The sequence below is a fragment of the Petromyzon marinus genome, chromosome 1 (genome assembly GCF_048934315.1).
Source record: "Petromyzon marinus isolate PM22_M1 ecotype Great Lakes invasive population chromosome 1, UKy_Petmar_22M1.pri1.0, whole genome shotgun sequence".
Classification (NCBI taxonomy): domain Eukaryota; kingdom Metazoa; phylum Chordata; class Hyperoartia; order Petromyzontiformes; family Petromyzontidae; genus Petromyzon; species Petromyzon marinus.
In genome coordinates this window covers 14,145,352-14,259,746 of record NC_133667.1, presented here as the reverse complement: position 1 = coordinate 14,259,746, position 114,395 = coordinate 14,145,352, and the positions used below count along the sequence as shown (strand labels likewise).

Genomic DNA, 114,395 nt, shown 5'->3' with positions numbered 1-114,395 from the left:
ATCAATCTAAATAGTTTTCGTTGAAACCTTCTACTGCCAGGCCACCAAGATTATACGGCTTACCAAAAATACATAAAGTAGATACACCCCTTCGTCCCATCGTCTCTACTATCAAGTCCCCTACCTACAAACTGGCTCGTTTTTTGTCTGAAATCCTGCGTCCTTTCACTGGAAAAACCACCTCTGCGGTACAAAATTCTACTCACCTGGTATCGACAATCAAGGGTATTTCCCTGTCCCCAGACGACCTTCTTGTCAGTTTTGATGTAGTTTCCTTATTCACCAAAGTTCCTGTACCTGACACCATCGCAATCATTGAAGACTTGGCTCATCAAGGACTAAACACTGAGGTACCCCCCCTGGTGAGACACTGCTTAACCAATACATACTTCACTTGGAATGGAACTTTCTACAAACAAACTGAGGGCACCCCAATGGGCTCCCCCCTATCTCCGGTTATAGCTAACATTCTCATAGAGAAATTTGAGACTGACGCCATCCAGACTGCCACTCTGTGCCCAACCTTATGGAAGAGGTGCGTGGATGACACTTTTGTCATCTGGCCACATGGCCAGCCTGCTCTAGACCAATTCTTCGACCACATCAATTTCATACACCCAGCCATCAGATTTACCATGGTAGTCGAAAAAGATGGCAAGCTACCTTTTTTGGATGTCCTAATAAAAAAGAGACCTGATGGTTCAATGAGCCACTCTGTCTACAGGAAAGCTACCCATACGGATGCTTATCTGAAACCGGATTCCCACCACCATCCATCACAGAAGAATTCTCTCATCAAGACTCTGCACCATAGAGCCCAATGCATATCCGACCAGGAACACATAGGCAGTGAACTCAAGCACGTACACCAAGCTCTTAAGGCTAATGGTTACTCCGACTATACAATCCGCAAAGCTATCACTCAAACCATGAAGAAGGACCCTCTTGAGGAGCCTTTCAAAACCATCACTTTACCCTACATTGCGGGGATCACAAAAAAGATCTCCAAAATCTTGAATAAACACAAGATCCAGGTCCGATTCAACACATTACATAAAATCCGTGATCTGGTTCCATCTGTAAAAGATGTGATTCCGGACATACAGTACCCTGGCGTCTACAAACTAAGTTGCCTCTGTGGTAGTAGTTACATTGGAGAAACCAAACGACATGTCTCGGACCGCATTCGTGAACACAAAGCAAACCTTAAACACGGTAGGACCAACACCTCGGCCGTGGCAGATCACTGTTATAATTCAGTAGGCTCACATGACATTGACTTCTCCAAGACAGAGGTTCTTTGGAAGCCATCGGGCTACCATGAGAGATTCGTTCATGAGGCTATCCACATATACAAACACAGAGACAATTTCAACCGAGAAGATGGATTCTGGCTTAGCAATCATTGTAAGGATTTGATCAACCATTTCGGGTCTTAATTGATTGTTCACGCTTACGGTGGCTTTCAGACAGCATACATTAATTTTTCGTCTCCCCTCTCCTCTTTTCCGAACGTAGATGGACTCGTCCTTATAAACAAACTGCCAAATCGCTGTCCGTGGTGCTAACGTTTAAAAATAAATAAATACAAACCGCCACTTCTTTCAAATGTTTCTTGCCGTTGGTTTTCACACCTGATGATGACTGTTTGTGTTACAGTCGAAACGTCGTGAGAATTTTATTGTTTTATATATATTTTATTATTGTATTGCTTCCCTTCAACGTGACTTTACCGAAAGAACCAAGAATATAAGTAGAACGTGTTGTCTATATTTATTTAAAGTTGCGCATTTTGATGTGACGTCACATTTCTCAACCCCCCCCCCCCTCGTCACATGCCTGACCCCGCCCCCCTAGGTGCGTGACGTCATTTATGGACGGCCCCTAAGCCACTTCGTTGAGCTTTCATTTGTGGCCATGTGGCTTCTCAAAAAGAGCTATATAGCTCAGTGGGCTTTATCTGGTCACGCACCTGGGGGGGGGGGGGGGGGCAGACATTTGTGACGATGTGTAACGATGGGGGGGGGGGGGGTTGAGAAATGTGACGTCACATCAAAATGCGCAACTTTAAATAAATATAGACAACACATTCTACTTAATTAAATAGACTTTTTAATACATGTTTTCTCCTACAACATCAGAGTGCAGCGCCACATTCAATACGCACTACAATGACAATAGTTTGAAGCGATTTGAAGCATGTTTCATTTGGGGGGCGGGGGGGCAGAGCTTTGTGACGTCATATTTGAGGGGGGGTCTGACTTTTTGTGACGCCGCGTGACGTCATTTATGGACGGCCCCCAAGTCACTTTTTGACAACATTTTTCGTTCTCCGCTCACACATAGGTGTCGATGGAGCGCCACCGTTTTCTCGGGTTACAGTATTTGTGAGCCGATCTTAGCTTTCCAGAATACTTTTTGTAGACACACCTGTACCTGGAATACAGAGACTGAATCAAGACAGACCGGACGTAGTTCAATTTCCAGCAGTATTTGTGACATTTAAGCTTTTCAATAACAATGCTTGGTGGCGCTGCTGTCGGTGTTGATTGTAAGAGGTTGCAGGGACGTGGACATCAAGCCTGTGATGGTCTTGTACAGCTGAACCACGGTGCCATCGCCGGTCTGAGTGATAGCACGCTCAGCGCCGCATCGACATGATACCTGCAGGGCCGGTCAGAAGCAGTTTGCATCAAAGGTCTCCCACGAATGGCGTTCACAAGTCTCGTACATCAGCGCAGCAAACGGCTCAAGGTTTATGGACCACTGCACAAGTCGGTGGTCGAACAGACATTGATTGCTCGATGGCCTTGACTGAGGGCGCCTGTCATTCCGCCCTCATGGATCCCACCAATATCTTCAGTGTGGTTATTGACACGCTAAGACTGAACGTTGCAGAGCACTTCACAGAATAACACGCACAAGGGCACGTTGCCCGGTTGACCCAGATGGATGTTCAGGCCGCCGGTGATGACCAATGGCATTGGCCTTAAGCTTTGCATTGAACTGCCCATATAGGACTCACCACTGTGATCTTTACATTGGGTCAAACTTAACATCTCTTAATGTTCGACGGCTTGTGCACCAGATCTTATTTATTCACGATGTACTTGCAAAAAAATCCGCAGACTACCTACTGGATCTCCTCTCTGTTTCAAAGAACAAATTTGACCTCAGGTCTTCGCTCATTTACCAGCTTCACATTCCCTATTGCCGTACAAAAACCGGAGGAAGGGCCTTTGCTATTGATGCCCCCAGGGTCTGGAATGCTATTGCCAATAAATTGCAACTTGAATCACTACCTATGAGATCTTCACTCAAAACTGCTCTAGAGGAGTTGTACACCCCTAGCTGCCACTGCTATTCAGTGACCTAAAATGTGGCTCTAGGGTTTGGTGTTACATGTTATTTATGTAGTTTATTGTTAAAAATTCGTTCACAGTCCCTATGATCACTGTTACATTGCATTTATGGCTTTTATTTTGGTGATTTCGAAAACGTTTTTTTGGTTTTGGCCATGTGTTTTTTTATTGTAGTACGGAGTTGGACTGATGGCCTTAATCTTAGTTGTCTTGTGGTTGTTGTTGTTGTTTGACTTGCATCCCACTGGGATTTTTGCACACAGCGTTGGTGTACGGTGCTATTTCAGGAATATTTTGATGTTCTTTTTCCTGGATTTTCTGTTTGCACAGTCACATAATCACTTTAAGATGTCTTCTTGTTCATGTTTTTGTTTGTTGCGGTTGCACCCGATTCAAGAGCCGAATGGCTCACAGGGCTATACCAAATAAATGGAACTATGGAACTATGGCATATGTCCATCGGGGGGGCTATTCATATAACCAATGCAATAACTTGCCCATACAACATTTTAATCCATATGGTAACCTAGAAACTCAGTGATTGTAAACAATGTGGTTTCCAATAGTAACCAGCGAGCACAAGCAAATTACGTCACACGTGTACAGCGCCCGTTACTTAGCTAGTTAGGAAACCTCACAAAATGGACAATTACCGTAGTTAAAATATGGACGTTGATTAATACGTACATTTATTTCTCAGAAAACCATGTTGGGTCAGTGCAAGGGGGTTACTCGGTTACCTGCCCATACAAAATTGGTAAATTCATTCGGCACATTTGTCCCATGTGACAACTTGATTTGCTTGGTGGTGTTAGGTGGTGGAAGGCTAAGTCTCTTAAATTGGCATTATTAGCAACGTTATGCCATTGGCACACCACAGCAATGGAAGTAGAGTCAACGATGCAATGAATGTATGGGAACGGGAAAAAAAGGAAAGGGGAAATGGAAGAGAGAAGAAAGAAAGAATGAGAACTTAAGAGGGAACAGGGGATGGAAAGGGAATGGAGAAATGGGAATCAAAGTGACAGGGCAGACGAGGAAGGGCCTCGACGCGTCTGTTTTTACAGGGGGTGGCAGGTAAAGGGAGGGGGCCAGAACTGGGGGCGTGGGGGAGGGTGAGCCACACAGAACTCACGTGATTTACGGGAGGCTTGAGGCGATTTAGATACTGCAGAGATGTAGATACATAGATGATTGAGGAGTGATTCAGAGTGTCGGTTGGGTCACACAGAAGTCGCGTGATTTATGGGAAGCTGAAGCTGAGTTAAAAGCGTAACGATAGCGTAGGGAGCACGGGGTGCCTTTCCCTCCCCCCTGGTGGCCAAAGCTACGATTTGGGCCCCCCTTGACAACCATCATGAAATACATTTTCAACAACAGTGTAAAATAATAAAAACACATTTAAAACGCGGTTTAAATATAAATATGCATAAAACAATCTTTAAATTACGTCCCACGTTTGAATTTTCATTTAATTAAAATAAAATATTAGGGACCCCACCCCACCCACCTGACCGATCGCCGCGCCCCACCCCAGGCGCTCGACGATTGCTCTGTCGCCGGTGACCGAGCGCTCGACGATTGCTCTGTCGCCGATGACCGAGCGCTCGACGATTGCTCTGTCGCCGATGACGAGCGCTCAACGATTGCTCTGTCGCCGATGACGGAGCGCTCGACGATTGCTCTGTCGCCGATGACGTTCTCCCGAATCAGCCCGCGCGTCGATAAGGAACTCGAACCGCCCCCCCACCACCATCGACAGCTTCCCGCGTGTTAATGTTAATTGCCTTCGCTATTGTTACTTTTGATATTGTCGTTATTAAGCGGCGCTCGTTTTTCTCGCTTACCCAAAGAATACATTCAGTCAACGTTAATACGGAAAAAAACAACGGCTTTATCTGGCTGCGGGCTGGAGTGGGTGAGTTTTTGCGACGATTATTGGCGTTCTAAGCGGGGGTTGCCTAGGCCTGAGGCCTGCTAGTACGGTTGAGTAATAACACAATTAAACATTGACAACAATAATACTAATTATCAGCCGTGCTCTCTCTCTTTATGAACTGCTGGGTTAAAGTCTTCCTTTGTCCGTTGCTATATCTTGCAGATGTTAATACCTACACAATTAGCCGATGTTATAGCTCTCATCTCCGCCACTGGACCGGCCGCTCTTATAAAATGTATATCCTGTTAAGGGTTATTGTCCGAAACGTCGCCTATATATGCGTGTGTTTTTAAGGCCGCGTTGTTGAGGAATGTATTGCCTTTTGTATGTGCTTTGTGCACCATTGCCAACGCAACTTAAAAATATATACCGGAGGAATCCGATGAGCTATAAAGCTCTTTTTTCACGTCTCAGTAGGGGCACGGGGTCATAAAGTTACAACAAACAATACTGAAATACGATAGGAGTGCAAAGTATAGATAAGGTAAATATTTTAAAGAATATGCAAATAAAGCTAAACAATATACATTTTTTTTAAACGCCCTGTATTTTTTTAACTTACCAGGTAAAACCTAGCGCTGAGCTATTAGCTTTTGTGTGGTGGATTTTTAGTGGCTAAGTTAACTTGTTTTTTCTTCAAAAATCCAAATGTATTTCTACTGGACGAATCCGATGAGCTATGAAGCTCTTTCACAAACGTCAGAGGGTGATGTTTAATGATGTCATGGAATTTCAGCGTCTTCTAGGGGATATGACGATGAAATTATTATCCATAATAGAGGTTTTTTGGGGTTAGATCGCGTAAATATAAACGTGTCGTTAAACCCGCCACCCGACAGCCAATTAGTAAAGGTTTGTCACGTAAACAGAACGTGGCAATTCATTACTAGTTCAGCACACCGGTGTGTTGGAGAGTCCAATTCGAGTACGACGTTTCGCCAGTGATTACAACTAGCATCAGGAAATGTGTCGTTAAACCTGCCACCACCACCCAACACAGCCAATTAGTAAGGGGTTGTCACGTAAACAAAAGGTGCTAATTTGTTACTAGTACAGCATGCCGGTTGTGTGTTGGAGAGTACAATGCAATGATTCATCACGTGTTTTTTGCCTTTTATTAACAGTCAATGTGATGTTTATAACTTTGGGATTTCCTGATTCACGCGTTAAAATTCTTGTTGTCGGCATCACATGCACACCTCCCATTTTTGTATGCAGCTACAGGTACTCTACTTACGAACGAGTTAGGTTCTAGAGGTCTTGTTCGTAAGTCGATTTGTTCGTAAGTCCCAACTTTACTTCTGACGATTCCAAACATGTTGTACGGCATGTACACAAAAACACGGGTCATGGCATTAAAAATTGTATAATCTGTAGATGTAATTGGCTCTTCACTTTCTGCAGGTGTAGATGCCACTTTCTTCACATTCTGCAGATGTAGATGGCACTGGTTCTTCACATTCTGCAGATGTAGATGCCACTGGTTCTTCACGTTTTGCAGATGTAGATGCCACTGTTTATTCATGTTCTGCAGATGTAGATTCCACTGGTTCTTCATTATCTGTAGATGCTGCTGGTTCTTCACGATCTGCAGATGTAGATGCCACCGCCGCCATCTATAGCGCGGCGGTTGATCTTATAACTCTTGGTCCGAACAGGCAACTGGAGGTATGGACCAAGTTTATTCGTATCTCTGAAAGTTTGTAAGTAAAATTTTTGTAAGTAGAAGAGTCCCTCATGGGACCTCCTTTGCCAGTACCAAAATATGAGAATAAGTTTTCCCCTTTCATCTGGCAACAAAACAAAATAGGAGTCCCTGTCCTGCGCTCGGCTCGGATTATTGCATCGCATGATCGGTGCAAGATGGCAACAGGCTTGAGTAGGCCTTCATCCAACGGTGGATAGATCCGGGCCAATGCGAGCTTTTGAACAATGACAGTAAAATAAAGTATATATTACTAGCAGGAAGTACCCGGCGTTGCCCAGGGGAAGATTTAATTCAAAACTTATCTTCTCTTAAAAACATAACATATTAATACACAAATACTAAGCTATTGTGAATGCCCAGCATTCCGTTTGTCCATTTGTCCGTCAACAAAATGATAAGAGGCTTGCAGAAGTCCTGAATTAAAAAGTAATAGAAAGTGGGGAGTAAATAGTTGATCTAAAATGTTTCCAAAAATTGTCGACCCCCCCACCCCTCAAAAATGTTTACCTCCCCATAGGCATTTATACCTACACACTCTACATACAATAGTGAGTAATATCTAGTGAGTCTAGCAGTATTTGGCTCTACAGTAGTATATATTGACTATAGTAATATCTACTGACGCTATAGTAGTACCTGATTGTAGTTGGAGCTACTGATTGTAGTTGGAGCTACTGACCGTAGTAGTACTTACTGACTCTACAGTAGTATACTAACTCTATAGTATCTGCTGACTCGATAGTAGTATCTTCTGACTCTAGCAGTATCTGCTGACTATTGCAGTATCTACTGACTATAGTAATATCAGCCAACTATAGTAGTATCAACCAACTCTATTGTAGTAACTATTCACTCGTATCTGCTGAATCTATAATAGTATCCACTGACTGTAGTAGTAACTGCTAACGCTATAGTAGTATCTGCTGACTATAGCAGTATCAGCTGCCTATTAGCAGTATCTACTGACGCTATAGTCATATCTACTAACTCTGCAGCAGTATATACTGACCATAGTGGTATCTGCTGACTGTAGTAGTATCTACCGACTCTACGGTAGTATCTACCGACTCTATAGTGGTATCTACCGATTCTACAGTAGTATCTACCGACTCTACAGTAGTAGCTATTGACTCTACAGTAGTATCTAGTGACCACAGTAGTATCTACTGACTCTATAGCAGTGTCTACTGACGCTACAGTAGTATCTATATCTCTAAAGTAGTATCTACTGACTCTACAGTAGTATCTACTGACTACAGTAGTATCTACCGACTCTATAATAGTTTCTACCGACTATAGTCATATCTATCGACTCTACAGTAGTATGTACCAACTCTATAGTTGTAACGAGAGTGGTATCTAGTGACTACAATATCTTCTGACTGTTGTGTAGTATCTATTGACTCTATAGCAGTACATACTGACTACAATAGTAGCTCCTGAGTCTACAGTAGTACCTACTGACTCTACAGTAGTATAGACAACTACGGAGCATTGCGCCGGTGAGTCAGGGAGTGCCGTGGTGTGGCCTAGTCCCACGGAGTGTCGCCGGCCTCGGCTAAATTGCCCAGCCGGCCGAGGTGGCATCTTGGCTGGCTGGGGCTGGGCTGCTACCCCCCCCCCCCCATCATCCCCCGGTTGCTCTACAGTAGTACCTACCAACTTTACAGTAGTATCTAACAACTCTATATTAGTAACTGCACACATTGGGGTGTTGCGCTTCTGTATTTTTTCTTCGCCTTTTTAACGCGAAGGAGAACCTCTCACCCATCGCCGCTGAGCGAGCTGGTGTGCGTTGCTAGGGGCAACCGCGAGTCAGCGTTTCCACGCATGCGCAGATGCGTGCTTTGGCGCCACGATCAGCGTAATATAAAGTGTGATTTAATTAGTTAAAATTTGACGGAGGTGAAAAACAAAGCGCTTTTTCGTCCGGGGGCTTAATGTGTTGAATCTGTGTACATTGTTGAAATGTAAACCCAACAGTTTTTCAGTTAAAAGCGTTGCAAGGCGTGTGCGCAGACATATAGACCGAGAGACAGATAGACAGACAAAAAATACTTTTATATATTTGCACAAATACGTGCGGTTGTCAAAGTAACAAATTGAGTGTGGAGCTGCACTCGTCTTTATTGGCGGGCCCTGAACAATTGGTGGAAGTTCCACATTCTCAGGGCAGGGCTGTTCCCGTCCATAGGACGATCACTGTTGACTTGTCACCCACTCTAATGTTGTGGTTTTTTAAAATTCAGAAACGTCTCACAGTCTCAAGACTTTTTCAGGAAGGTCTTGCATTAGGATGTTTGGGCAGCTCCGTTAATGAGCAACGTACAGTAGACACTTGATTATCCACACTAATGACTGGGAGGACGGCCGCAATTTCAAAATCTCGATAATCCAAAAATAGCCATTTTCCTCGGATCTCTATCCCAAAAGCCACTAAATTAGGTATCAATTATGTTTAACTTAACAAAATTGAGTTTGTTACCGAACAAAACAAATGTGGAGGAAAATAATGTATTGATCTAGATTTGATCTAGATTTGAAGTTTTCGTGACTGCAGGGATCCATGTATTGATGCTCGTGATCAGTGATAACACTTTCCTGCTCCCATGCAGAAGACTCGGCCCACTAAGTGGATGGCAGCAGAGCCACGCCAATCAAAATCAATCAAACTCCGCCCACTGTTGTAAAGATATGCAACTACTGTACTGTAGAGGAAATTAGGTGGATTACGGTTTAATCGCAGCACATAATTGTTCGGTTTAAGCACGTGACTTGTAATACACATTTTCAAGAATAACAATTTATAACTGTTTTTAGATTGTTAATTTGGGCTTAAGGGAAAATCTATGAGTTATTAATTTGTCAATCACAGGTGCAGAGTTAATCTGCAAATTGGATAAACCGAACGCAGGTAATCGAAAGTCTACTGTACATCAATCAACGTATGCCACGGGTTTCACAGGTGACAGGCGTGGGCGATGGAATGTGACCGAGTTGTCTTGGCCTTGAGCCCAATTCTCACGCACAGCCCTTTTACCAAACCACTGCTGGATGAGGGCTGTCCCATGCCGTGCATGTGGGGGGGTGGGGCGTGGGCGTTATTTGACCATACTTCACCTAAGGTGTCCAATATGCAACAATCCATGTAATGCCTCATTTCACGCGGGCTGAATTCATCGCTCTGTTTCTCAGGCACGTTCTCTTAGGACGTCCTCTCAGGTATGTTGCCTTCTTTAGCTCAACAACCGGCCATTGTCCCTTCTAATGACATGCTCTGCCCACACCAGGCATCAGGGTGAGGGAGTTCCAGGCTGACGGTGCAGGTAGCGAACGAACGAGGTCCAGTTTTTTCTGTCGCGGTGTGTGAATGCATGTCCATGAATACCAAGCAACCGCCAACAACATAGTGCTTGGATTGGGAATCGTCATCACGATGCATGGGTAGATAACCATAGTTGTCCACTGCACATTTTGTCATTTGTTTTGTAATTTCCTCTGGCTTGTGCCAATATGCTCAAGGTAGTGCCACATCTTTCTGGCACCAATCTCTTTATGTCATCGTGAAGCCATTCTCTTTCCGGTTCCTTCCATTTTTCCGAGCAACACACTTTAACATTTTCTCCTGGTGACCATCCTACATGTGTTCAATAGATAATAACTAATAATTGAATTGCATTGCGCAAGGTCATAGCAGCTTGGAAAAAGAGACTATGGTATTTAATTCCAATGTCCAGCAGCATGATTAAAGAAGCAGAAAGAGAAATATTTTTACTTCCTGAATGGTTGTTGAACACATTATGGTGCTGGACAAGTTTTTAGCATTTGTAGAGGAAACAATGAGTGTAATGTGTACACTTTTCAAGTCTTAAATGTACGCATTCTTGTGTGGTATTCATCACCAGCAGTCCCGCGCCATTGCTGGAAATTCCACATCCGTATGGTGGGACCAGTCTTTCCTGAGGAAATAATATTAATCTGATAATATGTCGCTTAAATGTTAACCGTTGCTCGCATTCTACTTCTACTTCCGTCTCTCCAGGTCTTTTAAAAAATGGCATGTGCTGCCACTGCTTCCTGGAGCGAGGACTTCCCGGCGTGGCTGGAGGCGCAGGGCGTGAACGCGGAGGTGGCCCAGGCCATGGACTCGGAGCTGGGCATCCGGGACTACGGAGTCCTGCGCGCCTGCGTCAGGGACGGCCTCGTGCGGGCCGAGTTGTTGGCCACGGCACGCGACCGCCTGCCCTTCGGCTTCTACGCCGTGCTGCGGCAGGTGGTGAAGGCCCTGCAGGGCGCCGAGCACCATGATGGCGAGACGACGGCGCAATCCGAAACAGCTGCTCTACGCATGGACCTGGTGCTGAGCAGCCTGGTGGATGTGCTGGTCGCGCTCTTTGGTGGCCTTAGCCGGGAGCTGTCGATGTCTATGGAGAAGCTGGGCTCCATGGATGTCGCTTATGTGGGGGGTTTGTCTACGCCGAGCAACAGCGGAGGCACAAAGTACAGACCACCTGAGGGTGATCATCTCACGGCAAAGCTGCCCAATGATTATTCAAACCACAGTGAGTGTTGTTTCTGCTCAAAGAGCTCTGCAGTCCATTTGTTTTTGTGACGCAGAACAATTGTGCTTTGACTTCTTAATTCCAGTATTTTTCCCACTCATGTGGGCTTTGCCATTCTGGTTCTATCGTTCCACTCATTCAAGTCCTGGGCCACATCCACTCCAGAGTTCTTCAAATCCTGGTTCAGCACTTGGAACCACCTCTTTGTCTAGGCCCGCCTCTCGGCGTCCGTCTTGCTGCTCCCATGTTCCTGGTGCTTCCCATGCGCTTAGGGGTGACACATGGTGTGAACCATTGCACTGCTATCACATGCGTGCGTCTGTTTTCCATCGCACAAACTCACAGCTTCCTGGCACAATCGCTACACATGCTGTTACGTATTCAATTTAAATGTCGTATACAAATTTCTATTTTTTACGAAAGGTGAAAATTCTCCGTACACATCGTGATCTAGAGCGCTGTTTGTGATGCATGTAAAGGGAATCCGTTCAACAGGTGAAAGTTAACACACGTGTCTTGTTCCCTGCTACACTCAGATGACACAGGCGAGTTCACAAACGCCGAGGACGAACCGTCGTCGGCAGTCGAGGAGTTTGAGGAGCGCGACTTTAACGGGGAATCTGGTGGGTGCGAGGTCATGGCGTTGCCGGTGATTTTGCTTTCAGCCTAAGGTTGCCACCTTGTCCTGGTTTTCTCAGAATCACCCACTCTTGTGATGTAACTAATGTTACTAATGTTATATCACCATACCTGTCAACCCCTTATCAGTGCCTACCTTATTACATACCAGTTCAGACCGTATTGGTCACCCCGTGCCTTTATGAATCTCAACGTTCATCCGACAAAGTCCAATCACAAGGGAGAAACACGAACAAATGGATAACAAATATTTTTGCCCGTATTGAAACATCTGTAGGCCGTATGGACCTGAACTCAATTTCACTGTACAAGAATACGGGTAAACTGTATGGGTTGACAGGTATGCATGACTCTTTTGATGTAACAATAAAAGTAATGGATTTTGTCAATTGCATAATAATACACCTCTCAAGAAAATGCATTTTAAAAAGGGAAGAACATGTAGCTTGGTCTCTGATGGAGTCTGTAGGCAATGGCCAGACTCATCAGTTTCTAATGTAGTTTCTAGGCACTGTGGCGAGATGTTAAGTACCTCGCCCGGGATACAGGAGGCATGGGTTCGATTCCGACCCTGACACATGTATATTTGGAGTTTGCATGTTCTTCCTGTGGTCGCGTGGATTTTTATCCGGGTCCTCGGGTTTTTACCTCCACATTTATAAACATGGGCTGAAGAGTATTTGGCTGCTATAAATGTACACGTGATAAGCCAATTTGTTGAGCTATCATTTGTGATGGCCAGGTCACTTCTGAAAAAGAGCTGTATAGCTCAGTGGTTCTTACCTTTCCCGCACCTCCGATTAGCACCGTTGGCTACGTACGGTGCGAAAGAAGTTCAACATGCATACACTACCTTGTAAAATGAAAATTGTTTGATAGTTTAGTTGTATGTAAATAGCACGCACGGGATCGCTTTGTGACGCAGTGCTACCGGTTGCTGTCTCAGCAGGGGAGGTGCCGGAGGCATCAACGGGCGGCGTAGCTACAGGAATTAGGTCGGTGGAGACAGGGGTCACCGACCAGCGCTCGTGGTACGGGGTGAAGATGGAGGCGTGCGAAGGTGACGCCGCGTGGCGCTAACGTGTCATTTTTTTTCTGAATAATCCTACATGATCCAAGCCCGTCGCCATCTCTTGCGAAAACCTGCGATGTAATGGTCCACGTAACACACAAGGGCTCATCATTGCTGCTTATTCTCTGTGTACATCCTCTCGGCATGTACTCTTCTTTGGCTGCTGCTCCTTTGTTATGCTCGCCAAATGGCCACCATCGCTTCTCGTGACACACCCTGCAGATGAACACGATGTCTTTCAACTTTTATCTGTATTCTAATCGACGTTTTCCTCTTTTGTATGTATATATGTAGAACTTTTTTCGCACCGTACGTAGCCAACGGTGCTCATCAGAGGTGTGGGGGGATGACAACTAACTAAATACAAAAAATAGTTCTAAAGAAATTATTTTTAGATTTAAAAGTGCGTTGCTCTAGTGGCCTATTATTGAATGGAAGAGCTTTTCAGACGTCTTTGTTTGATGGTAAGCCAAAAGCCGCTGCTATGAGGATGACCCGAGTTCGCGTGATGGTTTATGCTCCTTCACAAGATCAGCAAGGTATTGTCGTTCATTTGTGGCAAGCACTTTCTGTGTAATGAGCGTGACCTTATAATCTATTCATTCGGCAACCAGAAGGCAATGCAGCTCAGCGAGTACTGGACGGACATGGCCGGATCTTGCCAGTTCCCGTCACGACACGTGCCAAATAATTTTGTACAGTTGTGGTCCACCCCGCACAGACGATGGCGATGATGGCAGGCCGACGGCTCGCGCTGCAACTCGCCCGCCGCGTGTCGGTTGCAGATGAGCGAAGCGCGGCGGCGGCGTCGGCAGTGGTGGCGTCGGCGGCGCATCCGCCGTCTCGACGGGGTGCGGAGGGCGGCAGCCGGCGTCTGTCGTGGGGGGAGCCGGGACACCAGATGGACGCCGCCCCCCTCAACGCCCCCGCGGAATCGGCCGGCGGCAAGGGTGGGGGCTTTGGCCTGGCGAGGGGTGAGCATCTGCGGTGGTTGTTTTAGTCGGCTGGTTTTGTGTTTTACATGTGTATGCGTGTTTGGACTTGGACTGGAACATTTCAGAGGACGTTATTATGTAAATGTATGCAAAAAATAATCGTACATGGCCTCGAACAAAACACAGAACAATTTCTATTAAAAAAACTACTTAAATAGTAAATACACTCTGCGTGTGTATATGCACAAGCGTCGTATGTATGCATGTTCAACTTCTTTTGCACCATACGTAGCCAATTGTGCTAATCGGAGGGTGTGTGGGGGGAGCGTGCAATTCTAGCAGCATTTCAAGACAAGCATAATTCTGGACCGGAGTCGGTAAGCTTGATTGCTGATGATGTGTAGTTGTGTGTGAGTGGTGTTATGTATGCGTGGGGTGTTGTATATATGTATGTTGAACTTCTTTGGCACTGTACGTAGCCAACCGTGCTAATTGGAGGGGCGTGGGGAAGGACAACAAACTAAACACAAAAAGCAGTTTTGAAAATATTAGTTTTCGATCTAGATTATTTAAAAGTGCATAGCTCCAGTGGCTTTCTGATATCGGAAGGAGGAGCGTTCCAGACGGCCACGGACTTGTCTGTGAAGTTTGTTTTGGAGTTTTAATGGTAATCTTCGTTCTGTTGGCGACAAACCCATGAAATATTAGTTAAATCTTAGTGTATGAATTTCGTTTTGGTCATCGCCTTTGTCGAGTCGACTAAAGCAGTCAAACGTTTAGTCCATTCACTTGTTAAACGTTGGTGCGAGTGGTGCACACTTTTTTCCTCCACCCCTCTAACATCGTCAGGCCAGCCCATAAATTGAACTCTGGAAATCTTTTCAAGTGTTTGGTCTTCCTAAGTGCACTGCAGTCTCTAATGATGTTAATGAAATTATCTCGGTCTGCTTCTTCATTCAAGCTCGTTTGTATCATCTCATCATTTACGGTACGGTGGGAAGTTGACGTAGTCTTTGTCACGCTCTGATTTTCGTCCACTCAGTTATTGCTGACTATAATAAAAACACATTTCCGTCAACAAACTTCGTTCACAAAATTAGCGCAAGCGATGCATTGCGTCTGAGATAACATCCGTCGAGACGTTGGAGCGAAGCGGTCAGTGTTTCTGTACAGATGCTCGACAGATTTTTGCATTGCAGGGTCATGAGAGGTGGCGTCAGCGGCCTTGGAGGTGCCTTCATCCAGCAGTGGATTGATCATAGCTCATGAAGATGATGGGATGGCAGGGGGAGAGTCTAGTACAGACAGCGCACGGTTGTGGCGAGAATGTAATGGGGGTGTTGAGCAATCAATTCAGTAAATCGGTGTCTCCTCGAATCTACCGAGGGCATCCATTGTATAGATGTACGGCCCTTTTGTCAATCAACTGATGCATCGTGAGTGGTGATTATTTCACCATACGCTGGTTAGTTCAGGTTGGTGAAGACGGGGAGCATAGACATGACGGCAATGGATATTTCTCCACGTTGCTTTGCTGTCCGCTGCGTAGCACAGCCACCAGGCTGGCTTTGGCACCATCCAGGCTCATACCTGCTTGGCTTCCGAGATCTGACGAGATCATCAGCATATTATTTTTTTTGTAAATGAAAAATTTTGCAATAAGATGGAATATGGCAACTGCAATGATGAGGAGTAATTCTCTGTCGAATGTTGTAGGTGAAGCATCATCGCTGGAGTTTGCGCCGGGAGGAGACGAGGGCAACCACGCCAGCTGGCAGGGGCCGGCAGACCCAGTGGCAGTGGCAACGACCAGCACGCAGCACCCAGGCAAGAGCACAGAGACACACGGAGACACACACGGGAATGAGCGGGAACACATGGAGACATGCGGAGACACATGGGAACGGTACTGCGAAAGGCAGGGATGTGCGGGGATATGCGGAGACATGCAGCTAACATGGACACGAGCAGATGAAGAGACCCCCAAGAGATTCCCTGAGAGACGCAGACTCGCACAGCAAATTGGAACATGTAGAGACAAGCTTCGACATACAGAAAACGGGAACAATATCGAGACATAGAATACTGAGTCACATAGAGACCCACGGCGATGTACAGTCAACACGGAGAGACGTATGGGATATGCAGCGCACTGGGGACATATGAGGAGACGCAGAGACATGTGATGCCCTGAGACACACGGGGACTGGTAGAGACAACGCACAGCAGGCTGAGACACAGATGCGCAGGGTGCACTGGCACACACAAAAATGCATAGGGTATACATGGGGAGACACAGGAGATGGGGGGACACAGGGACATGGAGCAAGTGAACCACGTGAACATGCAGAATACATAGTATCAGATATTTGTGCACTGCATGTTAAACTTTGTGCGGTATATAAGGCTGGTAAACATACATACTGTCTCTTCTTATAGGGCATTTACACTCAATCGACGGGAGACCATTTATTTCTCACCATCAGCCTTGCCCGGTTTAAAACCACGAGCACATCAACACGCGCGTATACTCCATTACATATACCAGCAATAAACGGTGGGCAGTTGAATTCTTTTCAGCTTTTCTATGAAGAAAGTCGCGTCACACGGTAAGCCACAAAGAGTCTCTGCTTCCAGTGGTGTGACTCGAAATGTGCTGCTTGTCAGGGGTGTGATCGGGCATTGCAGTTGCATTTTATTTTTTCAGCAGTTCATGGAGCAGTGGCAGTCATAAAACAACATTCTATTGCACCCGTGTGTGATTTTTACAGCTTTGTATTAGGCGTCGACGACATTGTATTTATGCGGGAAAAACCCGATAGGCAATGAAGCTCTTTTTCATTTGTCCAGCCCAACACTGGGGTCGACAATGTTGGAATGTTGCAGAGGTAGATATGTAGATGGATACATAAAATAATCGTGCGTAGCCTCGATCAAAACAATAGAACTATATATAAAAAACATCAATAGTACAATAACAATTATGCAAAGAAGGTATAAATACACTCGGCGTGTGTGTGTGTATATATGCGCAAGCGCCGTATATTAGAATCAGAATATATATTCATACTGGAGGAATCCGATGAGCTATAAAGCTCTTTCTTCACCGATGTCCAGTAAGGGCACGGGGTAAGAACGTGACAACAACAAACAGTACAAAACATGAAAGCTGTGCACAGAAAGGTAAACAAATCACCAAAATACATAAAAATAAAACGAAACCATCCCCATCCTACCAGGCAAAGCCCACTGAGGTTATTAACGTATTTTTCAAAAGCGACCTGGCCACAAAGCGGCCCTTAATTTAGACATTCATAGCACCAAAATAATCCAATTCACAATGTATGTATATTTAACTTATTTCGCACCATAGCCGACCGTGCTAATCGGAGGTGCCGTGGCGATACGGTGGTTATTGTGTAGCGTAGCTTTACCAACTTGCATAGCTTATTGCTTGAAAATTAAAAACCAGGGCTCCCAAGAACCTGTTGGAAAAGTCGCGTTCATCTCATCGACTGCATTATGCTGTGTGCATCCAACTTTGTGAGCGCCTTTGTTAAATAATAATGATAAAAAAACGAGACTTTGCTTTCTGGGGAGGGCTTGTGCATGGTGGCGTTGAAATATCGTTTTTAAATTACTTTTCCATCGTGCCACTCGTATCCTTAGCACATTTGCACCCTCACATCCATCCACCAGAGCCTCTTCATCTTGTTTCTTTTATTCTTTGAAGTTAAGATGTCTGCCCATTATTTTTCCAAATTTCTTTGTTTTGCTGCTTTTTCGTTGCAGCATCTCATGTCCTTCATTGGTCACTTGCTTGCGTGGGCCTCTTTAAATAGTCCGTAGCAGATTTTAAAGCTCTGTGCTGGTAAGACGCCTTTGTTGGCCTCAATGGATCATCGGCAAATCGCTTGGTGGTGCCATTGTGGTCAAGCTTGCGACCATCCACCTGCGTAGACGGTGACTTGTCCGCTGTGACATGTGATGCGGTTCATGACTCCCACGATGCACTGCGATTCCTTTTTAAGTCGTCATGTGTCTTGTCTGAATGACAATCACTTAAAACACATTGGCTTAATACTATATGACACCTTAATATACTTTGTTGGCCTTAAATTGTTCTGTTCTCGAATGTTTTTGTGCAACATGCCTCCCCGGCGTCTTAAGAATGTTTGGTTTGCAGATGCGCGGAAACTGTATATGTTGAAATTTAATTTAACTTTTTAGATTAGTTTGAGCTGTCCTGACATGTGTATAGGTATAAGACTTCTTTCCTTTGGCATTTGTGGCATTTGAAAAGCAACAGACGAGTTTATAAACGTGTGATAAGTTTTTAAAAGCCATTCCACGGCAGTAGGTATATATACGTGTGTGTGTGTGACTGAGCCAGAAGGGGTGTTTTCAGTCACTCAACCTTTCTATTACCAATTGCCGCCAGTCACTCAAAAATCAAGCTTCAGCTTTGGCACCCAGCTCCACTAGTTTTCGACTCAGTGGCCTTGGGAAGCAAAAGCTAACTCTCACCTTGACAGAAAGCTACCATGGGCATGTGGCGCCCCTCAGTTTTTTTTCTTTTCCATCGCTCAGTTTATTTCGTCAAACGTGCTTCCCTGCGGGTGCGCACGTGCACCAGAGCTTCAAACGAGCACTCCGGGGAACGAATCGTGCACCTGTGGAGGGGGGAACGGGCTGAAGACGAAAAAAAAATAACAAACAGAACACATGAAGACACGTGGAATTTGTTATTCGGTGCTCAAAGTGCACCAAGCTCTGGGCGCAAGCATAGAACGTGGCGATCGGAAGTAATCTCCGAAAACCTCTCAAGACCGGGACGCCACGACATCACGCAAATCTATCACCACTTGCATCATCTGAGCACTGTGCTAAGGCTCAGGCCCAGGTCAAAGAGTCCCTGCTGCCTTTGCAAAGATCCCAAGCTTTACATTGCAGAGCTGCGCTCGTGTGGATGACACCAGCGTATCCTGATGTCGCACGCGATTGCGGTGGCAAGCGCCTATCTTTACGCCTTGGCTGTGGATGTTGTTCGTCTGCTTCGCGTAACAATCTCGGCGGCGATGCTCCACTTTGCATTTGAACAGATGAAGTGCCTCTTGGTACTTCACATTTTTTCACGGGGACTTGGTAGAGGCGCAAAATACTTCCCGGTATGGTGAAATGTCCATCCGGCAGGAATGTTGCCCGGCAAACATTTGGCCCTGCGTGGAATAGTGTGTCCGAACGCTGCTGTCTTCAAGAGACGGAAGATTTTTTTGCGGCCGTGCTGATTGAGGGTCTGGTTTTTGCAAGACAGGCGTTTAGTATTTGTTGCCGAGCAACGGTTTGTTGAGGTTCCACGTGAAATCACATTTCACGAATTACCACACTGGCATGTGATTGGATGTCATTTTTCAAATGTTTTAAAATTTGTATTCCATTATTTTGATGTTGCTAAAGGAATGAGGGCTTTACAACCTTTGCGACTTTGCACTGAAATTAAGTAAATGCATGCGTGAAAACCCACCTCTCCGTGGTGACTTAAAACAATCGCTCCCCAGTATGCAAGCCCAAAGCGCACTTGCAGCACCACTTTGACGTCGGAATATCTCACCTGCCGAACATCATCATCTTCATCTTCGCCAGCTGGCCGTAAAACTAAAGAACCCGAGCCCTTGCTGACGAATAATAAACCAGGCGACAATAAAAGAACAAACAAAAAGAGTCAAACAAACTAGCCCGCGAGTTGGCGTTGCACCCCGGACCGGCGGGTCTACGCTGCTTCTAAAGTCTGTCCAATGTTGTCTCCTGTAGGGCAAGGGACGCCATTGCATTCTGGATTCATCATCCAGGAAGTGACGTCACTGCAGGTGTCCACCACCCAGCGCACTCGAGTCACGAGGGCCACTAGGCTGCCCGCCAGGCCGGTCCTGCCGGCGAGAGGCAAACTCCAGTGCAACTCGGACGACCCATTAGTTTCGGCGGCAGCAACCGCCACTGACCCCGCCGCCGCCAGCGGCACCAGAATCTCGGAGAGAGGAGCGAGGCCCTACACGGGCGCGGTGATGGCGCCCGCGCGGTGGCGGTGGCGCGGCAGGAGGGCGGGCGCCAGCATTGGTGCGAGCGGCGACGTCGGTGGAGAGCGGCGGCACACGTGCGCCCAGTGCGGCTGGCGCTTTGCGCGCTCGGACTCACTGACGGTGCACATGCGCACGCACACGGGCGAACGGCCGCACGTGTGTGATGTGTGCGGGAAGGCCTTCTCGCACCGCTCGAACCTCAAGTCGCACCGGCTGACACACACAGGCGAGAAGCCGTACCGCTGCCGCTCGTGCGACCGCGGCTTCACACGCTTCTCCACACTAAAAACGCACCAGCTGCGGCACGCCGAGAGGGACGTGCTGCTGCTGGCGCTTGGACGGCACGACCGTGGAGATGAGGTGGGGAGAGAGGAAAGGCGGGTTGATGAGGTGGAGGAGGAGGAGGAGGAGCCGTGTTCCACGTTTTATGCCGATGTCGACGTGGCGAGCATGGAAGGCGGGCAGAGGTTCGTAAGTCCGTGAGGTCGGCAGAACGAGGAATGTTTTGCTTTGGTGGGGTAAAACCGGGGGGGGGGTGCCTTCTGATTGTCCCATGGAGAGACTTTTCTGCCAGAGCAATGTGGAATTTCGATGACTTGATCAAGAGATAAGAACTGCCCGATGTCCACTTAAGAGGACAGACTCGCTGATATTGGTCGCGAAAGCCTACGTGTTAAACAGATTCACTGATGCGCTTCTTACCTTGCTACGTTGATGAAACATTCACTGGGGTGGTGAATTGTCATTTTAAGCATTGAGCTATTTCTTTCAAACCAGTTTAGGATTTTGTGTGGATGATTCTTTTCCGTAACATCAGGCCAGCCTGTAGCAGTGTTTTCATAGGGCAGCAGGCCCTGTTTATGAGAGTGGTAGAAGTTCAAACTCGTCAGAAGTCTGAATTTTTTTTCAAATAAAGACCATAGGTGAGTGTCAGTTTAGCTTGCCAACTTGTTAGTAGGTTTTAATGTAATTTTTGTTTTGTTCAGCCACTGATAAAATAACCACCTGTGTTAAAGTTCATCGGGACAACAACGACGATGATGTTGATGACGGCAATCGTATAACGATGTTGACGATCGTTGTCAGTGTGACCAAACTATTCCACTGGCATGGCTTAGAACTAACCGCCACCGCTCGGTACTGCACCGTTGCCTATCTCCAAAAACGATGGTGTGCTTCTTACAGCCTGATGAGAATATTGACATCAAAGTTATATTTTTGCTGTCGCCATTGTACCATGAAGGAGAGCCATGGTGTGAACCGTCGCCTATTACGCATATATATCGGTTCCCTTTAAGGCAGTGCTGTTGAGCGACGAGAGTGTTGCTGATTGCTTATCCACCACTGCCAACGCAGCATAAAAAAATGCATGTAATTATTATCCTGTTTGCTTAGCGGTGTTTGCCGACGCAGTCGGACTTTGGAGAAAATTAGTGTTATTGGTTCTTGCTAGACAGACTTGCCCAAAATCCAGGTTCTTCCTCGTTTTTTTGTTCGTCGGACTCACGGGTATATGAGTGACACGCGCATATCGGACGTGCTAAACTAAACTCTAAACGATTTTTTATTGAGCTATGCAGCTATTTTTCAGAAGCGACCTGGCCACAAATGATAGCTGAACAAATTGGTTTGTCATATGGAAATCAATAGCAGCCAAATACTCTAAAACATGTGACGTTGATTCTAAATGTGGAGGGAAAAATCGGAGGACCCGGTGTCAGGGTCGCGATCGAATCCGCGACCTCCTGTATACGAGGCAGGGCCGTTAACGTCTCGCCACCACGGCGCCCATGCGTTATGAGCCGCATTCGTTGCCAGTGCTCTTCTGCGTACGCTTGCTTACATCTGCGTATAATCGTATGTTGCGTATACACGTGCCCAAATGTCAGCAGTCTTCAAATGTATTTTCCGGAGGGCCACACAGGTAAAATGTGCCAGCGGGCCACTTGAAGTCACATGTCATGCGATGTGCTTAAAGTCCTTGTTTCACGGGCACAGATGTTACGAAATCTTGTGGTGTCCTCGACATCATAACATCTGTATGTGACCCTTAATCTGTACCTCTTATGTCCGGGTCTTTCATCTCTTCTCTAGTTAAACTCGCAGATAGTAATCTTTGTTACTTGTCGACAACTCCCTTATCTCTGCATCTTGTTTATCACACTTTCATCTCACTTATCTGGATATTTATAGCTCGGCGAGCCATATTTCTCGGTGAACTTGAAATGCCTCTACAGGCCACATCTGGCCCACGTACTGCCATTGAAGGACCGCTTTTTGCGTTTAGTTTGTTGTCCTTCACCACCCCGCACCTCCGATTAGCACGGTTGGCTACGTACTGTGCGAAAGAAGTTCAACATACATATGAAGTACCCTGCTGAGAGTCTGAACCTGTTGTGTATGGTCTCGCAGCGCAATTTCCCACTAAGTGTCGGCGATGTCGCCAGTGTTTTTGTGCCGGGCTAATTTCGCTCTGGATAGACGATAGATGGATAGATATGTAGTGAACATATCGACAATGCACGCACTTGCCTGAACATCCTTGCACGTATGGTGAAACCTTAGGAAACTTGAGCCCAGCGTGTATTTTTTTCTTATAATAATTGTGGGCTCTGAAAGGTGTACTGTACTGTGACTTTTAACAACATGATACATGTTCTTTTTCATGGAAAAAAAGGAAAAGTTTTTTTTTTCTAATTACAGCAGACTCTCGCTTGTCCGTGCGAATGACGGGGAGGATGGCCCTGGATAATTAAAAATCGTGGATAATCCAAAAATATTCCCATTTTCCGCGGATCTGTGCCAAAAACACTAAGTTTTAATTACCGACCGATGCACGTGCTCAGTGATAACACTTTCCTAATCCTGCGCAGAAGACTCTGCCCACTAAGTGGATGACAGCAGAGCCACGCCAATCAATATCAATCAAATTCCACCCACTGTTGTAAAGATATGGCAACTACTGTACTGGCGATCACGTGAATTTAGGATTAACAGCGCATATTTGATCGGTTTAAGTACGTGACTTGTAATCGCCATTTACAAGAATAACAATGCACAACTTTTTTTAGATAATGTATTTGGGCTTAAGGGAAAATACACGAGTTATTACTTTATGTCAAAATCTCAGGTGCGTGGTTAATCCACAAATCGGATAAACCGCACGCGGATATTCGAGAGTCTACTGTAAATATGATTTTACTTAGTTTTTATTAACTGCATACGAAAAAGTGCTGCCAGGGTCATGTGACTGGGAGAAGCCCTGCCTCATTCTCATCCATTTCACACAATATTTATACTGGAGGAATCCGATGAGCTATTATGAAGCTCTTTTTCACAAACGGCAGAGGATGGCGATTGATGATGTCGCAGACTTTCAGCATCTCCTGGGGGGTGTGACAATGCAATGATTCATTGCGTAGTATCGATGCGACACGCATTGAATTTTGTGTGCAAGAAGCCAACTCTTTTGATGAATTTCCATTGCACGTAGTGGATTCACGCGACCCCTCCAGCCACTAGAGGCCCCAATACCTTTCTCTGAAATTAGATGGAAAAGGAATCGACCCTGAATTGTGACGCTTCATAGAATGAAGGTGGTGGATAACAGGTGGGCGGGTTGATCCCAGATAGCACTCCCATTCCATGTGATGGGTTGGGTTGGTTGCCACAAAACATGAATCGGCAAATGAATACTAACACAGAAGTCGCAGAAATTTTAGGGAAAAGTATTTTAAATATGCAATTAGCGTCGTCTTTGGGAGGTAGCCTTCATCCAGCAGTGAATAAATAATCGCTGGCAATGAGGATACAATAATTCGTTATCACTCTGCGACAAAAACTTGTAATACTTGAGAACCTGATTTAATATTAGGTGACCCGCCGGGAATCCAACCTATGTTTTTATAGGTACTGGTCTCATTGTTCAAACACACGAAACGTTTAGTGCTCTTGAGCAGCCCACCCTCTTATATGGTGTTGCCATGACCGCTTAAAACTGGAACGGCCAATTCTAGAACTGGTACAAATGGGCTTGTGGCAGTCTTGACTTGCTAAGCGAGTTGTAACCGGGCCATGCTACTCACTTACGCTGGGCCACTTGGTTGTCCTTAGCAAAAGGGGGCCTACCCACTTTTTAGCCAGGCCACCCTCAAAATAGATGTAGAGTTTTCAGGGTCAGCTTCAGGGCCTTAGTTTGTTTTTAAAACGTGGCAGAAAATTGTTAAAATATTTTCCTTATGGTTACCGTAAGCTAATCTAGGGGGTCGGCAACCTGCAGCTCCGGAGCCGCAACGGCTCTTTATGAACTGCTTTGTGACGTAATTTATGTACGTACGTTTGTATGTATTCACATGCATTGCGGAGCTCTTAAAATGTTGAGTTTTTGTACCGAAGTCGAAAAAAAGTCTCTATTTTTGTTACAGACCCCCGAGCTAAATTCTAGAGTGCGTTAAACGTTGGTTTAAAAAAAAAATGGTTTCCCATTCGTTGTGAAAGGGAGGGAAAAGTGGATGGGAAGTGAAGGGTCTTAACTCATCGTGACAAACTCATGGGATAGGAAATGAATCGATCAGTACCAAGAATTGTCCGGCGCGGCTTGATTCCGTTTTTTCTAATTCTATTTACTGTGGAAACGCAGCGTGCTGTAACACGCACAGAGCGAGTGAATGCTGTTGCGGGTTATCGGTTTGAAATTATTAAAGTGTTTACGCGTACTACTTTTGGCGATGGAACCTTAACTTTTGTATCGCCATTTTTTGAAGGCTGAACGTGTGTACTGGTATGATATTGCCCAAGGACTTGTTGTCACTTGGTTAATTTATATAACAAAAACATTCTCTCTTTTTTGCCTATAACATGCACTTGTGTTAAGCTTGGAATAAAAAGTGTTCATTTGAAAGTCCATTGTTGAGTGCGATTGAATGCACGGGCTTTGTTATACCGCGGCATTTGCGCCCATTGAACCCGGGCACCTTTTTCTAGTGAAGCCTTTTTCGTGACTTCCCGCAAGCACTGATGAACCACCATTGTCGGACAACGGAGAATGCAAGCCATTAGATCTATTGCAACAACGATGGTGTCCCTTTGTGCACGGTTAGGCTGGACAAGCAGCTTTGCTCTTTACTTTAAGATGGCCCTGGGGAGGGTGCTACGTTTTCGAAGTAAGCTGGGGTCAATGAGGGTCAAAAGCAGGAAACATTAAAGTACGGTAAGCAATGTTTTTGTACTGCCCTTTTCCGCCTGCCGCGTAACCCCCGGAGCTACCTATATCAACCCGCCGGGATCGGATCTCACGAGAGATCCGAGTATATTCTAACCTCATTTAGTCAAAGGCACTTTATCTCTTTATTAACCCTTTCCCGTTCCGAGACATCTGCGAGTTGCAGGCTGTGGGTGTCCTGTTCACGTCTGAATCTCGGAACGCGCAAGCGGCTCGGCGTTATTTTTATTTGGATGAGCATAGTAGTGCCGTTGTTTTTCAAGACATTGTTCCTCACTGCAGAGAACCATAGCGACATGACCGTCAGATGGCGGAGCCAGGATTTCAGGCCGGGGTGACATTCAACAAATTTTAATTTCAAGAATGATTAGAGAGTCGGGCTGTTGAACTAGACGCCATCGGTTGGCGACACGCTCTGACAATGCAGTTGCACGGAGTCCGCCAGACCGAGTGTCGTACACTTATACGCAGAATGTCACCCCTGTCACCCCCCCTGGCTCTGCCCCTGATGACCGTACTCTATGATAGAGTACTGTGCCACATGGCCTTGTGGGAGCCTCGGTACCAATGAAGTTATTTTAGTTTTTTGTGTACATCAGAACGAAATCGCAACAAAATCTGATGGTGTACATGTACGTCATCGGAATGGGAAAGGGGTTAAACATTATTTAGCAGCGATACAGCGTATAAAGAAGCGCTGCAAATATTCTATAATTTTTACCTACCCCTATATTTTATCATGAACTTCACTGGCATGCAGGTAAGTACAACAGCAACGATGAACGCACGCTTTCAAGAAACTCTTGCAAGCAAATGAACGAATAGGCCTTGAGACGCTTGTCTAAATTCTGCTGGAGTTTCCAGAGTACCGTGTTTTGGGTAGAGTTATTGTCCATTGGAGATGCTGCTGGCCTTCCATTCAGGAATGTGAACTCTCCATCACTGTCTCAGGGCTGCTGCCAATGATGAAGATGTGCGCAGCCCCATATTCCCTTGGGCAGAAACACCCTGAACATTACCCGAGGAGGAAAATGTAAACCTGAATTAAATTCGAGATGTCGGTTATTCGAAATTTTTTCGTGCCTGGCCTGCGCTACATGCTGGAGGAAAGCCACCCTTAATGCAGATTTCCGAACCTCTTACCCTGACGATTGGAATTCTCGACGTTGCAACAACAACATGTAATTTTTACTCCAACCATAAATCCGTGCGGCTTAATTAATCTTTCACACTTTCTCCTGTAGGTGAAAGTGTGGAAGGCCGCTCAGGTCGCCTCCCCTCCTCTTCCTCCTCGTGCTCCTCGTTCATCCAAAACACGCCGATGAATCGGGACTTAGGGACGCAGCGCTCGCAAGCGGCAGATGCCGTCGGTGGCGGCACCTGGTGGCCCCCCCAATCGGCGCGAGAGCACGGCATCCCTAATCCGGTGGCACCGCTGCTGCATCCACCACCACGACCGCCAACACCACCGCCGCCGGTGCCATCGGCGTCATCGCCACCGCTACCGCCACTGCCTGGCACCTGGAACCCGCTAGGGGCGCAGCACGAGTGCGGCGTCTGCGGGCGCGCGTTTGCTCAGCACTCGTGCCTGCGTCGCCACCTGCGCACGCACGCCGGCGACCGCCCCCACCGCTGCGTGGCGTGCGGCAAGACCTTCCTGCAGCACTACAACCTCAAGGTGCACTGGCGCACGCACACGGGCGAGAAGCCGCATGCGTGCGCCGTGTGCGGCCGGGCCTTTCGCCACAGCAATGGGCTCAAGCGGCACGAGCGAACACACCGGGAGGTGCAGGGGCGCGTAGCGGCGTCATAGAGAGTCTGCGTGGCTCGCTTGAAGAGCCCCCCACCCGCGTGGAGTTTACCAAAGTCGCTGTGCCGCTTGTCTTGAAAAAGGATGCTGTTTGCCCCCGAACTCGGGAAAAAAAACGGACAAATGAATGGCTCTTCTCCGATGTGTTTTCACGTCACTTGGCATGACGCGCGCGATGTTCCGCTCCACGTTCCAGGAGCTCGCCAGCAAACGTAACGGCATGTTAAGGACGGAAAACAAGACTTTCGATGAAGTCTGGTGGCGTCACATGGATTCTGTTTGTACCTCCTGCAAGGGTGCTTGTGTCGGCAACGGCCGGTGACGATGTTTGCGATGGATCGCACTTCTGTGGTTACAATTAGGTGATTCTGTAACTCCTCCACTTGTGGAGGAGGTAAGTGCACTTCCCGTGTGCAGTTCTAACGTAGCATTGTGTGCATTCCCGTGCTTTCGAGATGGGGAGGAAACTGAAAATTAGAAGGTCTCAAGTTCAAATCCTGGTCAGGGTGAGACTTGCCGCATCTGTCATCTTTTATTTCAGGCCTGATTAAATAAGTCTTCCTTTGTGGGATGATGGCAGTTGGGTGTCATGGTGGCGAGATGTTAACTACCTCGCCTGGTATATAGGAGGCCGTGGGTTCGATTTCAACCCTGACGCCTGCTGTTTATTTGGAGTTTGTCTGTTACCCCCTTTGTTGCGTGGAGTTTTCTCCTGGGTCGTCCAGTTTTTCCCTTCACATTTAGAATCAACATCGCGCGTTCAGAGTATTTGGCTGCTAGAAATTTCCAAATGATTAAACCCACTTTCATTGAGCTATCATTTGTGATAGCCAGGTTGCTTGTCAAAAAATACCTATATAGCTAAGTGGAGCTTTAACTGTTAAAATTAAAAAAGTAGTTTATTTTTTTTTACTTCAATGTCTGGCACCATTCTTGCTCATGGGCCATGAACCAGTCATACTACAGGTCGTTTTGTGGCCAAAGTTAGCTGCGGCTGACTCGTAGATAAGCATGCGTAATATTACCATAAATCCATGATTAGTCCACTTTTTCGTGGGCTTATCGACAAAACACCGCTGAAGGGGGGGGGGGGGTGCCCATTTGAGAACCTGTGAATTCCCCATTCAGCTCGGTCCCAGTTAGGGGAGTAGTGCCTTGAATGAGGAAGAAGGGGGATTGATTGAAGTGCCATCTGGCCCACAGAAAAGCTACAGGGAAGTGAGTACCTGTCAGGTGAGCCTGGTAGCGATGACCACCATCGTATTTCGGATATTTACATACACACACGCATATACTATAACAAGTAGAGAGGGTGCACGTTATTTCTTTATTTTTACACTGGCTCGAGACGTATCAGTGAGAGGTGAGCAGCATGTAAGCCTACGTTGGAATGCAGAGACACTTTGATATTGGCCACCGGGCCGGTTCGTTCCCGAGCAGTAATGCACCTCCCGTGCCCGGTTTCTATCACAGAATCTTTATTTTAGACCGGAGGAATCCCGGATCCACTCCGAAGCTCTTTTGTGCATAGATGTTCCAGCGGTCGCGTGGGAGGAATCCGAGGTCCGGAATCATCCCCCCCCCTCCCCGTGAAGGCTACTACTGTGGGGGGAGATCTGAACTGAGCCGACGAGGCCCATATCACAGGGGGAGTGCAGATGGCCATCCCCCCCCCCCCCTTGTGTTCTCGATTGCCGATTGTGTACTGGAAGTCATGTTGAATTTGTGTTGTGTAATATCTCTCCGCTACTGTAAACGTATGTGCAGGTCAATGAGAGAGACCAAGAGAAATAAATCATGAGATAATAATAGGGTTTTTCCCCTTTTTTCTGGCAACAAAACCGAAAACTTTTTACAAGGATTCATGTCTGCATTAACCACAATACCTGCAGTCAAAATGCAAACAAAAAACACAATATGATAATATATGCATTGTCCTTGAAACTGATTGGTCCACACCAAGGGACCAATCATAGTGTGTTTTTTGTTTGCATTTTGACTGCAGGTATTGTGGTTAATGCAGACATGATTCCTTGTAAAAAAGGTTTCAGTTTTGTTGCCAGAAAAAAGGGGAAAACCCCTATTATATTTCGTACTGGCAAAGGAGGTCTAATGATGTAAATCATGAGAGACCGGAGTATTGAGAGGTAGGTCCGTTGAGAGACAGGGCTATAGAGAGACAGCTATAGAGAGACAGGGCTGTAGAGAGACAGGGCTATAGAGGGACAGGGCTATAGAGGGACAGGGCTATAGAGGGACAGGGCTATAGAGAGACAGGGCTATAGAGGGACAGGGCTATAGAGGGACAGGGTTATAGAGGGGCAAGGCTATAGAGAGACAGGGCTATAGAGGGACAGGGCTATAGAGAGACAGGGCTATAGAGAGACAGGGCTATAGAGGGACAGGCTATAGAGGGACAGGGCTATAGAGGGACAGGGCTATAGAGGGACAGGGCTATAGAGGGACAGGGCTATAGAGAGACAGGGCTATAGAGGGACAGGGCTATAGAGGGACAGGGCTATAGAGAGACAGGGCTATAGAGGGACAGGCTATAGACGGACAGGACTATAGAGGGACAGGGCTATAGAGGGACAGGGTTATAGAGGGGCAAGGCTATAGAGAGACAGGGCTATAGAGAGACAGGGCTATAGAGGGACAGGGCTATAGAGGGACAAGGCTATAGAGGGACAGGGCTATAGAGAGACAGGGCTACACGTTGCTCACCGCAGCTACAAAACATGCTCTTGGTTGCACCGGAGGCTGCACATTTTTTGACGCTTTAAACGTGAAGTACAATAAAAAAAACTTTTAAGAGGTTGCAAATGTTTCAAATCTTACAGAACGAACACCTGTCACTCCCCATGCTGTGCCCATTGTGGAGGTTATTTGACCGTACTTCACCAAAGAGTGGATCCTTGCAGTCACAAAAACTTCAAATCTAGAATTACTTCATGTTCTAACTGAAATCTTGAAGCCTTTTGTTAACTCTTGATTGTTGACATGAATGCACGATTTCGTTTTTTTTCTTTTACAATATTTCATTGAGCACAGAATGAGAGTGCATTGTGAAGCAATACCACTTTTGTATAAGTGGGCTGGATGTAGATACTGTTAAGAAGTACAATAAAAATTGTTGTGCTTCACTTTAACAGAAATGGTGCTTACGCAGCAGAGCTTATATATCAACGATATGAGCTGAAATGTGTTTATATTGCCTGAACATGCAATATTTTCAATCGCTGTTCAGAAGCCTCAACTACAGAGATGACTTTCAATGTGAGAAGTGGGAGGTTGTCACCCGCTGTTTTTTGTAACAGGGGCACCGTGGTGGCGAGATGTTAACCACCTCGCCTGGTATACAGGAGGTCGTGCGTTCGATCCCGACCCTGACACCTGCTGCTGTATACTTGAAGTTTGCACGTTTTTCCCGTGGTCGTGTGGAATTTTTCTCCGGGCCCTCCGGTTTTCCCCTCCACATATTTTCTCCATGTTTAGAATCATGGATTTAGAGTATCTACGTAATAAGCCGCTTCGTTGAGCTATCATTTGTGGCCAGGTCGAATCTGAAAAAGAGCTACGTAGCTCAGTGGGCGTTACCTGGTAAAATATAAAATAGTTTAGTTTAAATGCCAGTCTCAAGGCTCTCTTATGAGGAGTCTGACATTGGAGGAATCATAATCACAATATTTATTTATACTTGAGGAATCTTATGAGCCGATAAAGCTCTTTTTCACAGGAGGTCCAATAGGGGCACGGGATCAGAATGTTACAACAACAAACAATACAAAAACACGATAGGAGTGCAAAGTATAGGAAAGGTAAACAAATCACAAATATATATACAAATAAAACTAAACAATTTATTTTATGTTACCAGGTGGAAAATAAGCTATTAACTTATTTTTCAAAGGCGACCTCGCCACAATGATAGCTCAACGAAGTGGCTTATCACGTGGACATTTATAGCAGCCAAATAATCTAAATGAAATTGTACCTTCTTGCCAGTATCAAAGTATGAAAAAATAAGAATAGGTTTTACCCTTTCTGGCAATAAAACAGCTGTTAAGATTTTGATTTAAAGCTTTCGTGACTGCAGGGATTCATATTCTTGTTTCCCTTCTACGTGACTTTACCGAGGGAACTAAGAATATGTAGGTGTTAAGATGTTCAAACACCAAATATAAACCTTTTGCAAGGAACTTGAGAAAATTCCATCAAGCATACGAGCTGGTGGTAGGCACTGCTATCTCCTGGCCCTGTGCCAACAACACTGAGCAATCCCAACTGGTTGGCAATTCAAGCACACAACCAGGCTTAAGCCCACTCAGCTTTCAAGCACCGATGAGATCTGCCACACTTTTAGAGTTAAATTGGCCTTAGGCCGATCATCGTAAGGCACCGCTGGGTTTGAACCACTGCAGTAGGGGTAAGACTTTTGATTTAAAGCTTTCGTGACTGCAGGGATTCATATTCTTGGTTCTTTCGGTAAAGTCACGTAGAAGGGAAACAATAAAATAATATATATTTATATTGTAAAGAAAATATTATTTATTATTTTATTGCTTCCCTTCTACGTGACTTTACCGAAAGAACCAAGAATAGGGGTAAGACGTTGACAAATTGGTACTAGAAAAGTAACAATATCACATTTCACTGATGCACCCATTTCTCTGCTGTCCAGGCTTCTAATATCCAATATATGACCACTGAACTACTTTTTTTATGCGATTGGTAATTCTCCGATGCGATCACTGGATGGAATTGTCTGAAATTCTCAGCAAAGTTTAATTCCGAGCGCATCTTCGGCTTAGTTCCACCTCTAACGCGCGGTGGATTTGCAAGGATAATGTAATAGTTAATCCTGAGAGCGTGGGAGGGACTACGTGATCTGTTTTTAGCACGAATAAATTATTGTGCATTATGACCGAAGCTCGCTCACTGACCTTTCTGTCTGACTGTAATCACATTGGCGTGCTGAACCCTGTGGGAGTGATGTGCGCACTCTTTCGCCGAAGTTTGTGTTTCGACTTTCTTTGTGTTTTGCGGATCTCTGCTCACGTAGTACAATGGTCGCGTTGCAGCCAAATACTCGGAACCCCATGTTTCTAAATGTGGAGGGAAAACCCGGAGGACCCAGAGAAAATTCACGCGACTACGGGGAGAGAGATCACTTTTTTTGTTCTCGTAAGGAAACTTAAAAGTTACGCTTTATATTTGAGGCAAAATGGCCTCTCAACAACACCATTCTGTATCAGTATTCCCTTCACCAGGAATATGGAAACAACCGATTAAGATAAACGTGATCTGGTTTGCAAGGTCGTCACGGATTACTCGTTGGAGGGGACCAAGTGTGTGAAACGAAGGCTACGTGAGAGAGATGATAAGAGAGTTGCGATTTCACGCTCGGGTTTCTAATAATCTCTCCGATGGACTTCTTGTGTCCCCCCCTCAGACAAAACCTTTGAGAGTAACTCAAGCTTCTTCATTCAAGATGTGACGTCCCTGCAGGGTGGCTCGGAAGGGCACGCCATGGCCCGCAGTCTCGCCGCCACCGCCGCCACCTCGGGAAAGACGGTCGCGTGCCGTCAGTGCGGGCGCCAGTTCGTCAGCGTGGCGCTGCTGGCGGCGCACATAAGCGCGCACGCGAGCGAGAAGCCGTTCGCCTGCGACGTGTGTGGCCGCACTTTCGCGGTCAAGGCAAACCTGAGGGCCCATCAGATGATGCACACGGGCGAGAAGCGCTACCGCTGCGCCGAGTGCGACCGCGTTTACACGCACTACAACAGCCTCAAGTATCACCGGCAGACGCGGCACATGGGCATGGCGCTGCCGCTGCCGCCGCTGCCACCGCAAAAACACCAGAAGCACCAGCAGCAGCAGCAGCAGCAGAAGCACACTATGCCGCGCTGAGACTGTGGCCTGGCACGAAGGAGCCGCACGCAACCAGCCGTTCCGATCCCTAGCGCCGGAACAGACGCACGGCAGCCCCCAGACGGGTCGCCGATTGAGGGGGGGGCCAGCTTTTACGTTGGAGGGCTTTTTGAATGAAGAATTTGCGAGGACTTTGACGCTCAATCTGTTAAGAACTTTTGGCGGAATTTACTATGTTCGGGAGGTGGGGGTGGGGTCCACAGCTGAGCGATACGTTGCACAACGCCTCTCGAAATTGGGCAACTTGATTGCCCGCGGCTGCTTCTTTGTCCACATTGCGCAGTGATGTCAGGCGTGGCTATTTTCTGATTTGCGCTTCCCAACACGTGAAAGACTTTACTTAGATTAATTTAAATTTCCTCTATGTGTACGTGTATAATGTGTATGTCCAACTTTGCAAGTACAACAGGTCTTCGGTCGCCGCGGAGAATTTGTTGACTCACTCGAGCGAGTGTTGTGACACCTTGACCCATGACTGCAGTTGTCTTGATGCTAATCACGGAGGACATACGGGGTGCACACGGAAAAGGCAGTCCACGACGTTCTGCAGCTTACATTCTTCACAGGGTGCGACCCGCACGCCATCATCTGCCATCAGAAGAAGTTCTCTCTTCATAAATGTTGGTCTCGGCTTTCGCGCGAGCAGGATCGAACAGCTTGCCGTCGCACCTTGTGTGTGCACAAACAGACGGCCCCCTCTGCACTCCTGTTATTAAACGCGCAGATTGGGAGGACCGAGAAGTTGCCGAAAGGCGTTGGGTGCAAGAAACGAGACCCCTGCCGAAAATTTTTATCTCGAAACTGTCGGATGTGGATCCATTAAACTGCAAGTGCTGTGCCAAGTTTTCCTGAAAGGGCCGGATAAGGCTGAGAAGTTTTTGGTGGGAGAGGAGGGGGGGGGGCACCCATTCTTTTCCAGAATCTTGTAGAAGCCTGATCTGCTGACCCGTGGCAAAAGATTTGCTGCTCAGCAAGGTAGAGGTGGTTTAGCCTGCTTCTCCGCATTTCTGTTGTCCTCGGGGGAGTGAGAAGATCGTATCCGTTGTTGATCGGCACGTTTTGCTTCGTATGGTTTCAAAAGAAGTCCGACATACATACGTGCAATCCCATTGTGCCTCGGGGTAAGCAACCGCTGAAGTCTCCGGAGCAGCACTCTGGCAAAAGAAAAAAAAATGTCGAAGAGGGAAATTCCATGGTAGTTTTTGCAGTCTCCACGGATCGGCCGTTGTTCTTGTGCGGAGTGATGTTTGCATCGCTCCCATCTCGGCAGACTGCTCCCCTCCACCAACAGTAGTAACAAGAGGACGTCCATGAGGTTATACAGGAGGTCATACAGATGTATCAGACTGGTTTCCCCACTGCTTGGCAACTCAGCTGGGGGAGATGCCGTCCTTTCTAGGTGCTTCCATACTCGCCAAAGCTGCCTGTGGCCTGGCTCAGCGACCCGTTTGTTGCCGGCCTCGTCAAGCTCGTCCGTGGCCTAGTCAAGTTCCCAGCATCGTAGCAGTCGCTCCCGTATGAGAGATGTATTGGCTTCTCAAGGTGTACGTGTCATCGGAACGGAAGCGTATGGCGGGAGGGGCGTGTGGCGCAGTTTGGCGCCGGCTATTGTAGAGAGTCCGTTGGTTGTGTCGCTACGGTTTTCATTGTAGCGGTGCTACTACTCCACCTCTCTAGATACAGTTAACGCCGAGCCGCTCGCGCCGTCTCGAGATTCAGCGGTGAACGAGGACCACCCACACCCCGCAACTTGCGGACGTCCCGGAACGAGAAAAAGGTTCAGCTTTGTGCCATCTGCCGTTTTCTCTCTGTGATCGTCTTGCCATCTGCACGCCCTTTCGAGGGACCAGCATTCTTGAGAGCATGGGGAGGCCGACGGCCTTCACGATCTCCTCGTAAATGGCGAAGAAGATTACCACCGTCGGATGCGGTTTGGATTTCTTGGCACAAGTCGCTCCCGTAACTGATTTGTATGGCATATGGTTTTCCTTTCGCACTGTACGTCCTTGCCGAACCAAGCTCCTTGAGGGTTTCTCGTGTTGGACTTGGCATTGTACTTTAGGTGGGTTGTTTTTTTTGCTTGTTTCACCAGGCGAAGGAGACGATATAGGGGGCTCTGCGGTGGCCAGATGTTCTCTCCCTCGCCTGGTATGCAGGAGGTCCTGGGTTCGATCCCCGACCCTGATGCCTGCTGTATATTTTGAGTTTGTGGTGTATCTCTTCCCGTGGTCGCGTGGATTTTTCTCCCAGGTCCTCCGTTTTTTTTCCTTCACATTTAGAAACGACACGCGTTGAGGAGATTTTTGCGTATACTATAAATATCCACGTTAAAAGCCACTTCGTTGAGCTATCATTTGTGATAGCCAGGTCGTTATTAAAAAAATACCTTTATAGCTCAGTGGACCTTACCTGGTAAAATAAAAAAAAGTTTAGTTTAGCTTCATTGACGAGCACCATTCTTGCTCATGGGCCTTGAACCAGTCCATACTGCAAGTCATTTTGTGGCTGCAGGTTACAGTAGCTGCAGCTGGCTCATAGATGACCGTGTGTAATATATGACCATGATTATGTGAAATACACTTTGTATATATTCTACACACATATGCTATAACAAGTAGAGAGTGTGTACATTATTTATTACAATCTTTTTAACATTGCATGTGCTTTTAAAATTTTTACTTAACTTTCGTGACTGCAGGAAAATTCATATTCTTTGATTCTTTTGGTAAATTCACGTAGAATAAAAAGAAAAATAATACGGTACAAATATGGTTTTTATTTTTATTCTACGTGACTTTGCCGAAATAACCAAAGAATATGTGCTTTTGAACTTTTTATTTTGGCCGTTAATGAACTTACCTGGTCTGGCAAACAAGGGGTTCAGCTAGCACGGGTTTTATTGTTCGAGTATAATAAGCGAGTCATTGGCACGCAATGAAGTTGTGCAATTGATTGCTCAGGTGTGGACCCCGTCTGCCCTTCAGGCAAAGTCCAGAGTGAGTTTGTGTTCTGTTCCTACGCCATAGCCACCATTCTTAATGTGGTTCTCATCCAAAGTGCCCTGTGGTCATGCAATCGTGACAAACCCATTTAATTGTTTTTTTTTAATTTTACCAGGTGAGGCTCACTGAGCTATATAGCTCTTTTTTTTCAGAAGCGACCCGGCTATCACAAGTTATAGGAGTGCAAAGTGTCGGAAAGCTAAAAAAATCACTTAAATATATATAGAAATAAAACTAAACTTTTTTTTATTCTTACCAGGTGAAGCCCACTGAGCGATTAACTTATATTTCAAAAGCGACCTGGCTACAATGATGGCTCAGCAAAGTGGCTTATCACGTGGAAATGTATGCAAACTCCAAATATACAGGCGTCCGGGTCAGGATCGAACCCACGACCTCCTGTATACCAGGCGAGGTATTTAACAGGAGATATCTCCCTCGCCTGATACGCAGGAGGACGTGGGTTTGATCCCGGACCCTGTTGATGCCTGTTGTAGGTTTTGAGTTTTCGTGTTCTCTCTCTTCCCCTGGTGATCATGTGGATTGTTCTCTGGGCTCGTCCAGTTTTGCCCTCCACATTTAGAAACTTGCGTTAAGATTACTTGGCCACGACTATAAATTCCCACATGTAATGATATGTCACTTTGATGAGTTAATGGCTCACTGGCTTTACCCGATAAATAAAAGTTTTTGGAGGAAGTTTGCTTCACTGTAAATGCAGTACTTCCTGGATGCAAGCATGTGGGTTCAGAACCTTTATTCCTTGCTTCATTCTTCGTCATTCCACTTGTAACTTGAGAGCCACAAGTACCACGAGGCTGAGCCCCTTTGTACACGACAGCCATTTGGGGCGTCACGGTTGCGAGATGTTATCTCCCTCCCGCTTGGTATGCAGGAGACATGGGTTCGAGCCCAACCCTGGCGCCTGTATATTTGGAGTTTGCATGTTCTCGTGCTCATGTGGATTCCTCTCCGGGTACTCGGGTTTTTCCCTCCACATTTATGATCAGCATGCATTTTAAGCTATTTAGCTACTTCGATCAATTTCCACATGATAAGCCGCTTTGTTGAGCTATCATTTGTGGCCAGGTCGCTTCTGAAAAAGAGCTATGCAGATGTGTGCCTTACCTGGTAAATACAAAATAATAGTAGTAGTGGTAGATGTTCAACATTTTGCTCCATGTCCCGGGAGCTTCTTTAGGAATTTAATCTGCAAAAACCTACGTAGTGCTAGTCTGGCATTTTGAAGCAGTGGATTATTACCCTGGAGTTTTTGAGTTATTGCCTAATACTCGTACTTCTGCTTTGTACTCGGGTTACAAAGCGGAATGACGAAGATCTTTAATTCGATAGCAGTGCGATGATTTTCAACGATGCAGTAGTTTTAACGATCATACTCCTTGTGCCAGGAATGCAATACAGTTTGTTTCTCCTATAATGCGGTCCGAGTAGTTGCATACCCGAAGAACACTGCAGTCCACAATAACGCATGAGATGCGTAAACGCAAGGCTGAACAGAGACTGAGGCACGTGGTGGGTAGCATCTGGAAGCATCCAGCAACATCCCGCCTCGTGCGACACTACGGTGGGGCAGCCGTTCCAGCCGCCAATTCCTACTCGCGCGACGTTAGTTCCGTTGGCTCAGAATCAGAATCAGAAAGGGTTTTATTCGCCATGAAAGTTCACACCGACACGGAATTTACTTTGGCAGGATGGTGCATACATTCAACATATAGGAATCTAAAATCTTAAATAAGTTTTAAACAAGTCTTACTATAATAAGGGTTAAAAGTCTAACACCAAGGGGCTGAAGTATATAAAATTGAATAAATATCGAATATAAAATAGCTTTAAGATATAATTTAAAAATAAAAAATACAAATAGGTTAACATAGTTAATATCGGCAAGGTGTCATTATGTAGATAAAATGTTAAAAACAGTGACAGCCCTTGGCCTTGTTTAACAGGCCAGCAGCAGATGGGAAGAAACTGTTTTTATGGCGTGAGGTTTTGGTCCTGATGGACCGAAGCCTTCTGCCGGAGGGGAGTAGCTGAAACAGAGAGTGTCCAAGGTGGGAGAAATCGGCCATAATCTTCCTCGCTCGCCTCATGGTCCTTGTCGTGTGCAGGTCCTCGAGGGTTGGTAGATTGCAGGCAATTACCTTCTCAGCAGTGTGGATGATACGCTGCAGTCTGCTCTTGTCCTTGGCAGTGACAGCAGCGTACCAGACGGTTATGGAGGAGGTGAGGATGAATTCAATGATCGCTGTATAGAATTGCACCATTATTGTCTTTGGCAGGTTGAATTTCTTCAGCTGCCGTAGAAAGTACATCCTCTGTTGAGCTTTCTTGGTGAGGGAGCTGATGTTCAGTTCCCACTTGAGGTCCCGGGAGAGAATAGTGCCCAGGAAGCGGAAGGACTCTACAATTTTGACTGTGGAGTTTAACAGGGTGATGGGGGTGAGTGGGGCTGTATTCTTCCTGAAGTCCACAACCATCTCAACTGTCTTTAGAGCATTTAGCTCTAAGTTGTTCTGGCTACACCAGGTCACCAGATTGTCAGCTTCCCACCTATAGTCAGCCTCATCCCCACCAGAGATCAGCCCAATGAGGGTGGTGTCGTCCGCAAACTTCAATAGTTTGACGGACAGATGATTGGAGGTGCAGCTGTTGGTATACAGGGAGAAGAGCAGAGGGGAAAGGACGCAGCCCTGAGGAGTTCCGGTGCTGATGGACCTGGAGTCAGAGACTTGTGTTCCCAGCTTAACGCACTGCTTCCTGTCAGACAGGAAGTCTGTGATCCATTTACAGGTGGTGTAGGGCACGTTCAGCTGGAAGAGCTTGTCCTGAAGCAGGGCAGGGATGATGGTGTTGAAGGCAGAGCTGAAGTCCACAAATAGGATCCTGGCGTAGGATGCTGGGGCGTCCAGATGCTGTAGGGTGAAGTGGAGGGCCATGTTAACTGCGTCGTCCACAGACCTGTTGGCTCTGTAGGCAAACTGAAGGGGGACCAGGAGAGGGTCTGTGATGGCTTTGAGGTGTGCCAGGACCAGGCGCTCAAAAGACTTCATTACCACAGATGTAAGGGCGACCAGTCTGTAATCATTTAGTCCTGTTGGCCTTAGCTTTTTGGGCACAGGGATGATGGTGGAGGACTTGAGACAGGCTGGTACATGGCATGTCTCCAGGGAGGTGTTAAAGATGTTGGTGAACACCGGAGACAGCTGGTCAGCGCAGTGCCTGAGGGTGGCTGGAGAGACAGAGTCCGGCCCGGCTGCTTTGGGTGGATTCTGCCTCTTGAAAAGTCTATTAACTTCTCCCTCCTGAAAGGAGAGAGTCGTCTCTGTAGTATGGGTGGGGGGTGGGGCCTCTTGGGTGGGAAGGGGTGGTTCAGGACAGTTCAATTGTCTTTCAAATCTACAGTAGAACTCGTTCAGGTCGTTGGCTAGGCAGGAGTCGTTAGTGGTGTGGGGGACTCTGGGTTTGTAGTTGGTGATCTGCCTGAGCCCTCTCCAGACAGAAGCAGCGTCGTTTGTAGAGAACTGGTGTTTTAGTCTCTGAGTACAGTCGTTTAGCCTCTCTCACCGCTTTGCTAAACCTGTTCTTCGACTCCTTGAATCTGTCTCTATCTCCACTCCTAAACGCTTCCTCCTTCTCCAACCTCAACCTTCTGAGCTTTGCTGAGAACCAGGGCTTATTGTTGTTGTTGAAGTTCACCCTGGTACGTGTTGGTATACAGCAGTCCTCACAGAAGCTGATGTAGGACGTCACAGCCTCTGTGAGTTCATCCAGACTATTGGTAGCAGTCATGAACATATCCCAGTCAGTACAGTCTAAGCACGCCCGCAAATCTTCCACAGCCTCACTGATCCACTGTTTAGATGTCCTCACAGCAGGTTTACAGAGTTTTAGTTTCTGCCTGTATGCAGGAATCAGGTGGACCATGGCATGGTCAGAGTGTCCTAGTGCTGCTCGGGGGACGGCGTGGTAGGCTCTACTGACTGTAGTGTAGCAGTGATCCAGAGTGTTCCCTTCTCTGGTTGGGCATTTAATGAATTGTATGTATTTGGGGAGTTCGTGGCTGAGATTACCTTTGTTAAAGTCGCCAAGTACGATAACCAACGAATCTGGATTTGCTCGCTCCACACTCAGAATCTGATCGGCGAGCATGCGTTGGGCCTCTTTAACCTGAGGACAAGGCGGCAAATAAACTCCGACCAAAATGGGCGACGCGAACTCGCGAGGCGAGTAAAATGGTTTACAAGTTATAAAAATTGATTCAAGGAGTGGAGAACAATGTTGCAGAATCACTGTGACATCTACACACCAGCCACTGTTAATGTAAAAACAAATACCACCGCCTTTCGTCTTGCCGGAGAGTGCTATGTCATGATCCGATCTTACAAGATGGAATCCTGCTAGTTGTAGCGAAGTGTCCGGAATCAAATCACACAGCCATGTCTCCGTGAAGCACAAAACAGAAGATGAAAGAAAGTCTTTGTTTTTTACCATCAGTAGCTGAAGTTCATCCATTTTGTTGTACAGTGAACGTACGTTGGAGAGGAAAAAGCTCGGAAGCACTGTTCGGATCCCGCGTCTGCGTAGCCGTACTAGAGCCCCCGACCGTTTACCCCTTGGGCGGCGTTTCACTGCTTGAGCAAAGCCTAGCGCGGCATTGACTAGAAAGCCTACTAATTCTGCCGCTGGAAGCAGAAAAGTAGGAATTAAATCCACAGGAGTTGTTTCCCTGATATTTAAAAGTTCGTCTCTTGTTAGAGAACTCCGAAAATCTTGGCAAAACACTGAATTGACAGACAAAACAAGACAAAAAAGGGCGCACCGACCGGCTGAGGCTACCATCATCGGCGCCATCTTCGCATCAGCACGGGTGTGCTGAACAGCAGGACTCTCTCACCAACACGGGTGTGATGAACAGCAGGCCCCTCTCACCAGCACGGGTGTGATGAATAGTAGGGCTCTCTCACCAGCACGGGTGTGTTGAACAGCAGGCCCCTCTCACCAGCACGGGTGTGCTGAACAGCAGGCCCCTCTCACCAACACGGGTGTGATGAACAGCAGGCCCCTCTCACCAGCACGGGTGTGATGAATAGTACGCCTCTCTCACCAGCACGGGTGTGTTGAACAGCAGGCCCCTCTCACCAGCACGGGTGTGCTGAACAGCAGGCCCCTCTCACTAACACAGGTGTGATGAATAGCAGGCCCCTCTCACCAGCACGGGTGTGATGAACAGTAGGCCTCTCCCATTAGCACGGGTGTGCTGAACAGCAGGCCCCTCTCACTAGCACGGGTATGTCGAACAGCAGGCCCCCCTCACCAGCACAGGTGTGCTGTACAGCAGGCCCCTCTCACCAGCACGGGTGTGTTGAACAGCAGGCCTTTCTCACCAACACGGGTGTGATGAACAGCAGGCCCCTCTCACCAGCACGGGTGTGCTGAACAGCAGGCCCCACTCACCAGCACGGGTGTGCTGAACAGCAGGCCTCTCTCACCAACACGGGTGTGATGACCAGCAGGCCCCTCTCACCAGCACGAGTGTGCTGAACAGTAGGCCCCTCAACACGGGTGTGCTGAACAGGAGGCCTCTCTCACCAGCACGGGTGTGCTGAACAGCAGGCCCCTCAACAGCAGGCCCCTCTCACCAGCACGGGTGTGCTGAACAGCAGGCCTCTCTCACCAGCACGGGTGTGCTGAACAGCAGGCCCCTCAACAGCAGGCCTCTCTCACCAGCACAGGTGTGCTGAACAGCAGGCCCCTCTCACCAGCACGGGTGTGCTGAACAGCAGGCCTCTCTCACCAACACGGATGTGATGAACAGCAGGCCCCTCTTACCAGCACGGGTGTGCTGAACAGCAGGCCTCTCTCACCAACACGGGTGTGATGAACAGCAGGCCCCTCTCAAGACAAAACTGGACAAAACAGGGCGCACCAACCGGCCGAGGCTGCCATCATCGATCGCATCATGTCCAGTTCGCATCCACGTTATATATATAAAAAAAAATGTGTTCCCCAATACATTCATTGCGCTATTTATTCAAATGGCGTGATGAAAATAACACACGGGGGTGAAGGACAGACCGTACTTGGGTTTGTGTGTAGAATGCATTGCCGAGCTGTACTTTTATCTCGGTGTTCCAGCATCTGTGTTGCGTAGATCCGCCCGCTGTGTGAACTGCTCATCAGATGCGCAAGATAGTGCCGCAAGCAAATGAAACACATTCCTGCGGAGGGAGCTGGTAGGAACGTTGGGTTGCTCGGCCAATGGCCAGGGACAACGGCGGCGTGGTGTATTCCGCAAATATGCCCGACTGTAAGGGCGGGCACAAGCCGGCGTGAGTAGTTTTATAAGGGCACCACGGGGTGACCAGCCCCTCCCCACCCAGCCCCACCCCTCCCACCCCCCACCCAGCCCCACCCTCCCCACCCAGCCCCTCCCCACCCTCCCCACCCAGCCTCTCCCCACCCTCCCCACCCAGCCCATCCCTCCCCACCCAGCCCCTCCCCACCCTCCCCTCTCCACCCAGCCCCACTCCTCCCATTTTTGGATGCATGACGAACGGACGGACGCAATAATCCCCTGTGGGCTGGTGTAACCAGGAGGTTCCTACCAGTATAATAATTTGTTCGAAGGTAGAAACAAGTGAGAGCCACCGAGACAAGTGTGTCTTTTGCTATGGAGACTCGGGATTTGTTAATGCGATACGTACATTCAATGTTATTTTAATACGTGAAATGTTTTTTTATATAATTTGTTCATCCAGAAAAGCTTTGCTGAGTCTGTAGACCAATTTCCAGGGGATTATTGCAGAGGATGGTGCAAGAAAATCCATAGATTGTACCGTACTACGCAACGTAAACTACGCTGCCTGCCTTCAGTAATCAAAAGTGTGGCAAAATAAACCCCATGACCCCGCAAGGCACGGTGAGGCCATCATCCAGCAGTGCGGAGTGACAAACGGGGGACCGTAACTTGTACACGAATCTGCATATTGTGGATGACACAGGGCCACCTTTGAATACGGTCCAATAGGTCTCTCTCCAACAAAGAGAAGTGGAGCTCATGTGGTCTGAGGTGGTGAAACAAAGATATGGAATCTACCTCCACTCCAATGAAGCTACGAAGCGTTTTCGTTACCTCTCTGCTTCGCCGTAAAAAAGAGACGAAGACAAGTTTGTTGTTGGCCAACTGTTCGCGAATACCTGGGGGCATTAATTGACCGACGTTGCAGCGGCCGTTGTAACGACGTTGGAAACTGTTGAAAATAAAGTTGTAAAAAAAAAGAGACTTGCTTCATGAATGGAAATCGTGACCTCCTCCCCCCCCCCACCCAATACCATTTATTGCCATCACAAGAGGAGCGGCCTGCTGCAACCCGATGAGTGTCACAGTGTCACAGTCTGTTGAATATTCTTGCTTCTTTCGGTAAAGTCACATAGAAGGGAAACAATAAAATAATAAAAACAATAAAATAATAAAAATATTTTTTTATTGTTTCCCTTCTACGTGACTTTACCGAAAGAACCAAGAATATGAATCCCTGCAGTCACGAAAGCTTTAAATCAAAGTCTGTTGAATGTTTCTGTAAGCTTTGCAATTGTACCATGATCAGGTGTAAAGACACTGCATCTCATAGCACATTATTGAATGACCAACAAAAACTGCACTTTAACAATGTGAACACGACACACAACCAAGGAAGAAAAATCACAAGAGCGGTGTTCTTCATTTAAAGGCCCGCGGGCCACTTGCGGCCCCGGTGCCATTTAGTGCGTCCCCTGACGTGCGGCCCCCCGACAATTGGTGTGGCGGCCCTCACACTGATTTATGTCTTATCGGCAAAAGTTCCCCTCCCCCCTCCTTTCTGAAAATTAGTGAAGAACACTGAATTAGAGAGAGGTAGCAATGGTCGTTTCCATGCCAGGTGCACAGAGCGGTACTATCTGTAGGCTACGATGGGACAACGGAGTTCAGACAGCAGCTCGACTAGGGGATGGCAGTGGAAGTTCACAATATGGTGCAACGTTGGCGAGATGTTAACTACCTCGCCTGTTATACAGGAGATCGTGGATTCGATCCCGACCCTGACAATGCCTGCTGTATATTTGGAGTTTGAATGCTCTCCCCATGGTCGCGTGGATTTTTCTCCGTGTCCTTAGGTTTTTCCCTACACCTTTAGAAACATGCGTTAGAGTATTTGCCTGCTATAAATGTCCACGTGATAAGTCACGTCGTTGAGCTATCATTTGTGGCCAGGTCGCTGCAGAAAAATAACTATATAGCTCTGCGTTTGACCTGCTAAAATAAAAAATAGTTTAGTTTTAGTTTATCAACACAGCCTAACACTAAATGCATTAACCCTTTCAACCTGAGCTAGAAACCATTTAACAAAACTACCATTAAGTGTGAATTATTCTGTAAAAACCAGTGCTAAAATATTTAGTCTTAGAATTTGTATAAAAGGTAGGGTGGATTTGTAAAGACATGGCCTGTGGGTCTCCCCATGGTCGCGTGGATTTTTTCTCCGGGTCCTCCGTTTTTTCCCTCCACATTCAGAAATGTGCGTTAAAATTATTTAGATAATTTTGCTGCTATACATTTCCACATAAGCCACTCCGTTCAACTATCATTTGTGGCCAGGTCAGGTCGCTTCTGAGAAATAAGCCAATACCTCAGTGGGCTTTACCTATTAAGATACAAATAGTTTAGTTTCATTTGTATTTTTTAAGTTATTTGTTTATCTTTACTATGCACTCCTTTTGTGTTGTATTGTTTGTTGTAACATTCTGACCCCGTGCCCACCTACAGGACCTCCTGTGAAAAAGAGACTTCACGGCTCATTGGACTCCTCCAGTGTAAATATTCCGATTCTGAATCTCCCCCCCCCCCCCCACAGGTGAGGGGCCATCGAGAAACCTGGGCCTCGCGATACTGGGCGTGAGGTCGCTGTGGACTGACCCGGCTCATTTGCCGCCGCAGTCACAGCGCCCGCAGTTGGAGGGCGAGGAAACCACCGAAAAGGTCATCGAGTGCCCCGAGTGTGGACGGGCCTTCTCCAACTCGGCCCACCTGACGGCGCACATGCGCTCACACACGGGCGAGAAGCCGTACAGCTGCGACGTGTGCGGCCGCGCCTTTTCACTCAAGGGCAACCTCAAGACGCACCAGCTGACGCACACGGGCGAGAAGCCGTACCACTGCGGCACATGCGACCGCGTCTTCACGCACTACTCGAGCCTCAAGTACCACCGGCGGACGCACACGGGCGAGAGGCCGTACAGCTGCGACGTGTGCGGCCGCTCGTTCGCGCAGGCCTCGGGCCTCAAGGCGCACCGCTTCACGCACACGGGCGAGAGGCCGTATGCGTGCCACGTGTGCGGCCGCACCTTCTTGCAGTGCCGCAGCCTCAAGGCGCACCTGTGCAAGCCCGAGGAGTTCTGAGTCGTTGGATTGGGCCAGTGGACAAAGTGGAAAAGAAAATAAAAAAAATACAACTGCCTCCCAAGGAAAATTGGATTTTTAAAATAAATTGTATTGGTGCTGGTGACCGGGGGTTTGGGCGTCTAACAGATGTCTGGCCCGCGGTTCTTCAGACCCTACTGGAAGAGACTACCTCGCAGTGTCATCTCAGGAGCTGCTGCCGTTCACAGTCACGTGTTAAGACCGTTGGAGCCGTGTGCTCTTCTGTACGTACGTTATGTATGCTGAACTTCTTTCGCACCGCACGTAGCCGACCGCGCCAATCGGAGGCGCGGCGGAAGGATACGAGGTGATTCTGGTCCGTGGTCTGGCACAACCGTTCGGGGGTGCGATGCACAAGCCTAGAGGGACGAAGGTCCACTACGTTGGTCGGCTTTCGAGATGGACGATCGTGCTTCCGCAGCATATATTTAACACCGGGTCGCGATATTTTTTTTTCCACGTCCGGACTTTCCTCTAAACCAGTGGTCTGAACCTGGGGGTGTGACGAGATGCCCCTTTTAGGGGTGCAAAACATGGTCAGATTTTTTTAGGAGGTAAATCATCGAAAATACAAATTAAGCACGTAAGTGCAACTACTTTGTTTCATCAAATCCTATGTATTAACATACATTTTATTATGATTGAGAACCAAAGGGGTGCAGGCTGCAGTAAATGTTAAGAACCACTGCTCTGAACGCACGTTTCTCCCATGCAGAGCATGCATACTCCTTTGCTAAGTAGCAGCGAGCCGGTGCGGTTGACCCGAGTGTAGATGCATTAGCTCGGCATTTAGCGTTGGCCGGTTTCAAGACGATGGTACGTTGTGAGCGCAACCGTTGCTGTGGTTTTCTCAACACGTGCCTTGTGTGGCAGCGATTGGTCGGTCGAGTATTGCACGTGATGGTCAGGATTTGAGCGGTGGGCCAGTTTTGCGCCATTCAATTGCATTTCCGAGCAAGGTACGGCTTCGTGTTTCCGTTCCCTTGTAGATGGAAGGTGCACGCTTTGGTCTTAACCAGGTCGGTTCGGAGTTTTTTTCCCTCGTAATGTTACCTTTGTTGAAGTCACCGTCGGGGTTGTTTCGACATACGTTGAACTTCTTTTACACCATACGTAGCCAACCGTGCTAATCGGAGGTGTGACGTGGTGAACGTCCTTGTGCCTTGGTCTGTCACAGGGGTTGTTCGTGAAAATTAAACCTTTGGGGTCCTGGTAGATTGGCCGATAAGACGTTAAAAACGGTGATGGTGCGAGCACGCTGCCTTTTGGAAGACCATTTTCCATTGGTGCCAGCGACTTCGCTTTCCATCCAGTTCTATGAAGAATCGTCGGTCCTTTAGTCGAGTCTGTGGATGAGTTCTTCAAGTCATATCATTTTTGATTTGAAGCTTCAAGTCATCTTCAGCAACTTGGCAAGTAGCCGTCGATAACCGACGGTGTTTTGTAGGCTGGCGATAGGTCTTCCAACATCTCCTGTAACGAAACCTTTCTCAAAATCTTCCTCGCTGTGCGTTACATAGGATGGAGCAGCTGGTTTTTTGTGCGTGATTCACCTGGGGCGACTTCCAGCTTGCTCCGTCGCGTCAACACGTCATGCAATGATTCACCATGAGCCTTTCAAACGGCTTGTTAATGCGGCAGAGTAGGGGAGATGGATCGAAAACTCCTGGCCACCAATGGGTTATGTCCCCCGTTTGAGAAATGACACTCCCTCGGGCTTGCCTCCAGATGTTTCAGGATCCTTGTGGGTAGTCACACAACTTGTAGAAGTCCTGAGCTTTCAGCCTGACATCTTTGATTTGTTCCGTCATGTCTGTGTGTATGTAGAACTTCACACCGTACGTAGCCAACCGTGATAATCGAAGGTGTGGGGGGAAAGACAACAAACTAAACACAAAGTGGATAAAAATAAGTGAGTTTTGAATGTAGATTATTTAAAAGTGCATTTATCCCAGTGGCTTCCTAATATCGGAAGAGCATTCCAGACGGCCGCAGAAGCGCATGTGAAAGCGCGCGATGCGGTGAGAAGTGTTGCTCCCATTGGCTTGCTTCCAGAGTTTCGGGATCCTTGTGAGTAACCACACAATTTGTCGAGGTCCTGGAGCTTTCAGCCTGACATCTTTTACTTGTCCCTTCAACGAATGTCATGGAGGCTTGCCGCTTTTCCGCTATTCAATGAGCTCATGCCAGCCCGAAGGTGTACTGTTGAGAATGGCTGGGTGAACCCATGGATGTGTGGGTGTTGGATTAGGTGGGTGTTTAGTTTGTCGATTTGGTGCAGGTCTGGTCGAAACCAGCTGGTGGGTCACTTGGTTGGGTGTAATGTTACGATAAATTATTCTTTATTGTTATATTAAATCATTTTTTACAGAAATCCAGTGGTATCACACCTAAACTGAAACAATATAACCAATACAAATAAGCAAAGAGAAAACACTGAAACACCCAACAAAAGTCCCATGAAAATACGTAAAAAATAAACACATTGGTTGCATAAACGAGATTTAAAACACCACTTGAAAAAATTACTTTAAAACAAGTGTCCCTCAACTTTATTTGCAGCAGGCCACAATACATTTAAAGTGTTGGCTGGTCACGTGACATCGTGTAATTTCACGTGTAGACGTTATATAACGTCGCACAGTTGTATGGTAAAATAACATCTGTACACGTGACCAATATATATAATTGTCAGCGATCTCATCTGTATATTTGTTGAATACGTAGGCTTTTGCGAACAATATTATCCATGATCAAGGATGTTTTTTTCCGGGTTAGATCGTGTAAATATAAATGTGTCAATCTTGATTTGAAGCTTTTGTGACTGCAGAATCCATACTCTTTGGTTCTTTCGGTAAAGTCACGTAGGTATAAAACAATAAAGAACCAAAGAGTATAAATGTGTCCTTAACTCACCACCACCCGGCACAGCCAAGTAGTGTAAGGTTTGTCACGTAAACATTTACAAATTTACAATCTTTACGTGTTGAGTCGTAACTAATTATCACCTTTTAACCCCAAAAAATGCCTTTATTATGGCTCTGTATATTTTATCTCACTAATCTGTATTTATTATTTCTCGGTTGGGCCATAACTAAGCGGGCCACTCCAAAAGCCTCTCATAGGCCAGATATGGCCCACAGGCAACCAGTTGAAGACTTTGCTTTAAAGGACACCTTAAATGCTTTTAACATTGTCCCCGATTATATTTTTGTCATATTTAAATGACACATTCACAATCCGCACGATTAAATGGAGAGGACCGCATTCCTGTTGTCCCGAGCGTCCCACGCTTCGCTCGCTAAAATCTCACGATCTGCGCTGTCTGCTCACGTGCGCCATCTCAGCCCCAGTGAGTTTTCTTGGTACAAAACTTGGTGTAAACTGCAGCCAATAGCCAACCGTGTGTGTGTGTACACCAAGGAGATAGGTGGAGGTTATTCTTTTTAAAGGAGGCATAGACTCTGGCCTGAACTCGAGGATATTTGGCCTACTCTTACAAGATGTCTTGGAACAGTTGCGAGTACCCAGACTTTGCCTCGCTGTTCAACAAAACTGTGGTCTTACAGGAGGTGGGGAATTCTGCCAATTTTAGCACTGTTTCTACTGCTGTGCCAGCAATTTGAAACCGGGTGCCCTCTGGATTGATCGAAGGGCGATCAAGGTCGAGTTGGAATATCAAGTAAAAAAACTCACCGCGGTCATCATTAACACTACATATATTTTTTGTAATAAGGTACTGTCATATATTGGTGTGGATTTTGGGTTTTAATTTGTGTTAATTTGTTGCTGTGTACCACTTCCAATAAAGTATTTCCTTTCCTGACAAAAAACGGGTGTGTAAATGCAACTGTTTGGTGTCTCGCCTGGGTCCTAAGTTAATAGTGATGACGATCAGTTCAACAGAATGTAATCTTATATATAATATAAAAAAGGGAAATTTGTGAATGTGTCTGTTCAAAATGTTTAGCATACTTCCCGACATGCAACAAACTTGAAATGTGGCATGTGGGTACTTTCCAGACTGTACACCATGCACAAATGATAAAAATAGACTTTTGTATTTTTGGGGTGGGGGGGGCGCAATAATGCATATATTTTGCACGGCAAGTGAGCTGTGACGTCACATCTGTCATCACCCGCATGCGGAAGCGTAACGCAGTGTTCCTGCCGATGTCACGCATCCCCCCCCCAAATCCTCTGCGACTAAAGTGCCATACAAATGTGTTGTAGGTCTAAGGCGTTCTTCACGCAGCATTGCTTTATTTCAGTCGTTTACTGCCGTACGCACCCTGAAAGTTGTGTGTCTGCTGCAAGCGCGTGTATATGGGGGGAGCAGTAGTGTAGTGGTTAGCGCGCTGCACTACGAACCCGGCGACCCGAGTTCGATTCCCGCTCACGGCTACCACCGGTCACGATTACTTGAACCGGTCCTGGGCCTTCCCTAGGTCGACTCAGCCTAAAACGAGTAACTCATGTGGTGTGTGAACATCGCCACTGGGGGTACAAAGGTGGCCGGGCGTGGTGAATCCAAGTCCCGGGCGAAACCAAGTAGTAAAGCTAGTTGTAGTATAAAGTATCTGTAATTACATAAGCTGTTCGATGTGCGTTTCAAGTTCTATCCATTAAAAGAAAGATAATTCAGAGTCAAAAGCCATCAGTGGCACAAGTACAGAAAATGCCCGTAAAATCTGTCAGGTTGTGATTGTAGTAGACTCCGAAAAGCTGCAAGGTAAAACATAAAACATCTTAGAGTAGTACATATGCACGCCGCTAGTCAGATCGCAAATCTAGGAGCATGGCAGTGGTTGCTCGGAATGATGTCATCACTTCCACTGCACCAGCAATCAACTGCTAGGAAGACAACCCCCATGCAACTTGGTAACCAGGTTACCCATGTCAGATGACAACTGTGATATGATTGGTCCATACACTTCAGCCAATATGTGGCTGTGGTACATATATTTTTTATTATATCCGTAATTAATATAATAAATTTGTTAATGCTATTAATGTTAATGCAAATAGCGATGTTTTCATAATTTTTGACTTTGACAATCAACCTTAAAGTGGTCCTGTCCACCGCTTAAGTACTCTCCTAACTTTATAAGCCTTATTTGACCCAAATGCCATATTAAATCGGCACTGTGACAAGACTTAGTTTATGCAACTTTCTAGATTTGCACAAGTCTTTCTGCATTTGGGGCTCCAGAATTTCACGCTCAGCTGTGGCACCCTCTAGAGCACAAACAGCAGCGGGTTTACAGCAGATGACGAATTCTGATTAAAACAAAACAGGTGATGGAACAAACTGCGTCTATTTCGTTGTTTTTCCCCTCTTTAATTATTCTTCAACAATACAGATTGACTGTTGTACATTTTGCCGTCACCCAGACATTCCACAATAACCTATTCCCTGCCATATGTAATCAATTATATTTACGTTCAATTACGTTTTAGATTTGCCGACCCCCTGCTCTAGTGACATCATAGACATAACGAAAGGTCGCGTACCTCCAAATGGCAAACAGGAGCCCTACGACTTCGGCCACGTCGCAACGACACACGGCAGCCTGCGGGGAGCCACTTCGCGCTCGTCTATGCAGCCCAGTGCACGGAGGAAGATTTTAAACCCATAACCGGGGAGGGGAGTCATCTATATATATAAAAGTCAAAAAATGTCTGTGGGTTTGTGTGTGACTTTGTGTGTTCACGCGCTTGCAAAGGATTTGGCTCTCCAACGGTGGGGTTTACGTTAAATAAAAATAGCCAGGTACCACGCCGTAAGCCCCGCCGTGAGCAAGCGCTATTCCTTTTTCACATTCGTCAACTTTAAATTAGTTTAATTAGCGATTTAGTGCGATTTGTGTGTGCTATCTCTTTATTTATTTATGACGCATGCACGACCATACCAACTCGTGCGCCTTTGGTGGGAGGGAGACATTTTCTTTCGCGTTAAAAATGCTATACAAAAAACACTAAACGCTAAGCTTAAATCTTCACTGTGTGATGTCCCCCCCCTACCCCGATGCGTGCAGTTACTAATATATACAGTCGCTAGATGCTACCACTATAGGCCGTAGATATTACTGCAGAGTGGCCGGGGAGATCGTGGCTGGGGGGGGGGGGGGGGGGGCGGTCAGGGGTAGCAGCCCAGCCCCAGCCTGCCAAGGTGCCACCTCGGCCGGCTGGACAATCTAGGCGAGGCCGGAGGCTCTACACGGGACTAAGCCTCACCATGCCACTCTGTCAGGTGAGTACTTTGTGCTATAGAGTCTATAAATACAGTATGCACTGCTGTAATCATAGCAGGTACCACCACAGTATGCACTGCTGTTCCATTTTTAAGAGAAGTTTTTCAAATATTTTTAATAACCGGGTACTTCCCGCTAGTACAAAATAAATTGGAATGCGTACGCCCACAGTATGAGAACTTGAGAAGAGAGACCTACAATTAACTACGGAAGTGGATGCCAAGAGAAGGCGAGGGAAGCGAAAGATGGTGGAACAAGTGGCGGCAGAATTGACGACATCGCAACGTTCAGAGGGCACTTCTGGACAAGAATGGTTAATGAAAGGAAGGGATTAAAAAGGCCTTTGTCTACCAAAATCAGCAAGGAGCATAAACCATCATCACGCAAATTCCGATCATCCTCGCAGCAGCGGATTTTGGCTGGCCATCAAACAAAGACGGCCGTCACTGCCATCGAGCGCTTTCAGATGCGCTTCTGTGGCCGTCTGGAACGGTCTTCCTACCGATATTAGGAAGCCACTGGAGCATTGCCCTTTTAAATAATTTAAATTGACAAACTAATTTATTTAGAACTGCTTTTTGGTTCAGTTTGTTCTTCCCCTACACCTCCGATTGGCACGGTTGGCTATGTATGGTGCGAAAGAAGTTCAACATACATGCATATACGTCCGGCAGTGACAATAGCATCAAGGGCGACACACCATTCTGGAGCTCAGAGCCTCGATTTCAAGGTGAATAAGCAGGTTTCTTTTTATATACAAGCAGACATAAATTGCTGCATTGCTGTGTTTCGATATTATTTTATTAATGTAATAAAATTGTCCAAAATTTTTTATGGGTTATATATTTTTATATCTTACTAATATTTATTTCCCAATTTTGCTTACAATTGTGCTATTTCCATCTGGTTATGAGATGAAATTCCCATCAGAACTTACAGAGTAGTGCATCACCCCCATGCTATGGAACGGCCCGCGAATGCAGATATTGCAGAACTACTTCCGAGTTCCTGTCAAAGTTACCTCTTGTAGCCACACAATAAACAGCACACTTTCCCACATGCCCACCTAAGAAATGTTCATCAGATGGATGTCAACTCGAAATGTATACAATTTAAGTTACAAACCAACGTTAAAGTGATATTTATTTGTAGTCATTGATGACCATGCTGAGAGCATAAACATGCCCAGTTTAATTATCAGTGCCTGCTGGGATGGAAACTTAGGCGTGCGGTGGTCAATGGGATTTTTTGAAATTCTAAGAGCTGAAATTTTTGCCAAATGAAGTGGAAAATTCAACTTTAAGTTAATGTTTTGCAAATAGTCGGGGTAGTAGGCGGGTGAGAAACCCGGACTCAAAACCCAGGAAGTCAATGCTACCATCTCATCGTCTATGACCTCTGAGCGACCCTGCCACCAATACCCAAGCAACCCCAATTCGAACACGATTCGAAATTCAGAGCTGGAATTTAGCCAAATTAAGCTAAAACCAAAACTTACGTTCGTAGCTTTTTTTGTGCGCATTCATTGGCCATTGAGCCAGAGGCCATCAACTCTCTGCGCTTGAGAGAACCTAGCTACATAATCACAACCCGCATCGTCAGTGGTACTGGCCCAGCATTTCTCTCTACGACCCGCAACCTCCCGGCCCACCCGGCCACCCCCGTGACTGCAGCGCCACTCATCACCAGCACTTGAGCGTGACCTGGCGCAGGTGCAGCACGAACGTGATAAGCGTCACTGTCAGCAGGTAGAGCGTCATTGTCATGGTGGCTTTCAAGTCGGACGCCGCCAGCGTGTCGGTGCACACGTTCACCAGGCCCGTGCACAGGTTACAGATGAGGAAGAAGAACAGCTGGTTGCGGTTGATGGCTGCCAGCAGGCAGTGCTTCGGCGGTGGTGGGGTCGACAATTTCCCTCCGCCGTCGGCGCCGCCCGCGACCTTTCCGCTGGTGCCGCCCGCTGTTTCCGCCCCCGCCACATCCGACCAGCCAGTCCGGCGCGCCAGCTCGCGGGAGTCTGCGGTGACAGAAGAATGGTTCACCGTGGTGGGTGGAAAATAGCAGCCGCCATTGTAATTTACTTTGGGAATTTTTTTTAGTTTTTACTTTTTCCAACTCGGCTGGAAAGCTTTTGTGCTTTCAACCCTTTTCGTTCATCCACCTTGTCCCATACCAATTATATACCCATTATGTCTAATTATACAAGGGTGAAAGTATTAGAGTTACTCACACCTATGACCAAATTTCATCATTAGTCCGAAGCTAAGCCGGGTTGAGCCTGGACAGTCCTTGGATGGGCATCCACCATGCAAGACAGATGTTATAGGCTTGTGGGGCTACGTGGTAGGCAGAAGAGCGCAATTCAGCTAAATCCATTGTGCTGTACTTCTACGCTCCCACGTCTATGCCGCTCCTCGCCTTCATCAACCCGTACCGACCAGCACAGTAAAGTTAGCGTTTGAAAAAAACTAAACCCCGAGAGCTCACACGACGTGAGGAGAGCCCTCCATCCAGCAGCGGATTGAAAAAAAAGACTGTACTTGTAGACATTTACATTCACGGAAAACAGCAAGGCTGAGAGCACCCCCCTGCCCCCCACCCTTTGCCCGGGTCACTGCAGGACTTCTCCCAGTGACCCGGTCAGCGAACCGCCCCATTACCTGCCCAGCAGGGGGCGACCCTTTGCCGACCTTTGTGCACTGGCATCCCGTCGTCGACTTGCGGGACGCTCGCCGCGTGACCACCTCCGACCAGTCGCGTCACGCCCACGAGCAGGAGGTCGAAGAGCATGGCGGTGGAGATGAAGAGGATGCTCTGGGCCAGCTGAGGATGGGCAGAAAGGCAAACGAAGTGTCTCATCACAATATCTTACTTTCTGTTATCCCCTGATGTTTGGAATTCTCTCCAATTACCACTTCCCTCTCTGCAAGTACTGACAGATCTCTCACCTCTCACAGAGCAGTGAAATCCCAACCCCATCCCCTCCCTCCCACCGTGCGGGGAACTACAGTGGCGAGATATTAACAAACTCGCCTGGTATACAGGAGGTTGTGGGTTTGATTCCGACGCTGATACCTGTATATTTGGAGTGTGCATGTTCTCCCCTCGTGGTCGTGTGGATTTTTTTTCCAGGTCCTCTGCTTATTCCCTCCACATTTAGAATCAACATGCGTTTAGAGTATTTGGCTGCTATTAATTTCCACGTGATAAGACACTTCGTTGAGCTATTATTCGTGGCCAGGTCGCTTGTGAAAAAATAACTATATAGCGCAGTAGGGCCTTACCTGGTTAAATACAAAATTATTTTCAGTTGAGTGTTGGAGAATGACCCACAGAAACGGACATCACAATACTACTTCCGAGACCTCAGCTCTACACAGTAATGTGGGGGTGCGGGCAGCACTTTTTCACCTAACTTTCTACAAGGGGTCATATTCATCGCAGTCAAATAATCAGTCAAAGGATACTAGATTTGAAGCTTTCGTGACTGCAAGGATCCATACTTTTTGGTTCTATTCGGTAAAGTCACGTAGGTAAAAAATAAAACAACAAAAAATCACGACGTTTCGCCCACAACACAAGCGGCCTTCATCAGGTGAAGGGATCAGGCTGTCTCGAGGACAGCGCTGGAGTGGAACACAGCCACGCTCAGACCGCGACCTTTAAGCTGTGTGCGAGGAAACAAGGTGCCTTGACAAAGGAATTAGCATAAAAAAATAGCATTTGATTGCCCGACTTAGCATAGAAGTGCTGTACATGCAAGTGCACATGCCGGTTGGCGCGGGGGGGGGGGGGGGGGGAGTTTCCCTATTGATGGTGTGAAAAGGGAATTTAAGAGCTGCGAAAGTTTGGGGTACCACTACTTGAAAAATATACTGTACCATTGAAAATTAGTTTAATGTTTGGTTCCATTTAGAACATCTTTCCAATGGTTGCTTAATTTGAAACCATCTTCTCGGTTGAAATTGTGTCTGTGCTTGTAGATCTGAATTGCCTCGTGAACAAATCTCTGATAAAAAAAACCCGTGGGTTTGCAAAGAACCTTGGTATCGGAGAAAATTATATCGTGATCACCCACAGCGTTGTAACAATGATCAGCTACGGCAGAAGAATTCGTTTTACCGTGTTTCAAATCTGATTTGTGCTCGCGAATTCAGTCAGAGACATGTCGCTTTGTCTCCCCGATATAGCAATCACCGCAGGTACAACTCAATTTGTAAACCCCGGGGTACTGTAAGTCAGGAATGACATCCTTCACGGATGGGATCAGATCACTAATTTTGTGTACTGTATTGAACCGGACCTGGATCTTGTGTTTGTTTAGAATTTTGGAAATCCTTTTAGTAACGCCTGCTATATATGGTAGTGTGATGGTTTTGACCGGAGTATCAAGTGGTTGTTTCTGTATGGAGGGAGAAACAGCTTGGCGGATGGTACGGTCAGAGTATCCATTCCTTTTGAGGGCCAGGTGTACATGTTTTAATTCACTGGTCAGGTGGTGTTGGTCCGAAATGCAATGAGCCCTATGGTATAAAGTTTTGATGAGAGAATTCTTCAGGGCTGGGTGGTGGTGGGAATCAGGCTTCAAGTAGGAATCCGTGTGGGTGGGTTTCCTGTAGACAGAATGCCCCAATGAGCCATCAGGTCTCCTCTCAAACAGAACATCCAAGAATGGTAGCTTGCCATCTTTCTCCACCTCCATGGTGAAATTTATGGCGGGATGTCTGGGATTGATGTGGTGTATGGCCATGTGGCCAAATGACGAAAGTGTCATCCATGTGGTATCAGGCACTGGGACAAGACCCCGATACACCTCCACTGGTTAGGCACTGCCTCAACAATACCTACTTTACTTGGAATGGCTCCTTCTACAAACAAAATGAGGGTACCCCCATGAGATCCCCCTTGTCACCAGTGATAGCCAATATTTTCATGGAGAAATTTGAATCAGACGCCATCCAGACTTCCACCCTCAGACTTTCCCTGTGGAAGAGATATGTGGATGACACTTTCGTCATTTGGCCACATGGCCATACACCACATCAATTCCAGACATCCCGCCATCAATTTCACCATGGAGGTGGAGAAAGATGGCAAGCTACCATTCTTGGATGTTCTGTTTGAGAGGAGACCTGATGGCTCATTGGGGCATTCTGTCTACAGGAAACCCACCCACACGGATTCCTACTTGAAGCCTGATTCCCACCACCACCCAGCCCTGAAGAATTCTCTCATCAAAACTTTATACCATAGGGCTCATTGCATTTCGGACCAACACCACCTGACCAGTGAATTAAAACATGTACACCTGGCCCTCAAAAGGAATGGATACTCTGACCGTACCATCCGCCAAGCTGTTTCTCCCTCCATACAGAAACAACCACTTGATACTCCGGTCAAAACCATCACACTACCATATATAGCAGGCGTTACTAAAAGGATTTCCAAAATTCTAAACAAACACAAGATCCAGGTCCGGTTCAATACAGTACACAAAATTAGTGATCTGATCCCATCCGTGAAGGATGTCATTCCTGACTTACAGTACCCCGGGGTTTACAAATTGAGTTGTACCTGCGGTGATTGCTATATCGGGGAGACAAAGCGACATGTCTCTGACTGAATTCGCGAGCACAAATCAGATTTGAAACACGGTAAAACGAATTCTTCTCCGTAGCTGATCATTGTTACAACGCTGTGGGTGATCACGATATAATTTTCTCCGATACCAAGGTTCTTTGCAAACCCACGGGTTTTTTTTTATCAGAGATTTGTTCACGAGGCAATTCAGATCTACAAGCACAGACACAATTTCAACCGAGAAGATGGTTTCAAATTAAGCAACCATTGGAAAGATGTTCTAAATGGAACCAAACATTAAACTAATTTTCAATGGTACAGTATATTTTTCAAGTAGTGGTACCCCAAACTTTCGCAGCTCTTAAATTCCCTTTTCACACCATCAATTGGGAAACTCCCCCCCCCCCCCCGCGCCAACCGGCATGTGCACTTGCATGTACACCACTTCTATGCTAAGTCGGGCAATCAAATGCTATTTTTTTATGCTAATTCCTTTGTCAAGGCACCTTGTTTCCTCGCACACAGCTTAAAGTTCGCGGTCTGAGCGTGGCTGTGTTCCACTCCAGCGCTGTCCTCGAGACAGCCTGATCCCTTCACCTGATGAAGGCCGCTTGTGTTGTGGCCGAAATGTTGTGATTTTTTGTTTTTTTATTTTTTACCTACGTGACTTTACCGAATAGAACCAAAGAGTATAGTCAAAGGATATTTTGAATTCTCAGATATTTAGGATTCTCAGAGCTGGAAATTTAGGCAAATGAAGTGCGGAACCAAAGCTAATGCGATGGGTTGGGTTTGTTTTTTCGTGCAGTCATTGGTAACTGGGTTGAGACGCATCCACTCTCCATAATCACAGATGACTGTCGAGATTCGAACCCACGACCTCAGCGGTGCCAGCTCAGCGCTCTGACCACCGAGTCACCTGGGCACCTTTCAATTCCGGTTTGAATGTTTTCGAATAATCTTGAAATATTTTATGCAATAAGAGCGTCTATCCATCTGTCCGTAACATGGGAGGGGGGGGGGGCACGATAACCTTCATAAACACGATCCAATGTGACTGAAACATTAGTATACATTCCCCAAATAAAAATTGGTGAAATTGGTCAAAGGGTTGCCCAAATCTTGCAGACACAACCCAGAGCCAAAATTACTCTTTACAAGTGTAGTGACATAGAATCGGTCACTTCGCAGCATAGCGCTGGTTGCTGGTAGGGAAAGGGATCTGCAGCTACAGCAGCCCTGACTGACAGCAGGTCACGTGATAGACCAGAGAGGGATGTAGGGGAAAGGTTATGGCAGGGGCACATCGAGAACCTGCTAGTAGGTTCCAGAAGGGGGCCGTGGCCGGGGCGTGGCCAAGGCGTGGCCAGGGCGGAGCCAGGCCACGCTGAAATTATAAGAGGGGCCCCAGGAGGGGACCTCGGGGCTGTCGTTTGGAGTGGGATCCCGTCGTGCTGCTGGAGTCTTCGTCGCCGTCACCGTCTTCACCATCTCGGCGTCGCCAGTCAGACAGTTTGCCAGCTGTCCTGACTGGGAACCGTAGTTGCTAAAGTGTGAACTGTTAAGGCTGTTAATAAACAGAGTGCCTCCTACTCTAGTGTCTCTGAGTCAGTCACTACACAAGTGTAGAGGTGTTATTCCGCACTCCCCATGTTGTCAGCGGGTAGCGTCACTATTGGGTCAACAGGGGGCGGAAGAGTGGCTACGCCTATATTAAGGGGCTATGGCAAAAGGGGCCAACGGTGATCTCAGGGATAACGGATCCTGGGACATAAGCCACAAACCCCGGGTGGGAGGATTTGGGGATGACGCCACCCTTCCAGGACCTGGTGGAAGGATCTGGAGGGAAGGCGGGGCCGGGGAAGAGCAAACCCCGGATCTGTATATAAGTTGGACCACTGAACGATAGAGGGTCAGAACGATAGAGGGTCAGTCTCCTCCACTCCGAAGACCGAAGACCTGGGCTGAAGCTAGGACACTGGACTCCAAGCTCCACCGTCCTTCTAAGGGCCGGAGCTCAGTGAGGCCAGTGGTCAAGGGAAGATAGGTCCCTGGAAGATAGAACCCTGGACCCCAAGCTCTGTCGTCCTTCTAAGGGCTGGAGCTGAGTGAGGCCAGTGGTCAGGACCCGACGACCCGGGCACGGTCGGGTCAGCATAGCCTCCCCTGGGGCCCCAGCCGGAGGTCGGGGAATTAGCAGGGTCCCCAATGTTAGGGCAGTGTAGCCCGGAAGCCATACCTCCCCAGGTATCGAGTAAAGGGGCCGCGACCCCTTTGTGTTAGGGACCCTGTAGAAAAGAGTAATAAATATTGTGTTGCCTCAACTAGTGTCTCCCCTGGTTTCTGATCCACTACACAAGTATACAAAACACTATTGACCCTGACAGCTCCCCGCCGGCTTCCATACTACTAAATAAATACATTCGAAGACGAAAAGACGTTGGAAAGTGTTACATAATCCAAGTGTATGTACGATTGTTTTCTAATTTGTTTTGAGAATATTAATACTACCTTTACAAGCTTAGCACTCACCTCTCGTCACATCTTTCCTCCACCACCACCATCGCTGCCTCATCACCACCACTGCCACCACCGCTCATACCACCAACACCACCACCGGTGCCACCATCATCACCAACCACCGCCACTACCACCACCGCCACCGCCACTGCCACCATCACCACCACCGCCATGAAAGCCACCACTGCCACCACCACCAACACAACGGCCACCACATCCACCACCACCGCCGCCACTACTCACCGACCAGAGCACGAAGGCGAGATTGGCGAGTCGGCGCGAGACGTTGTCCACTCCGCTCCGGCAGAAGAGCAGCGCGACCCACAGCATCGTGACGCCGGACAACATCGTGAGCACCACGAGCACACAGTCTCTCAGGCCCAGGCACGAGTGGCTGTCATGACACACAATGCGATTTTCGTGATTAAATCAACATCATCATTCCAGCGGTCTCTAATAGGGATCTCATAGCTCTTTTCCACTTTCAAACCGAGCTGCAGTAGGGCCATGTTGAGCCAGCCAATTTCAGCATAGGGAGAGTGTCAAGCCATACCGATGATGTCACACACAACACTTGACCTCAGCACCATATAACGTGTCAGTTCAGTGCACTGACTGACGGCAATGTATGACGGAAATTATGAACCCCAACCCACGTGACCCTGATTGGTTCTGATCCGTTGATTCAGATGGCTTGTGGAAGCCAGAGCTTCACGGTTTGTTCCTGGCTCGGCTCGGCAAATAGCCAGTGGAAAATCGCCCATGGCCGAGGTGGGCCCACGCTCAGTGCAGCTCGGATGTGCCAGTGAATGGATGCTTCATCTCACGATGTGGCATTGCTCGCTGTCGGCCACCACCACCACGCAGCCCTGCAGCCTGTAGCCTCTAACACCTGCAACGCATTGTGGTCACCCATTCAAGCGCTATCGAGGCTCCGGCCTGATTAGCTTCTGAGATCTGATGAGATTGGGCATATTCCTGGTGATTTGGTCATTGGTTAACATCATCATCATTATTATCATCATCTAACAAGGGCCAATAAAATGAATACCATATTGTGGGAAGTCGACAGTGGCTGTTCTGTGGACTGATAACAGAAAGGTAGAATTTCCACCCTCTGCCTTTGGGTCAACATTGGAGATGAGAACTGCCCAATGCTAACTTGAGCTTGGAGACACTTTCAATGTCTTGTCCCTTTAAAGGAAAAGTGAGGCAAAATGCTCCGCCATCCTTCGCCCATTGCCCTTACATCCCTACAAACTGAGATCCATTCTCAGTCGCTGATGAGTGTTTGATAAGGTGATAAGACTGAGTTAGTAACAGAGCAACGAATGAGTGACAAATTAAGTGAAATACACGTTTTTGTTTCTAAACTCACACCGCTCGTATTTGCAATTCCCTCCTATCGTTTTTATACCCAAGTTATTAGAACCCTGCTCAATTCCAGAAATGTATTAATAACTCTTATTTATTACACCCTTAGGAGTGCTGTTTACTGTTCATGTTCAGCAACTATGAATAATAATTTAAAAATTAATCTTGACCAACGGCGTTGGTTCCACCAGACCTCACTATCGGCTTCCTTTCGCCAGATTCCGCGCCCGTTGTAAAATGTATACCCAGCCTTCCAAGGACCGCTCTCACAATATCCCAGCGTCCAGCTTTGGGGTCTCCCTTTACCTTGGTCCCCAACTCTCTGGGTGCCACTCCAATGCTATCTCGATAAAGCTGCCCTCCTCCATCTGCCACACACATGTCCCGCCCATCGCAAACTTCCTCCGTCTCCTGAATATGTACATCTACAGCACACTTTCCTGACACATTATATTCCAGACTTCCAAGTTGAGAAGATCTCTCTTTACCATCTTTATTTCACCAGGTAAGGCCCACTAGAGCTATATAGCTTTTTTTCAGAAGCCTGGCCACAAATGATAGCACAACGAGTGGCTTATCATGTGGAAATGTATAGCAGCCAAATACTCAAAATGCATGTCTCTAAATGTTGGGGGGAAAACCGGAGGACCCTGAGAAAAATCCACGCGACCACGAGGGGAACACGCAAATTCCAAATATACAGGCGTCAGGGTCGGGATCGAACCCACGACCTCCTGTATACCAGGCGAGGTAGTTAACATCTCACCACCGTAGCACCCTAAGTTGCTTGCCCTATCCTTTCACAGCATTTGGCTTGGCGTTTTGAGCCTGTGGGTCTGTGCTCAGCAACTGTGGGGAAAAAAATATATAAAACAATGAGTGAAACCCAACCAACCAATGAGCGAGCAGTAGAACCGTCACCTGACACGGTGCAGGTAGCTTCCGATGTGCACGCCGGAGATGTACAGCGCCAGGTATCCACACACGGACGCGATACCCTCGCGGTTGGCGCTCAGCAGGTCGTTGCGCCCGCCCCTCCCGTCCCAGCCCAGCAGCACAAGCGACTTGAGGCCCAGGTTGTGCAGCGCCAGCTCGTACGAGACGGCCAGCAGCACTGCTGCCACCCAGTAGCGCCGTACACCGCACGCGCTCACCAGCACCGACATCACCTGCACGGACAGGTTTGGCAGTGGTGGCGAGGGTCTTAGATTACTTCTCAACCTACAGTAGATCATCGATTATCCGGCGGCTTCGGGGGGGAGGGGGCGCCGGATAATGTTGGAAGCCGGATAATGGCACTGGATAATTATCGATATCATCTGTATATGGTATAGCAGCACCCGAAACTGAGCCCCAGAAACGCAACTAAGGTTACGAAGGACACAATGCACAGAGAAATCGCATGTCCACGCCCGTAGGCGACGTAGTGTTAGAAAGGCATTTGTATTACGTGTATTTGTGTGTTTCGTTGCCGCAATGTGGCGCCGACATTTCCCTGAGTACACTGGTCTACAATTTTTTTAGATTTTGTCTGATTCAGAGATTAAATATGCTGTTTATTATGAATTTTTATGTGCTGAATTCAAATATGACAATTAAAACAACTGATTAGCTACTGTTCCCAATATATATGTTTTTACATTTTAAATCTATGTATATTGTGTAGATAGTAGAGTTTTACTCATAAATTGTAAACCTAGGTCTTTTCATGTGTTTATGGTTGCTTTACATGATAATGTCACCTGTCCTGTTCATGTGTAGGGGTGTTGCGGGAAGGGAACACACGGTCACATAGCGGTGGCCACAAACACGTCCGCTACAGCCCTGCACCTAGGTGGGGAATTGGTATAAAGGGCGGGGAGCCAGAGAGCTCGGGGCAGTGTGTTGGGGGAAGCCAAGAGTGAAGAACCAGTGAAGAAGGAGGCCAGTTAGACAGACCCTTGAACTACCCTGACCGCTGCCCTTTTCAGGGCCGGCGGTGCGGCCCCAGAGCCTCAGAGCCAGAGTCCTTGTCAGGGCCGGCCTGTCTGGTTGGGTGTCCGTGACCTGTGCCATGACCAGGGCCCAGGTCAGATAGCCTCCTCTAGCGCCTGTAGCGGAGGAACTGGGAGTCGAGTGGTTAGGCTGTTAGCCTAGAGGGTGTCCCAGTGTGAGTACGGGTGAAGGGGCCGTTTACCCCTTCTATGTGTAACCCTGACAAATGAATAAATATTGCTGCCTCTACATCACCGTGTCCCGTGAACCCACTACACATGTAACACTTAAAAAATCAGCAAACGGGGTTATATAAATAAAATGTATAATGAAACAGAAAAGGCAAAAAACTATTATGTATATATAAGTACATACTCTTTGGGTCTTTCGGTAAAGTCACGTAAAAAGACAAAATAAATTAAATAATAGCATACGATGTTTCGATTGCAACACAAGCAATCATCATCAGGTACAAATGAAAGAGAAAACAAACCTAGTAAACTTAGAAATGTAATGCAATACAACACAGAGAGTTGGCTAACACAACAGTCAACACCCTACCTGGTTGATTACGTTCTTCCAAAGATTGTTACATTTGAGAGAGAGACAAAACACAGACATGTAGTTTAGTCCATATTCAGTGGCTACTGGGCACTTCTTGGCTTGTCTCTTGTTTTCATTAAATGGAGCATCTCTTGTCACTGCCCAGCAATAGTCTGCAAGCATTGATGGGCTCCATTTGCCCCGATAGCATTTCTCCATTGTTGCAATGTCCTGGTGAAATCGCTCGCCATGCTCGTCGCTCACTGCTCTGCAGTTGGGTGGGAAAAATCGAGATGAGAGTGCAAAAAATGTATCTTTAAGTGACATGTTCCAACCAAGGCTTTTGTATGCCTTGAGGTTTTCAACCAACTCCCTGTAGTTGTCTGCCTTGTTGTTTCCGAGAAAATGTGTTGCCACTAACTGGAAGGCTTTCCATGTCATCTTTTTATTGCCACGCAGAGCACTGTCAAATGCATCATCTCGAAGAAGTTCACGAATCTGAGAACCAACAAAGACACCTTCCTTTATCTTAGTTTCACTTAACCTTGGAAATTTTCCACGGAGGTACTTGAAAGCTGCTTGTGTTTTGTCCGTGGCTTTGACAAAGTTCTTCATCAGACCCAGCTTGATGTGTAAGGGTGGTAACAAAATCTTCCTTGATTCAACAAGTGGTGGATGCTGGACACTTTTCCTCCCAGGCTCCAATGACTGTCGGAGTGGCCAATCTAACTTGATGTAGTGGAAATCTCTCGCACGACTATCCCATTCGCAGAGAAAACATTAGTACTTTGTGTATCCAGTCTGCAGACCAAGCAAGAGAGCAACAACCTTCAAATCGCCACAAAGCTGCCACTGATGTTGGTCATAGTTTATACACCTCAAAATTAGTTTCATGTTGTCATAGGTTTCCTTCATATGGACTGCATGATCAACTGTAATTGATGGCAAAACATTGCCATTATGCAGCAAAATAGCTTTAAGACTCATCTTCGATGAATCAATGAAGAGTCTCCACTCATCTGGACCATGAACGATGTTGAGGGCTGCCATCACACCATCGATTTTTTTGCAGGCTACAAGATCACCTTCCATGAAGAAGAATGGGACAAGATCCTTTTGATAGTCACGGAACATGGAAACCCTAATATCACCTGCAAGGAGATTCCACTGCTGCAGTCTGGAACCCAACAACTCTGCCTTATTCTTGGATAGTTCCAAATCCCTGACAAGGTCTTTCAGTTCACTTTGTGTTATAAGGTGTGGTTCAGAGGAGGAGGATGGGAGAAAATCTGGGTCATGTGACCTTGATGGTTCAGGACCAGAAGTTTAATCCTCCTCTTGCTCGTCTGACTCAAGTGATAATGATTCTTGTGCATCAGGAACTGACAGTTCTTCTCTGTGGGGTACTGGGCGTATAGCTGATGGAATGTTTGGATAATGCACAGTCCACTTTTTCTTCTACGACACACCTTTCTCAACTGGAGGCGCCATGCAGAAGTAACAATTTCTGATATGATGTGTTGGCTCTCTCCAAATCATTGGTACTGCAAATAGCATAGACTTCCTTTTCCTGTTCAACCACTGGCAAAGATTTGTTGCACAAGTGTTGCAGCATATATGTGGGGCCCACATCCTGTCCTGATATACAATTTTGCAACCAAAATAAAGGTGATAGGTTATAATGCGCTTTTGTGATGCAAAACTCACTGCACCACAAACATAGCAGAAGTTATCTGCTTTGTTCACACAAGTACGAGGCATCTCTGCTCACTGTGGCTAAACAGAAATGTGTCCCTTTGCAAAATCAAACACTGACAAATAAGAGAGCACGACACTGTATGATTTCTAGAGCTGATATAGGGCAATTTGTTCAGCAGAGGGATGTAAGCCTAGTAATGATTGCATCATCCATGACTTCTAGGAATAATAGGATGCAATTCATATCATATATAATGCAATACCAGGTTCAGATTGCATCATTCATTATTTTGCTCAAAAAGTAAGTACTGTCCAAACCCAGTCATAGATGTATTCATAAATCCAGTCAAATATGTATTTTAGTCATTTCTGGTTTAAATTGAGATCCCTTCCTATTATAACGCACTTATCCTCCGCCATTCCCAAGTCAAGGGTCGTATATACTGACCCAGTAGCATATCTTGAAAACTAGAGCCAATCAACAATTTTAAGCATCATTTTCATTCTCAGTGACCCAGAATTAGTAAAGTTGGACTACATTTATTTCGGAAGCATTTTGGCTGTAGACCAGTGGTACATTTGAAATTTATCCTGCCGCTCTCACCCCCCCTCTCCCCCCCACCCTCCACCGCTGCATGTTGTCCCATGTTGTATCGCGGCCACGGACTCATCAGGGGAGAGGAGGAAGGCACGGGAAAAGAGCGCGGCAATGCGCAACTCACCCGCACGAACGCGAGGGTGAAGAAGAAGTTCCAGTGGAGGCCGTACTCGGTGACGTGCTCCTGGTAATCCATGCCCTTGATGCTCGCCAGCCTCACCAGCCCCAGCAGCAGCAGCGGCCACACTGCCAGGAGCTGCTTCGTTACGCTGCGCGCGCCGCGCTTGTCACTGTGAAACGGGGCCGCCGATGGGGCGACGTGAGGGAGAATGGAGTAGAGCGGGGGACGCGTTAAGACGATCGAGAAGAGCCGTCGCGTTTCACGCGATCCACCCTGCAAGTGTTGCAGAGCTTCTCAGTACAATGTTCTTACGGGTCAATGCTGTCATTTTTATTATAATTTGTAACAGGCTGGTGGCTCGCTGAACCTGCTTGAAAACAAGCCTTCACCTGGCCTGCCACAAGCTCTGTGGCGACATCACAACAATCTAGTGGAGACTGCCGGCTGTTGGGTGTGCGTGTGTGCGAGCAACATGTTTCTGTGAGAGCATGTGTGCGTGTGTGCGGCAGTTGCTCGATAATACCACTTGCCCATACAGTCTGTACAGCTATATGGGGAATCTCTGTCTTGTGTATTTACGATGGCATGCATATGTGTTTGCGTCTATGTTTGTGCAGTGAACTGCCTAAATGAGTGTGTGTGTGCGCGTCGTGTGGGGTTCGGAAAAAAACAACTCCCGACCTCCTCGTGGTGCCGGACGGCAACGTTGCGGTGGGCAGTGCCGTGGGGGGAGAACCAATTTAGATTGGCCTTTCCCTTCATGGCGTTTGTAACCACCACAGCGGCCAAATGGGGGCTCTGGATGGGTGTGAGGGGCTGGTAACCCCTTGACCTTCAATTAACTACCACTAAACTGCGAGGTAAAACATTTATTAAGCTTGTGCCAGAGGCCCTGGGGGGACAGGCATCTATGACATCTCCTGGCCAAACCCCATTTTGCAGAGCCAGGAGACTGAATCCTTACCCTCGGGGCTCCTCCAGAAACAACAAAAAGCCACTACAGATGGCCACGTGGAATGTTCGAATGCTCACTGCAGAGGAGAGGCTGCCACTCTTCTGTCGGGAGCTGGACCGGTTCCGCCTGGATCTCTATGGTATTCAGGAGGTCCGGTGGACCGGCTGTGGCTCCTGCCACCATGAGGGGTGGACAGTCCTCTACTCGGGGCAGGAGAATGCCAATCAACAGGGAGTGGCTCTTCTTCTGAACAAAAGAATGAAGGGGGCGTGGGAGCATGGCAGTGAGGTGTGGGAAGCTGTAAGCCCCAGGCTACTTTGGGCTCACCTTCCCATCAACCAGAGGCGAGGAGTGGTGGTTGTGGTTACTAATGCCCCCACCGAAGACGAACATCCGTGAAGGGATACAGGCAAGGCCGATGAGTCAGATGCCTTCTATGACCTCCTGTCACAGGTGCTGGCTAAAGTGGACCCTCGGGATAGAGTCATCTTGTTGGGTGGCTTCAATGATAATAGGTTTTTCCACTTTTTTCTGGCAACAAAACAGGGGTTAAGATGTTAAAACACCAAACTGAAACCTTTTACAAGGAATCATGGTTAATGCAGACATGATTTTGGTACTGGCAAAGGAGGTCCCACAGGCTGACTTCAATGGTCAAGATGCTAGCACATGGTCTGGAGTAATTGGAAGACATGGGCCAGATCAGCTCAATAACAACGGTAGGAGGCTGCTAGATTTTTGTGCAGCCCATGGGCTTGTAATTACCAACACGCTGTTCCGGCATCGGCTCATTCACACAACATCATGGATACATGCCGGGTCCAAGCAAGAACATCTGCTGGACTACATAGTGACGGAACAGCGTATGCGGGCCCATGTCCTTGACACCAGGACCTACCGTGGAGCTGATCTGCCCACTGACCATCGACTTGTCATCTGTAAGATGTGCCTGCCATTCTTCCACTCAGGTGGTGGGTATACATCCAGGACCCCATTAAAACCCATAGTGGCATGGTCTCAGCTAGCTGATGAAAGTTGCAAGCGAGAATTTCATCATCGCTTGCGACTGGGGTTGCCAACGTCCCCCACTCCTCCTGATGTCGAGGGGAGATGGGCGAGGTTTAGGACTGTGGCTCATGCAGCTGCAATGGCTGCTTTGGGTCCACGGTCCAGACCTCCTCAGAGACCCTGGCTGACAGAGGTGGCTGAGAAAAAGCGACAGGCCCACTCTCATCGTCTACAGCATCCCACGTCAGAGAATGAGGAGGCTTACCACAGCCTTCGCTCGGAGGTTCGGAGAGCCGTGAGGCGCTGCAAGGATGGTTGGTGGTCACGGGTTGCTGAGGAGATGGAGTCTGCCTAAATGGCCCGCGATCACAAATCGCTCTTTAATTCCATCAAAAAAGTAACTTGCAGTGCCAGACCTATTACCATCATTAGGGGAAAGAACAGTGATCCAATCTCTGACCCCCAGGAACAGCTTTGCAGATTTGCAGAGCATTTCTGTGAGGTCCTGGGGGAGGGGAAATCCGTCAGCCTGGAAAACATCGTGGGATAAAGTGGGGATGACCCTGCCGAGGCTGCGGTGCCTCAAATATTGGAAGAAGTCACCGCCTGTGAGTGGCTGGCTGAGGTGCCATCTATTGAGGAAGGACTGAAGGTGATCCAGAGCCTGAGACCAGGAAAGGCACCGGGCAGAGATGATATCCCAAGCGAAATGCTGAGGGAGGGTGGCGTTTGTGCACAGACTGCCTTACATGACATCATAACAACAGTCTGGACCACTGGACGGGTTCCGCAGGATTGGAAGGATGCGCTGGTGGTCCCCATCTTCAAGAAAGGGGACCGCACAGACTGTAACAACTACAGGGGAATCTCACTCCTCAGTGTGCCGGGAAAGGTCCTGGCAAGGATTATTCAACATCGCCTTGCCAGGCACGCTGAGGAGAGGCTTGCGGAGCCCCAATGTGGTTTCAGGAAAGGGCAATCCTGCACAGATGCCATATTTTCTGTCCATCTGCTACAGCAGAGGTGTAGGGAATTCCAACAAGACCGACATCTCTGCTTTATTGACCTGGTCAAGGCCTATGATACCATCAGTAGGCCTAGCTCTGGGTTGTTCTTCATGCTTTCGGAGTCCCTGACCCGCTGCTCATGATCATTAAGGACCTTCATGATGGTGAGCGGGCCCAGATAAAACTACGTGGCCGGGAGTCGGAGCCATTCCCTGTTCACTTTGGGGTGCGACAGGGATGTCCTCTGGCTCCCACATTATAAAACATCTATTTCAACCACGTAGTTCGTGAAGCCTTCAATAGCTGTACCGGAGGAATTTCCATCTGGAACAGATACAATGGAAGGCTGATCGATGCCCGGGTGCGGTCAAGGGATGGCTCCCTATTGCTCAACCATGTTATGTATGCCGATGATCTGGTAATTGCTGCTCACTCAGAGGAGTTGGAGGCGCTGCTGCTGAACCTGGAGCTTGCCACTTAGAGGTGGGGGCTTACCATCAGCCCCACCAAAACTAAGCACCTGCCTGGATATTTTGTCACTCCACCCCCACAACTCCCAATTGGTGATAGGGCAGTTGTGGAGAGAGTGCAGAGTTTCCCATACCTGGGCAATGTGCTCATGACCGGCTCCAGTTTGACAGCAGGCATCTCACTCCGAATCAGTCGAGCGGCATTATCTTTTCATCGGTTGTGTAACGCTGTGTGGAAGCTACCTGGTCTGTCGCTCCGCACGAAGCTTCAGGTTTTCTCGGCCAGTTATTCCCTCCCTTCTCTACGCTTGCGAAATGTGGACCCCCCTAATGCAACATCTTCGCCCGTTAGATATATTTAGGCTGGTCTGCCTACGATGCATCCTGGGTTTAACCAGGCTGGATTGTGTGAGGAGCTCACATATCCTTGAAAGATCTGGACAAAGTCCCATCGGTGAGCTCCTCCGGCAGGCAAGGCTGCGTTGGCTGGGTCATGTAGCCCGCATGCCCAGCCACCGCATGCCTAAACAGCTTTTGTTCGACCGGATAGAGAGGACTAAACGGGCGCTGACTAGTACCAGCAGTGTCAAGATCGGCCTCTGTGGAGGAGGCTCGTGAAAGATGCTTGGAGGCAGTTTCCCTCCAACAACAACAGAGGGGGGAGGAGCGATGCTCACAACAACGAGAGGAGCACCGGGTGGCTAAAGCACAGCAAGTTGGCACAATAGGGGGCACAGGTGGTGCATCAGCCAGTCATCTCAGTCAGTCGACCCGTGGCACCTGGGTCTGCACCGTGACCTCCTGCCAGCAGGTGTCCAACACTTCACGTGGCCTCACCGTGCACATAGCCTGGCACAAGCATTGTGGTGTCACCGCCACTTAGTGGCGAATGGCGGTTGTTGCTGTTGGTGTGGGGAAAGTGTAGGGTAGCGGTTAGCGCGCTGCACTACGACTTAGCCTAAAACTTAGCCTAAAAAAATAGTACCTGGTGTGGTGTGTAAACATCGCCATTGGGGAGACAAATCGGCCGGCCGTGGTGCTGGCCACCCACCCCCTCGTGCGCCGTGCCGGCCTTCATAGGTGCTACTCGCTAACAGCACTTCCTCCAACAGTCTGTTAAGGCTATACGGGGATCTTGGTGGCTTTCGTGTCTGTCCACGTGTCTGTGTGTGTGCGTGTACGTGCCACGGCTACATCATCGGTGGCGAGTGATATCCGGTGATCTGCTGTCCAACCTCAGCACGTTGCGCGCCTCGGGCGACACGAGGGCATTGGAAAGCACGAAGGTTCCAACGCCGAGGTCCATGAGGCCCGTGCCGTGTATCTCCGTCTTAGCGAAGCGGCGCGGGAAGGCGCGGAAGTCGACGGCGAGGATGCACACAATCGTCAGCAGGTTAGTGTAGGCGCGGAACTGGGTGAGGCAGCGCACGTGGCCCTCCTCTGACAGGAATAGGTGCTGGCCTGTGCGGGCATGATGATGACAGAAACAGGATTTAAAGATTTTTTTTTACTTTTTAAAGACATTTCATAACTGATCTTTCGGATTTTCGGATACATTTAGCATTAACTTGGCAAAAGTGACCATCACCCGATGCCACTTCTTGCGTGAAATGCACGCATGTGACGTCATACGTGTGTGAAGTTCTTTTCTGTGACGTCATACTTTCTTATCAATTAAATACAAAAGGGTATTTTCTTTTTAGATCATCAGATTTCATACCTAGACCCAATTTTCGGATTTTTTGTCTTTTCTTTTTTGGGATTAACCATAAAAATTGGGCGCACATCCCTAGCGGGGAGTAAGCTCAAAGGTAAAAGTTAAAAGTAAAAAAAAAATATTTCATTTTTAATTTTATTTTAAATTTTATTTTTATTTTATTTTTACCTACGTGACTTTACCGAAAGAACCAAAGAGTAATGCCAAGCTACTACCTGTTGTCCTCGGCACTCTGCTGTATAGTAATGGGATGTGGACTACCTACAGCATCACACCCTTGGTATTACTACCTGGCAAGACAAGATTACCACCGCAGACGCCCTCGCCCAGACCCAACTTACCCAGCATTTTGTTTGTCTATCTCCTGCACCTCCGAATAGCACGGTCGACCATGTACGGTGCGAAAGAATTTCAACATATGAACCTTATGGCGGTACCCCGGGGTACCATGGTACCCCGGCTCTCACCTAATGTCCGTGATGCAGTCATTTTAAGAACCAAAGAGTATGGATCATTGCAGTCACAAAAACTTCAAATCTAGAATTAGCTTGGCATTGTTCCACGCAAACTTAGTGATCCTTCCAAAAGTTGTTGCTGCTGCCTTCTCAAAGTGAACATCTACTTCCTTTTCGAGCGACAGGTGCGCTTCTGCGGCCGTCTGGAATGCCCTTCCTTCCGAAATTAGGAAGCCAATGGAGCTATGCACTTTTAAATCTAGACTGAAAATTCATTTCTTTAGAACTGCTTTTTGCGTTTAGTTTGTTGTCCTTCCCCCGCACCTCCGATTAGCACGGTTAGATACGTGCGGTACGAAAGAAGTTCAACATACATATACAACACAAAGCCATTATCGGAGAGCTCAGGTAAAACTGTTTCTCTCACTCCCCACCATTAATGTATTACACACCGTACTGTGAACTAATTTAAGGCTGACTTGAACCATAATCAGAATCTTTATTTAGAGTGTAGGAATCCGATGAGCCATGAAGCTCTTTTTCACAAATGTCCAGCAAGTTACAACACAAAAACATTTTTTTTAAAACCATAAGAGTGCAAAATAGACTTGACTTGACCTCGCAGAGCCATAAGACGAGGTCAGATATTCACCGCCGATGTAGGCCGTGAGCAGGAATCGAACTCGGGTTGCCGGGTTCGTAGTGCAGCGCCGCAAACCGCTACGCTACCGGGACAAAACTCTTGAATATTTAATGCTCCCCCGGTGCCACCAAAACCCAGCCCAGTGTGCCGGCATTGTCACCGGCTTTGTCGCTGACGTTTTCAGCATCGGCGGTTGCGGAGGCTGTTTCCGCCTTGCGTCGGCACTTGAGCGATCGCCACAAGAGCAGCAGCAGGCCCGTCAGCGTGACCGCGGCAGCCAGGAGGACAACAAGCACCGTGCTGATGTGCGGCGCCAGCACCGTCGTGCTCAGCGTGTAAGGCAGCACGAGCAGCAAGAAGTCACGGACAAACGCCACCCTGTGGGCGCAGACAAACAAATGGGGACGACGCAAGTGAGAGGCACAGGCACTGGCGTTACCGCAAGGGAAACTCTAAAAAAGGGAACCGTCTGTAATTAAACTAGGTTATCAAGTAAAATGTTTATAGTCGAGCCAATTGCCAATGGCCGCACAAAAAAAAATCACATTAAATATGTTTCTGTACTTAATTTAGATAAATTAAAAAATATTCGTTTGACTGTCATGTGACAATCATTAGTCTCAGTGGCAGAATGGGTGGGGAAGTGCTACTCTGTGAACCAAAGGTCACTTAACAGGAACTCAGAGGTAGCTCTGTGATATCCACATCCATAGGCCAATCTCTAACACAATGGTTTGCATTGCTGTGCAGGCGATACAAATGGGTTCCTTGTTGCGTGATCTGATGCCGATCGTGCAATCGGGATAAAATAGAGGGATAAAAGATATATCAGAAGCCCTTTGTTAATCATCTGTTGAATGAAGGCCTTCCCAAACCGTGTCAGTCATGGGAGATGTTTCGCCATAACTTCACCACGCTGGTCAGTGCGGGTTGTTGAAGGAGGGCCAAGGGTCGGTTGAGATATCACTCATCACAGATGACATACACCATGGCCGCAAAATAAACTTAGATCGCCGGGTTAATAGCACAGCGCTCTAAGCGAATCCCCCCCCCCCAAAAAAGCAATACAAACTATTGAAAATAATCCATTGTTAGGTGCACAATTCCACGTGTGGATTGTGAGGAGGAGTACCGGTCATAATCGTCGACACGTCGTTCTGCAGCGACAGCACTCACCCTGCGCTTGCCGAGCCTGCCCAGAAGAGCCCCAGGAGGCCGCGACAGAGGTCTCCCGCAGGGAGGATGGTGAGAAGGATGGCGATCTCGCTGACGTTCGTGCCATTGAGGTTACTTACGAATGCCTCCTTGAGTTCCTTGTAGGAGGCGTTGGGAGGCTCCATTTCTTCTCTACTGCGCTGGAGGTCTAAGCGGCCGTGGAGAGGTAATATGTTTAACTTAAACGGCACAATCGTTGCAATTTCACCAAAAATAATAATATTGTCTGTGAGGTGGTGGAATGAGTGAAACTAGAATATGTTTTGATTTAAAGCTTTCGTGACTGCAGTGATTCATATTCTTGGTTCTTTCGGTAAAGTCACGCTGAAGGGAAACAATGAAATAATATATATAAAACAATTAAATTCTCACGACGTTTCGACTGTAACGCAAACAGTCATCATCATGCCGTTGGTTTCTCACACCTGATGATGACTGTTTGCGTTACAGTCGAAACGTCGTGAGAATTTTATTGTTTCATATATTATTATTTTATTGTTTCCCTTCAACGTAACTTTACCGAAAGAACCAAGAATATAGAATGTTTGTTTAATACGTAGGCTTTCGCGACTAATATTATTCATAATAAACTTTTTGGGTTAGATCGCGTTATTTATAAATGTGTCGTAACCCTCCACCACCCGACACGCTTTGACAGCTACAGGCTTAGTGCGGCCTGGAAGCGTATGATTAAATAATACATATTACAATTCCTTATAGGGGAAACACATACTAATTAACTGATTACTAACGTAGTATATAATTACAATAACCATCTTCCCTCCTCCGCCTCCTTCTGATCTCTGCACTTGAGTGGTTATAGTAATTGGGTTCAGTTACGAAATAATACACATTACAACTATTACTAATCATAACAATTGACTGATTACTAATCTATTATATAATTACGCCTCAAATCACTGCACCTGAATGGGTTAAATGACGTCACCCTGCTGCTCTATTTAAGACCGGAGACAAGTGAGGGCTTCACTATTCTGTAAAATTTCCCGATGATGCTGGATGTAATTACCAGCGAAACGTTGTACTCAAAAATGTAAAATGTTGAGGATTCACTCTTCAACACACCGGTGGGCTAAAGTAGTGGACTATTTTGTCTTTTGTCAACGTGACACATTTTTTACTGATTGGCCATGTTGGGTGGTGGAGGGTTACGACATATTTATAAATAACGCGATCTAACCCAAAAAGGTTTATGTAGAATGTTTGTAAAATTATAAGGTCGAAATCTCTTTGTATAATTCCAGTATTTTCTTTCAGTTATTTCTTCACAATGTCGATCCTTCTGGTTCTCTACCTTTCTGTTTTTCTAATACATACGTTCCTCATACAATGCCAAATATGACATTCTGCCAGTTTAATTCTCACTATACATCAAAACCATTACAGCCTTTTCTCCCGCTATCTTCTCGGTCATCTTATGTCTGTGCTCCTCAAACTTTGAAATATCGATATGCTCAGGATTCTTTTCAGCAGGCTCACTTACATATTTAAGCATCTTCTTACATACCAATGCCTATTTTTTCAATTGTAAACTTTTTTGGTGATTATCAATGGTGCCTTTTTACCAGTATCAAAAAATATAAAAAAAAATGTAAATAGGTTTTACTCTTTGCGGCAATAAACCAGGTGGTAAGATGTTCAAACACCAAATAGATGTCAGTTTCAAAGACAATGCATATATTATCAGAGCACGTGTTTGCATGTTTTGCCACAAGTATGTGTGGTTAGTGTAGACTTGATGCCTTGCAAAAGGTATATACAGTATTTTGTTTGAACATCTTAACATGTTTTATTTCCAGAAAGGGTAAAACCTATTCTTATTCTTCCATCATTTTTGGCGATTATTTTCGTCACTTTTCCCCAATGTTTTACTCCATTGCGCAATCGGTGTCATGGCATGAAACAAAGAATCAATCTGGCTCGCTCGCAAAACAAGGGCATCCCTTCGCGTTAGAGAATGGCCCACGAAAGCAGAGATCATAGAGCTGCATCTGAGAACCCTTCAAGTGACCTCTGGTCCACAGAGCAGAGGTAATCAATTTTCCAACCGCCCTGCAACATCCTCGTAATTTGTTTTCACAGCAATCACCTTTTTTTAATTGAGCTGGGATTGAGCAAATGCCATATTTGGCATTGTGCAGTAATTAGTCTATGTACAGTGGTCACTACACTTGAGAACCCAATTTAATCACAGGCGGCGGCCAGGATTCGAACCCAGGTATTTTAAGAGAATTCGGCTCGGTGCAGTGACCTCTGTGCCATGATGCCACACATCATTTCGAGTTGTAAATGTAATCCTTTAAAGATAAAAACATTCACGACCTCCCAGCCTGACACCGAAGGTTACTCCCCGCCAATAAAACGTCTCGGTAGAAACCAAACAAGGATCACTGGCGAATATACGGCACGGACAAATCCATTTGATTGTATCCCTCAAATATTATTTTTTTTAAACGATATGATCTGTGCAACCTGTACGAGTGGTAAGATTTGCATGAAGGATAGTTTCACAAATCACGCAACTTCACAGTTAAATTTCAAAAGAACCACAATACATGTGATGACATTCGTTTTGCACTGTAATGTCGCTTTTTAAAAATATATTATTTATGGAACATGTCATTGGTTTCGTTGAGCTATCATTTGTGATGGACAGGTTGCTTCTGAAAAATAACTACAGTATATAGCTCAGTGAGCCTTACCTGGTGAAATAATTAGTTTGGTTTGAAACTGCATGCACCATCACCATCTCAGCGTGAATGCAAAAGTCAGTTTCATCCGTGTACGTCCGACAACCACAGATATTTATGAGTATCTATATCACGAAAGGTGGACAATACTATGCCCAAGTCACTGTGCGATAGTACTAACTCTGTACGCACATCTTTTTAAAAAAAAAAACACCTTAAGTGTACATCTCAATTCTTCGGACATTTATCCAGTCACAGACCAACAATAACAAAAAGGTGAACTTACCACTCGGGTAAGAGGTTTTTTTTTCTGGGTAAGATCGCGTAAATAGAAATGTGTCGTTAAACCAGCCACAGCCAATTAGTAAGGGTTTGTCACGTAAACAGAACGTGGCCAATTCGTTACTAGGACAGCAACACACCGGTTGCGTGTTTGGAGAGTAAACCCACAGCATTTACAATCTGAATACGACGTTTCGCCTACGCGTTAAACTTACCAACTCGGCGCTTAATGAAATCTTGGACGGAAAAGTGTGCGACTTTAAATCTTTAAAAAAAACTGTAAAGAGAAAAATAAACAAAAATCACCGACGACTTTCTAAATTCCCAGGGAATTTTTTTTTAAATAAATTTAATGACAGCGGTTTCCGCGTGCAGCTTTTTCGCGAACCCGGCTCGCGATGCGACGAACGCCGAGGGCGGAGCCGAGGCCGCTCGACCCAGCGGAAGCAGAAGCGGCAGCGGCCACGTTGGGTGAGGACACTCGCGTCAAGGATAACCGCAGGAAATCCGATGAGCCGCGAAGCTCTTTTGCCATCCACGTTGAGTGAGGACTTGCTTGTAATTTTCTCTAATTTTTGCACCCCCTGTAAGTTTTGTGTGCGTGTGTATTTGCAGCGGTTATTGCCACGCTACGCTACGCTGCGCAACGAACCTGGCGACCCGGTTTCGATTCCCGGGGCCTCCCCTGGTGCGGTGCGTAAACATCGGCACTGGGGAGACAAAGGCGGCCGGGCGTGGTTGTTGCTCCACCCACCCCCTGGTGTGCCGTGCCGGCCTTCGAAGGTGCTGCTCGCTAAATAGCACTTGCCCCCACAGTCTTTATTTTGTATTTGTTTGCTGTCGTAACTTGCTGATTTTGCCCCCCGTCCCTCGTACTGGAGATCTGTTTAAAAAGAGCTTCGAGGCGCATCGGATTCCCTTCGCTCCAAATGTTGATTTTTGGTTATGACGTCATCAAGCCCTCGCGTAACAAAAACATTTTTTTTTGTTCCCTATCCAACATGGCGGGCCGGGTCGAACGAACCGATGACATCATGATCAATCAACGCGCGACGCGGCCGTACCGGGCGAGCGTTGATTGGTCCGCGGGTAAGTGAGGAGGGGAGGGGGGAGTGTGCGGGGCGTGCATTGATTGGAAGGGGGGGCGGAAAGCTCTCGGGGTGTGCGTTGATTGGACCGATTCCAGGGATTGGGGGGGCGGAAAAACCCCTCTTCGGGCGAGCCTTGATTGGCCCTGCTCCAGGAAGGTGGGGGGAAATTCTGGGCGTGCGTTGATTGGTCCGGCATAAGCGATGGTGGGGGAAAAAAAATTCCTTTCGGAGCGTGCGTTGATTGGTCCGCTTCAGGGAGGGGGGAGGGAACCTTCTGGACGAATCACGACGCGGCTTATTGCCGCGTGAGGCCCGCGCGTGCGTACGTTCGTGCGTTCTCCCATAGCCCGCGTAAGTACAGTGGCGTTATATTTCGTTGTGATGGTTACTTCAATTATATGCTATCTTACGTCTCCCCCAAACGCCTGGGTCTCCACTTGAGCTTCGAGAAGGGCAGTGTTTTGTTGTTTTCCCCCACGGTTTGGTTGACACGTTTTGAATGTGGTCGAGTAGGCCTCAAACCTTCGCTCGCCTCGGCGAATGAAAGGCGAGAGCCGGATTCACAACGTTAACCGGCTTTCCCCCCCCCCCTTCTCTTTTAAAGTTATTGCAAACGGGAACTTACCCATTGCTTAAGGTTGCGATCGTAAACCAATCGACTAATTGCACAGTAACATTTGATATTGTATCCATGCCGGGCATCGCCCGCAATGAGTCGAGGTAATATTTTGGATCTGCTATCACTCCGCTCAACACCGGGTACCGTAAGCTTCTGTGTGGCTCATAAGTGGTGAGCGGCAGAGACTGCTCGTACACAATCAGTTCTTGTATTGTACTGTACTTGTATGTTCCTGCGTTTATTGTGGCCTCTCCTCTCCAGACTTCAATCCGTAATGAGCAGCGTGATGGTCGTATAACCCCCCTTCGCACAGCACGGGAAGGTTCTCGTACAGCAGTGGATTTACAAGAAGTCCGTACATTCAGTTAACTTTTGGACGACTATCGAATGTGGAGTTTCTCACTAGCGGAAGGGAACCCGCCCCATTGCGCGTTTTGAGAATGACCTCACTGAGCGTATTATTGAATCAATTGTCAGTAACTCATATCTCACAGTCTGAATACAGATCAGTGGGTAGATCTATAGCAGGGCGCTTTATTAAAATCCCAACCAGGACCAATTATTACTCATTGTCATCATCATTGTTATCTCTTTCAGAATGTTGTAAATTTGAATATCTTTCAAATGAGACTTTCATTTTGATGAGACTACTGGACATCTGTGAAACAACTGGATATTTGTGAAAAAGGGCTTTGAAACTCATCGGATTCCTCCAGTATAAAAAAGGATTCTGATTATAAATTATTTGTCACCGCTGGTTTCATGTCACCAATAGCGTAAAATAACTATTATGAATAGAAGCGCTGTCTGATCCAGAGCCTAGTTCAGCAGTGGTCACAGGGCCCCTCGAGAAGCAGTACATTGGAAGTGGTGTAAATATTAAATGATGATTAACTTGCTTGTGAATGGGCCTTTTCAGCCAGTTTCTGCCTAAACGTCCTGATGTTTTTCAGTAATTTGCCCATGATGTAAATGAGATTTTTTGTGAAGATATGATACTAAATAGAATTAGGTAAAATATGCATTTGGGATTGTTAATTACTCAAAGCAATACTTCATTTTCTCATTCTTGCTGTTATTCTTTGGGCGCCATAGTGGCGAGATGTTAACTACCTCGCTTGGTATACGGGAGGTCGTGGGTTCAATCCCTACCCTGACGTCTTTTTATATGGAGTTTGCATGTTTACTCCGTGATCGTGTGGATTTTTTCTCCGGGTCCTCTGGTTTTTCCCTGCACATTTAGAAACGTGTATTTAGAGTATTTGGCTGCTATAAATTTCCACATGATTAGCCACTTTGTTGAGCTATCATTTGTGGCCAGGTCGCTTCCGAAAAAAGATTTATACAGCTGTTTGACCCCAGTACCGCTTCACCCTCTCCCCATTGTTGTTGCTGCTGCTGTATTTAACGAAGCGCTGTTTGCTCCCTCGTCTTTCCCCAGGTGCGGCTGTTCCCATCCCAGGCACACGCGCAGTGACTCCCATCAAAAATGGATTTCCAGCACCGGGCGGGTGGGAAGACCGGCGGAGGCGGCGTCGCCTCCTCCTCCGAGTCGAACCGCGACCGACGCGAGCGGCTGAAGCAGCTCGCACTGGAGACGATTGACATCAACAAGGCAAGTGAAGACACTGCTGGGAACGTGTGCGCGTACATATCAAGCACCCTTCGCTGTAGGGGGGTGGGAAGAGGGTGTAGAAAACCTATGGGACATGTGGGTGTATTCAGCCCATGACTTGATGTCTTACTAAACTAAAACTTTTTATTTTACCAGGTAAGGCCCACAGAGCTGTATAGCTGTTTTGCATAAGCGACCTGATTACAAATTATTGCTCAACGTAGTGGCTTATGTGGAAATTTATTACAGCTAAATAATCGAAACACATGTTTCTAAATGTGGAGAGGAAAACCGGAGGACCCGGAGAAAAATCCACGTGACCATAGGGAGAATATGCAAACTCGAAATATACAGGCGTCCGAGTTGGGATCGAACCCACGACCTGTATACCAGGCGAGGTAGTTAACGTCTCACCACCATGGCGACCTGCCATCACATGAGCAGAATTATTTGCATTTTTAGGGCTGCTTAAATTCCTAAAAGCGCCCTGCATTATATCTTAATTGTTCAAATTGGCTGCTGCAATATTACCCAAGCGGACCTCCAGTGGCAGCTATCTGTTTGGCACACGGTATTCAGAGCACCAGCCTGTAAATGGGAGTTAGTTTTGCGGTAGGGGGCAATGTTTGCCATTTGGGTTTTTTTCTCAATGAAGTAATTTGCTAGTATTATATAACATTTAGGCCGCTTTTTTATAATGTAATGAGGCCTGCCACTCCAAAACAGCCCACTAATGATATGTATCCTTCACTGCAAGCATTAATGGGTGCTATGTTTTTAATACGGCAATAACATTTGAGTTTCTAATTTTAGCATCCTCAGTCATTTATCTCACTGCAAGGGCTTCTTACAATGATACAAGTGATTGGGGTATGTCTGGAAGAAATCTGAAAATGTTCGTGTGTTAAATAACAAATTACTAACATCAAAAGAGGTTGAGTAGATGATGGAGCTTATGCTTTTTGTGGTGAGCAAGGTTCAGCCTGTGACCATGTCACCAAAAATGTGCTCAATCTTGTTAGATAACCGATGTTGATGGATATTATTTGGATGGGAAACCACCACCCACAAACAAGTTTTCATCGGGCTACGTGATTGGCAGTCAGGGGCAGTGCAACAAAATCCCTTGTTCTGTACGATGTTACCACGTTTGTGCTCCTAGCTTTCACCAACTTGTACTGACCATTGTGGCGAATTACGGTAAAACAACCTGAATGGTGTGGGGAGACCCTGATCCAGCATTTTATTGACAAGAGGGCTGTGCATTTACTGCACATGTAAACTAGACAATAGGGCTATTATGTCAGAGTTGGTAAGAAGTTCAGGCTAAGGCCATGTTTGGAGAGGATATCTGTCCAGTTGCATGAGACTGTTAATACAATTGCATTGTTCAGTCTCGCACCTCTGGAAGTCATTCTGACTAACGTGCCGCTAACGGTCCCCATGCTTGTTGTAACACAGTGTTGCTCTTTGACCGATACCCTTACCCGCTTCTTCTCACACAGGACCCGTACTTCATGAAAAATCACCTGGGCTCATATGAGTGCAAGCTGTGTCTGACGCTCCACAACAATGAGGTACCAGCTCGTTTATATATAGCTTTCTATTTCAAAACGTACCTTTTTTACATTTCTGAGTCGAAATCTGAATTGGCCTCTACAATAGCCTTGAATAAAATATAATGTTTATCGCTGCCTGGTGTGGTAGGACATGCCTGTAATTCAACTTTTTAGAGCGGGATTGGTGCATTACCCTCTGCTTGTTACAACAGGGTTAAGATGTTTCCAGTTGGTGGCAATACAGAAAATATGTTGCTCATCATCCACAAACAAGTTGTCATTGGGCGATCGAAACTTCGTGGGTTTCTTGCTTTTATTATTTTCAAAATATATATTTTTTCTACGTGACTTTACCGAAAGAACCAAGAATATGAATACATCTAGATGTTTTTGTTCATTTAATTGTTATCCCCTCTATGTAAGAAGTTTTTTTTTGGTTGCTCCTGTTTCCTCTCCAGTGAAACTCGGGGAATTGGCCAAACATCCCAGCACAGGACCCTCCTGAAACAAGTCTTAATAAGCAATGCAGCTTTCCCTGACTAATACGTACTTATACTGATCTCCATATATATAAAAGGCAAAGTTGTGATTATGTGTGTCTGTTCAAATTGTTTAGCGTACTTCCCGACATGCAACAAACTGGAAATTTGCCATGTGGGTACTTTCCAGACTGTACACCATGCAAAAATGATAAAAATACACTTTTTTTGGGGGGGTGGAGCTCAATAATGCATATATTTTTTGCACAGCAAGTGATCTGTGGCGTCAAATCTGTCACGTGACCCACATGTGGAAGCGTAACGCATTGTAGTGTAGTGGTTAGCGCGCCGCGCTACGAACCCGGCGACCCGAGTTCGATTCCTGCTCACGGCCACCACCGGTGACGATTATTTGAACCGGTCCTGGGCCTCCCCTTGGTCGATTTCGCCTCAAACGAGTAACTGGTGTGGTGTGTGAACATCGCCACTGGGGAGACAAAGGTGAATCCAAGTCCCGGGTGAAGCCGGGTAGTAAAGCTAGTTATTTAATATACCGCTACTATACATATGCATTTGTGTAATGTCTGTATAATTTTTTTCATTGCAGGGAAGCTACTTGGCTCATACCCAGGGCAAGAAACATCAGGCTAATCTGTAAGTATTGTGTATGAGTCATGGTGATAACCCTTATGACACAATAAGCTTTTCACTTCGTAGCTAACCGGCACCAGTTCTCTGCAGCAAACTTGTAGATGGGATCCCGCTCGATTTTCGACATTTGTTAAGTGGTCGTCATGTGTATTGCTATTAAAAACAAACAAAAAAACTTTTTTTATTTTACCAGGTAAGCCCCACTGAGCTACATAGCCCTTTTTCAGAAGCGATCTGGCCATAAATGATAGCTGAACAAAAAGTGGCTTATAACGTGGAAATGTATTGCAGCCATATAATCTCAACGTATATTTCTAAATGTGGAGGGAAAAAACCGGAGGACCTGGAGAAAAAAAAGTTTTAAGCGTAATGTAAGATAGATGAAGGCCTCCCATACAGTCTGTTCTACAGTCTGTTCTTCTATAACACGATAGTTGTGTTTCTGAACAACACCGCGTTATGTAAAAATTGCGTTATAATAAATTATATATAATATAGGGTGAAGCACAGTCCGCGATAGCACGTGAGATGCGTATGCAGGCTGAACAAAGGCTGAGATGCGTACATAGCATTTAGAAGCATCCAGCAGCATCCCGCCTTGTGTAATGCTATGCCGAGGCAGCCGTACAACCGCTTATTCCTACTCGTGTGATGTAGTTCTGTTCGCTCAATCATGTTATATCCAACTCGCATTCGTGTTATAAAAAATGTGTTCCCTAATACATTCATCCCATTCTATCCAATTTGCGTTATGAAAACAAGTGTTATAGGAGAACAGACTGTACTTCACACCTGTTTATGCGGGTTAGTAGAGAGGCAGTGGGGTCCCAGGACTGCTTCAGATATCACCTGCTACTGATCTTATGGACCACATGAAAATTGGACACGGGCTGCTGAGTTCACAGCGCATAAACCACAGTTCCAACCCCTCGTACGTATGTTGAACTTCCTTCGCACCGTACGTAGCCAACTGTGCTCATGGGAGGTGCAGCATTGAGTCTATGGGCAGTGTTTCTCTGGGTAGTGTTAGTCTATGGGCAGTATGTATGTTGAACTTCTTTCGCACCGTACGTAGCCAACCGTGTTGATCGGAGGTGCAGCGTTGTGTCTTTGGGCAGTGTTTGTCTATTTATAGTGTTAGTCTATGGTCAGTATCTATGTATGTTGAACTTCTTTCGCACCGTACGTAGCCAACCATGCTGATCGGAGGTGCGGCTTCCTAAGCCAAAGATATTGAATTGTATTTTTTTTTATCTCTCTCCCCCTCTTCTCCTCCCCCTCCGCCAGAGCGAGGAGAGCAGCGAAGGAGGCGAAGGACGCTCCGGTGCAGCCGGCGCCCGAGAAGGTGAAAGTCGACGTCAAGAAGTTTGTCAAGATCGGACGCCCTGGATACAAAGGTCATTCCCCGCACACTGACGTCTTTGCTCCGTTTGGAGACTGTCGTTAACAGATTGTGACTGGCTCTTCCATCGTGTCTTGCCTCGTTGGTTAAGGCAAAAGTTTGCCAATCTTTGAATGCTGATCTGTCTTTTTTTTCCCCCACAATTGCATCCTGATTGTGATGTAGGCGTCCTGACAACAAAGAATCCGTTCGGATCTCTTGCAGAGCAGTGCAACCCTTGGTGTATAACGGCCCGTGAAAGCGGATATGAGAGCTGTATCTGAGACTTATTTTAAGTAAACTTCTGGTCCTCACAGTAGGAAAGCAGCACATTCCAACCCTACTGCTACTTCAGAACAATATTTGTTTCATGGTGGTCAATCCTATAATTGTAATTCTCAATGAGGCTTTATTGGATAGATAACAATTTTAAAGTAGGCATATAAACTAATCTGTCCAAGTCGTTAGCATAATCAATCTCTTTTTTTTAAACCCATATTTACCATGTTCTTGGTATTATTTCTTATTTTCCCACCTTGGGTTTTGTTGAGTTTTGTATCCTAAATGTAACATGAGCATACAGTTTTCTTAAATTGTAAGTAATTGTAAGTAATTCGCATCACGTGATTTATGCACTGTTGTGAGCGTAATAATTTATTTTAATTGACGAGTCGATGCGTCGTTCAGTTGACCGACACTGACTTGCCCACGTTTTGTTCTTCCCGTGCAGTCACCAAGCAAAGGGACCCCGAATCCAACCAGCAGTCACTGCTCTTCCAGGTGGGAAGGGCCCCTCCATCCAGTCAGTCTTGATTTAAAAGAGCGCACACATGTACTATGAAAGCAAGGGTGGGGAAACCTGTAATCCGTGGCCCAGATATTTCCCACAACTTCATCCTCCTCACGGCTGCACGAGACCGACAATTTTCAAATGGCCTGTAAAGGACATCCGTCAATGTGTCTCTTGGCCAAGTCATTGGGTAATTGAAGGGAATGTATTCGATGTGGCAACACTGTTTCTGATTTTTGCGCCCTCAATCTCTTACGGCACTTCAAGGGCCTCTTGCAGTGATTGGGCCTCTTGCAGTGACGGAAGCGACTGAGGTGTGTGAACGCGGTGCCTACCAAGTGTATTTGAAACTCATGTTGGGTGCTTGGTAATAAAAAGGTTCCCCACCCTTTTATTACTTTCTTCAACCTGCAACTGACCAGCATGATGTATATTCAACCATTGACCAACATAATTCCAGCAGTAAATCGACAAAGGGCAGTACAATATTATTCTAAAATGTGTTGACATTTACCTTCAAAATGACACCCCATATGTAATGTTCAGACTATCTTGAATTGATTGCCTAAATTATGGAACCCACCCAATATATTTAAGCTGCACCCAGCAAGCTCTTAATTAGAAGCAGCCGTGGGTCAACTCCATTTTTTATTTGGCAGTTCACAATAAGTGCCATTACATTGTAAATGTAATTTGAGGTCACATTACTTTTGTCGTAATTATTATTTAACCTATGTCTGGGTGGGGGGGGGGGTAGAGCAGAGTACAGTGCCGCCAGCATCTCTGGCACCTTCACTGATGGTGCCCTTTTGTCTGTTTTTTATTTTTTTGCCGTCACAGATCGATTACCCGGAGATCGTGGACGGTGTCGTGCCACGCCACCGTTTCATGTCGGCCTACGAGCAGCGTGTAGAGCCGCCCGACCGCCGCTGGCAGTACTTGCTCTTCGCTGCCGAGCCTTACGAGACCATTGCCTTCAAGGTGTGATGCTGCGACGTCGGCAGTGGTCGCCGTACTAACAATAGAGCACTCGCGTAGGTGGGCTGGTATCGCATATAGGGGAAGGTGGTTGGAGGGGTGGAGGGGGGGGGAGGGTCTTGCGTTTCTCTTTCAGGAGCTGCTGCCTATGTAAGAACAGAGCCATAACCTCAGAGGCCCAAATTTGAAGTACTCAAGGCTGAGTGTGGGTGCAAGGAGCAGACATTCATACCTGTATGTTGATCTTCTTTTGCACTGTATGTAGCAAACTGCGCTAAACGGAGGTGCGGGGGAAGGACAACATACTAACACAAAAAGCAGTTTGGATACTGATCCAATGTTAGTGGTGGTTCGGTGTGGTATGATATGGTAAGTTGTGTTGATGGTCTTTATGTGGTGACGATAGTGATATGGTGTTGGGTGTGATGTTGTGGTGACAGCGCAGTGGCGATGGTGGTCATGATCGTCGTGATGGTGCCAGGGGTATGTTGTGGTGGCGGTGGTATTTTGGTGGCATGAGCAATAACGATGTTGCGAATGGTAACGGTGTAATTGTGCTTGTGATGGCTTGATGATGGGGAGGGTCATGGCTTGGGCTCGTGCATGATGCTCGCTTGCCCGCTCACCTTTCTTTCAGGTGCCGAGTCGTGAGATCGACAAGGGCGAGGGAAAGTTCTGGACGCATTGGAACAAAGAGACCAAGCAGGTGAGTCCATCTGTCAGTCTTGTCAGTCTATCAGTCCGTCCTCCAGTCAGTTAGCTGCCTTGGTGTTATGGCAATTACACACATTAGACTCCCTAAAATCACCCCAATAATGCATATGGGGGTGTCAGTTTGAAGGGAAATATCTGTAGTTTTAGAAATGTCTTTTTTATGGAATAAATTGGCACTTTTGACACGGATGAAAGATAACTCACTGTCACCATCCCATCGTGGATGGTAAAGTCTGTTCATCTGAGTGTGCGACACTGAGCATGTCTCTATATAATCAACAAAGGTGGACAAATCATTTCAAGTACATTCACAGTTGGTTGACGCACTATGCCCATGTGAAAAACCACTTGATTAAACGAATGAGTGCACCTCTGTTGTGTCCAAGCAAGTAAAGGACCAGAAACTTTATTCGTCAGATGTTGAGTAAATGCAGAGCATTCAGAAAACAGGTTTAACCTTGTCATTGTGAAGACAAGAGTTTGTTCACATAAAGTTTTAATTCTCAGCATTTTACACACTTGTGTATGTCACATTATCGATGTAACATACACGGGTCCCACACTCTTCTACCAAAAATGGGTGGAAAAGTGCACGGGGGGCTCTTGTTGAACTCTGCATTGGCTGTGTATTAGGCCGGCAAGGGGGTAACGTACGTTGAGCTTAGCTAATCCCCGACACTACATCTGTGTTACTCACCCCTTCTACCCTTCATCCCCCACAGTTCTTCATGCAGTTCCACTACAAGCTGGAAAAGCCGGTGCCCGTACAGCAGCCCCCACACCTGGCCCCCCCGCCCGTGAGACCCGGCCCACGGGGACCCCCGCCGCCTGGCATGGCGCCTCCCATGAACCACCCCGTGCACATGCCCCCCATGGGGATGCCCATGAACATGAGTATGGGCCCAATGATGGGGACGATGGTGGGCCACATGGGCATGCCCCCTCCGGGCATGGGGCCCCCGCCTCCACCCCCGCTCACCGGACCCCTCCCTCCGCCGCCGCCGCCACCCCCCCTGATGCCCAACAGGCTGCCGCCCCCTCCCCCGCCCCCGTCGGGCATCCCTCCGCCGCCCCCTCCCTCGGGGGGGCCGCCGCCGCCCCCACTGCCGCCGCCGTCCACGGGTGGTCCTCCGCCGCCCCCACCACCCGGGGGGATGCCCCCTGGGCCACCCCCACCTGGACCCGTGCCTCCGCCGCCGCCGCCGCCCCCCATGCTGATCCGGCCGCCCCCACCAGGTCCCCCTCACATGCAGGGGGTCCAAAGACCCCAGGGTGTGCCGCCTCCTCCGCCGCCGCCATCGTCAAACTGATGCCGGTGGTAGTGGGCGGGTTATTTTTTTTATGTTATTCCCCCTGGTTTGTTACTCTCCGACGTTGCTTTTGGGTTGTTAACCGCGCGGTCGTTCGGCGCAATCTCTGGAAACGAACGGAGGTTTCAGAGGCAGCTCTCCCCAGCACTTGGGAGAGAAATGTCCGGACATCGTGCTGAATAACATCTTAGCCCTGCAGCAACCTACGACACCCGTTTGATACATGGAAGTCCGCACATTGAGGCGCTATTCGGGCTCAAGCCTGCTTAGCATCCACGATTCTGGGTGATTTGGTTCGATTCAAATGCTGTTTAATCAGTCATTAAAAGGCAGAAAAATAATTCACCCGAACGAGACGTGATACATGTACATTCCCATATAAAAAAATATAGTAAAGACCAAGTTTGGCCTCAGACTAGCCTGCCAGGTCCCACCAAGCAAGCCCCCGAGGAAAGGGTGCCTTAATGATTTCACTTAACACGGAATGATATGACATAGTACATTGTTAAAACTGGTGGTTGTCATTAAAAGACCAAGCATTAGTTTCTTAGTAAGGTAATGACAGGCAGCTATGTTTGCACACATGCTTACCAAAAGAGAACATCTGGAATGTTTTATGGCTTATTTTTATAATGCCCGACTGCCAACTGTTGTGGAATCGGCCATGGTCAATCCACTGCTGGATGAAAGCCTCCCCAAGCCGCCACCATCTCATGATCCTATGATCTAATCCTTTAACACCTGTTTAATGACAGTTTTAAGTTGTTGAATCTGGTCCACATAGACGCTTGTATCATAAACAATTCACACACTGTACTCGGAAATCTCAATAAAAGATCTTTGTCTAAATGTGGTGCGTGCGGCGTGTCTCATGAAGTGAGCCATATTTTGCCACTGCGGTCCTGCCTCTGCTGTCCCGTATATTTTTGTGTTCCTTGCCAGCGTGCTGCATTCTCCAAGAGCACTCCATTACCATGGTTACCAATCTGTCCTCGGCGTCCCCTCTCCCCCCGAGCCTTGCTCCACCTCTTCCTCTCACTTCAGCGCCAACTCCATCCCTTCTGTTCAACTATGTCATCCTTCATTCCCTCTCCCACCGTGCCAGTTCCCTCTAATGCCCTGTTTGGGTTCACATCCGCAAAAGCTCATTGTCTTCACACTCGTGCTGTCCTGCTGTGATGCCTCTTTCTTTAAACGGCTTGTCTTTCCAATTTCCTGGCCCGCTCCGTCTACCTTAAGGGCACCACGGTGGCGAGATGTTAACTACCTCGGTGAGTATGCAGGAGGTCGTGGGTTCGATCGCGAACCTGACGCCTGCTATATATTTGAAGTTTGCATGTTCTCCCCGTGGTCGCCTGGATTTTTCTCCGGGTCCTCCAGGTTTTCCCTCTGTGTTTGAGAGTATTTGGCTGCAATAAATATGTGGCCAGGTCACTTCTGGAAAAGAGCTATATAGCTCAGTGGGTTTTGCCTGGGGTAAAGTAATAATAGCTCTCCCATCACTGGCTTACTCTTTTCCCGTAGTTGTGATCTTTAAATGGGTTATCTTTCCTGTTTCCTGGCCCAATGATTGCCCCTCCTGTCCCCACTGAATCAAAATTGCAGCCTCTTTCATAACCTGCTCTCATTGGTCATCACACCTGCACAAGAACTAATTTCACCACCTGGTTTCCTTGATCGATGGGAGTTTTTTTTGGATTAGTTCCATTCATTGGCTGTCACTCCCATCATCCCTGACCTGTGCTTCTGAGCCATACAGTCACAGCAGGCAAATGCATTCTGATTCAAACAAAGGTTATCCAGGCACATTGCAATGCTGCTCTTCATTAGTAAGAACAGTTTCCCGATATTGCTGTTTCTCAGGGGGTTCGTTCAATGGGCAGAGCCCGACAGAGTGCTTCCCCCCCCCCCCCCCCGCTTGTTTAGCAAGCGTGGTGTACGTGAGCTTTGTTTAGTTTATTTCTCATTTTGAGGTCCACTTTGCAGCCTTTTTCTACGGTTTTAACTTGATTCCTCTGTCGTGGTCAAATCTTGTCATCAAAATTTCGTCCACTTCCCGTTATCCAATTAATTCCACATGTTGCACACGTGCTCAGATCCGGTGACAATGCATGCCTGTATCAAAATCAGCATCAAGTAATAAATTACTGTAATTCGCTATTTTAAAGCAATTCACATTTTGTATGGACGCCTTATTATTTATATATTTGTGTGTAGGTCAAAAATGCCGCGGTCCCTAAACGGTGGAATCGGCTCGCACAAAAAGCAAGCGCCGCGTATCTCAGGCGCCATTGACGTACTTCTCGACCGCGAGTTAAACTAAGTTGTTAATAAAATCGTTGTTTAAAAAAAAACTTTTTTAGTAGTGTAATATATTTTAAAAATTAAGAATGTGCATGTTATTCGACATGTAAATGTCTCAAACTATGTCTACATAATAATTTTCATGAGATCAAATTTGCATGCGATTATCGATGTATCACAACGATGGTAGATAATGTACAGTATTCACATACCAACTGAGCTTGCTCACACGATAGAGTGGTTTTGCCGGCTTGCTTTTTTGTAATATTATTTTTCGACGGTAAATCGCTACGGTCCCTTAACGCGTTGAATCAGCTGGTGGCGGCGGAGCGATCAACCTCCGCGCATCAACCAACCCACCAACCAACCCCAATCTTCGACGACAAAGTAACTCGGATTTAATTATTTGTGCAGAATAATAACAATAATAATTATAATTAAATAACGACGGGTATAAGTGTCGCTATACACCCATTATACAAGTTGATGTCGTGTGTTTGTTCGCGATGCTTACGTTATTTTTCGCCACGGTCATTCCGCCTACACAGTGTTAAAACTGTGTGGTCGCCTTGAGGCACAATTGGTAGAAGTCAACTTGATGAACTTGAATTGCGAATTAGTGTCGCGACAATAATTATTCCGTGCTGTCACAATCTACTGCTGGATGTTGGTCACCATGGTGGGTTGGGGGGGGGTGTTTGCCCATACTTCACCACGCTGGTCAATCCGCGGGTTTGGTTAAAGGGCAGGGCCCACGTGGCTGGGGTTCTGATATCGCTCGCCACTGATTGAGCCGTGCCCTGGAATCGAACTCAGGTGGCCGGCGTTTTTAATGTATATATGGTTACGTTGCAAGGTGTCTAAATGTGCAGCCTGTGACGAAACCACCGGGTGCCCTGATAGCGGTATGTTAACTACCTCGCCTGGTATGCAGGAGGTCTTGGATTCGTTCCCGACCCTGACGCCTGCTGCTGTATATTTGGAGTTTGCGGAGTCTCTCGCTTCCCGTAGTCGCGTGGATTTTTCTCTATTGAACCGGACCAAAAAAAAAACGCCTGCACAGCGTGGCAGGGCCCTTATCCAGCAGTGGATTGACCCTCTATCTCTCCTCCCTTGCTCCTCCCCCCTCTCTTACCTATATAGCCTCTTGGTACAAGCAGCCCTTTTGCCCAATTCAGCAATTGTTTCCTGCTGTGGTTGTGCCCGAAACGTAGTGATTTGATGAATTTTATTTTATACCTATGTGACTTTCCCGAAAGAACCAAATAGTATGAAAATGACTTGTGTGAACGTCAAATTGCCTCTGCTCAAACAACGCAATGAGGGCAGTGCTCATCGCCATTGGCATTCCCTAACCAGTGTTGGAAATTCCACATTACCATGACAGGATCCTTCCACAACCCAGACAACTGTAGCTTTCTCACAAAGTGGCACTGTACTTATTTGTTCCACTTCGGAGGGACGTTAGGCCTACTCAACACGGATTTACACTCACAACGCTCCTCTTGGGAGCTGCATGCTCTTACCTCAATGCCACCAGGAAAAGGAAGGGTTGCCACCTATCCTGGTGTTCCAGGATCGGCCTCCTAGTGAAGGGTTTCAGTCTTTGTAATTTGCAAAGTCCACTACTCAAGATAATACATTTACATGCAGTTCTCTCTTCTAGTATTGTGATATATTCTGTCCCTGTTTATTGTACCTCACAAGTGGCTACCCTGAGGCCAGTTCATTAACGTAAGGAGTGATAATTATCCCCTAGAGCAGAGGTCCCCAACCTTTTGGCACCAGGGACCGGTTTCGTGGAAGACAATTTTTTCACGAACGGGGGGGGGGGGTCATCATTGGGTCTTTCCCCCTTTTCAAGAAGCTCTCCAGCAACGTTTGTTTTTGTACTCATTGTGGCTACTAGAGGTTAGAGCTTGTGGACTTTCCAAAACTGTGACTGAGACAAGTGCGCAGTGCGGGAAAGAGGCGCGGATGGAAGTGGTAAATAAAATATTGGGCGGGCCACGCGTGGACTCACCGCTCACCTCCTGCTGTGCGGCCCGGTTCCTCAAGGTTTTATTCAATTGCGGTATAGACCAGATGTATTTTTGTCCAATCACAGTCCTTAGGTTGCAAGTGGTCCTCTCTAATTCAGTCATTGAAATATGCAGGGAGATGTTGCTTCGGTTGTTACATAAGATTAGCACAATAGCACCAAATTCCTTGCAACAGACAAGTACCCTGTCTTTTTTGTAAGATTAGGGGGTTTGATGTCGTGGCTTAGAGTATAGAGTTAGGGTTTAAGTTACGGGTTAGGATTAGGAATTAAAAGCTTGGATTAGAGGTTAGAGCTAGGACTTAGGATTAGAAGTTCAAGTTATGGTTTAGAAGTTACAGACAGTGGACTGATATTCTTGCCCTGCATTTGCATGGACATTAGACACTTAAATGGTAACTAATGGTTAGGATGTAATTTATCAGCAGAAAAACTTGCCGCTGCCATTTGAATGTGGATTTACACCTCCGCCTACTTGCTGCCAGAGGAAATGAATGCCGTCGATTGCTCACTTGAGTACGGAATCCCTTTGAATTAACGTTGGTGTCCCAGATGGCGTGCGTAGTGGCCTCCCCGCAGCTGGAGTCGAGCGGGGACTTCCTGGCATGGCTGGAGATGCAGGGCGTGAACGCGGAAGTGGCCCGGGCCATGGACTCGGAGCTGGGCATCCGGGACTACGGGGTCCTGTGTGCCTGCGTCGGAGACGGCCTCGTGCGGGCCGAGCTGCTGGCCACGGCGCGCGACCGCCTGCCCTTCGGCTTCTACGCCGTGCTGCGGCAGGTGGTGAAGGCCCTGCAGGATGCTAAGCACCACGACGCTGGGACTCCGCGCTGGGACGATGCCGCCGCTTCCTCCCCTGGCGATGTGACGCTGGGAGGCCTGGTGGACGTGCTGCTCACGCTGTTCAGCGGCTTGAGCCGGGAGCTGCTCTTGTCTGTACAGAGGATGGGAAACATTGATAACAAGAGAACGTGTCCTGCTGGCTCGCCTTCAACCGCTTGGGTTGGCCATCCTGAGAACATTGCAATGAATGAAAATAATGATTACACACCAAACGGTAATTATATCCTCTCAAAACCAGACTATTTGGGGAAATAATCTTTTCAGTTTCAGCGGATACCTGCAAACTACAAACAAAATAATACATGGCTTAATTTTAACTACATTTACAATCAATTAACATTGAATATATTGAAATAACAATAACTTAATAAATCTTTACTTAAATCTTTCGTGACTGCAGGAATTCATTCTTTGGGTCTTTTCGGTAAAGCCACGTAGATAAAAAAAATAATAAAAATTTCACGACGTTTTGACTGCAACACAAGCAATCGTCATCAGGTGAAAAAATAGCGAGAGAGCTGCTGAGGCAGGATGTGAAAAAGGTTTGAGATGGGTGTAGCCCAAGCAAGGGTCATAAGCGACGTGGGCGGAGCTAGTGATGAAATCTGCATGTCAATGTAAGATCGGAGTGCTGAGCTACTTCCACGACCATGAAGCTGCGGAGGTGGCCATTTTATTGTGAGAGCTAGCATGTCAATGTAAGATCGTAGAGCCACCGCCACATCAAGGAAAACGAGCAACCGTGGCTGTGTTAGACATTTAACCTGTGAATGTAAAGACATTTAACCTGTTAATGTAACACCAGAGAGTCGAAAATAACTATTAAACTACTAAACATCACTGCCATTTATGACTTAACCTGGTTAATAACGTCCTTCCAATTATTGCTCAACCGAGACGATGGGTACAAACTGAGCAATCGTTGGAAGGACGTTATTAACCAGGTTAAGTCATAACTGGCTGTGATGTGTAGTAGTTATTTTCGACTCTCTGGAGTTACATTAACAGGTTAAATATCTCACTAACAGCCACCGTTGCTCATTTTCCTTGATGTGGCGGTGGCTCTACGATCTTACATTGACATGCTAGCTCTCACAATACAATGGCCACCTCCGAAGCTTCGTCGTCGTGGAGGTAGCTCAGCTCTCCCATCTTACATTTACATGCAAATTTCTTCACTAGCCCCGCCCACTTCGCTTATGACCCTTGGGCTACACCCATCTCAAACCTTTAGAACATCCTGCCTCGACAGCTCTCTCGCTATTTTTTTCACCTGATGACGATTGCTTGTGTTGCGATCGAAACGTCGTGATATTTTTATTATTTTTTCTATCTACGTGGCTTTACCGAAAAGCCCACAGAATAATCACTTCAGAAATAACTAAATATTTACAATTACCTTTTACAGTTTCAAAATACAAAAAATACGTGCAGTTTAATTCTCATCACTGCAACGCAGAGGTGGAAGGATGTGGTTCACTGAATGTGGAAAGCTGAAGATATTTTACGACAGGCTTTACATTTTGTTCATTTACAAAATGTAATTTTAAAGTTCAAAAAGCAAGAGTACACCTAGTATAGACAAATACTCAGCTTTAGAATGACCTGTGCACATACGCACACCTTTTCCTACTAAACTAACTTAATTAGTGCACAAACAGTGTTACGGTCAGAGTTCTATTTGTAATTTTTTTGTTAATTTATCACTGGTGATTTAAAGTAGCCTTTGACTTACTCCAAATTCTAGGTTACTCGAGTCTGGGTTTGAGAGGTTTTAATCTATGTGGTGTATGGATTTAGCAACACATCTGTACATTAATTGTATGATATCACATCTGGCATTAATATGTAAAGGAATACTTTAGTTTTGGGAAATTAAGCTCCTGGCGCATTGTGATTTTATGCAGACGAGGATGGAGAAAACTTAATTTCAGACGTGGGAGGTTCGGACGCTGTGGACGCTAAGGACGCTGTGGCCGCATCGTCTTCAATAAAATTGGAGGCCCTTGAAGGTAAAGCCAAATTCTGTGTGTATGTATGTTGAAATTCTTCCGCCACCGTACTTAGCCAACCATGCTAATCGAAGTCCAAGTTTGACATTTTTCCCTTCACTTAAATATCACGGAAATATTTGCAGTCGTATCATAGGTATTGTTTGTAGTTCATAATCATTAGCCATGATCGTCCATTTCTGGGTGAAGGCTTTCGTAAGTTGTCACCATACGTCACTATCTTGTAATGGAAAATCCATCTAGCATCTGCACACAAGATTATTTAATTGCTGCATCTCCATGGTGGACGTCATCTCGGATGTGGTCCCTCCTTTGGCTACCGCTCTTTTTGGTCTCGACCAATGGCCCTTATCCGCTTTAGCGGAGTGTACTGCCCAAGCCCACTTTTCTTGACGCCCACACACGTCATCAGTTTTTATTCAGTACGTCATCGGAACGGCAAAGGGTTAATGACACATTTTTATGGTTTTCCCCCATCATAGGTGCTTGTGGCATTGAAGATGATTCGGGGTTCATCATACAAGATGTGGTTTCTTCAAACGCTGACAACGTTGGTTCATGTTCACAGCTGCAGCATCAGAATCCGCATCAGAAAACTGGAGGTAAAATGCAAAGAAACTTTAAAGCAGAAGAGATGCAAGACATGTCCCCGGGTGAATTGCTTATGCCCAATCCCCTAAAGACTCAACACTTCATCGGGCAACAAGAATGCCCGAATGGTATAGAGGATTTTCCAATCGATGGGCAAGTTCCTGCTGCTGATGAGCCCGATGCATCGGACAACCAGCTTTACATGTTAATGGGTGCGACTTCCCGTTCGCCAAAATTAAATGTGACTGCTAAGTCGGCGAATAAGCCATACCAGTGCACGGTGTGCAAGAAGAGCTTTGCGTGGGTCTCGCTTTTGAAGTACCACCATCGCATACACACGGGAGAGAAGCCGTACCACTGCAAGATGTGCAACCGGTCCTTTGCTCAGTCTTGCAATCTGAAGGTCCACATGCGCACGCACACGGGGGAGAAGCCGTACCAGTGCAGGTTCTGCAACCAGAGCTTCGTCTGCAGCGGGAGCTTGAAGTCGCACATCCGCGTGCACACGGGAGAGAGGCCATACCGGTGCGATATTTGCAACAGCTGCTTCTCGCAGAGTCATCACTTAAAAGCTCACCAGCGCACGCACAGGCCTTAAGCAAAAAAATTACCGGCGGAAGAAATGCGACGGTTGCTTTGCGCGTAATAGATTTTACATGTTTTCCTGATTTTTTTTATACCAATTTTGCTATTATTGTCATCTCATGAGGCAAAGCATACAAGTGGAAACCTTCGTGCCAGAGATTGGACAGTTTTTAAGCAGATAAAATCCCTTCCTGTGACCGATGGTCCACACCAGTAGAGGGTAGGGAGCACTTTCCCTTCCATATTTCCAGACAGTCAAAAGCAAATTTAATTTAGCCAATTTTAAGTGCAGAACACAATTTGATGATGGATTTTTTTGCTGCAGTTATTGGTGACCAGACCGAGACTACCAACTCGCGACACGTGGGAACTCGATTTAATCATGAGTGGATAAAAACCTGGATTTTAACCCACGAACTAAGTGCGGCAAGCTCAACTACCCAGCCACCTCGCATAATTATCATTTAAAAGCTCACTTGGGGCACCCACATTGAATATAGGTTTTCATGATGAAATGTGTTCCTGTATAAAGTTTGCATGGTGATGTGTAACGTATACTAACTATGCAGCTGTGTTTAAATAAAAGCATTACACCCAATAATAACCCCTTTTTGGTTGTGGAATTTTGTACAAGACTTGCACGTGTTCATGCAACCGGTAAACATAAAACATTTACTGTCACAACAAGATCAATGTGCACACAAATTGCATGCTACCGGTCCCTTTTAAGAAACGACAGTTCTGCAATCCATTTCCGTGCAGACATTTAATGTGTAGCCAGTGTTTTTTTCCCCCATAGCCCATGACGGTAAAGCGCCACCACGCCTTGCCTATTATTGGTGTCGCCGAGCGTTGCCCTGGAAAGCGACAAAATGAATCTGTGAATATGGACGCCGAAATTATTATCATGTCATGTAGGTGTGTCGCCCCCAAATGAGATTCTCCTGGGCGTGTGCTTGCCCACCTTGGGAGTTACGGAACAGGAATATAAATAATAGTTCCAATAGCATGCTCGACTCCATGCTGAATCCCACACTGAAAACCTACACTCGTATTCTATTGTACTGTAATCGATGCGATTAACGTGCAGCGACTACGGAATATACACTTTGCATTTATTGGTTATCGTGTGGCATTGCTTGCAATTGGTGAGATTAGGTTCGTGCACGCACAATCGATTTAAATGTCACTAATTCTACCGTGCCACATTGCAATGTCTCGTTTATGTATCTGTATGATCTTCACATTTGAAAAAATATTACACCCCCCCATCAGCCTTTTCAGAGTATATAATTTCAGCAACATTGATTGCAAGGCATGCAATAATATTTGGGATTGTTATCGATGAAACTGTCTCATCAGCACATGATGTGTGATTGGGTGCGAGTGGTGTCAATGGAACTGGTAAACATAACGCGACAACCATAATACAAATCAACAAGATCAACGTGCACGCAAATGCAAGAGACCGTGTGGTGCCACCGCAGCGGAGCAGCTCGGCCGGCGCTACCCTCACCTTGCACCCCCCCCCCCCCCACGAACGCACACACGCCTTATTAAACACACATGCACCCCCGTAGGGTCTCGAGGAGGGATCACCTGGTGCGATGGGTTTTCACCCGAGGACCCCATTGACAGGGACGTCCACGGTTTCCCCGGACCAGGAAATTGGCTGAGCCCCCCAGACCGGATTCCATAGTCGCTCCCCCAAAAAGGGGGCATAGAGCTTTACAAACCAGCCGATATGAAGCATACACAACGGGGGGGGGGGGGGGGGGGTGGGACCTCAAGGCCAGCACCCAGCAGCAGTGTAAACAGTGGGGTGGGAGGGAAAAGCCCCTAGGCAGATAAGAGTTGATTTAAGTTGGAGGGAGCGAGGGGATTATCGGTGAGTCAATCGCGGGGAACGCAGGTACAGAGACAATGGGAAGGGCGGGATGACGCGACCCCCCCCCCCCCCCCCCCCAACGGTCAGAGCGCTCAAAACGTCCACAAAGAGGATTCGATTGGATGCGCAGGATGATGTCACATGACCCGGGGGTTAACAGGCTTTGGGAACATAAGGGGGGAAGGAGGGCAAATTGGATCAGAGTTCTTCTGGAGTGGGAGAGAATACCAGCCGCCCTCAGCGTCCGTGAGACGCCTGCAGGGTGCAGCTGAAAACGATTGCCCAGGCAAAGTCTCCGAGGCGGGCATCTTCCCCAACCCCCATCGTGCAGCTGAAGAGGTGAGTAGGTACGGGGGGGGGGGCAAGTCAGCCCAGCTCGCAGTCAGCTCGAGCTTGGAGGGTAAACGCACTCTGCGACGGCTAGGTGATAGGAGGTTAGGCGCTGTCCGAAGGGTACTGGCTGAAGGGGACCATAAACAGGGGTCCCCTATTCGCTCCGGGAAATAAATCTTAGCACAGACTGACGTGGTGCATGTGTGCGTGTGAAGAGCGGTGGGACAGCGATTGGCGTACGACGGTGTGTGGGTGACTATAAATCAGTGTGGATGTGACGCGCGCGCATATTAAAATATAAACGGCTGCCCGCGCCGGCGCGTGTCTATGCGCGCACCGCAGTGTTAACGGTGAGACACGCTCTAGTGTCACTAGTGTCTGTGCGTGCACCGCCGTGTTAACGGTGAGACACGCTCTAGTGTCACTAGTGTCTGTGCGTGCACCGCGGTGTTAGCTGTGAGACACGCGTGAGTGGGTGGGTGGGGGGCGCGCGCGAGCGCCGATTAATTTATTAATATCCGGACCGCACGGGAGCGGTCGCCTTGTTGACACAACGGCTGAGTGGAAATTATTCATTAAACCCCACACAGCGGCTAGTCAAACAATTACATAATCCACGCGGTTAGGACGCGCGAGGAGGAGGTCGGCCCCCACCTAATGGGGAGTGAAGGGGGGGGGGCATCAGCCCCCACCAAGTAGACGTGGCGACTCCTCCCCCCCGCTCGTGGTGAGGGAGGGGGGGATCGGCCCCCACATAGTGGGGAGTGGGGGGGGCATCAGCCCCCACAAGCGCTCTCTTTGACGAATAAACGTTTAGTTCTGCAAAATGCATTTTTGTGCAAAGACATTTAAGGACACGCCTTGGCATATAGCATATCTTAATATATTCGTCTGATTTCCATGTCAAAAAAAATGTTAAGGTAAAAAACTAGTTTTATTTGCATACATTAATTTGACCACAGAATTAATCAAATTTGATGTACTAAAGAAAAGTGGGTGCCTTGCATTAAGAAAATTAAACATCGAAAGGAGACCACCCACGTTTATTGAGCATGTCAAATTTGAAAAATGTTTGGATCAAAATAATGTATCTTCTACTTTTAAGTGCACCTAAAAGTGTCTGCATTGAAAAACACGTTTTTACCTAGATTAATGTTATTCTTGTAAAAATAAATATGCATATGTACATATTCATTTTAAGATCACAATAATTCTAAAATTATTGAAATAGCGCAAATTAAGTAAAAAACATCCTTTTGGTAAAGTCACGTAGATAGGTTCAAAGAAAAAAACTATGACGTTTCGAACGTAACACAAGCGGTCGTCATCAGGAAAAGGGGGTTAGCTTCTAAAGGAAAACTGTTTACAAAGGTTTAAAGTGGGCGTAGCCCAAATGTCAGCAGCATGGGTGGGGCAGCTAATGTTAATGTAAGTGATGGGACGGCGACCGCGATTGGCGGTGGATTTCCACCAATTGAAGGGCTGCCAGGTAACAATTTGCATGGTAATGTAAGATCGGTGAGCGGCCTCCACGGCGAGCGCACTGAGGTGGCTATGTTAATGTGAGAGATTAGCATGTTAATGTGAGATTGCAGAGCCACCGCTACGTCGAGGTCGACGTGCGGAGATGGCTCTATTAGTGTGAGAAATTTAACCTGTTAATGTAAAATCGGAGAGCCAAAAATAACAACTAACATCGGAAGGTGGCAGGATGGGAACATCACAGCCAGTTATGACTTAAACTGGTTGATAACGACCTTCCAATGATTGCTAAGTGTGTACCCATCTTCTCGGTTGAAATTGTGTCTGTGTCTGTATATATGGATGGCTCCATGAACGAATCTTTGTTGATAGCCAGTGGGTTTGCAAAGTACCTTCGTCTTAGAGAAATCAATTTCATGTGAGCCCACCACATTAAAACAATGATCAGCCACGGCCGAGGTATTGGTCCTACCGTGTTTCAGATCTTCCTTGTGTTCACGAACACGGACAAGGACATGTCGCTTAGTTTCCCTGATGTAACTACTGCCGCAGACACAGCATAGTTTGTAGACGCCGGGGTATTACATGTCAGGGATCACATCCTTCACAGATGGGATCAGATCACGAATTTTATGTAGTTTGTAGACGCCGGGGTATTGCATGTCAGGGATCACATCCTTCACAGATGGGATCAGATCACGAATTGTATGTACTGTGATCGCCCTACCAATGACTATCCAGGATGAACACCCGCTTAGTTTTTTAGATCTGGCATATTCTGGATTTGTTTGATCAAACTTCAGCGGGCTCAGGTTTTGGTCAAATCTTCGCGGTCCCTAGGTTTAAAGGGGCAGTGCACTGCTGTACGAGTGCCACCGGTAACAACAGCAGCGACAGCACCAACAACTGCGACATCATCATCATCAGTATCATCAGGTACAGCAACTACAACATCATCTCCAGCACCATCAACTACAAGATCATCAGTATCATCATCATCAACTACAGTAACATCAACTAAAGCATCATCAGTATCATCATCATCAGCTACAGTAACATCAACTACAACATTACCATTCCAGCACCATCAACTACAACAGCATCAACGTCATCATCTACAGCACCATCAACTGCAACATCTCTCTACAGCAACATCAACTACAACAGCATTATCTGCTACAGCACCATCAACTACAACATCATCATCGACAGCGCCATCAACATCATCATCTACAGCAACATAAACTACAACATCATCATCTACAGCACCATCAACTGCAACATCTCTCTACAGCACCATCAACTGCAACAGCATTATCTGCTACAGCACCATCAACTACAACATCATCATCTACGGCAACATCGTCAACTACAACAACATCATAATCGGTGTCATCATCAGCGACATCGATCGATATCAACGACAACAGCAAGAACAGAATCGCCATCATCAGCGACACGATCTTGGTAAACATAACTCGCAATGTGCTCGTCGGCGATTGATCTCAATGAGGTGTTAAGGGGCCGTCCATAAATGACGTCATGCGATTTTTGACGATTTTTGACCCCCCCCCCCTTCATCACACGGCCTCACAAAAAGTCAGGCCCCCCCTTTAAATATGACGTCACAAAGCTCTGCCACCCCCCCCCCCGAAAAAAAACATGCTTCAAATCTCTTTAAACTATTGTAATTGTAGTGCGTATTTAATGTGGCGCTGCACTCTGATGTAGGATAAAACATTTATTTTAAAGTCTATTTAATTAATTAGAACGTGTTGTCTATATTTATTTAAAGTTGCGCATTATGACGTGACGTCACATTTCTCACCCCCCCCCCCCCCATCGTCACACATCGTCACAAATATCTGACCCCCACCCCCTAGGTGCATGACGTCATTTATGGACGGCCCCTAATAGTTTGTCATCTCCCTCTTTTCCTAACATTTTCAACCCTTAATTCAAGCGCAAACAACATTCGTACTTTGAGGCTGCTTCAGGTGAGTGACTTTGTTTGAAAGCCGCCAACTACCCATGTTGTTTATAGTAACACGCGTGTTCAGTACAGCGTTGTATGCCTGCGTCTCATAGGACATTAAAACAAAGACTGGCAGAGATAAGAAGATGATGATAATATTTATTCAAATGTATTATTGCGCCATTCCATCCTCGGATCCCAATTCGCATTGCATGGAAACCAGGAACCAAAAACAGAACCAGGGGCAACCGACCAGACGAGAGAGGGAAGGCCACTTTAAAGAGATGGGGTTTTCAAAGCAGACTTAAATCTATCTACCGACTCTGATTGCCCCTGATTTCAAGTGGAAAAGCGTTCAATAGCTTGGGGTGCCACGCTAACAAAAAGCCCAATCGCCAAAAGAATGCAAACCTAGAGACCTGGGAGTGCTGAGCAGTTGGAGATGAGAATATCGTAAGGACCTTGGTAGAATATATAAATGTATTAGTTCATGCAAGTAACTTGTGGTGGCGAGCCCTTTTAACGCCTGTTAATAGCAGTATCTTAATATCCACTCGAAATTTGACCGGTAGCCAATGAAGAGATGAGAGGACCCGGGTGTAATGTGCTCCCGCAATGGTGTAACGTTGGTGTTAAGGGGCCGTCCATAAATGACGTCACGCACCTGGGGGGGGGGGGGGGTCAGACATTTGTGACGATGTGTGACAAGGGGGGGGTGGGGTTGAGAAATTTGACATCACATGAAAATGCCCAACTTTACATAAATATAGGCAACACTTTCTACTTAATTAAATAGACTTTGTAATAATTTTTTTCTCCTACAACATCAGAGTGTAGCGCCACATTAAATACGCACTACAATGACAATAGTTTAAAGCGATTTGAAGCATGTTTTATTTTCAAAATGGAAATATGGTTTTGGGGGGGGAGGGCAGAGCTTTGTGACGTCATATTTGAGGGGGGGTTCTGACTTTTTGTGACGCCGTGTGACGAAGTTGGGGGGGGGGGGTAAAAAATCGTCCAAAATCGCGTGACGTCATTTATGGACGGCCCCTATATAGCTCTTTTTCAGAATCAGCCTGGTCACAAATGATAGCTCAACGAAGTGGCTTATCACGTGGAAATTTTATAGCAGCAAAAATAGTCTAAACGCAGAGGACCCGGAGAAAAATCCACTCAACTACGGGGAAAACATGCAAACACCCTATAAATACAGGTGTCAGAGTCGGGATCAATCCCACGACCTCCTGTATGCCCAGGCAAGGGAGTTAACATCTCGCCACCCTGGTGCACCTTTGCATAGTTTTACAACGTGTTTTAAAAGTTTCCACTGACTCAGAGATCCTGAGATCGCGTGGAAGAGAGTTCCAGAGCCTTGGGGCCACACGGGAAAAATCTCGGTCGCCCATCACCAAAATAAGCCTGTATGACCTGGGAACGCAGAGAAGATTTGCATCCCCAGATCTTTCGAGACCTTGAGGGGGATGTATGAGTACAGCATATCTCTGAGGTCAGAATATACCGGAGGAATCTCATGAGCTATAAAGCTATTTTGCACAGATGCCCAATTAGGCTGGGGGCAAGGTTGTTTCAGAGCTTTGTATGTTAGCAATAGGATTTTAAACTGAATTCTACGTGAAACTGGAAGCCAGCGCAGAGACACCAACAGGGGTGTAATGTGATCTGAAGGCGCTCTGATAAGCACCCTTGCAGCCGCATTCTGAGCAATGCTTCAGATAGTTAAGCACCAGTAGTCGATGCAAGTTGAAATTAAGGCATTGGCCACCTGCTTTGCATCTAAAGCAGATAGAAGGGATCAGATACGGGAGACATTCCCAAGATTGAAAAATTAAGCATTTGTGATCTCTTTAATATGAGCCTCGAAGGGCAGTGTGGGACCACATATGACCCCTAGATTTCTGATTTCCTGTGCCGAACCGATGACCTGGCTATCCGTGGTATTGTTGAATCGAGCAGCTTTTTGAAGTTTGTTGGGGGAAATGATGATCTAATATCGCCTCCGTTTTAACCGCGTTGAATTGGAGGAAACAAAACGTGATATAATATAGGTTTTTTTGGGGTTAGATCGCGTTAACATATAAATGTGTCGTAAAAACCCACCACCACCCGACACAGCCAACTAGTAAGGGGTGTCACGTAAACAGAACATGACAATTCGTCACTAGTACAGCACACCGGTGTGTTGAAGAGCTAAGCCACAACATTTACAATTCGAAACGTTTAGCCAGTAATTACAACTAGCTTCATCAGGCGACAGCCAGATTTGTGCCAATTAGTTACTACTTCAGCCCACATGGTGTGTTGGAGAGTAAATCCACAACATTAACAATTTGAGTAATTACATCCAGCATAATTATTACATCCAGCACAAATTCTGCCGATATCGCCCGATGATGCTGTAATTACCAGCGAAACGTCACAGTACTCAAATTGTAAATGTTGTGGATTTACTCTCCAGCACACCCAGTGGGCTGATGTAGTAACTGATTGGCACATGTTGTTCACGTGATAAACCTTAATTGTTGGCTTTGTCGGGTGGTGGCAGGTTAACGACACATTTATACTGACGCGATCTAACCCAAACACCTTTTATTATGAAATAATATTGGTCGCGAAATGCTGCTACGTGTTAAACCAATTTGAGGAAGTTTTTTTGCTGCGTCCAACTTTTGATGGAAGCCAGCGCCAAAGTGAGCATAGAGGCAGATGAAGGGAGATTGGACTTCGTGTACAAGTACATTTGGGTGTCGTCGCACAACAATTAAAACTTTATGCTGAGATGTAGGGGCAGATGACCCAGTGGGACCATATACATACAAAACAGAGGAGGGCCAAAAACATATCCCTGAGAAACCCCAAATGATACGGCACTGGAGGAAGATTTCAAATCTCCCATGGATTCGAACGGTTCCCAATTAGTAAGATAACACCTGAACTAAGGGATAGCAGTCCCTCGGACCCCCTGTGATGCATGCCAAGTGATCAATCATTATCCGTGGTATCTGTATACGGAACTGGATAATTGATGTGCATCGTTGTGGGATGCAATTGCATGAATGACGATATATAAAATGAAATTATTATTAATGAAGAAGTCGTGATCGATAGTGTCAAAGGCTGAAGTGAAATCTAGCAACACTAGAATTCTGGTTGAGTCGGCAATGAAAAGGTCATTCGAGGACCTTGGATAGGAAGGGTGGATTGTGACAGCTGCAAGTTTGGAGGTCGAAGGGAGAATATCAGAACTGAGAAATTGATTGCAAATTTTGATTTTTAGGCAGAGGAAATATGTATTTTTTTAATTAATTTAGATATATAAATAACAGTTTTACAATATTTTTTAGATAAAACCTGAATATTAACCATGTCCCATCAGGATGGCGTGTGCAGTGGCCACCCCGGTGCTGGAGTCGAGCGGGGACTTCCCGGCATGGCTGGAGGCGCAGGGCGTGAACGCGGAGGTGGCCCGGGCCATGGACTCGGAGCTGGGCATCCGGGACTACGGGGTCCTGCGCGCCTGCGTCAGGGACGGCCTCGTGCGGGCCGAGCTGCTTGCCACGGCGCGCGACCGCCTGCCCTTCGGCTTCTACGCCGTGCTACGGCAGGTGGTGAAGGCCCTGCAGGATGCCGAGCACCACGACGCCGGGACGCCGTGCTGGGACGACGCCACCGCTTCCTCCCCTGGCGACGTGACCCTGGGAGGCCTGGTGGACGTGCTGCTCGCGCTGTTCAGCGGCTTGAGCCGGGAGCTGCTGTTGTCCGTGCAGAGGCTGGGAGACATTGATAACACCGGAATGTGCGCTGTTGGCTGCCCTTCAGCCAAACCGGTCGTCTCCCCTGAGAACAGTGTGATGAATGAAATTGACGATTACACACTGAATGGTAAACTTGTATCCTATTCGCTGAACTTATTAAACACGTGAAATTTTTATTTAAAGCATGCAGTTGGTCGTAATATCTCAATCCTTATATAGTAGTAGATCCTCTCAAAATCAGAGTAATTAGCAGGACCTTTTTAGTTATGGGGGATGTCTGGAATTATGCAAATAATAAAATAATACTTAAGGACTACATTTGAATGATATTTACACTAAATTAACATCTAATATATTCAAATAACTATTTACGAGTACATTTTTTACAGTGTAATGCAAAATAACATCACTAGGTACAGTTTAACCGTTTAACCGGAGTCAACGTCACCTTAAAACAGAGGTGGAAGGCTTAAGGTTTACTGGTTGTGGAAGGTTGAAGAGAATTTCTGACAGGCTTGAATTTATTTTGTTTATTTGCAATATGAATGTAAAATCAAAGTTGGGAAGAAAAAAAAGAAAACACCTGGCTAAGCACGAGGGGTTCCAAGTGAATGGATTCACCGAATTCCATACACCAGACAAGAACCCAGCTTTAGAATTACGAGTGAACTTATGCACACCATTTCTTACCACGCTAGCATAACAGTGTTGTTTTGCTTATACTGTATATTTTATACGGTTTATTTTGTTGTCCTGCACCTACGATTAGCACGGTGAGCTACGTACGGTGCTACATAAGGTGCGAAAGAAGTTCAACATACATCAGTGATTATTCAAGTAGCCTGGCTTACCCCAAATTTCAGCTTACTACAGGTTTTACTGTATGTTATGTGAGGATTTAGCAACACAACTATATGTTCATTATTTGATGTCAGTCTGGCATTAGTATATGAAGAAATTCTTCGTTTTGGAAAATAAAGCTGCTGATACATTGTGATTTTATGCAGACGAGGATGGCGAGGAATTGATTCCAGACATGGGAGATTCGAACGCTGTGGATGAATCATCTACAATTAAGACAGAGGCCCTTGAAGGTAAAGCCGAATTATAGAGCCCACGTTTGAACAATGTTTCCAATATTTGCAGTCATATCACAGATATGTTTCTAGCTCTTCATCATCACCATCAGCCATGATCAATCCACCGATGGGTTAAGGTTTTCGAAAGTCATCGCCATCTCTCAGAGTCTCGCGATGAAAGTCTATCAAACTCCTGCACACGAGATGATTTCATCGCTGCATCTCCATGGTGGGCATCATATCGGACGTGTTGCCTGCTTTGGCTGCCACTCTTTTTAGCCTCGACCACCGGCCCTTATACGCTTTAGCAGAGTGTACTGCCCAAGCCCATTCTTTTTTACAGTAAATATTACTCGAAACAGGAGGAATTCTCCACGTTTCTGGCTATCGCCTGATGAAGTCAGTTGTAGTTACCAGAATTGTCAATGTGGCTTTACTCTCCAACACACCGGTGTGCTGAACTAGTAATGAATTGGCACGTTTTGTTTATGGGACAAATCTTACAAAATGGCTGTGTCGGGTGGTGGCGGGTTTAACGACACATTGTAAATTTCCAAGATCTAACCCAAAAATACCTCTTACGGATAACATTGGTTGCGAAAGCATACGTGTTAAACTGAATATGACTCCCATTATTGCCATAAGTTATCTGATCCATATCTTCATCTTCCTATCTCTTTGTCTATCTTCTTCTCTCCATACTTAATTTTGTACTTTTCAGCTTTTCTATTTTATCCATCTTCCGTGTTTTGGATCCATGTAACATAACAGGTAATATACGTTAGACTTAAAGAAAACTGATTTATAAAAAATATATAATGTGTTTTTTAATCGGTTATTGAAGTGGCAGTTTTTTTTTTAATAATCGCAACGAAATTAAATCAGAGAATAAAGACATGGTGGATGCACGGCTGGAAACCCACTGCTTGGAATCACTTTCAAAATCGACCAAGTCGAGAATTGGACAAGTCATGGTATCCGGTCGAGTGTAAATGACGCTGGGTACATTCTAAAATAAATCAAACATTTGCTGCAGATGGTGAACTTTAATTGCAGAGTTTACTGCTTTGTTTTCGTGTTTTTGTCCTGTATGTATGGACGTTGAACTTCTTTCGCACAGTACGTAGCCAACCGTGATAATCAGAGGTCCTTGGCTCATACCCCCTCAATCATGTCCAATTATGAAATGTCTTCGCCTCTCTGTACAGTTGCCACCGCCTTTCTGTAAATCCAAGCTGCATCTTTCTTGTTAAGGCTCTTGACATACACCCAACATCCTTTGAGGACCTATTTACTATTTCATCAAGCTTTCTTCTCAGAGAATGTGCCCAATCCGTTTATATTTTCTTTTGTGGGTTGTTCCAACTGTGTAACTCCTTTCATTCCACTCAATTTAATTAATCCATTTGACATCAAAACCCACATCTCAACACTTTACAGCCTTCTTATGCCTTCCTTTCTCAGAATCCCAATTTCTGATGCTGCTCTGTTAGTAACACATTTTTTGGTATTGTTTTCCCCCACACAGGTGCTAGTGGCATTGAAGAAAATTCGGGGTTCATCGTGCAAGACGTGGTTTCACTACAAGGGATGGGACTGAACTTCGCAAACTCCGAAAAAGTTGCTTCGTGTTCACGGCTGCAGCAGTATCACAATCGGCAGAGGACTGGAAGTGAAATACGTACGTATAATAATTCTGCAAAAACTGAACACTATCACGGGCGACAAGAACCACCAAACGCCATTGAGGATTTGCCTAGCAGTCGGCAGGATCCTGCTGTTGAAGAGGCCGACCGATCAGTTAACCAGCTGGACACGTTAAGGTCGCTGGAAGCGAACGGGAATGTTAACTTGGTGAACAAGCCATACGAGTGCATGGTGTGCAAGAAGAGCTTTGCGTGGCTCTCACTTCTTAAGTATCACCATCGCATACACACGGGAGAGAAGCCGTTCCGCTGCAAGATGTGCAACCGGTCCTTTGCGCAGTCTTGCAATCTGAAGGTCCACGAGCGCACGCACACGGGGCAGAAGCCCTACCGTTGCGATATTTGCAACAGCAGCTTTTCGCGAAGTCATCACTTAAAAGGTCACCAGCGCACGCACAAGCCTTGAGCAGAAATAGTGGTACAAGAAATACGATTGTTGATTTGTGCATAATTGATTTGTGCTACTGGACATCTGTAAAAACTACTAGGCTTTGCTCAAGCAGCGAAACGCCGCCCAAGGGGTAAACGGTCGGGGGCTCTCGTACAGCTACGCAGACGCGGTATCCGAACAGTGCTTCCGAGCTTTTTCCTCTCCAACGTACAATAATTCTGCACTGTGCAACAAAATGGACGAACTTCAGCTACTGATGGTGAAAAACAGAGACTTTCTTTCATCTTCTGTTTTGTGCTTCACGGAGACATGGCTGTGTGATTTGATTCCGGACACTGCGCTACAACTGGCAGCATTCCATCTTGTAAGATCGGATCGTGACATAGCACTCTCCGGCAAGACGAAAGGCGGTGGTATTTGTTTTTACATTAACAGTGGCTGGTGTGTAGATGTCACAGTGATTCTGCAACATTGTTCTCTGCTCCTTGAATCATTTTTTATAAACTGTAAACCTTTCTACTTGGCTCGCAAGTTCGCGTCGCTCATTTTGGTCGGAGTTTACTTGCCGCCGGGTCCTCAGGTTAAAGAGGCCCAACGCATGCTCGCCGACCAGATTCTGAGTGTGGAGCGAGCAAATCCAGATTCGCTGATTATCGTACTTGGCGACTTTAACAAAGGTAATCTCAGCCACGAACTTCCCAAATACATACAATTCATTAAATGCTCTACCAGAGAAGGGAACACTCTGGATCACTGCTACACTACAGTCAGTAGAGCCTACCACGCCGTCCCCCGAGCAGCACTGGGACACTCTGACCATGCCATGGTCCACCTGATTCCTGCATACAGGCAGAAACTAAAGCTATGTAAACCTGCTGTGAGGACATCTAAACAGTGGACCAGTGAGGCTGTGGAGGATTTGCGGGCGTGCTTGGACTGTACTGACTGGGATATGTTCACGACTGCTACCAATAGTCTGGATTAACTCACAGAGGCTGTGACGTCGTACGTCAGCTTCTGTGAGGACTGCTGTATACCAACACGTACCAGGGTGAACTTCAACAACAACAAGTCCTGGTTCTCAGCAAAGCTCTGTTTTTCCTCTCTCTCTGTCTCGTTGTTGTCTCTCTCTGCTTGTGTGTCTGTCTTTGTGTCTCCATGTCTGTGCCTTGTCTCTCTCCCAAATTTCACACTTAACTTCTAATTGAGCAATCTTTGGAGTGGCGTAATCGACCAGGCCATGTGTTGATTGTGTGTTGACCGACTCTGTGTCGCATTACATTACATTTACAAATTTTACTAAGTTAGTTTGATTTAGTGTTGCCTCCGTCTCTGTCTCCCCTCAGCGTTGGCGGTGGAGCTCTCATTGTGGGATCTCCCATTGACATGCTAATTCTTCTAACCCCCCCCCCCCTCTCTCTGTAACCCCTCTCTAGCTATTTAAGGCCTCGACACAGAGACGTTGTTTCTCTGTGTGCCCATGCGTGTGTCTCTCTCTCTGTGTCTCTGTGTTAACTCTTTCCGCTTGTGTGTCTGTGTATGTGTCTCCGGTTCTGTCTCTTGGACGTAATCAACCAGGTAGAGTGTTGACTGCTGTGTCAGCCGACTTTCTGCGCTGTGTTGCATTATATTTCTAAGTTCACTAGGTTTGTTTCTCTTTCATTTGTACCTGATGATGATTGCTTGCTTTGCAATCGAAACGTCGTATGATATTATGTAATTTATTTTCTATTTCTACGTGACTTTACCGAAAGAACCAAAGAATAAAGCTCAGAAGATTGAGGTTGGAGAAGGAGGAAGCGTTTAGGAGTGGGGATAGAGACAGATTCAAGGAGTCGAAAAACAAGTTTAGCAAGGCGGTGACAGAGGCTAAACGACTACTCAGAGAGACTAAAACACCAGTTCTCTGCTAACGACTCTGCTTCTGTCTGGAGAGGGCTCAGGCAGATCACCAACTACAAGCCCAGAGCCCCCCACACCACTAACGACTCTTGCCTGGGCAACGAACTGAACGAGTTCTACTGCAGATTTGAAAGACAATTGGACTGTCCTGAACTACCTCTTCCCACCAAAGAGGCCCCATCCCCCACCCCTACTACAGAGACGACTCTCTCCTTTCAGGAGGGAGAAGTTAATAGACTTTTCAAGAGGCAGAACCCACGCAAAGCAGCTGGGCCGGACTCTGTCTCTCCAGCCACCCTCAGGCACTGCGCTGACCAGCTGTCTCCGGTGTTCACCAACATCTTTAACACCTCCCTGGAGACATGCCATGTACCAGCCTATCTCAAGTCCTCCACCATCATCCCTGTGCCCAAAAAGCTAAGGCCAACAGGACTAAATGATTATAGACTGGTCGCCCTTACCTCTGTGGTAATGAAGTCTTTTGAGCGCCTGGTCCTGGCACACCTCAAAGCCATCACAGACCCTCTCCTGGACCCCCTTCAGTTTGCCTACAGAGCCAACAGGTCTGTGGACGACGCAGTTAACATGGCCCTCCACTTCACCCTACAGCATCTGGACTCCCCAGCATCCTACGCCAGGATCCTGTTTGTGGACTTCAGCTCTGCCTTCAACACCATCATCCCTGCCCTGCTTCAGGACAAGCTCTTCCAGCTAAACGTGCCCGACTCCACCTGCAGGTGGATCACAGACTTCCTGTCTGATAGGAAGCAGTGCGTTAAGCTGGGAACACAAGTCTCTGACTCCAGGTCCATCAGCACCGGAACTCCTCAGGGCTGCGTCCTTTCCCCACTGCTCTTCTCCCTGTACACCAACAGCTGCACCTCTAATCATCTGTCCGTCAAACTCTTGAAATTTGCGGACGACACCACCCTCATTGGGCTGATCTCTGGTGGGGATTAGTCTGACTATAGGTGGGAAGCTGACAACCTGGTGACCTGGTGTAGCCAAAACAACTTAGAGCTAAATGCTCTAAAGACAGTGGAGATGGTTGTGGACTTCAGGAAGAATACAGCCCCACTCACCCCCATCACCCTGTGCGACTCCCCAGTCAAAACTGTAGAGTCCTTCCGCTTCCTGGGCACTATTCTCTCCCAGGACCTCAAGTGGGAACTGAACATCAGCTCCCTCACCAAGAGAGCTCAACAGAGGATGTACTTCCTACGGCAGCTGAAGAAATTCAACCTGCCAAAAACAATGATGATGCACTTCTATACAGCAATCATTGAATCCATCCTCACCTCCTCCATAACCGTCTGGTACACTGCTGCCACTGCCAAGGACAAGAGCAGACTAAAGCGTATCATCCACACTGCTGAGAAGGTGATTGCTTGCAATCTACCAACCCTCGAGGACATGCACACCTCGAGGACCATGAGGCGAGCGAGGATGATTGTTGCCGATTCCTCCCACCCTGGACACTCTCTGTTTCAGCTACTCCCCTCCGGCAGAAAGCTGCGGTCCATCAGGACCAAAACCTCACGCCACAAAAACAGTTTCTTCCCATCCGCTGCTGGCCTCTTCAACAAGGCCAAGGGCTTACACTGACTTTAACATTTTATCTACAAAATGACACCTTGCCATATTTACACTATGTTACCCTATTTGTATTTTTTTATTTTTAGATTGTATCTTATAGCTACTTTATATTCAATATTTATTCAAAATTTTACATACTTTAGCCCCTTAGTGTTAGTTAGACTTTGTACCTTTAGTATAGTTAGACTTGTATACCACTTATTTAAGATTTAAGATTCCTATATGTTGAATGTATGCACCTTCCTGCCAAAGTAAATTCCTTGTCTGTGCAAACTTTCATCACGAATAAAACCCTTTCTGATTCTGATTCTGAACATCTGTGAAAAGGAGCTAGCTTATCGAATTCCTCCAGTATAAATACATATTCTGATTTTCAATAATTGTGCTATCAGTATCAGGTCATGAAGCAAATAATCCATTCAGAACTCTCACATAGAAGTGCAACCCTTTGTGCCAAAGAAGGGCCTACTTGAGCAGATCAAATCCATCCTCGTGGCCTATGGTGCACACAGTAGAGGGTAAGGTGGTAGTGCTTTTCCCAACCATGTTTCCACTTAGTGAAACATTTTAATTTTCAGAATTACATTTGGCCAAATTAAGTGCAGAATCTAATTTTAAGTGATGGGGTTTTTTAAATGTACAGCTATTGGTGGCTAGACTGAGACCATCTCACTCCAGTTGAGAACCCGTTTTAATCACGGCCTGATTAATCCCAGATTCGAACCCAGGTTCTATGGTACCGGCTCAATACCCGGACTTGTGAGCCACCCGGCCAGCTTGCATTACCGGGATGAAAGCTCGCTTGCGGCAGACCCACATTGGATATGTATGTATGTTGAACTTCTTTCGCACCGTATGTAGCTAACTGTGCTAATCGGAGGTGCGGGATATCAGCTGTAATGATGAAATGTGTTACTGTGGACATTTTTCACGGTGTTGTGTAAGGCATACGACTATGCGGTTTTGTTGAATAAAAGACATGACATCAAATAATATCATTTTGGCTGTTGAATTTTGTTCAAGGCATACCTTAATGACTGCAACTTGTAAAACGAATAATACAACTTAGAATTATAATTAACAAGATCAACTTCCACACAGGTAACGAGACCGTTCCATTTGCAGATGAAATATAATTCTGCAATGCAGGGGACATTTAAGGTGTATCCAGGGGTTTTCCATAGCCCTTTAGGACCCATTCGCTTAACCTTCAACAATGTGAATTCAACCTTGATGAAGCTTGGAAAGCTGGAGTTCATAAGAACTTGCAAACACCTTGTGAAAGACCCAACGCAGATGATCCCCCGGTTTTGGTCGACCCTAAAACGCAGATGCAGATATTGTTAGTTAGTTTCTCAATCCGCTTGTTCTGGTGAGGGTTGCGGCGGTATCATATCGAGTAGGGCGGTCCAGAACTCTCTTTCCTTGGCGACGGACTCTCGCTCTTCCAGGGTAATTCCCAGGCAATCCCAGGCCAGCCGAGCAACATCGTGCCGCCAGCATGTCCTGGGCTGGCCTCGGGGGTTCTTCGCCTAGATGCAGATTCCTGATGTACAAATGAAAAATTAAAAACCCTCAGGTGTGCGACTGTGGTCATCCAGAACAGACAGTATGTGGTGCCGCCGCAGCGGAGCAGCTCCATCGGGGGCCGTACCCACCGCCGTGACACCACCACCGGGAGGTGACAACCCCCCCTCCCCTCCCTGCACGAACGCACACCCCACGTAGAGCCGGGAGGGGAGGTCACCTGGCCGACGGGTTTTTATCCAGAAGCCCCTAATGGGATCAAGCTTCATGGTTTCCCACGGCCGGGAAATTGGGCGATCTCCCCCCGTAGCTGACG

The 114,395-nt window shown here is 46.8% G+C and overlaps 5 protein-coding genes across 20 annotated transcripts; 4 read left to right on the top strand and 1 right to left on the bottom strand.

The window, feature by feature from the left end:
- The first annotated feature begins 4,987 nt into the window (after positions 1-4,987).
- On the top strand, positions 4,988-49,569 carry LOC116942417 (uncharacterized). Of its 5 annotated transcripts, none has more exons than XM_032954339.2 (7): positions 4,988-5,280; positions 11,052-11,571; positions 12,108-12,194; positions 13,157-13,270; positions 14,068-14,256; positions 15,934-16,044; positions 26,760-32,254. In XM_032954339.2, the coding sequence occupies exons 2-7, from the start codon at positions 11,064-11,066 to the stop codon at positions 27,326-27,328; spliced, it is 1,578 nt and encodes a 525-aa protein (XP_032810230.2). In that variant the 5' UTR covers positions 4,988-5,280; positions 11,052-11,063; the 3' UTR covers positions 27,329-32,254. The 5 variants fall into 5 exon arrangements, with proteins under 5 accessions (XP_032810230.2, XP_032810221.1, XP_032810213.1 ...); XM_032954330.2 differs by lacking the exon at positions 26,760-32,254 and adding an exon at positions 20,029-25,194 and having other exon boundaries at positions 4,989-5,280; positions 13,160-13,270; XM_032954322.2 differs by lacking the exon at positions 26,760-32,254 and adding an exon at positions 20,029-25,194 and having other exon boundaries at positions 4,989-5,280.
- PIGW (phosphatidylinositol glycan anchor biosynthesis class W) lies at positions 48,266-77,808 on the bottom strand. Of its 7 annotated transcripts, none has more exons than XM_032954414.2 (10): positions 77,250-77,808; positions 77,077-77,138; positions 73,830-74,016; positions 72,814-73,031; positions 71,074-71,299; positions 66,402-66,567; positions 62,386-62,633; positions 60,334-60,484; positions 54,651-54,813; positions 48,266-54,007 (listed from the first exon to the last, which is right to left on the bottom strand). In XM_032954414.2, exons 3-10 carry the CDS (start codon positions 73,991-73,993, stop codon positions 53,673-53,675), a joined length of 1,671 nt encoding a protein of 556 aa, XP_032810305.1. In that variant the 5' UTR covers positions 73,994-74,016; positions 77,077-77,138; positions 77,250-77,808; the 3' UTR covers positions 48,266-53,672. The 7 variants fall into 7 exon arrangements, 5 of the variants coding, with proteins under 5 accessions (XP_032810305.1, XP_032810315.1, XP_075922821.1 ...); XM_032954424.2 differs by having other exon boundaries at positions 77,514-77,808; XM_076066706.1 differs by lacking the exon at positions 77,077-77,138 and having other exon boundaries at positions 77,514-77,808.
- A 379-nt stretch (positions 77,809-78,187) lies between these two features.
- Positions 78,188-88,897, top strand: SF3A2 (splicing factor 3a subunit 2). Its single transcript, XM_032955150.2, has 9 exons — positions 78,188-78,303; positions 80,013-80,186; positions 81,692-81,763; positions 82,832-82,878; positions 84,163-84,272; positions 84,987-85,036; positions 85,887-86,027; positions 86,662-86,730; positions 87,461-88,897. The coding sequence occupies exons 2-9, from the start codon at positions 80,061-80,063 to the stop codon at positions 88,046-88,048; spliced, it is 1,203 nt and encodes a 400-aa protein (XP_032811041.2). The 5' UTR covers positions 78,188-78,303; positions 80,013-80,060; the 3' UTR covers positions 88,049-88,897.
- A 127-nt stretch (positions 88,898-89,024) lies between these two features.
- On the top strand, positions 89,025-97,028 carry LOC116942565 (uncharacterized). 3 transcript variants are annotated; one of them, XR_012942971.1, is made up of 4 exons: positions 89,025-91,031; positions 92,946-93,395; positions 95,144-95,248; positions 95,731-95,754. XR_012942971.1 is itself a non-coding variant. In XM_032954649.2 (4 exons), the coding sequence occupies exons 1-4, from the start codon at positions 91,017-91,019 to the stop codon at positions 96,435-96,437; spliced, it is 1,332 nt and encodes a 443-aa protein (XP_032810540.2). In that variant the 5' UTR covers positions 89,951-91,016; the 3' UTR covers positions 96,438-97,028. The 3 variants fall into 3 exon arrangements, 2 of the variants coding, with proteins under 2 accessions (XP_032810540.2, XP_032810531.2); XM_032954649.2 differs by having other exon boundaries at positions 89,951-91,031; positions 92,946-93,450; positions 95,731-97,028; XM_032954640.2 differs by having other exon boundaries at positions 89,962-90,739; positions 92,946-93,450; positions 95,731-97,028.
- Positions 97,029-100,942: 3,914 nt separating this feature from the next.
- Positions 100,943-112,859, top strand: LOC116942959 (uncharacterized). Of its 4 annotated transcripts, XM_076069675.1 has the most exons (5): positions 100,944-101,063; positions 101,422-101,594; positions 105,500-106,005; positions 106,886-106,972; positions 108,486-112,859. In XM_076069675.1, exons 3-5 carry the CDS (start codon positions 105,501-105,503, stop codon positions 109,067-109,069), a joined length of 1,176 nt encoding a protein of 391 aa, XP_075925790.1. In that variant the 5' UTR covers positions 100,944-101,063; positions 101,422-101,594; position 105,500; the 3' UTR covers positions 109,070-112,859. The 4 variants fall into 4 exon arrangements, with proteins under 4 accessions (XP_075925819.1, XP_075925790.1, XP_032811372.2 ...); XM_076069704.1 differs by lacking the exon at positions 101,422-101,594 and having other exon boundaries at positions 100,943-101,063; XM_032955481.2 differs by having other exon boundaries at positions 100,947-101,594.
- The last annotated feature ends 1,536 nt before the right edge of the window (positions 112,860-114,395 follow it).

What these genes read in the sequence shown, in the direction of transcription:
- LOC116942565 (XM_032954649.2), top strand. An exon ending in TAATGATTACACACCAAACG is followed by an intron (nt 93,451 to 95,143) that starts GTAATTATATCC and finishes GATTTTATGCAG; the next exon opens with ACGAGGATGGAGAAAACTTA. An exon ending in AAAATTGGAGGCCCTTGAAG is followed by an intron (nt 95,249 to 95,730) that starts GTAAAGCCAAAT and finishes CCCCCATCATAG; the next exon opens with GTGCTTGTGGCATTGAAGAT.
- SF3A2 (XM_032955150.2), top strand. Translation starts at nt 80,061, where the DNA reads ATGGATTTCCAGCACCGGGCGGGTGGGAAGACCGGCGGAGGCGGCGTC. An exon ending in AGCAGTCACTGCTCTTCCAG is followed by an intron (nt 85,037 to 85,886) that starts GTGGGAAGGGCC and finishes TTGCCGTCACAG; the next exon opens with ATCGATTACCCGGAGATCGT. An exon ending in GGAACAAAGAGACCAAGCAG is followed by an intron (nt 86,731 to 87,460) that starts GTGAGTCCATCT and finishes CATCCCCCACAG; the next exon opens with TTCTTCATGCAGTTCCACTA.
- LOC116942417 (XM_032954322.2), top strand. Translation starts at nt 11,064, where the DNA reads ATGGCATGTGCTGCCACTGCTTCCTGGAGCGAGGACTTCCCGGCGTGG. An exon ending in CGACTTTAACGGGGAATCTG is followed by an intron (nt 12,195 to 13,156) that starts GTGGGTGCGAGG and finishes TTGCTGTCTCAG; the next exon opens with CAGGGGAGGTGCCGGAGGCA. An exon ending in GGGCTTTGGCCTGGCGAGGG is followed by an intron (nt 14,257 to 15,933) that starts GTGAGCATCTGC and finishes CGAATGTTGTAG; the next exon opens with GTGAAGCATCATCGCTGGAG.
- PIGW (XM_076066607.1), bottom strand. Translation starts at nt 77,034, where the DNA reads ATGCTGTGGGTTTACTCTCCAAACACGCAACCGGTGTGTTGCTGTCCT. An exon ending in AAAAACCTCTTACCCGAGTG is followed by an intron (nt 74,017 to 76,865) that starts GTAAGTTCACCT and finishes ACGGCCGCTTAG; the next exon opens with ACCTCCAGCGCAGTAGAGAA. An exon ending in AGCTACCTGCACCGTGTCAG is followed by an intron (nt 60,485 to 62,385) that starts GTGACGGTTCTA and finishes GTGTCATGACAG; the next exon opens with CCACTCGTGCCTGGGCCTGA.
- LOC116942959 (XM_076069704.1), top strand. Translation starts at nt 105,501, where the DNA reads ATGGCGTGTGCAGTGGCCACCCCGGTGCTGGAGTCGAGCGGGGACTTC. An exon ending in TGACGATTACACACTGAATG is followed by an intron (nt 106,006 to 106,885) that starts GTAAACTTGTAT and finishes GATTTTATGCAG; the next exon opens with ACGAGGATGGCGAGGAATTG. An exon ending in TAAGACAGAGGCCCTTGAAG is followed by an intron (nt 106,973 to 108,485) that starts GTAAAGCCGAAT and finishes TCCCCCACACAG; the next exon opens with GTGCTAGTGGCATTGAAGAA.